Below are 135,099 nucleotides of genomic sequence, written 5' to 3' on the forward strand. Positions count from 1 at the left end.
TCTAGATTTTGTATTTGGGGTTCAAGTTCTCCCACTGGGGTTCTCAATTCCCTGGTAGTAGTTTGGGTTAGTCTGGGTACAGATTTCCCCTTTATCATTCCTGGAACAAAATCTTCCCCCACCTCCCTCCCCTGCCCACTGGGAACAAACTGCTAGAGTTTCCTCATCAATCTGTTAGTTTGTGCCAGCTCCAAAAACGCCTCCTGCCTGATTATTCCCTCTGAGCAGAGCTCGCAGCAGCAGCCAGGTGGCAAAATCTCCCCCAGCTGCAAAGGGGAACTCTCTCCAGCACCACCAGAGCTATTGCGGGCAGTGTGCCGTGTTAACTAGTCCAGACGGGTCAACTTGCAACTCCCGATGTGATGCTGGATCAAGTGATAACTACGTAATTTGCACAAATCTAGATGTTTGTGATTACAGCCTATTATTTTATCCAGATGTAGTTTATGATGGTGTCAGAACCACCAATCCAGATGTGGTTTACACCTGCACTCAATTAACCGACCCAAATGTGAGTCACAATTGTATCGTGTTCGCAAATCTAGTTGTGGTTCATGATTGTGCATCATAATCACCAACTCAAATGTGGTTTTTGAGTGTATCCCTATTCATACATCCAGATGTGATTCATGGTTGTATCATAAACCCTCATCCATATTTGGTTTGTGGCTGTCATCTCATAACCAATCCAGGCATTAATCACAACTGCCTCATATTTGTACACCCAGATGTGGCTCATTATTTAAGGCAACCGACCTAGTAGTGATGATACTCACAAATCCAGATGTTGTTGACAACTGGCATAAGAACGTAAGAACGGCCACACTGGGTCAGACCAAAGGCCCATCCAGCCCAGTGTCCTGTCTGCCGACAGTGGCCAACGCCAGGTGCCTCAGAGGGAATGAACAGAACAGGGAATCATCAAGTGATCCATTCCCAGCTGCCCATTCCCAGCTTCTGGCAAACAGAGGCTAGGGACACCATCCCTGCCCATCCTGGCTAATAGCCATTGTTGGGCCTATCCTCCATGAACTTATCTAGTTCTTTTTTTTAACCCTTGTATAGTCTTGGCCTTCACAACATCCTCTGGCAAGGAGTGCCACAGGCTGACTGTGTGTTATATGAAGAAATAACTTCACATCTCTTTATATGAAGGAATAGCTCGGTGGTTTGAGCATTGGCCCCCCCTAAACCCAGGGTTGTGAGTTCAATTCTTGAGGGGGCCATTTAGGGATCTGGGGCAAAAATTGGGGATGGTACTGCTTTGAGCAGGGAGTTAGACTGGATGAGGTCCTGTACTTTCTCCACACCAGTCATGATTTTATAGATCTCAATCATATCCCCCCTTAGTCATCTCTTTTCCAAGCTGAAAAATCCCAGTCTTATTAATCTCTCCTCATACGGAAGCAGTTCTATACCCCTAATAATTTTTGTTGCCCTTTTCTAAATCTTTTCTAATTCCAATAGATCTTTTTTGAGATGAGGCGACCACATCTGCATGCAGTATTCAAGATGTGAGAGTACCGTGGATTTATAGAGAGGCAATATGATATTTTCAGTCTTATTATCGATCCCTTTCTTAATGATTCCCAACATTCTGTTCGCTTTTTTCACTGCCGCTGCACATTGACATAATCCAGATGTGGGCTGGTGTTGTATCCTACTCACCTGTCTCGGTGGGATTTATGCCTGAGTTGCGCCTATTCTCCCATCCAGATGTGGGTCTGTGATTGCCCGATGATTACACACCCAGATGCAGCCCATCAGGCTGACCGCACCATGCTGTGCGCCCAGAAGCTCTTGGCTCAGAGCACAGAGCAATCCACCTGCCTAGCTAAGGTGCACTGGTTCCCTGCACCCCCGCAGGAGCAGCTGGCCTGCAAATGTAGCCAAAAGGCTTTGAATGTGCAGTTCTGGCCTTTTCACACCCGAGTGGGTCTCCTCCCCCCACTTCTCTAGCCCCACCAGGAAAAGCTCAAGGAAGGAGCCGGGACAGAGCACTGGACCTTAGTGTCGACTCTCAGGCAGTTTGGCCTCTTCCCCAGCCGGGGGAGCTGCTTCCTCATTGGGCTGCAACGAACTGAAAACACAAAGATAGGGCCAGATACCCCAGCTGGTGTCAGGCGACCGCAGCTCCATTGGAGCCAAGGCGGGCTAGATCCCTAGCTGGTGTAAATCAGCCATCTCAAGATCTGTCCCATATTCCCTCTCTCTGTCTCACTGCCCCCCCCCCCCCACAAACACACTCTCTCTCTCTCACACACACACACACAATCAGTTTTGGTATCTGAGTTCCTCTCTCTCTCCTGACCCTTCTCTTCAGGCCCCAGGGTTTCCTGGGGCCAGACAAATTGGCTGTGTATGCCCTCCACAGACCCCCCACTCCCCAGCACAGGGGCTGGGGTGCAGCCTGCCGTTTCCTCCTCCCCTCAGCCCACTGGCCTCATCACAAGCCCCCTTGTCTTTGTGCAGTCAAGGGAAGCTGCGTAGGGCTGGGTGTGAGGCGCTGGAGAGCACTAACTCTGCCCAGGGATGCAGGGAGGGGGCCAGGGACAGATCCAAGGGGATGTATGGGGGCAGAGAGCTAGAGCTGCCTCTGGGCCTCTCTGCTCAGCCCCATGGCAGGACTGGGGGTGTTCTGTGCTCGTAGCCATGAGGGCCTGTATTTTCAGACACTTCTAGACACTGGGGGCCTGCTGTCCAGTGGGGCCCCTCAGGAGTTGCTCAGCTCCTGAAAGAGACTTCTCAAGCCAGGCACCAAAAACTTGGGGCCACTTTTGAAAACCAGTGCCCCGCTTCTGCTCAGTGGTTTACAAAGGGATTAGGGGAGGAGCACGGTCCCTGTCTCTGCCCTGGTATCCACTCCCAGCAGCTCCCCTGCTGGAACTGACGCTCCTACACACACACAGGGGCCAGCCACACCTCGGGGGCAGAGAACTTCACCCTATGGGCTGCAGCAGCTTAGCTGCCATGCATGTGTCAGGGAGGCTGGACAGGAAGGGATGAAGATTAAAGTCCATGGGAGACCATCCCCCTCTCCCCTGCAGTACCCCCTTAACAGAGTGAGTGGGGCCCTATGGAAACACAGCCCCCCTGCACCCCCTTTATATGGAAAGCATGGCCGTATGGGTAAATGCAGCCCCCCCGCACACACACCCTGCACCCCCTTTACACGGAAAGCATGGCCCTATGAGAAACACAGCCTCTCCCCCCACTCCACCCCCTTTATACAGGGAGGGGCCCTGCACCCCCTAAAAATCCCCATCCCCCTTTCTCCAGCCCCAGTGCATGAGTCTCCTCTCAGCTGCATGAATGGAAGGGGCAGGCATGGCTCCCATAGGCAGCAAGTTGGGAGGTTCTCAGAGCCCCCCCCCCATCCCCATCCCCCCAACCCCTCCCCACTGAGCCACACACAGCAGCAGCCTGTCTCAAAGGGGCCCTTTCTGAGGGTTTTTTCGAAGTCTTTTCCCCCTTTGTGCTGCGGCTTCATTAACATTCCCGCAGCGCCAGCTCTGCTGAGGCCTGGGCTTTTGTGGTGCTCGGAGAGGTCAGGAGGCCGCGGGGAAGAGGTGAAAAGAAAAGGGGAAGAAAGAGGAAGGAAGGGTGTCATGGGGGGGAGACGGGGGGAGACGACAGGGCGGGAGGAGGGAGGGGGCATGTGCTGGGGGGGGCTCTGCTGCATGGCATGGGGTGAGGGGCTCAGTAGGGGGCGCCCTCCGGACCGTCAGTGCTGACCCCAATGCCCCAGTGCGGCAGGAGGGGCAGGTTTGGGGAAGTGATGCCCACTTGGTGAGCGGTAAGGGGATGCTGCGTTTGCCCGAATCGGGGTATTAAAGCCAGTGCCACGGTTCAATCCCAAGTCGCATCCTGCCAAGTTCTGCCTGCGGTTCCCTGCCTAGGGGAGGCACCTTCACGTCCCATCCTAACCCCCGTTTCGGCAAAATTAAACACCCTCCAGCCCTCCAGAGCCTGTAGCGCTGCGAAGCAGCTGTTAAACTTTCCTCTGCCCCACCCCAGAGGCAGCTGCATCTCAGCCTCAGGCCAGGGCTCTCTGCAGAACCAGCCCAAGTGTCGTAGCTCTGGACCAGGCCGGCCCTGGGTAACCAGCCACCCCACCCAGCGCCCGAGCTCTGCCCGGCAGGAAGGGGTTAAGGAGCCTTCGCAGCCCCAGGCACAAAAGAGACCCGAGTGACCGGCCAGATTAGGACTTCGCCTTGCCAATGAGGGCGCAAAGGAGGGGGCGTGTCCCTGCTCCGGGGAGGGGGCAGAGACCCCGCCTGGGAGACTCCCGGTGCCCACTGGCTCCCAAGCCGAGCGGCAGACCCAGGGGTGCCCGGCCCGGCGCCCCCGCGGGGATGTCTCGCCGCAAGCAGCGCAAACCCCAACAGCTCATCTCAGACTGCGACGGGTCCACGGCCTCCGAGAACGGTGGGTGCCGGGGGGGCCTGGCAGGTGTTGCTCGGAGGGGGGGGGCTGGGGCCGGCAGGGGGGCAGGGCAGACGGGGCAGGGGGAGTTCCCAAACTAAGTGAAACTCTCCAAAGTCTCCAACTCCCACGGGCTGTGCCCCTGCGCCCCTGCTCTGTCTAGGTCTGTATCCCCCTGCACCCCCTCATCTGTCCCCTGCACCCCGTCTAGCTCTGTATCCCCCTGCACCCCATCTATCCCCTGCACCCCCTCATCTGTCCCCTGCACCCCATCTAGCTCTGTATCCCCCTGCACCCTCATCTGTCCCCTGCACCCCTCTAGCTCTGTATCCCCCTGCACCCCTCATCTGTCCCCTGCACCCCATCTAGCTATGTATTCCCCTGCACCCTCATCTGTCCCCTGCACCCCGTCTAGCTCTGTATCCCCCTGCACCCTCATCTGTCCCCTGCACCCCTCTAGCTCTGTATCCCCCTGCACCCCCCATCTGTCCCCTGCACCCTGTCTAGCTCTGTATCCCCTGCACCCCATCTATCCCCTGCACCCCCTCATCTGTCCCCTGCACCCCATCTAGCTATGTATTCCCCTGCACCCTCATCTGTCCCCTGCACCCCATATAGCTCTGTATCCCCCTGCACGCCATCTGCCCCCTGCACCCCTCATCTGTCCCCTGCACCCCATCTAGCTCTGGATCCCACCGGACCCCGCATCTGTCCCCTGCACCCCATCTAGCTATGTATCCCCCTGCACCCCTCATCTGTGCCCTGTACCCCATTTAGCTATGTATCCCCCTGCACCCCCTCATCTGTCCCTTGCACCCCACCTAGCTTTCTGTCCCCTGCACCCCATCTAGTTATGTATCCCCCTGCACTCCCTCATCTGTCCCCTGCACCCCCTCATCTCTCCCCTGCATCCCATCTAGCTATGTATCCCCTGAACTCCCTCATCTGTCCCCTGCACCCCCTCATCTCTCCCCTGTACCCCATCTAGCTATGTTTCCCCTGCTCTCCTCATCTCTCCCCTGCACCCCACTTAGCTTTCTGTCCCCTGCACCCCCTCATCTATCCCCTGCGCCCCATCTAGCTATGTATCCCCCTGCACCCTTCATCTATCCCCTGCACCCCGTATAGCTCTGTATCCCCAGCACCCCTCATCTGTCCTCCAGCACCCCATTTAGCTATATATCCCTCTGGCACCCCCTCATCTGTCCTCCGGCACCCCATCTACCTATGTATCCCCTGCACCCCCTCATCTGTCCCCTGCACCCTTCATCTCCCTTCCGGCACCCCATCTAGCTATGTTTCAGAGTAGCAGCTGTGTTAGTCTGTATCCGCAAAAAGAAAAGGAGGACCTGTGGCACCATAGAGACTAACACATTTATTTGAGCATCTAGCTTTGTATCCCCCTGCACCCCCTCATCTGTTCTCTGGCACCCCATCTAGCTCTTTATCCCCCTGCACCCCCATCTGTCCCCTGCACCCCGTCTAGCTCTGTATCCCCCTGCACCCCATCTGTCCCCTGCACCCCATCTAGCTCTGTATTCCCCTGCACCCCCCATCTGTCCCCTGCACCCAGTCTAGCTCTGTATCCCCCTGCACCCCCATCTGTCCTCCACACACCGTCATCTCTCCCCTGCACCCCCTCATCTGTCCTCCAGCACCTCATCTAGCTGTGTATGCCCTGCACCCCTCATCTGTCCCCTGAACCCCTCATCTATGTATCCCCTGCACCCCCTCATCTGTCCCCTGGCACCCCATCTTTGTATTCCCCCCTGCACCCCCTTACCTGTCCCCTGCACTCCTCATCTGTTCCCTTCACTCTTCTGTCTATGTATCCTCCTTGCCCCACCTCATCTGTCCCTCCCCACCCTTCATCTATGTGTCCCTGTGCAGCCTTCCACCTTCTCCTGCCCCCCCATCTGTGTGTATCCCCTGCACCCCTCATCTGTCTCTGGCACCCCCTCATTGCTCCTCCAGTGCCACATCTAGCTATGTATGCCCTGCACCCCACATCTGTCCCCTCCTACACGCTTTTCTACCTGTCCATCCACCCACCCATCCCTGTCCGTCCGTCCGTCCGTCTGTCTCTTCCCCACTCTGTGCAGCACAGGTCCCCTCCCAGCCCCCTTGGGACCCTTTGTGCGGTTGCTAGGTAACCCTGTGAGCCCTGGAAATCTTCTCTTGTGTTGAGTTTGGGGTTTTTCTTCTTGGGTCTTTGGCTGCAGCAGAGGGAGCCGGAGAAATGGGCCGGGGCTCCCTGGGAGGGGCTGGTCAGAGCGAACATGCCCCCCAGTCCAGTGTCTGTCTGTCTGGTGTCAAACAGCAGGGCCCCACGGGCGTGAAGCCCCAGCTGGGTACACTGACCCCTGCTGCTCCAGAACAAGCGAGGCTGGATCCCGGGCTGGTGTAAACCTGCATGAGGGAAGCCAAGCCACCTTGGGGGAATCTGCCCCCCAGCTTCTGGGTCACCAGGTTCTCCCTGAACCTGCTGGCTTGGCTTGTGACAGTGCTTCGAGCCCTGGGGGTACACAGAGCTCTTCCAGGGGGTACCTTAACTCATCTAGAGATTGGCCTAGTTTTACAACAGGCTACAGAAAACGGGCTAGGGAAGTCCGGACAAAGGAGCATAGCGTCCAATAACTGGTTTATACCGCTCTCTACGCTAGACACGGAAATGTCGGAACAATAGTGATGTGCCGGTTGATTTACTGTATAATTACAGGGTAAAAGCACGGAAGTCGGCCATTGTTCAGTACTAGTGTGGCTGGGCCACTCTTCTATTTTCATGTCTGATGTTTAAGCAAGTAGTTTTTAAGTGTGGTGAAACTTGGGGTTACACAAGACAAAGGGGTACAGTCGTCTGGAAAGGTTGAGAGCCACTGGCCTAGGGGTCTCCTTCCACAACCCCACCTCCACCTGTCCCCCTGGGTGGCAGCTGCCCTGGGCATGCAGGAGGGCGGCTGTGGGGGAGTATCGGGGAGCAGGGACCCACAGCTGGGATCTACAGGGTGCAGGGACACCCCACACACACACACGTATAGGAGGGCGCAGGGACCCCTGTTGGATTTGAGGCACAGGGACCCCCAGCTGGTCTCGGGGACCCCCCAGGCATTGGGCTCAGGGATGCCCGGCTGGGCTCGGAGCTCGGGAACCCCCGGCTGGATTCGGGGACCCCTGGGCATTGGGCGCAGGGACCCCCGGCTGGGCTCAGGGACCCCACGGCTGGATTCAAGGCGCAGGGACCCCCAGGCGTCGGGGGACAGGGAACCTTGGCTGTGCTCGGGGCACAGGGACCCCCAGGCATAGAGGTGCAAAGACCCGCAGTTGGTCGCGGGGACCTCACAGCTGGATTCAGGGCACAGGGACCCCCGAGCATCGGGGCGCAAGGACCCCTGGCTGGGCTCGGGGACCCCACAGCTGGATTCAGGGCGCGAGGACCTCCCGGACATCTGGGCACAGGGAACCCTGGCTGGGCTCGGGGCACAGGGACCCCCGGGCATAGAGGCGCAAGGACCCCCAATTGGGCGCGGGGACCCCACAGCTCGAGTCAGGGCGCGGGGGACCCCAGGCATCGGGGCGCAAGGACCCCTGGCTGGGCTCCACACGGAGCGGGCCCCCGTGCGTCGGAGCGCCCGCAGCGCTGGCCCCGGGCTCGCCGCCCCGGACTCCGGACACCAGAGGTCCCTGCAGCCCCGGCGGGTCGGATCCGCTCCGGCTCCTCCCTGCATCCGCCCCTCCTCCTGCTTCCTCCCCCCGCATCCTCCTTCTCCTCCGCCCGGAGCGCGCAGGCCCCGCGCCCGGACCGCCCCGCGCCCGCAGCTCCAGCGCCCGGGGACACGGGCCATGGCGGAGCCCGCAGGTGCGGTACTGTCCCTCGGCCCGCCCGCCTGGGACCGGCCCCGGGCCGCCGCCGCCGGGAGGGGGGAGCGGCTCGTCCGGCCTCTGTCCGTCCATCCCCTGCACCTTTCTGTCTGTCCCCTGCACCTTCTGTGTGTCTGTCCTTCCATCCGTGCGTCCCCTGCACCGTCTGTCTGTCCCCTGCACCTTCTGTGTGTCTGTCTGTCCGTCCGTGCATCCCCTGCACCTTTCTGTCTGTCTGTCCGTGCGTCCCCTGCACCATTCTGTCGGTCTGTCTGTCCCCTGCACCTTCTGTCTGTCCGTTCATCCGTCCATCCCCTGCACCTTTCTGTCTGTCCCCTGCACCTTCTGTGTGTCTGTCCTTCCATCCGTGCGTCCCCTGCACCGTCTGTCTGTCCCCTGCACCTTCTGTGTGTCTGTCTGTCCGTCCGTGCATCCCCTGCACCTTTCTGTCTGTCTGTCCGTGCGTCCCCTGCACCTTTCTGTCGGTCTGTCTGTCCCCTGCACCTTCTGTCTGTCCGTTCATCCGTGCATCCCCTGCACCTTTCTGTCTGTCCCCTGCACCGTCTGTCTGTCTGTCTGTCTGTCCGTCCGTCCGTGCGTCCCCTGCACCTTTCTGTCTGTCCCCTGCACCTTCTGTGTGTCTGTCTGTCTGTCCGTGCGTCCCCTGCACCTTTCTGTCTGTCTGTCCGTGCGTCCCCTGCACCTTTCTGTCTGTCTGTCCCCTGCACCTTCGGTGTGTCTGTCTGTCCGTGCGTCCCCTGCACCTACCTGTCTGTCTGTCCGTCCATCCGTGCATCCCCTGCACCTTTCTGTCTGTCCCCTGCACCGTCTGTCTGTCTGTCTGTCTGTCCGTCTGTGCGTCCCCTGCACCTTTCTGTCTGTCCCCTGCACCTTCGGTGTGTCTGTCTGTCCGTCCGTGCATCCCCTGCACCTTTCTGTCTGTCCCCTGCACCTTCTGTGTGTCTGTCTGTCCGTGCGTCCCCTGCACCGTCTGTGTGTCTGTCCGTCCGTGCGTCCCCTGCACCTTTCTGTCTGTCTGTCCCCTGCACCTTCTGTGTGTCTGTCTGTCCGTGCGTCCCCTGCACCGTCTGTGTGTCTGTCCGTCCGTGCGTCCCCTGCACCTTTCTGTCTGTCTGTCCCCTGCACCTTCGGTGTGTCTGTCTGTCCGTGCGTCCCCTGCACCGTCTGTGTGTCTGTCCGTCCGTGCGTCCCCTGCACCTTTCTGTCTGTCCCCTGCACCTTCTGTGTGTCTGTCTGTCCGTCCGTGCATCCCCTGCACCTTTCTGTCTGTCTGTCCGTGCGTCCCCTGCACCTTTCTGTCTGTCTGTCCCCTGCACCTTCGGTGTGTCTGTCTGTCCGTGCATCCCCTGCACCTACCTGTCTGTCTGTCCGTCCATCCGTGCATCCCCTGCACCTTTCTGTCTGTCTGTCTGTCTATCTATCTGTCCCCTGCACCTTTCTGTCTGACCCCTGCACCTTCTGTGTGTCTGTCTGTCCATCCGTGCGTCCCCTGCGCCTTTCTGTCTGTCTGTCCATCCGTCCCATCCATGTGCCCCTGTCTGTCCATCCCTACCTCCCCTGCACCCTCTGTCTCTCTGTTCCCCAGCACCTTTCTGTCTGTCCGTGCATCCATCCTCTGCAGCCCTCTGTGTCTGTCTGTGCATACATCCCCTGCACCCTCTGTCTGTCCGTCCCTCCCCTCTGCCCCTCTGTCTGTCTGTCCATATGTCTCATGCATCCCAATGGGATTATTCCTGATTTACACCCTGGGAAAATGAGAACCGGGCCCTGTCTCCCTCTCAGCCTGGGACCTGACCCCCCTCTGGACTCCCTTGTGCCGGTGAGGGGTGGGCATGCGTGGCACCAGGGGGTGCCGTGCGGGGAAAGCCAGCTAGGCACTGTGTTCTGAGCGGGGAAGGGGGAGGACTGCATGGAGGGGACTTGGGGGAGGCAGCTCCCCAGCCCTTATGCAGCCTTGAGGGGAGCAGACTCCTCTGCCCCCTATAGCTTTGGGGGGATGTAGGGACACCCGCTATAGTTACGGGGGAGATCTTAGGTTCCTGTATAGATATGGGAACTGTCTCTGGTTCCCCTATGGTTTGGGGGAGTTGCGGAAGCTCTGGGTTGCAGGGGACTCCCCTGGCATTGCCACTCCAAGGTCTGACCCTCTGTCTCTCTCTCTCTCCCTCTCTCCACAGGGGACACAGGTGACGAGGCAGCCCCGTCCTGCCCCACGGAGCTTGCTGCCCACCGGGACACCTGTCACCCCGAGCAGCCCCCTCCCTCTTCCTCCTCCTCGGCCAACGGGCAAGACAGCGCTGGCTCTTCCTCCTCCTCCTCCTCCTCCTCCTCCTCCTCTTCCTCCTCCTCGGAGCCCCGGCCCGACAGCCCCCCGGGCATGGAGACAGAGACGGCTCCTCTGGCCAGCAATCCCTTGGCCCCGGACCCACCCCCTCCTCGGCCGCCACCGCCCCTGGCTCCACCAGCTGCCCCCCCACACTCTGGGCACCTCAACATCCCCCTGATCCTGGAGGAGCTGCGGGTGCTCCAGCAGCGCCAGCTGCACCAGATGCAGATGACGGAGGAGATCTGCCGGCAGGTGCTGCTGCTGGGCTCCTTGGGGCAGTCAGCCCCCTCGGCCCCTGCCTCAGAGCCAGCCCCGGGAGCCTCCCACCAACCCAAGGCCCCCTTGCCTGTCTTCTCCATCAAGTCTGAGCCGGTGAGGACCCAGGTGTCGGGCTCCCCAGAGGTGCCCAAGCCCACCTTTTTCCACCTCTACCACCCCTTCCCTGGCAGCGCCAGGGGCCCCAAAGCAGAGCCCATCCTGGCCCCAGCGTTCCCTACCACAGGGCTCCTGGCCGCCCAGTGTCTGGGGGCAGCACGGGGCCTGGAGCAGGCCACCTCCCCAGGGCTGCTGCGGCAGAAGAACGGGGCCGGGGGAGCCGAGCTGGGGCTGGAGGAGAAGCCGGGGGGTCGGCACAAGTGCCGCTTCTGCGCCAAGGTCTTCGGGAGCGACAGCGCCCTGCAGATCCACCTGCGCTCCCACACGGGCGAGCGCCCCTACAAGTGCAACGTCTGTGGCAACCGCTTCACCACCCGAGGCAACCTCAAAGTGCACTTCCACCGGCACCGGGAGAAGTACCCCCATGTCCAGATGAACCCCCACCCGGTCCCGGAGCACCTCGACTACGTGCTGACCGGCGCCGGGCTGCCCTATGGCATGTCCGTGCCGCCGGAGAAGGCCGAGCCGGGTGAGGAAGCAGCGCCCCCCGAGCGCAAGGGGCTGAGCGCCACCGAGAGCCTGACACTGCTCTCGGGCACCGCGGCCGGGGGCACAGCCGCCACTCAGACCCTGCCCGTCTTCAACAAGCTGGTGCTGATGAAAGCGGCCGAGGGGCGGGGCAAGGGGGACGAGAACACGCCGCCGGGGCGGGAAGCAGAAGGAGCCCGGGTGCCCCTGGGCAAGCTGCCCAGCTGGGCCCTGCTGGCCAACCACTTCAAGGCGGGCAGCACCGGCTTCCCCTTCCCCTATGTGCTGGAGCCGCTGGGAGCCTCCCCCTCGGAGACCTCCAAGCTGCAGCAGCTGGTGGAAAAGATCGACCGACAGGGGGCCTCGCCCGGAGCCAGCCCGGCGGCCCCCTCGGCCTCCTCGCCGCCCTCCTCTTCCTCCTCGGGGCCCAACCAGTGCGTGATCTGCCTGCGGGTGCTGAGCTGCCCCCGGGCACTGCGCCTTCACTATGGGCAGCACGGAGGGGAGCGGCCCTTCAAGTGCAAGGTGTGCGGCCGGGCCTTCTCCACCCGGGGCAATCTGCGAGCGCACTTCGTGGGCCACAAGGCCAGCCCGGCTGCCCGAGCCCAGAACTCCTGCCCCATCTGCCAGAAGAAGTTCACTAACGCCGTCAGCCTCCAGCAACACGTCCGCATGCACCTCGGGGGCCAGATCCCCAATGGAGCCCTGCTGCCTGAGCCCCCCGCTGCCCCAGGGGAGGGCCCCCGCCAGCCCGAGGGTCCCGCCCCGCAGAGGGACGAGGAGGAGCTGTCGGAGGAGGAGGAGGAGGAGGAGGAAGGCAGCGATGAGGACTCACTGGACAGCAGCACGGAGAAGGCCATGGGGGGCGAGGAGAGGGCGTCCAGCCCGGAGGAGGAAGCAGCCCCAGCTCATGCCAAGGAAGAGGAGGATGCTGGGAAGCCAGAGGTGGGGGGAGCAGCTGATCGCAGCCGCTCGCCTCCTGCGGGAAGGAGCCCCCCACCGGCCACGGAGGGAGAAGGGGACCCTAGCGCCCAGAAGGCAGAGGAAGGAGGAGACAGAGCACAGGAGGGAGAGGAGGAGGGGGCAGCAGGGGCTGGAGCCGAAGAGCCACGGGCCAGCCAGGCCAAAGAGGGGGTGGCACTGGCCTGTGGGGTATGCAAGGAGGGATTCCCTGACGGGGCAGCACTGCGTAAGCACGCCCTGGCAGCCCACCACCAGGTAAGGGAGCCCCTGCTCCTCACCCCCTATTCGCGAGACTGTCCCCTGCCTCTCTCCCTGCTCGAACCTCCCCCATCTGCCCTTGCCTTTACCCAGGGCCCTCGGTCTCCCTTGAGATTGAATGGGCTCCCCTGTCTGTCTCTGTCCCGGTGGCAGGTTCCCCTGGGCAGCACAGCGTGGAGCTGCGGCACAGCACGGCGTGGCCGGCGTCTGGTCCCAGAGGCCCTAGCAACACCGGGAGGCACAGCAAAGCTGCAGGAGTTCCTGGCGCGGGATGTGCCGGCCCAGCTGGTGGGGCCCCTGTCCTTCTGGAACCAGTACACGGCCTTCATCGCAGGGGGGTGCCTGGCTGCCAAGACCTGCCGGGGCCCCCCCATCACCGCTACCCCCTCCTCCTCCACTGCACCCCCTGTGCTTTTTGGCCCGGCCGCTGTGCCCAGCAAGGCAGCACCCCCCGAAGCCAAGGAGAAGCCGGCGGGAGGACCCCCAGCTGCAGGGGAGGCTGCCCCAGAGAGCCAAGGCAAAGCGGAAAAGTAGCCTACAGGCCCTCAGCAGGTAACATCCTTCCTTCCCCAGGGAACAAAGAGAGGAGGAGCTTGACCCCAAAGTCCAGCCCAGCTGTGATGGGGGGCTGCCCCAGAGACACAGGGAATCCCCCCAGCCTTCCCAGCCATGGCACAGCTCTTTCCCCAATTTAGCCACTTCTTGGGGGGTGGGGAGCTGGGAGGGTGGAAAGGATGGGGGCCAGGGCAGACTAGGGGTCACTTGGGAGAGGGCTGGGGTAGGAGGTTGCTCGGTGGGATGGATTTGGGGTCAGAGGTCAGTCAGTAGGAGGGGTAGATGTCAGAGGTCATGCCATCAGTTTGGGGGTTGTGCGACCCCACTCTGCCCAGCAGTGCTGCCCCCTAACCCCATCTCTCTCTCTCTCCTCCAGGGGGCGCCAGCCCTGGCGTGCTGCAAGAGGCACCAGCCCCCGCGAGGGGATCAGGCATCGGGGATGCGGCCCCCACACAACTTTAGTGGCATTTTAGTCTTTTACTTTTACTGTAGCTCAGAGGGGACTGGGCGGGGGGCAGGACCCTGGCGCAGGGACCGGGGCTCGTCCCAGCCACCCTGGACCCATAGTGAAGTGCCCTCTAGTGTAGAACAAAGGCCCAGCCTCTCTGGCCAGGGTCAGCGGGACTTTGTCTGCGTCCATCATTAAAGCAGTTTGACAAATCCCCAGAGACTCAGGTCTTATTCTTCCCAGGGACGGGATGCGGGGGGTGAGTAGGGAGATTCAGACTTTTCTCTGCATCACACACACAGAGCAGAGCTTGTCCCTTCCAGCAGGGGGCAATAGGGGTACACAGACACATGGCAGGACTCGTCCCTCCACCAGGGGGCAACAGGGAAACACACACTCACACAGAGCAGAGCTTGTCCCTTCCAGCAGGGGGCAGCAGGGACAGACAAACAAATGGCAGGACTCGCACACAGGGCAGGGCTTGTCCCCTCCAGCACAGGGAAGCAGGGACACACACACACACACACGGCAGGGCTTGTCCCTTCCAGCAGGGGTCAGCAGCGACATATACACACTTTGGTCGCCTCATTACCTCCAGTGTGACTAAGGAGCCAGGCCCATGTGGCTGGGGGCTGTAACACGCTCATGTTCCCTGTGGATCGACACTGGGGGGCAAGAGGGGGATTGCACACACTCCCCAGCGGATTACCAGTACTGCCTATCTCCAGCCCTGCTCCCTGCATCCAGGCCGGGCTCTTTTCCCCTCCCCTGCCAGTTTCACATAATGCTCCTCAGCTGCTTGAGCCTGATCCAGCCAGAGCTGCTTGGAGGCCTCTGATGAGGGGAACGTCCAGCCACCGCTAATCCCCAGAGTCATCCCCCCTTCCTTCTCCAACTCAGCTGTTCTTCCCTCCCCTCCTATCTTGCCATCCCTGTTTCATTTTCCCTCCCTCCTGCATCTGCCAGCTCTTCCTGTCTCTCTCCAGCCCCCTCACCACGGCAGATTAGCTGCCCCCTCAGCCCAGGTGCCATGCTAAAGTCAGGGGCAGGGAAGAGTTCTTTATCCCCAGGAGGGACCTAGGGCTAGATTCAAGGACAGTGAGTCTGTGGCGGAACTGGGACTGGAACTCAGGCATCCTGAATCCTAGGGTGTGAACTGCCTGGCAATCTGGCGCCCCCCTTTGCTCCACATGGGGCAAACACCCAGGGGTGTTTTCTGCTGCCCTCCAGAGGTGGCTGCATGTTGAGGGGGTGATGTGCCTGGGGACACAAAGGGGCTGGAGGAATGGCAAATGTTATCCTTCAACCAGCCTAAAGCACGCCAGGGAAAGGAGAAGCTGCAACAGAAGAGGGAGCAAGGTTAGGCCCTCATCCCTGCCCACAGCTGGTCACTATCACTGGGTTTGTCTGTCAGCCCCCAGGATCGGGTCAGTGCCAGGTGCTCACTACCATGTTCCTTTGTGCCAGAACGGCCTCCCTAGTGTCTGCGAAAAGCAGCTGCCCCCAGTCACCAGTGGGACAGGTTTTGCGCCCAGGGGCCAGTGACCAAGATGGCTGCCTCCACAGGTCCACTGCATTGACAGCAGGGCTTGTGGCTTGGGGAAGGAATGCTCTGGTGCCAGTAACCAACATGGTCGCCACAGCTTCGCAGTGAGATTGCCACGCCTTCTATTCACCGCCTTGATGTGAGAGACCAACAGGGGGTGCCACCTCAGATGGGGGCCAGACACCAACATGGCTACAACCACTGCCCTGTGAGGCTGGTGTGGAGTCCAAGTATAGCCAACAAGGGCCAAAGCCTTTGTGCCAGTAACAAAGATGGCTGCTATAGCGCGGCTAAGCGCCTCGGTGCCAGTAAACAAGATGGCAGCCAAGCCATCCCCAGTCAAAAATGGCCGCCGTGAGGCTTTAAAACCAAGATGGCCGTCGTTTGCCAGTAAATAAGATGGCTGCTTTTTAAACAAAGATAACCAAGATGGCGGCTTTAAAAAAATACCCCTAACCAAGATGGCCGCTCTGTACGCAACCCCCCCATAACATTGCTTGCCAGTATACATGATGGCCACGGCGGATTCGAGGTGTGGGCAGAAACCGGAAGTGCGCGCTCCTTATCTCAATCCCCCCGAGGTATTTCCGGTTACTGCTGTTTGCGCGGCTCGGGTGAGCAGCATCGGTCCGCCCGGTGCCTGGGGCTGCCTGAGCGGGGAAGGGCGGCGGGGCCGGAGACCCCGGGCCGGGCCGGGCCGGGCCGGACCATGTCGGACACGTGGAGCTCGATCCAGGCCCACAAGAAGCAGCTGGACTCGCTGCGGGAGCGGCTCCAGCGGCGGCGGAAACAGGATCCGCTGGGTGAGGAGTTGGGGGGCAGTGGGGGTCAAAGGGCAGCGCGGGGCCATGTAGTTCAGGGGTCAAAGGGCACGGGGTCGTGGCCACTCTTAGGGCATTGATGATGCAAGTAGGTCAGGGGCAACGGGAAGAGGGTCAGGAGGCAAAGGACACGTGGGGGCAGTGGTGACACCGGCAGGATCCCCTGGGGGGGTCGGGGGGGTCGCAGGGCCAAAGGGCAAGTGGCACGAGTGGGGAACTGGGGCCCAGAGGATACCAAGGGGTCAGGGGTAACTAGGGGAGGCAACGGGCACAAGGCTCGGTGGGGACTGGGGTTTGGCCGGGGAAGTGGGGGCTCAGGGAGGTAGATGGTCGTGTGGGGGGGTGCAGGCTAGATCCCTTGGCTGTGAGATCGAGGGGCACTGGGGGGGTCAAAGGTCAGCAAGGCCATGACTGGATCAGATGGGCAGATGCAGGGGTACTGGGCCAGGGGGATTAGGAACCATGAGGCAGGGCCAGAGGGTGGCTGCAGCAGTGGCAGAAGCAGGACCCTTGTGTTGGGGTCAGACGTTCAAGGGCATTCTGGGCTCAAGTGGTCCCCAAAGGGCACTGGGGCAACAAGGTGCTGGGGATACAGGGGGTCAGGAATGCAGGAGGCATTGGGGGCCAGGGTGGCAGGAGAAGCCATGGGGTTGGGGCACTAGGGGGGTCGACAGCAGCTGCAGCAGAGACCCCAGCTGGATCCACTGGCACAGGGGTGAGAGGCAGTGGGGAAGGTGGCAGGACTGATTGGCTGCGGTGGTTGGGATTGGGGTGAGGTGGGGGATTTGGTGTTGTGGGCAAGTGCCAGGGCAGTAGGTGGGGAAGGGGGTGTCACCTCTCGGTACTCAGACATCACCAGCCTCACCCCGTCTCTCTCCCCAGACCTCAGGAACCCAGAGCTTGCGTCACCCTTCCGCAGCGACAGCCCAGTGCCCGCAGCCCCCACACTCAGCACCGCAGCTAGAGAGCTGGCCACTGACCCTGAGCTGGAGAAGAAGCTGCTGCATCACCTCTCGGACCTGGGGCTGGCGCTGCCCACCGATGCCCTCTCCATCTGCCTGGCCATCTCCACAGTGAGAGCCCGGTCCCTCCCTCTTGCTGCTGGTCCCATGGGACCCAGCCCCATTCCCCTCCACCACCCATCCATGTGAAAACACACCCGCCTTCCCCCAGCAACGCCTGCTTTGTTTCCTGTTTGGTGTTCCTTTGTTCCCTGGGTTGGCTGATTCTCTGACACATGCCCCCCACCCTCCCTCCAGTTTGACCATCCTGCCTCCCCATGCTGCACTCCATCTCTCCCCACATGGGGGACCCTGTCTCTCCACCCTGCCAGGCACTAGGGTGACCCCATCTCTCTTCACACTTGCCCCACCCCGTGACCCTGTCTGTCCCACAGCCGGAGGCCCCCATCACCCAGCACAGCGTGGAGAGCCTACTGCAGAAGTTTGCGGCTCAGGAGCTGATCGAGGTGCGCCGGGGACTGCTGCAGGACGACGAGGAGCAGCCCACTCTGGTCACCTATGCTGACCACTCCAAGCTCTCCGCCATGATGGGCGCTGTGGCTGAGAGGAAAGGCCCCACTGAACCAGGCAGCACTGGGGGCCAGAAGCGCTGGGCGGAGCAGGATGCTGGGGGTGCCGTTCCTTCCCCAGCTGGTGCCACCCCCTCTGCCTTGACCACCTCGGAGCTGGCCAAGGAGCCGGCCAAGAAGTCTCGGAAGCAGGCATCGGACCTGGACCTGGAGATCGAGAGCCTGCTGAGCCAGCAGTCCACCAAGGAGCAGCAGAGCAAGAAGGTACCAGCTGGACACCTGGATCCTAGCCTCAACACAGGCTGGGGGGCCCAGTGCTGGGATCGCTCCGTGGCTCTGGGAGGGCAGTGGAGTCTAGTGGGTTGGAGCAAACATGATCTCAACCCTGGCTTGGGGTGGGATCCTGAGACCTTTTTTCTCTGGACCAATACAGTCTGTTTCCTTTCCGCACCTCGTTAACAACGTTCATTGGTACAGGCTATTGTGACCATTTATGAACCCTTACCCAGTTTCCAGCAGTTGGGGAAGGTCTGCTAGACTGCAGTTATTCCCACAGGGAGGAGCAGGGTGGTGGGGAGACTGGGAGTCAGGACTCCTGGGTTGTATCCCTGGCTCTGGGAGGGGACTGGGGTAGGAGTGGGGGGGAAGGGAACCCCGGATTCCTGGGTCCTTCTCACTGCTCTCCCCCACCCCAGGTGAGCCAGGAGATCCTGGAGCTGCTGAACACAACCACGGCCAAGGAGCAGTCAATCGTGGAGAAGTTCCGCTCGCGAGGCCGCGCCCAGGTACAGGAGTTCTGTGACTATGGCACCAAGGAGGAGTGTATGAAAGCCACAGATGCTGAGCGGCCCTGCCGCAAACTGCATTTCAGGTGAGAGCCAGGACACCTGGGTTCTGTCCCAGGCTTGAGGAGGGGAGTGGGGTTTGGTGGGTTAGAGCAGGGGGCGTTGGGAGCTGGGACTCCTGGGTTCTGTCCCTGCCTCTGGGAGGGGAGTGGTCTAGTGGGGGGAACGGCAAGTCGGACACCTGGACTCCTGGGTTCCATGTCTGTCGTTTCCCGCTCTCCCCACAGGCGCATCATTAACAAGCACACGGATGAGTCTCTGGGCGACTGCTCCTTCCTCAACACCTGCTTCCACATGGACACCTGCAAGTACGTCCACTATGAGATTGATGCCTGTGCCGACCTGGACGCCTCTGGGGGTCGCGACCACAACGCTGGCCAGGAGCTGGTGCTGCCCCAGGCAGTGGGTGGGGACCCCAGCATCGACCGTCTCTTCCCCCCGCAGGTATCGCTGGCAGGTGGGAGGAATGTCTGGGCAAATCAAAGGGTTAGGGAGGAAGTGGTATGGGGCAGCGCAGCTGTCAGATCTCTGGGGAAAGGTTTGGTGGGGGGCTCTGGGCAGCATTACGGGGGTGAGACTGTCCTGTCTCTGGGGAAGGGTTTGGGGTGATGAGGGGGCTCTGGGCAGCGTTATGGGGGTGGGGCTGTCAGGGCTCTGGAGAGGGGCACAGAGGCTGGCGAGCTGTGGGACGAGGCGGCTCTGGGGAGCCCAGTGTGAGGTGGAGGCTCCCTGCTGTGCCATCAGCGGCCGGAGGCCATTCTCCTTGGGGATAGGGAGTTTTGGTTTCTCTCTGACACTCCCCTTCCCCCCCCAGTGGATCTGCTGCGACATCCGCTATCTGGATGTCAGCATTCTGGGCAAGTTCGCGGTGGTCATGGCTGACCCGCCCTGGGACATCCACATGGAGCTGCCTTACGGCACCCTGACCGATGACGAGATGCGGCGCCTCAACATCCCCGTCCTGCAGGACGAAGGGTTTCTCTTCCTCTGGGTCACTGGCCGGTATGGGGGGGCGGGGGCAGGGCTTGAGCCTCTGGGTCACCAGCCAGTACGGGTGGGGCATGCAGCAGAGGCTCTGGGTCACCAGCTGGTACTAGGCAAGGGGGGAGGTGGGTGAGCCTGCTATGGCTCCTGGGGTGGGTCAGGCTGCGGGACAGGCAGTCTGTGCGTCACTGTGTGGTGTGGCAACGGAGGGGGGGTCTAGGCTAGGTTGAAAGGGTGCCTGGGTCAGTAGAGCATCTCACCCCTGCCCTGCTCTCCCCCCAGGGCCATGGAGCTGGGACGCGAGTGCCTCAATCTCTGGGGGTAAGTGTCTGTCTCCCTCACCCCCCCCCCATGCCACTGCCCCCTCTAGCCTAGCACCTAACCCCCTCTCCTTCTGCCCCAGGTACGAGCGGGTGGACGAGATCATCTGGGTGAAAACCAACCAGCTGCAGCGAATCATCCGCACGGGGCGGACGGGGCACTGGCTGAACCATGGGAAGGAGCACTGCCTGGTATGGGGGAGCACTGCCTTGGACCAGGTAATATGTGGGGGTCTCCCCAGCACCTGGCTCAGCCTCTCTCTCTCTCCTGTACAGGTGGGGGTCAAAGGGAACCCCCAAGGCTTCAACCGGGGCCTGGACTGCGATGTCATCGTAGCTGAGGTGAGTTCAGCCCCTCCCCACGCTCTGGCCCCCCTGCTGGGAGTGGCCAGGGCTCTTTCCCTGCTCCCCACAGCTCCCCCATGGCCACCACCTCTTGCAGGTCCGTTCCACCAGTCACAAGCCAGATGAGATCTACGGCATGATCGAGCGCCTCTCTCCTGGCACCCGCAAGATCGAGCTGTTTGGCCGCCCTCATAACGTGCAGCCCAACTGGTGAGTGTTTCCCCCCCACCCCGGACACTAGGACCCCCCACCCTCTAACCCTGCCCTCTCTCTTTGCCAGGATCACCCTGGGCAACCAGTTGGATGGCATCCACCTCCTGGACCCTGATGTGGTGGCCCAGTTCAAGCAGCGCTACCCAGACGGGATCATCTCCAAGCCCAAGAACATGTAGGGGATGGGGGGACAGGGGGCTATTTCGTAATAAAACAAGAAAACTGGTGCTGGGCCTCACTCCCTGGGACTGGTGGCAGCTGCTGGCGCTGGGCACAGGCAGCCCCCCCAGAGCCCATTCCGCTCCCAACTCCTGGCTGAAGGGGACCCAGGCCAGGCAACGGGGTGATGATGGGGATCACCAGCAGCTAGCCTGTCGTCCCCCCCCGACCCTCTCCCCAATAAGCAGTTCACAAAGCTCCAGCCCCTCCCACTTTAATCAGCTCCAGAGGCATGGCCTGTAGAAAGGGCAAAGTCTGTGCCATCCCTGTGCCTGCACCCCACCTCCCGCCCACCCCTAGGGGACATCGTCCCCCATGGTCCCCTGCAGTGTCTGTGCCGGGCTCGCCCGCTGTCCTGCAGTGTCTGGGCCAGGCACTGCCCCACACTCTGAAGGGGGGCACTCTGCACCCCTGCCGCGACGGTCACTTCACAAACACCACGCTGTTGTTGGAGTTACGGGAAGCCAGCCACGCTAGGAACACGTCCCTGCGAAGGGAGACAGAGCGAGTGTGAGCGTCAGCAGGCAGGAGGGGCATCCAGGTCCCTGCCACCTGCACGAGGACAGAGGGGAGGAGAAGGTTGGGGAGGCACAGCCCACCCCCCTCACCTGCAGTGCTTGACAACACACTCGCTGCTGCAGTACTCGTTGTCCCAGTCGCTGCTGCTGACAGGCGGGTTGTCACAGCCAGAGCGCACGCAGCGGGGCCGGGGCGACAGCCCCATGGGCGACTCTGACACCAGCTCCACATCCATCTGCGTCGGGGACTCCACCTGGGCATGGGGGGGAGAGACCGTCACTGGCTGCGGAGCAAGGCCCCAAGGCTTCTGCCCAAATCATGGCCCCGCCCCCTGCCAGGCCAGTCCTGCCTCAACCCTCCACAACCTCACACACCCGACCTCTCACCCCTCCACAACCCCACACATGCCCCCACAGCATCCCTCCAGACCCCCCGCACCCAGCCTATCCCTCCTATCAACCCTCCACAACCCCACACTTCCCTCCACCACCCCCTGCACCCAGCCTATCCCACCACACCACCCCTCCGCAACCCCACACATCCCCCCAGACCCCCTGCACGCAGCCTGTCCCCCCACGTCACCTCTCCACGACCCAGAGAACCCCTGGGTCATCTACACCCCTCCAGTCTACCCCACCCCATGGCCTCTCAGAGACCCCTCAGCACTGAATGGGCTGGGTCTTGGCCCTGCCAGCCCCCCCATCGACCACGAGGCGGGGCAGAAGTACAAGGACACAGGAGGCACCGTGTCTCCGCCCAGCCCTCCCCACTTCTAGGAGCAGGGCCCCCGTTCCCTCACCTCAGGCACCACATCAGCCGTGATCATCTCTACAGGCTCCGGGGAGCCCTGGGGCTCTGGGCTGGGCCGCTCAGGACTGGCCTCCTCAGGCTGCAGGGTGACAGGCTGGATCTGCAGGGCTGGTGGAGGCAGGATCTTGATCTGCAGGGGCGGGGGCTGCTGCTGCAGGTGGAGCCGCACCTTCTGCTGTAGGGCAGGCTGCTGCATGGCCTGCAGGGGCGGGGGGGGCTGCAGGACAGCGACCTGCTGGGCAGGGGGCTGGGGCGGGGGCATCTGCTGCAGGGGTGGGGGCTGGAGCCGGGGCAGCTGCATGGAGGAGGCAGCAGCTGCAGCCGCAGCTGCAGCCTGCAGCACAGAGCGGGTAACTATCTGGGTGGCGCCCGTGCCCAGCTGCAGCCCCCTGGAGGTGACGGAGGTGACGGGGATGACAGTGACCACACCGCCCTGCGAGGACACGGCCAGCGACGAGGGCAGCATCTGCTTGGGGATGATGATCTTGGTGAAGCTGGGCTGGGCTGGCGGTGGCGAGCAGAGGTTCCCAGCGCTGGGTGCTGGCTGGGGGGCAGCCGGTGGGGACTCCAGAACCGGCGAGGGGGCAGGGGGCGTGGGGGCTGGCGAGGGGGGCGTGGGGGCTGGAGCTGGCGCTGGCTGGGGAGCTGCTGCGGGCGGCACTGGGTTCAGGTCCAGCTCTGCCGTCTCAGCTGCTGTCTGCGGAGAAGGAGAGGGAAGATTAGCCCAAGAGTAGAGAAAGCAGGAAAGTGGGGGGACTCTGAACCCTCCTCCCTGCAGCAACCCAGGGGAGAACAGACAAGCCGGAGCCTCCTGGGGGGTGCGGGAGAAGCAGCTGAAGCAGGGACCTTCCGAGAACTTGTTACAGTTTTGCTGAATTCCCTCAGCCGTTTTCTCTGACCCACTCCCTCCTCCTCCATCTCCACCTCATTCCCCCCTGCTCCTCGTCCAGCCCCCTCTGTCAGCTGAGCCCAGCCCGCCTTCAGAACTGCAGGGCACAGAGCGGCCACTTGCTGCCAGCCCCTGCCCTCGGCCTGAGACTATACATACGGCGCCAAGTGCAGTGGGTCCCCATGCCCGGCTGGCCCTTTGCACTACCAGGGCACACCTGATAAGGGACAGACAGCGACATGGACAGATGGAGCCAGTGAGTGTCCTGCTGAGGGGCTGCAAAGGGACTTGGCAGGGGAGAAGGGAGCAGACCAGGCCAGCTGTGGCAGGGGGATGGAGGCCTGACCCCCTTATCTGACACACCTGGATAGCCCGATAAGCCGCCAGTGCCTTCAGATACTCCTTCTTCGCCGCCTCCGTCTTCCTCTTGTAAACCTGGCAAGGAAGGACAGGGACTGAGCAGCAAGGCCCACCCCACCACCCTGCTCCTAGCCTGGCCCACCCCCAGCCCCACCCCCACTCCTCCCATCCCCAGCCCTCACCTGCCTGTGCTCTTCCCCCCAGACCCCCATGGCCCTCCCCACCACAGTCCCCCCCCATGCCACCCCCACCTGTTTCTGCTCCTCGCCTAGGCTGTCCCACATGGAGGCCACAATCTTGGAGACCTCCCCAAAGGTGGCGTTGGGGTTCTGGCCCTTGATGGCAGCCTGTGTGTCACGGAAGAACAGGGCGTAGGCTGAGACCGGCTTCTGCGGCTCATTCGGGTCCTTCTTCTTCTTCTGCTTCTTGGCGGGCTTCTGCTTCCGCCCCGCGTCCAGCACCACCGGCGCTGCCTTCTGGGCCGGCACCTGCTGCTGGAGACAGGCACCACCTTCAGCAGCACGCAAGTGGGAGCCAAAAGGCCAGGAGCCATGGGCCCCAGCAAAACCCGTGGGGGAGGGAGTGAGGGGCCCCGGCAGAGCCTGTGGGGGAAGGAGCAAGGGGCGGAGAGAGAGAGAGAGAGAGAGGATGGAGGGTGCCATCGGAGCATGGCGGGGAGGGAAGAGGCGGGTGGCTGGGAGCACCGGCCCGCAGCAGAGCCCATGGGGGGCGGTGGGGAGACAGACACAAGGGGCGCCAGCACTGCCCGTGGAGGGGGGCACAGCCCGGGGCACCAGCAGCATCTCACCCGTCTGAACTCCTCGGGCTCGTCTTCCTGCAGGGAGCTGGTCGGCGAGGGTGTGGTGGAGAGCCGCTCCTCGGGCGACTGGGCAGCGGGCGGTAGGATGGAGCTGCCCCCCAGGCTCAGGCCCAGCTGGGAGCTCAGCTCAGACTGGTCAATGGTCGTCAGCTGGCCATGCCCCATCAGTGCCCCAGGGCTCATGGGCACATCTATCGTGACAGGTGGGTTGGTGCTATACTGGGTGCCCATGGAGTGATCCAGGTCCTGGAGGGGCAGACACAAAGCTGAGGGGCTGGCGCTGGGGGGAACTGCCCCTCCCCCAATGCAGGCCCAGCAGCACCAGCCCCCTGCAATACCCCAGCCTGCTGCTAGAGGGCACCAGCCCTGGCCCCCCTCCAGCACGTACATCCCAAGCCAGCCCCTGGGGGGCCCAGGCTCCTCCACACCCCACAGCCAGGCACTACAGGGCAGCGCCTTGCAAAGCAACCCGCCCTCCCCTGCCCAGCCCCAGCCCCTCACCATGGCCAGCCCCCCCGTCAGGAGCCCGCCGCCCTGCTCCATGAGGCTGTGGTTCATGCCCACGGGCATGTCGAGAGCCTGCACGCCATACTGGGTGGAGAAGCCGGTGTCCGGTGCGCTGCTGGGGTCCCCCAGGTCATCGAAGTGCCCCACCACGTCTGAGACAGCTAGCGAGGGGTCGGCGTCCAGGGAGATGGGCGGGATCTCAAACTCCTCATCCCCCAGGCTGGGGGTGTGGAACGTCTACAGAGAGGTCGGAGACTTGAACTCGGTGCCACCTGCCCCCTCCCCCGGCCAGGGCCCAGCCCCCATCTCCCTGGTGTCCCCTCCCCCGGCCAGGGCCCAGCCCCCATCTCCCTGGTGTCCCTCACTACCCCTCCCCCAGCCAGGGCCCAGCTCTATCATCCTGGTGCCCCATAGTGATCCAGAGGATCTGTGCTACGCCCCATTTTTTAAACCGTCCCTCGGACAAATCCCTTCAGTGAACCAGACCCCCTGGGGTCCCACCAGCGTCAGCCACATGGCTCCACGACCAAGCTCTGGGCTCCAGCCCCCCTGCTTCACCCCAGCAAATCCCACTGGGGCAGCAACATTTTCCCCGCTTCAGGGACCAATGCACCTCCGCGGGGGTCTGCAGTGCCAGCAGGCAGCCTCTTCCACCCTGAGCCGGGCCCAGCCTGGCCAGGTCCCTCTGGCCGAGCCACAGCTCCTTCTCCCAATGCTGCTGAAGGAACCGTCTTGGTTTCCTCTCTCTGCCTCTGCTAGTCGATCATTCCCAGGTGAGCCTGGGTCTCCCAGCTCCAGCCTCCGTCCATGTGCCTCCTCCCGCAGACCCTCCTCTGCTCAGCTCCCACCCCAAATCCATCACCTGTTTTCTCACCTCCGCCCCCGACAGGAAGGGATGGGCCGTCCCCGTGATGGCCAGATAATTGTCGTTTCCTCCAGGGAACTATGGGGGAGAGAAGAGATGTGGGCTGGTGAGGGAGGGGGAGCAGAGCAGCCTGTGTCTTCAGTCTCTATGCAAACCCCAGCCCACGAGCCCTCGCTATGGCATTCAGCCCTGTACATGGGGTGACTGGCACCCAGTCCAGGCAGCAGCGAGAGGCAAATACCTGCCCTTGCCATCTGCAGCTGGGCCTTTCAAAGGAGCCCCGGGGGTGTTAATGGGGCTTTCCAGTAAGACACAGGCAACCATGCCAGCCTCACCTGCCCTGGAAGCTGGGCTAGGCACATTCCAGGTTGGAAATCAGGCACCATTTTGGGGTTTTTTTGTTTGTTTTTTAACAATGAGGGTAATTAACCACTAGGACAAACTCCCAAGGGAGGTGGTGGAATCTCCATCTCATGAGGGCTTCAGAGACAGCCCAGAGACCTTCCAGAGGGAACTGGGAGGAATTCTCTGGTCTGTGACACACAGGGTCCCTGTTGGCCTTAAAATCAATTAAAAGTGCCAGGGATTTACTTGAACCATTTTCCAAACCAATTCAGTTACCCTGGTGCTGAGCCTTGTACAGATGCCCTCCTTACGGATTAAAGCAGGTACATTTCAGTTTGGGGCCACCCAAAATAACCAGTTAACCAACTCAAAATAAACTGGCTTTAATGGGAGATAAGGCCCCCCACATGCTTCTGTTCTGGTTTAACTAAATTTAAACCAACCTGTGGAAGTGGAAAAAGGGATAAAGGGAATTTGAATGCAGACATCTTAGTTTCTTAGGAATAGAGCAAGAGTCAGGCTAACTCTAAAAGTGAGACTTTAAGGCAGGGCCTGGGTGAGCGGGAAGCGAGTGGGAAAACTGTAAGAGATGCTGTTTTGACTTTGTGTTAGATAAGAATGGAATGCAGACTGTAGCAGGAACTGCTGAGAAAAGTGAGATATCAGGAAAGAATATGTATAAACAAGACGTGGCTGTTGATCATTATTGTATACAACAAAAGGTATAAATGCTTGCCCTAATTGTTTATCAGGCAGAGACTTGCCTAGGAAGGGGAAATCCCTGTCCCTGCGCACTCTCCCCCTTGCAACTGCTTGAGAATAAACGGTCTCTGACTTGTTGCAAACAACCTAAGAGTGAAGACTGTGTTTTCTTCCACAATTCTCTTAAACTAGCACAACAAGCCGCCAGGCTTCAAAGGTTTTAGCATTTGTCTAGGTTTGAAAATTAACCCAGATTGAGACAGGAAGAATTTAAACTACAAGTTACTCCACTCCCTGCTTTGTCACAGACTCCCTGTGGAACCTGAGGCAAGTCACTAAGGGTTTGTCTACATGGGACACTCAGAAAAGTTAATCCAATTTAACAACAAGTGTAAATTTCAAGTGGATTTGCTAAACTGCACACAACTCCTGTGTGGATAGTCTTATTCAAGTGGCCCTAATTCACTTTAATTAACTTCCAAGTGAGTTAGGTTAAATTGAATTGAGGCCACTTTAATTCTGAATAAGAGCAAGCATCTTCATATGTATTTAATGTGGTTAACTAATCCACTTTAAATGAACTCACATTAATTTTCCTGAGTGTCCCAGACAAGCCCACAGCCTGCAGTTTAACCCACATAAGCTGGGCTAAAGCAAAGCCCTGGTCTAGAAGGTTTAGTGCCAGAGCTGTCTGTTACGGGTGTGACACTTACGCCAGAAAAACCCCCACAAGAGCCACAGTGAAACTGGTATAAAAGATATGCTAGAAGAGCTTGTTTCACTTCCCCAGCACAAACATTTTATACCAGCAGAGCTATCTCTACACTGGGTGAGGGGTTTGCTGCCTTAACACTGCTGACATGGCCATGACACCACCATGTTTAAGTGTTGACAAGATCTGGCTCACAGCCTTTTTGTCCCTCTAAAGTGGCCTAGGGATCTGGGATTTCAGCCTGACCCACAGGCAGAGATCTCTTTGAGGATGGGATTTTACACAGGTTCAGTCAAAGTGACGTGAGTTCACAAGTGCTCAGGTGGGCCGGTAAGTTTACAGGTGCGAATCAAACTGCCTGAACCAGTTTCATGCCAGCGGGAGGCAGGTGTCAGTCACAATCCAGCCCCTTCATTACTTTGGTGTAAGGTCTCATCTATACTAGCACAGATTTGCTGACAGAGCTGGACATCGGCGCAGCTCTGCTGCCAACGCTGCCCTAATGGAGAGACGCCTGACGCCAGCCCAAGAGAAATCGCATTTGAATGGGACACAGCTCAGGCCAGATCGCAGAGCCAAACAAGCTGCACCAGCAAACGTGCTTGTGTGTCAGCATCACCCCACCCGGGGGTCCTGGCGCCATTATTTGGGGGAGGGGGATGCACACGTGTGTGTGTGTGTCACACATGGATACTGGCAAAACCTTTACGTGTGGAACAGGTGTAAGGCTGACTTCAGCCCCCCCCAGCCCCCCGCCACCTCCCCAGCCCCCCAAAGCCCCAGCCACCTCCCTGCCTCCCAAACACCCCCCTGCCACCTCAGGCCCCAGCCACCCCCCACCGCCCCACGCCCCAGCCACCCCCCCCCTCACCTCCATGGTCCCAGCAGCCGCCACCGCCTCCGAGTCTGTAAGCGACACCCCCACCCCCCACCCCGAGCCCTCTCCCGGAACCGGAAATCGACGCCCTCCCGTGCTCCCCCAGCCGCCGCTGTTTGGCGTCACTTCCGGTGCAAACCCCAAGCCCTCCCGTATTGCTGGGAGTGGGGGACAACGGGACGCGCGGCCGGCCAGAGCGGTTTCCGGCTGGAGAGCAACAGAGTTTAGCCCTCCCAAAGATAGAGCGGCGCCGGAAGTGGATAATAGAGTCGGCACCGGATACAGGATAGAGCGTACCAGAAGTGGAGCATAGAGTAGGCCCTGTGCTGGGGATAGAGCGGCGCCACGCGCTGGAATAGTGCAGTGGAGACTGGAGACGGCACTGGGTGGGGATAGAGCGGCTACCAGATGTAGAGCAGTAGAGTCGGAGACTGGGCGGGGATAGAGAGGCCTTTGGCGGACCTGGTTGGGGCGTCATGTCTTATGCCTATCTTTTCAAATACATCATCATCGGGGACACCGGTACCGGGGGCCCCGGTGGGGGAGGGGCGCTGGGCCCACCGGGGAGGGAGGGGGGCCCCGGTGGGGGAGGGGCGCTGGGCCCACCGGGGAGGGAGGAGCGCCCTGGTGGGGGAGGAGCGCCCTGGTGGAGGGGCTCACTGCCTACCCCTGGCCCCGCGCTCCCGAAGTGGGGGGCGGGCCGGGGGGAGTCGCAGCTTCAGCCCCCAGGCGGGGCCGGGCCTGAGAGTCTCATTTTGTGCCCCCAGGTGTCGGGAAATCCTGTCTCCTGCTGCAGTTCACGGACAAGCGCTTCCAGCCCGTCCATGACCTGACCATCGGTGACAGCGGGGCGGGGCACCGGCTGGCTGGGGGGCAGGGCTGGGCTGGGCTGGGCTAGCAGGGGCTGCGGGTTGGGAGTGAGGGGCACCGACTGGCTGGGGGGCTGGGCTGGGCTGGGCTAGCAGGGGCTGCGGGTTGGGAGTGAGGGGGTGAGCCCAGGACTGTGGGTCAGGAGTGAGGGCCACCGGCGGGGTCGGCAGGGTTCAGCTAGCAGGGGCTGCGGGTTGGGAGTGAGGGGGTGAGCCCAGGACTGTGGGTCGGGAGTGAGGGCCACCGGCGGGGTCGGCAGGGTTCGGCTAGCAGGGGCTGCGGGTTGGGAGTGAGGGGGTGAGCCCAGGACTGTGGGTCAGGAGTGAGGGCCACCGGCGGGGTCGGCAGGGTTCGGCTAGCAGGGGCTGCGGGTTGGGAGTGAGGGGGTGAGCCCAGGGCTGTAGGTCGGGAGTGAGGGCCACCGGCGGGGTCGGCAGGGTTCGGCTAGCAGGGGCTGCGGGTTGGGAGTGAGGGGCACCGACTGGCTGGGGGGCTGGGCTGGGCTGGGCTAGCAGGGGCTGTGGGTCGGGAGTGAGGGGGTGAGCCCAGGACTGTGGGTCAGGAGTGAGGGCCACCGGCGGGGTCGGCAGGGTTCAGCTAGCAGGGGCTGCGGGTTGGGAGTGAGGGGGTGAGCCCAGGACTGTGGGTCGGGAGTGAGGGCCACCGGCGGGGTCGGCAGGGTTCGGCTAGCAGGGGCTGCGGGTTGGGAGTGAGGGGGTGAGCCCAGGGCTGTGGGTCGGGAGTGAGGGCCACCGGCGGGGTCGGCAGGGTTCGGCTAGCAGGGGCTGCGGGTTGGGAGTGAGGAGGTGAGCCCAGGGCTGTGGGTCGGGAGTGAGGAGCACTGGCGGAGCTGTGTACTATACTGCGCCTGCCCCATTGGGTCCCCCTTTTGATGGTTTCCAATGTTGTGTCTTTCTGCCAGGTGTGGAGTTCGGGGCTCGGATGATCAACATTGATAGCAAACAGATCAAGCTGCAGATCTGGGACACGGTGAGATGGGCAGACACTGGCGGGGAGGCTGCATTCACAATTGTGGGGAGAAATGGGGCTGGGAGAAGTATCTGAGGAGGTGTGGGGTTAGGTAGCTAGGAGCAGTGGGAGTGATGGGGCTGGGAGCTGTGGGATGTGGTTGTGTGGAGGATGCTAGGGAGGATTGTACGGGAAGGAGGTGGGTGTGATGCAGGGGAATAGGGTGACTGGGAGAGCCGGGGGACCCAGCAGGGAAGTGGAGCCAGGTGAGCAGCTGCATTCACCCCCTTTTTCTCCCATCCAGGCTGGCCAGGAGTCTTTCCGTTCCATCACCCGCTCCTACTACCGCGGTGCAGCCGGAGCGCTGCTGGTCTATGACATCACCAGGTAGGGCCTGGCTCCCTCACCCCACACTCCCCTCCCTCACACGCTCAGAGCCTGTCTGTCCCCACAGCACCTCCCAACCCCTCTCTGCCCTGCAGGCGGGAGACCTTTAACCACCTGACCTCGTGGCTGGAGGACGCTCGGCAGCATTCCAGCTCCAACATGGTCATCATGCTTATCGGCAACAAGAGGTAACTGAGGGGGTTGGGGTCCAGGCCAGGTCCATGCAGAGATCTTCTGTCAAGGAGCTGGGGGAGCTGCCAGGGGGGTTCTCATCTCTGTGGGGTGCAAGAACCCCAGGGGGTAGGTGGGTGCAGGGCTGGCATCTGCTGGGTCAGATGGGAAGCTGGCTCTCAGTGAGGGAATTCTCTGCGTGGTGCAGGGATCCAGGGTGAAGCGTGTTTAGCCCTGCCAGTACAGGCTTCACAGCCGAGGGCAGGACTCCCTGGAGCAGGACCCCTGCCCAGACATGCTCACCCCCCACCCCTGGTGTCCCTGCAGTGACCTGGAGTCCCGGCGGGATGTGCAGAAAGCAGAGGGAGAGGCCTTCGCACGGGAACACGGGCTGGTCTTCATGGAGACCTCGGCCAAGACATCCACCAACGTCGAGGAGGTGACCAAGGGAAAAGGGGGCTGGGATCACGGCCCGGACTGCCCCTTCCCACCCACCACCAGCTCTCCCGCAGTCTCCCCATCCCCCAACCTGCTCTCCCACCACCTCCCCCCGCCTGCCCACCCGCTCTCCCGCCCCATTCCTCCCTGTTCTGCCCACCCCATTCCCACACCCTCCGCTTGGCCAAGACAGCCACCAGTGGCAGAGGGGACCTGGGGTAACTTCCCATAGTCCCCCCCTCCACACCCTGTTACACCCAGGAGTCCCCCCCCTTACAGCAGGGCTAGGGGGTGCATCTTGGGTGTGGGGGAGAGACGCCCCCAGGCCAGCCTGCTTTCAGCCCCACATATGTTGGGTTTTCAGGCCTTCATTGACACAGCCAAGGAAATCTACAGGAAGATTCAGCAGGGGCTCTTTGACGTCAACAACGAGGTGAGCCAGACCCACCCCCACTCCCTGCCCCACCTGGGCCCCATTGCTCATTCCCGAAGGCCTGCAGGGTCTCCTGGCTTGGGGGTGCCCTGGTAGTGCTGTCCTGGACACCTGGGTTCCCACTTCCTCTCCAAGGCATATGCTGTGGGAGTGAGTGCCCCATGCTGCTATCTCGGATACCTGGGTCCCTTCCCCTAGGGGCCAGGAGCTCTGTGAGATCTTCTAGGGGTGATGGGATCCCATTCCCAGACCCAGTGTCTTGTTGCAGGGCCCCTGGGGGCAGCACCCTCCCCTATGCACACCTGAGTAACCTCCCCTCTCTCTTCTAGGCGAATGGCATCAAGATCGGGCCCCAGCAGCCGTCAGGCACAGCTCCTGGCGCCGGCTCTCGCCACAGCCCCCAAGGCTCAGGAGACAGCTCGGGCTGCTGTTGAGCCCCTCGTTGTGCACTCTGGTGCATGCCAGTGCCCCTGGAGTGGGGTGGGGGGGGTCACCCTCTGCTCCCCTGGGACTGAGACCAGCCCACCCCGGTCCCTGGCGGGGAAGGTGGCTCCCTTGCTGAGCTGTGGAGGTGGGATGGGGCTCATGACTCCTGTCCCAACCCCATAGAGGGGAACAGGTGTCCCCTGACTCGTGCCTGGGGGGTGGTTAGAGACCCTGCCCGTGGTTCCACCCCCCCCAAACATTCCTTCTTGTAAGCTGGGGTGGGGGGCAGAGGCAGAGCCGGGTCTGGAGTCTCCCCTCGTCAGTGCCTTCTCGCTTCAGCTGCATTTCTTGCTGCCCGGGCCCCAGCAAGGCCCCACCCAACCCTTCCCTGAGGCTTGTGGGTCCTAACTGGGGACCCCCCCACATCCTGTTTGTGTGTTCCTGGCCAGGTGCCCAGCCCCCACCCCTCAGCCTGTATTGGCTTTTATTGTGTACTCGCTCTCTGTGTCTCCTCGTCTTATTAAACGTGTGCATGTCTGCAATCCGCACTCCCTGCATCTCTGCTTATGGGGCAGGGCACCATGGCTTGGTCCTTTCCCTCCCAGAGCCGGGGAGAGAACCCAGGCATCCTGGCTCCAAGCCCCCCTGTTCTAACCCACTAGACCCCACTCTCCTCCCAGAGCTGGAGATAGAACCCAAGAGTCCTGGCTCCCAGCACCCACTGCTGTAACCTCCTAGGCCGCACCACTGATGGGAGATTTATTCTTTTGTCAGTGTGGGCAGGACTCAGTTTTTCTAAGCTTTCTGGGGGCTTCAGGCACTGAGTTCCCCATTCACTGGGCACCCAGTTCCCTTAGGGAGCTCTGAACATCTGGGCCTCAATGTCTCCGGCCACAGGGGGAGCATACTGACAACACAGAGGTACAGACACTGGTGATTGGGCCATAGACTGCGTTCAGTAACTGGTGCATCTGGGGGAGCGTTTTACAGTCAGGACTGGGGTTTGCAAAGACCCCAACTCCCCTTGTCTCTCAGCTCAGGTCAGCATGGCTCCCAGAGGGAACAGACAACCATGTGTCCGGCCTCCATTCCTGCCCCTTAGCTCTGGGGAAAGCTCCCTAAAGATACCCCTTGGCCTCCTTTGAATCCCATGTGCGCTGCTGCAGGCAGCTGGAGGGCTGTGCTGGCCCGTGGCTACACACTGCATACATTCTACTAAGTCACCCCATCTCACTTCACCCACCTGCAGAGTCTGGAAGGTCTTTTAGTCTTTACCTGCATGGGAACGTTGCACCGGTTACACCAGGGATCTCAAACTCAAATCACCACGAGGGCCATATGAGGACTAGTACGTTGGCCCAAGGGCTGCATCACTGACACCCCCGCACCCCCACTGCCCCCAGACCTGCTCCACTCCACCTCTTCCCTGCCCTGCCTCTTCCCACCCCTTCCCTGCCCCCATTCCAACCCCTTCCCCAAAATCCCCACCCCAACTCCGCCCCTGCCCTGCCTCTTCTCTGCCTCCTCCCCTGAGCAGGAGGCTCCCTGCTCCTCCCCCCCTCCCTCCTGGCTGTTTGGCGGAGGGAAGCGCCTGGAGGTAGGCGGAGGCGTGGGAACGCGGCGCTCTCGGGGGGGAGCTTGCTGGCCGCAGCAAATAACTTGGGGGGGGGCGTGGGGAGCTTGGCAGGCCACAGCAACCCCTGGGTTACACGCTGATTGGTTTGAACCTGCTGCTGGACCCCGTTGGACACTACAATACCTGTTCCCAATTGTAAACTAAACTGAAATAGGTAGGGTGACCAGATGTCCTGTCTTTATACGGACAGCCCCTTTTTTGGGGACTTTTTCTTATATAAGCGCCTATTACCCCCCACCCCCTGTCCCGTTTTTTCACAGTTGCTATCTGGTCACCCTAGAAATAGGCCACTTCTAAACCCAAATGGGAGACAGTGCCATGGTTTGTTCTGGCTTGGATGTCTGAGTTGGATTTTGCAGGTTGGCTGCGTTAGACTGATGCAATTTCCCCATGTAGATGATACCTAAGGGGCTGTCTACTCAGGAAAGTTAATCTGAATTCACTTTTAAAGTAGATTCCTTAAAGTGCATTAAACCCCTGTGTGGATGCTTTTATTATTTAGAATTAAAGTGAGCTGAATACAGTTTCGCTTAATTCATTTTGGCTGTAAATTAAAATCAACTGAATTAGCGTCACCTTAATTCTGAATAAGAGCATCCATACAGGGATTTTATCTGGTTTAATGGCTCCATTTTAAATTCACCCCTTAGATCACAAGCTGCTTGAGGTGGGGAGGGTTGGGTATTCTGTGTCTCCTGGACCAAGTGGGCCCCAACCTGCTGTGCTCTTTGTGTGCTACTGCTGTATACGTGTTACTAGCATAAATAGCACAGGGGGGGGGGGTCATTGGATTTTGGACAAAAATGTTTTGCTGAAAAATAGGGTTCCATCTCTATATACACGTAGATTCCCCCTTCCCATAAATATTTAACAATTTAAAATATTTTGAAGGGGAAAATATTGCAAATTTTTGGTTTGAAATTGTGGGGAAATGTCAACTTTCTCGCATTTTTATTTTCTTGCATTTTCTATGGGGGAAAAAGGAGTTTGAAAGGTTTTTAAAGTTGGAGAATGTGGGAGGAAGAACCCCTCTGTTTCTCGTGTCTGCATTTTCCCAGTGAGAAAAAACGTTTTAACCAAAAAAAAGTGATCATTGTTCTACCCTTTTTTTTTTTTCCCCAGTGAGGTAAAAAAGGAGAGAAAGGGAATTTAAAAAAAAAAAAAGAAAAAAAAAGTGAGAGAAGGAAAAAGCAAGAAAATCCTTTTTTAATTACATAAATGTTTGTTTACAAACACTTTGAAAAAAAACTTGTTTCAAATTTTGAAACAAAAACAATTTAAAAAGTTTAAAATGTTGAAGAAACAAAAATTGTTCATTTTCTGTTGAAGCTTTTTGTAAAACAAACTTTCGACCCATCTCTCAAGTGCAGGAGACAGTTTCGAGGCACATGTTGGCTTTGTTAGGTACAGTCCCAGCTTGCAAGTCTAGGGACTTGCACGGTCTGTCTCTAGCGGTGTCTACACTACGCAGGCTATGCCAGCATGCGCTGCATCTCCAGAAGTTTTTCTGCCAGTGGAGGAACGTGACCTCGCCAAACAACGTGAGTTGTGCTGACAAGCCCTTTTCTGCCCGCACAGCTGGGGCTTTGTTGGCATAGCTGTGTTGCTAGGTTGTGTGTTTTGTTCACACCCCTGGCTGACATATCCATTAAGTGTAGACAAGGTCTTAGCATCTCCTGGGACAGGACTGACCTGAGGGAGTCCAGCCCCACAGGGAAGCTATCTGGGAGTTATGAATTCAGTCCAAAATTTGGGCATTTTAGGGTTTGTTTTGGGGGCAGTTTTTTATTTTATTTTAAAAAGAAAATGAGCAATTTTAATTTCATTCAGACATTTTGATTAGTTTTTGTTTGGTTGTTTTTCTTCCTGTGTCAGGGGGGACGGGACTTTGAGGGGGAACACTAGTTTTTCTGGTTCCCCTTTTTTCACGGGTTATGGGTTATTTAAACTTTTGAAACTGTCAAATGGTTTCATTTCAGAATAGCAGGAGTCGGGGGAATTCCTTCTGTCCCTCACTTTTACATCCCCTCCCTCTTTTCCTGGGGCAAGGAAAGGGGAGGGCTACTGGAGGAGGGAAGGAATTCCCCCACTGTTTGTAGAATAAAATTTTTTACTTTGTTTAAAAAACAATAAATCTTTTTCTGTGGGAAGTGGCTTTGCGGAAACATCCCTTTGGGATTAAAAAGCTTTTTGGAGGGAAATGTGTTGAGCTGCTCCAGGTCTCAGCATCAAGCTGGAAGGGCTGAGAATCCCAGCTGAGGGATGCTTTCGCCAGACACCAGTCACTGGGCTTAGTACAGAAGTTAGACTAGGTGAGCCACTGCTCTCTGCTGGAAGGACCGGAGCGGTTTTGTGGGCATTTCTCCCTGCACTTCTCAGACACTTTGGAGCTGCACTGGGTCATCTGGGTGTGAGACGTGGCCCCGCGTAGGCTGGCTGGGTCGAGCCCCCGGGAAGCGCAGCAGTGACTAATACATGGGTCACAGAGGCTAATGTTTCTGGGCATCTCTCTGGGGAGAATGAATTTGACTGGTCACCCACGCAGCTGTCTGTCCTTCCCCCTGCAGTGTCTGTCCTCATCTACCCACCTTGTCCTTTTACTGATAACATTACATATCTCTACCTGGTGTCTGTCTGTCCATTTCTCCACGCTTTCTAGCCATCCCCATACATACCTGCTTTTTTCTCTGCCTGTGTCCTCCCATCCCTCCTCAGTCTGCCTATCTGTCAGGACTCCTCTTGGTTTCTTTGTGAGCCTGGATGTCGAATAAACCCTGCCCCTGCCTCAATGTGCCTGTTTTATTTGAATCCCACTGGGGCTCAGCTTCCTTTGTGAAGACTGGGTCCTGGTTCATAGGCTGAGCCCTGAGACCAGGGGCATGGCGCTGACTTCAGGTAGTGACCTCTGAATGAAGAGCAGAAATGGAGCAAGGCAAGCAGGCTTTTAACGCTCCGGGGTCAGGGGCAAATAGCTTTGTTTCTACTCTGCGATGGTGCCTCTGAGCGTGCCAATGCAGGGGGCAATGGGGGGGCAGAGACCCCAAAGAGTCCCACAGGAGGCGGATGCTGCTGCAGGGTTTGTCCCTCTCACTGACGGAAGCTCTGTTGGCCACACCCTGATCCTAGCTGTAAAATCCTCAGGGACCTGGAGGGGAGCAAGCCCCACCATCTCTCTGTTCACTGCCCTGGAATTTCCTTCACATCTCCCAGAGCCCAGAATGCACCTAGACTTAAGGCCTGCTTACACACAGCGTTGTCCAGATTAACCCCACATGTGGACATTCTTATTCCAGAAGAAGAGTTCTTGGCTTCTGTGTATCACTGCACAGGCTTTGCCAGGGTAACTGTAGTAGCTAGACCAGCAAACCCTCTTAGTGTGGACACAGTTTATACCAGCAAGAAAAGATGGTGCTTTTGCTGGCATGTCTAGCAGGTGCCTTGTACACACTAGAAAAGCTTTTCTGCCGTAGCTGGACCAGTCTAGTTACACGGGCAAATCCTCCTGGAGGAGACAAAAGTACTCACGTGCCAGTATAAATCCATCTGCTCTCAAGCTTAGAACGGGTATGTGGGTAACAAAACTACACCTGGTGAAACAGCTCTGCTCATATCAATGGTAAATGTAGACCAGATCTCCATCAAGTGAAAGAGCTGTACCAGTAGAAGAGGAGTATTGCTAAGAGCTTTGCTGGCACACCTTTGTGAGTCGGGATACACTGCTTCACAACCCCGACCCATAAAACTGAGTCGACAGGAGTCTACAGTGTAGACAGCGCCTGAGGGTTTATGTACATGTGTAGTTTTCCTGACTATAACTCCAGAAGTGGGCATTTTTAGGGATTGTCTACATGGGGATATTAATCCAGTTTATGGCAGGGCATGAATTTAAAGCGGAATAGTTTAGAATAACTTCCTGTGTTGTATGCTTTTATTCTACAATAAAGTCTTGTTTACATGGGTGCACTCAGAAAAATTAGTCTGTATTAAAGATGTGAATTACAGAATAAGAGCATCCACATATGGAGTTTTTCAGAATAGCTGTTCTACTTTAAATTCACACCCTGCCTTAATCAAGAGCAACTCCATGTGTAGAACAGCCTTTAAGATTCTGAAAACCAGGATTGACACCATTTTATTCCTTTGAAAAATGGGAATTAGAGGGCTAAAGTAAATCTCTCCTGTGGTAATACCCAGAAATAGGGTTATGTGCAGGGGGGAGAACTGCACCTCCCACTCAGCTACCAGCTGTATCTCCCTCCTGACCCCTCCATCCCCCTACAGGGCTAGAGGGGAAAGGGGCTCTGCAGTAGGTGAGGGTCATAGAGGTATGAGCTGCCTCATTCATCTCAGTGTGGTGCTTTCAGCTGACAGATTTATCTGTGTGTGAGCTGCCACATTCATCTCAGTGGGGTGTTCACCTCCCCCATATCCTGGGGTGCACTACTTTTAAGGCAGATTACCAATATGCATGGATGGTAATCTGAAAGCTGTAAGCAGCTCACTTGTGTTGGGGGTAGGAGGGGGGTTTCTGACTCTAGAACTCCTTGACCAAATTACTCCAAATTCGCAGCACAACTCCTACTCCAGCTCCTGTCGGTGGTCTACCAGCAATCAAGATGATCTCACTGTGTATGTGGATTTCAGTGCATTTTGAAGATGTAAAAGAAGCTAATTTTGTGTGGGGCAGAATCTTGGGAACCATTGGATCAAATGACCCTAAACACTGGCCACTAATTCTTCCCCTAGGCTTAATGAAGCCAAGCAATTTTCAGGACAGTGTGAGTATGCCTGCAGATTTTAGAGCCTTTTGAATTCGCTACTCTTGAACAAAAAGTTCTGCCCTTGAGGTTGACTGTTCCACTCCACTCTAAACTCCAACCATAGAAGGATAACAAAAAAAATTTTTTTTTTGGTGCAGGTTGGTGGTTAATTAATGTTTTTTAGCATTTCAGTGTTGCCGGATTTAATCATTTTATTGCAAGTCTTGGACATTGGGTGTTTCTCTTAAAGCCCCAGCTCCTAGCGTTAGGTGATTATTCCTGGCTCTGCTTCTGGCTTGCTGAGTGACCTTGAACAGTCACTTCACCATGTTGTGCCTCAGTTTCCCCATCTCTAAAATGCGGGTAGTTATACTGACCTTGTTTTTAAAGCACATTGGGATCAACACAGATGAAAAACAATAGATAGAAGCTAGAGATTATTATAATTGTTTATGTGAGACAGCCAGCTTTCTTACTTTGTAAAGGGAGTTTCTGGCCCTGCTGTTGGATGAGAAAAGTTGGAAAACTGACCACCCCTAAAGTCTTAAAAAAAAATTAAAAAGAATCGTAAATGTTATACTTGTTTACAAAAAACTCCCATGATTTTTAAACACAATCCCATTAATTTAAAAGTCAGTCTCATTACTATTGAACCCAATCCCAGGATTTCTAACCCTGATTCCATAATTTTAGGCCCATCTCATGATTGGGGGGGAAGCTGACTTATGGTTTTTGGATCAGGGTCAGGCAGACTGTTCACCAGCCGGGCATTGGAGGGTGGTGGGGCACTGCGAGTGTGTGGTCACCCCTGGGTGAAATAGGGGTCCCCCTCAAAATACACTCAGCATCCATCCCACACCTCTTGTTTTTTCCCACACCTCTTGTTTTTTCCTACCCCCCCCCCCAGATGTTCTGGTTTAACTTGGATTTTAACTTGAAGAGTGGTCAGTTTGGATGAGCTATTACCAGCAGGAGAGTGAGTTTGTGTGTGTATGGGGGTGGGGGGGATGTGAGAACCTGGATTTATGCAGGAAATAGCCCAGCTTGATTGTCATGCACATTGTGTAAAGAGTTATCACTTTGGATGGGCTATCACCAGCAGGAGAGTGAATTTGTGTGGGGGGGTGGAGGGTGAGAAAACCTGGATTTGTGCTGGAAATCACTTTAGATAAGCTATTACCAGCAGGACAGTGGGGTGGGAATAGGTATTGTTTCATATTCTCTGTGTATATATAAAGCCTGCTGCAGTTTCCACGATATGCATCTGAAGAAGTGAGCTGTAGCTCACGAAAGCTTATGCTCTAATAAATTGGTTAGTCTCTAAGGTGCCACAAGTCCTCCTTTTCTTTTTACCAACATGGCTATACCACATAGCTGACCTACCCACTGCCTGACTGTGAAAGGGGTGTAAAAAAATTCCCCACAACAGGTTTCCAAACGAATGGTGGGGGGGTTAAATCCACAAACAACGGGTTTATTAAATTATTATTATTTTAATTCAGGCACCACCCAAGGCAGACCCGCCCGGGCGAGGCCCCTCACTCCCTCCCCCTCCTCTCTGCGGAGACTTCCTGGTCGGCTCTCAGCCTAACCTGCTGGCTGGCCCCGCCTCCTAGGCCGCCGGGCCCGTCGCCGCGGCCGGGCGAGGTGGGCGGGGCTTGGAGGGGCTGCGGGTTAGGTTGCGCCGCCCATGCTCAGCTGCCTTGTTCTCTCTCCCGGGGAGGGGGGGTAGCGCCGCGAAGGGTGAGGCCGAGGCAGCCGCAGGGGAGACCCCAGGTAAGGTCCCCGCCCCCCCGCCCGGCAGGGGTATTATGGGATGGCGACGTGCCCGTCTGCGGGATGCAGGCCAGGCAGGGAGATTTCCCCCCCCCCCCCGAGAGGGATGGTCCAGCCCGCCCCCCATAGGGGATAATGGGGGGGGCGCGTCCACACTGCACTGGAGGAGGGGGGGCTGGTCCACGCTGCACTGGAGGAGGAGGAGGAGGAGGAGGAGGGGGAGGGGGCTGGGTTCACATTAGGATTGGGGGGCTGAATCCACATTGTACTGGGGGTCCATGTCACCTTGTCCTTGGTGGGTGGGGGAGGGGTAAGGAGATTGGTGGGGGGAGGAAGCACCAGGTAGCCCTTTCCTGGGGGGGCAGGGAACACATGGGGGGGGATTGGTGCATCTGTGCTGTGCTGTTCTGGGGGGCACAGGGAGAGGATACATCGTGCTGCCCCTTGTGGGAAGGTTTCTGTGGGGAGGGTGCTGCCCAGTCTTCCCTCTGGAGTGAAATCCCTCCTTCTTTCCACACCCCCTCTAGGGCCTGGGAGCCCCCTGCCTGTGGGGGTGGAGCTGGTGCTGGTTAGCCGTAGAGGGGCATCCACTCAGGTTGGTCCCATGTTACTGTATTGAGTGGGGAGACAGTGTGGATGATGTGGGGTGTCTCCAATAGCACCTTAGCCCCTCTCCACGGGGTTCTGAACCCCTGTCTTACCATGGCTTGTCTCTGGTTTTCTTCTTCCCTTGTGTCTGGTAATAGCTCAATCCTCCCCTCCCCATGGTGCATAGGAGTAGGTAGGCCCCATGTGTACCCAGGGGGTGTCTGCCATACAGAGGAGAAAGGCTGGAAGGTGGGGGGCCTGTGGGAGGGTGAGGCACATGGTGTTGGAGCCCCGTTACAAGGACTATCAGGGATCTGAGAGATGTCAGCCCAAGATCCTATCACAGATATTTTCAGTGGGAGTTTTGGGGCTGGGGAGAGCTTGGTGCCTGTGTGTTGCAGGGGCAGCTCAGGTGAGGGGAAAAGTATTGAAGGACACTGGCAGAGCTGTGGGTGGGAGCCCAGGGCTGGGCTAGCAGGGGGCTGCAGGTCTGGAGTGAGAGGCACTGAGAAAATTGTGTGTGGGGAGCCCAGCCAGGGATTGCAGGGGTCTGTGGGTCAGGAGTGAGGAGCACTAGCAGTGCTATGGGTGGGGAGCCCCAGGTCAGGGATAGCCACTGTTCGTGGGTTGGGACTGAGGGGCATACTGAGACCCTTGCCTGGCATACATCACCCGCCACATGTGGGCCAGGACAGAGCCTTGTACAGCATTGCAGGGCTGTCGGCATGGGTGATGGGGAGTAGCGGGGTGCAGCAGGCTGTGCTGTGCAGCGTGGCAGGGGATGGCAGGCTCTGTACGGCAGCAGGGTGTGTGTGTGCACGGCTCAGACCAAGTGATGGCATCGCGGGAGGAAGGGGGATGATCTCTGGGCCAATTGGGGGCTGGCACCTAGGAGCCCTGGTAGCTGCAGCACATTGCATGGCTGTGAGGGGACAGAGGGTGCATGCTCTTCTCTGTGTGTGAACCGTAGAATGACGAAGGACCTCTTTGACATGAACCCGAGATTCTGCAGCTGCTGCCTTCCCCCTTAGTCACTGCCTGACCAAGCCAGATCACTGGCACTCTCCTGACTCTGCAATTTGCCCATTGAGGCCCTTAGCTGAGTGCATTTGAATCCCTGAGCCCTGGAGTGGGGGGTGCTCCCCGACCCCCATTGTTGCCGAGTCACATTGCTAGCTCCCGGCTGTTTTCCCATCAGTAATGTTGTGCAACCTGGATGTAAGGTCGTTGCCCGGCAACAACCCCAGCCTGTCCCCCAAGGCAGGGATGCTATGTTGAAGGGAGAATGGAAAGTTAGTTTTCTCCCCTCCTGTCCCATCACACACTTGCCCCCTGGGGCATCCCCTCACCCTAGTACAGTGGGATGGCCTTGGATCCCTCCCTGCGAGGACTCTTCCGACCCCCAGGACCTACCTCCAGGAACATGTCCTCAGGTGGGAGCTGGCAGTGGGGTCCTGATCCCTGTCACGTGGCCCAGGCCCAGCTGAGCTCCACAGGGCCACAGTATGGGGGATCCCCGTTTTATGCTGACACTCCCAGGGAGCGGGGCATGGGCTCCCAATGTCAATTTTGTGTTGTGCTTCAGGCGGGGGACAGGATGATGCATGCAGGGAGAGGGTATGTGGCGTGGGCCTTCAGCAGAGCTTGGTTACTAGTGGGTGGGTGCTGGGAAGTGGGGGTCACAGTGCAGCCCAGTGGGGGGTTGCGGTATGGGGAGCGTAATGGCTGAGGTGCCCTGGGGGTTCGACTGGCACAGAGTGAGCATGGGGGATGGCTGCCTGCAGACAGCACTGAGAGGGGCTGTTGGGAAAGGTACAGGACTAAGGGTTGCACCCCCACCCATTGGCTTGTTGGGTGTTACTTTCGGCTCTGGGGTGTATGGGAGGTATCTCTGGGCACAGTGGGGAGAGGGCAGCTGGAGCAGTTGTGGGGGGCCCTGGAAGCGGCTGTATCTTGCACAGCCCAGAGGGGAGGCCGGTAGGTATATGCTGGGTGGGTGGGTGGCTGGAGCTCCAGGCCTGTCGTGCAGTGGGGTGTTAGATGGGGGGGTCCTCTGGGCTCCTGCGGGGGGGGAGTTGGTGTGTGGCACAGTGGTGCGGCAGAGGTCGGCCCCAGCGTGTGTTTGGGGAGTCATGGCAGAGTTTAGCACTTAGCACCTGCATCCCTGGGCTGGTTCTGGGAGTGACTCGGGGGTGCAGCAGCTCAAGGGGGAAGGGTGGGGGCAGGATGGGGGGGCTGAGGTGGGTTTTTCTGGGGGGTCTGCTGGGTGGGGTGGGATGTTGGGGTTCTCAGGAGCTCTGGGGGGGTGGTCGGATCTTGGGGGTGTTGGGTGGGGGGCTGGGAGGGGGGTCTCTTGGGGGTGGAGTTTGTGGGGGGGGGGTCTCTTCTGTGGTGCTGGGGACGCTGGGTGTCCGTGGGGCCAGGCTGGGGGAATCCTGGGGAGCTGGGGGGGGGCGGGTCTCTGTGGGACCAGGTGGGGTAGGGGCAGGTGTCTGTGGGGCTGGGCTGGGGGGGGTTCCTGGGGAGCTGGGGGGGTGTCTGTGGGGCTGGGGGGGGGTCCCAGGAGTTGTGGGGCAGGCTGGGGGGGCGGGTGTCCGTGGGGCCGGGCTGCGGGTGTCCGTGGGGGGGTCTCGGGAGCTGGGGGCGGGTGTCCGCGGGGGCGGGCTGGGGGGGTCCCGGGAGCGGGGGGGCGGGTGTCCGTGGGGCCGGGCTGGGGGGTCCCGGGGGCGGGTGTCCGCGGGGCCGGGCCCTGTGTCCGCTGCGCTGCTGGAAGCGGCCGGCCCCGGCCCCGCCTCCCGCCCGGCCCGTGGGACGGACCCGCCGCCGAGACGCCGGGATTGGAGCCGCGTCCGGGAGAGCCTGGGCCCCGTTGCGGGTGGGGGCATGTGGGGGGTGCCCTGGGGGTGAGGAGGGAATGGGGGAGCATGGGGGGGTGCCCTGGGGGCATGGGGGGGGAGATGGGGTGGGGGAGCATGGGGGGTGCCCTGGGGGCATGGGGGGGGAGATGGGGTGGGGGAGCATGGGGGGGTGCCCTGGGGGCATGGGGTGGGGGAGCATGGGGGGGTGCCCTGGGGGCATGGGGTGGGGGAGATGGGGTGGGGGAGTATACGGGCCATGAGGGGCATGTGGGGAGCTGTGCGAGAGGCATTGGGGTACTGAGGCAGATTGGGGCAGGGGTGTACAAGGGGAGGGACCATGTGGGTGGGGTGGGGGTGAGGTGGAGCAGTATGGGTTGGGGGAGAAGGACCACTGAGGGGATGGGGGTGTGGGGAGCTGTGGGAGAGGGGTTGGGGGCAGGGAGTGGGATGGATGGGGAACACTGGGGTTATGGGGGAGCTGGGGCTGGAGGGAAATGGGGGTTGGGTTGGGGGCTGCAGGGGGATGGGAGTGGGTGTGGTGAGGGTGCATGGGGCAGGGGTTGTGGCGAGATGGGGAGCTGGAGAGTTGTGGGGGATTAAGGGAAAAGAGGACACAGGCTGTAGGAGGGTGGGGATAAGATGGAGGAATATCAGGGGGCACTGGGTCGGGAGAGGATTGGTGGGGCAGGAGAGGGATGGAGATGGGACAGCCTGGGGAACTAGGAGCAGTGAAGTAGGGGTTCTGGTATGGTGTGTGGGGGAACGGTTGGTGTAACGCTGTGGGGGGTGCGGTGTGGGAGGCAGGGTCTGTAACAGTGTGGGGTGCAAGGCCTGTAACGTTGTGTGGGGGTCTAACACTGTGTGGGGAAGGGTATGTGTAACGCTGTGTGTGGGGTGCGGGGAAGGGTCTAATGCTGTGGGGGCTGCAGTGTGTGGGGATGGAGGGAGCAATGTGAGAGGGGAGCAATGTGGTGGTTGCCCGAGTTCTGTCTGCTCAGTGCCATCTTATCCACCGGACGCTGTTGGGGAGCCCTTTTCTGGCCCCAGTCTCTGTGCAGCACCCCCCAAGGTGCATTGAGGTGAGGGGGGCCTGCACTGGAATCTTTCAGTTTCTCTGGGGTTGTCCCGAACTCGTCTTGTTGTTTCCCTGCTGTGTCTGGGGACGGGGGGCTCCTGGTTGTCATTGTTGGTTTATTGGCAAGGGGAGGACTATGGTGGGGGGGTCTCTTGTTTCTGTGCGGTGACAGCAGGGAAGTTGGGATCCCTGCTGCTGTTGTGCGCTGCAAAAGCGAGACAGGGTGTGGGTCTGAGCAGCGGTTTGGGACAGGATTTGGGGGGTCACGTCTCTTTGGGGACCCTGCTCCTGCTCTGTGGGACTGGTAGCTGTTCAGGCATGAAGAGGGGGACTCTTGGATACCAGAGATGTGCCCCCTTTTCTGTCTCAGTTGGAGAGTTGGGGTGTGTGTACGGGACATGGGAGAAGCATTGGAAAGCAGGGGACGGTGGGTCGAGATTGCTGGGGCCATGGGGCTGTGGGACGGGATTAAGGGGCAGAGCTGGGATGGCAGAGCACTGTGGGTCAGGATTAAGAGGCAGCAGAACTGAGGCAGCAAGGAACTGTGGGGCAGCAGCAGAGTGGGGATCGCAGGGGGCTGTGGGGCGGGATTAAGGGGCAGAGCTGGGACGGCAGGGGGCTGTGGGGCCACGGCAGATCTGGGACAGCAGGGGGATGTGGGGCGGGAGTGAGGAGGGCATGTACATGGGAGCATCTGGCCTCCCTAGCTGGGAGCCAGGGATTGAGATACTGGAGGTGCGTCCAGTAACCCTCCTCCCGTGTCTCCCATGCAGCCGGACCTGGACTCCTGCTCTTCCTTCTCCATGAGGCCTGGCGCCACCTGACGTGACCCGCGGAGGCCCCAGTTTTGACGCTCTTTGGGGAGGGGAGCCCCAAACCCCTCCCCACTGTGACAGCCCCCTCTTCCACCCCCCCCACCGCCATGGCTGACCCCATCATGGACCTGTTCGACGACCCCAACCTTTTCGGGTTGGACTCCCTGACGGACGAAGGCTTTGCCCAAGCACCGCCTGACCCCATCGAAGAGGCGCTGGGACTGCCGGGGGCACTGGACCCCTCCCAGCCAACGCCGCTCCCTGCCACAGAGCCTGCCCAGCCAGAGACGCTGCCGGGGCAGCCGAATCCCACACCTGTCTCCCCGCAGCCAGACCCTCCGCAGCCAGGACTCCCCCAGGAGCAGGAGGTGCTGAGCCAGGGGAACCCCTTTATGGGCGTGTCCAGTGCCAGCAGTGCCGTGGTGTCGTCCTCCTCCGTTGTGGGGCAGCAGCTGCCGCAGGCTGCAGCCCCGCTGCCAGCCCCCAAGATTGTCATCCTGAAGGCCCCAGCAGGCGGCTCCGTGACGGGGGCCCACGTGGCTCAGATCCAGGCCCAGCCCCAGCCACTGGGGGCAGCCAACGGGGGCAAGGTGACCTTTGCCAAGGTACTGACAGGCACCCCACTGCGCCCTGGCGTCTCCATCGTCTCCAGCAATGCTGTGCTGGCCACCAAGGTGTCCGCCTCGGGCGGCCCCACCACTGTGCACCGGCTGGTCCAGCCCGGCCGGCCCGTCAAGCAGCTGGTGTTGCAGCCAGTGAAAAGCCCGCCGGGGGGCATGGGGGCTCCAGGTGGAACACCCCTGAAACCTGCTGTCACCCTGACATCCGCCCCTGCTCAGGTAAGGAGGCTGCAGGACGGGCATGTCTGACCCCAGTGTGAAAGAGTCAAAGCACATCCTGCTGACGCTCCGGGGGGAGGGCACTGGAGTGGGAGGGCTGGTGTCTAACCCCCATTGCTCTCTCCCCTGCAGGGTGAGTCGAAGCGCATCACTCTGGTGCTCCAGCAGCCGCAGGGGGGCAGTGGCCCCCCAGGGCAGCGCCACGTGGTGCTGGGCAACCTGCCGGGGAAGATCGTGCTGCAGGGCAACCAGCTGGCGGCCCTGAGCCAGGCCAAGGGGGTGCCGGGCCAGCCGGCCAAGGTGGTGACCATCCAGCTGCAGGTGCAGCAGCCCCCAGGGGGTCAGCCTGGGGGGCCTCACAAGATCCAGCTGCTGCAGCAGCCCCCGGCGGCAGGTGCCTCAGGACAGCAGCCCCCCCTGGCGGTCTCCTCTGTTCAGCAGGCCCAGGTGGTGGGTGGCCCGGGGCAGAGGCTGACGGTGCCGCTCAAGGTTGTGCTGCAGCCACAGGTGAGCTGGGGATTGGGGCCTGCTTAGGGGGAGCTGCCCAAGGTGGGGGGTGGTGAAGGTGTCTGTGAAGGCTCCCCAGGCCCATTGGGAAATTGGGGCCAGGGGTGGCTTTCCCCTAGGCCACACATCCCTGGGTGGCTCCACGTGGGGAAGGCAGTGTCTGAGGGGAGTTTGGGTTGGGGGTGATGGTCCCAGGCTGGCTCGTCCCACGGCAACTTCCCGGGGGGAAAGTGGGGTCTAAGGGGAGTTTGGGTCAGGGGTGATGGTCTCGTTGTCCCCCCCCTTCCCCCTGGCTGGCCCATCCCTCAGCTGCTCCCCTGGTGGAAGGCGATGTCTGAGGGGAGTTTGTGTCAGAGGGTGATGGTCTGAGGCCTGCTCGTCCCACGGCAGCTCCCCGGGGGGAAGGCTGGGTCAGGGCATCTGAGGGTGGTCCGGGTGATGGTCTCGTCCCCCGCTCTCCCAGGCTGGCTCATCCCAGGGTGGCTCACCTGGGCTCTCCGTGGTGAAGGTGCTGAGCAGCAGCGAGGTGGCAGCACTGTCCGGCCATGGCGCACGCAGTGGCTCAGAGGAGACCCGCAAGCTGGAGCACCAGAAGAAGCAGGAGAAGGCGAACCGCATCGTGGCGGAAGCCATTGCCCGGGCGCGGGCCCGCGGCGAGCAGAACATCCCCCGCGTGCTGAATGAGGATGAGCTGCCTAGTGTGCGGCCCGAGGAGGAGGGCGAACGCAAGCGGCGCCGCAAGGGCGAGCGTGGGGGGCCCAAGGAGGAGAGGCCCCGCAAGGGCCGGGGCCAGGGGGGCTCTGGCAAAAGCAAGGGGCGCAGCAAGCCCAGGTGAGACCCCTCATACAACCCCCCCAGTCCGGAGACGCCCATCTCATCATGCAGCCCCGCCCAGGGGAGACTTGACCCCCAGCCCAGAGATGCATGAAACTCAGGGTTGAAGGCTGGAAAGTTTCTCCATCTTCCCCTGTTCCAGCCCCGCCCCACCTTTCCCCAGCCCCTCTGGTCCCATCTGCCCTGCCTTGCCCTTGGGGGGTGCAGGCAGGTGGCTGGTCCCTGGTGGGGGTTGTACTGGGAGCTGCAGCCAGTGCTGGAGGGGTTGGGGCTAGATCTGAGCTTGGGTGGGAGCTGTGCTGGATGCGCTGGCGAGAGGTGGGTAGCGGCTCTGTCTGCCCAGCAGAGTGGAGCCCTGGCCTCCCTTCCCCCTGCACTCCCCCCGATGGGGTGTGAGCCCAGCCCCCCCTCACTCTGCCTGTCTGTCCCCTGTCGTCATCCCCAGCACCATCACCCCCGTAGTGGGGAAGAAACGGAAGCGGAACGCCTCCTCCGATAACTCTGACACTGAGGCCATTCCAGCTCCATCCCCCCGCGAGGAGGAGGAGAGCAGCGTTCAGGTGAGGAGACGTGGGGGGGGGTTGATGCACGGCATACAGGCTTTCCGGACACTTGGGTTCCCTGCCTGGGAGGAGAGCAGCGTGATCTCTGCTAGGGGGGAGTGAGTGGGGCAGGGGGCTGTGCCATGCACCCTGTGTGTGTGTCTGTCCCCCTGCCCTCTAACGCCTTATGTGTGTATGTGGGGCCCTATCTGGGCTCAGTGTGCAGTGTCTGTCCTGGGGTGTCTCTAACACGTGCCCCACTCCTGCACCCCCAGAAGCGTCGCTCCAACCGGCAGGTGAAGCGGAAGAAATACACCGAGGATCTGGACATCAAGATCACGGACGATGAGGAGGATGAGGAGCTGGACGTGACAGGGCCAGTGCGGCCTGAGCAGCCTCCCGTGCCGCAGCCCCCTGCCCCTGAGCCGGAGGGAGAGACCCTGCCCTCCATGCAGTTCTTCGTGGTGAGTCCGCCCCCCAATCTGCCTGGGCCCCAGGGGGATGCAGGGAGCAGAACCACTGCACCCTACACCTTTCCTTGTGGTAAGCCTGGGGGGCTGGGTGGGAGGGGCCCCAAGAGCGTTTGGGCCGTGAAGTATGATGCAGCTGCGGCTAGGGTCCAGTCTGCAGGGCAGGGTGTGAAAGGCTTCTGCTGCTTGTAATTCCCTCTCCCCCAATCTCTCCCATCCTTGCCCTCAGGAGAACCCCAGTGAGGAGGATGCCGCCATTGTAGACAAGGTGCTGTCCATGCGGGTGGTGAAGAAGGAGGTGAGAGCGCACCCTGCAAGGATGGGTCTGATGCCTCCTGGGCACCAGACCCCACAGGAGGGGGCCAGAGACTGCGATATGAGGCTTTTCTCCTCTAGGGGGTGCTGGCTGCAAGGGAGGAGGGTGGAGCTGGGTGCTTCGGTGGGTTTGGGAGGGGGTGGTGTTCAGGGAATTGAGTATAGGGTGTTAGCAGCACTAACTCCTCTCTCTTTCTCTTTCTCCAGCTCCCCTCAGGGCAGTTCACTGAAGCAGAGGAATTCTTCGTCAAATACAAAAACTAGTAGGTATCATGCCCTTCCCCGAGGCATCTGGGCACCGCTCCCCCTCCCAGAATGCACTGAGCCCAGCTCCTCACCTGCCCCTGCGTGGTGTGAGGAGGGTGCAGCCGTATCTCCCCAGCTCTGGTTTTCCCCTGCAAGGGCCTGAGGGGAGGCAGATGGATCTGGAGCACCTAATGCCACAGACCCTGGGTGGCAGGGGCACTGGGCTTGCCGCTCACCGCTGCACTGCAAATGGGCACCAGTGCCCAGTTGGGGAAGGTCAAGGGTGTAGGAGGGGTGGAGCATGGGAGGCATTTAGAGCTGGTTGAAACATTTTCAGCAAAACAGTTTTCCCTTCCCAAAAAATGCCCCAAAATGTGTCAGCTCTGTGACAATTTCACAACCAAACTTTTGACAAGAAGATTCTCATTCCAGGGATGTCCAGGAAGTAAAAGTGTTTCATTTTGACTGGCTCTCTGTTGACTCCACTTTTCTATTAACAAATTGGGATGTTCCATCTATGTACGTTATCCTGGGGCCCGAAGGCCCAGGCAGGTTGTCGGAACCTGGGGCCTTGCCGGGTTGTTTCCATGAAGAGAAATCGGTGATAGTCAGGTCTGCTCTTTGCTGCAGTCCTAAAGAACCAACACACAGTCCCATGCCCTGGGACACGATAAGGCAGTTTCCTGGCCCATGCTCTCCAGGCCTGCCTCCACAGCCAGTCCTGTGTCCCAAGGAGCTCCATGTCTCAGCTCCCACCCCAGGCCATGCTCCTTGCTGCATCGCTCCTTCCTGCTGGCTTTCGCCCATGCCCACGTCAGCCCCCAGACCCTGCCTCTGCAGCCAGACCCTTTGCCTGGGGGGATGGTTACCTACTGCTCCCAGCAGTCACTACCTAACAGGGCATTGAACTGCTCCTTCTGTTTAGCTTGACTGAAGGATGGCCGGTGCGCCCACCAGCTCTGTGGGCCATGGCCGCTGTCGATGCCCGCTAGCACAACATATCGTGTTATATGTCTGTTTTCATATAAAATGAGACTACTTGAAACCATAAATTCATAAGGCTCCACCTTCACCCTATGGAAACGGCGGGTTTCCATGCCCTTGGGTCACACTTGTTTCGGGGTTTTGTTTCTCAGGAGATTCTAAAATTTCTGCTTCCGTTCAGATTCTGAATGGAGAAAACTCCCCACTGTCAGAATTTCCAGGCGCGGAATTCAAACTCCAGTTTCTGGCCAGATCTAATATCACTCGTGGGGTGTCCGTCCATTTGCCTAACCCCTCTGCCCTTCCTCCAGCTCGTATCTGCACTGCGAATGGGCCACCATTGCCCAGCTGGAGAAGGACAAGCGAATCCACCAGAAACTCAAGCGCTTCAAGACCAAGATGACCCAGATGAGGCACTTCTTCCATGAGGTACCATGGGGCGGGTGGGTGTGAACCATGGGGGGACCACAGGGTCTGGGCAGCAGTGACACTTCCTGGGAGTACCCAGAGCTGTGAGGCTCCTCGATACCCCCTACCCTGAGTGTGAGGGCAACCCAGCACCCCAACTCTATGGGTAACACAAGCACTGCCCCCTTGCCTCGCCTGCCCCACTGTTACTGAACAGGTTAGCGATTGACACACCCCAGCTCTGGGCCCTCCATGCCTCCCCTGGCCACTCACAGCATCCACAGACTTACTACTCCCAAAGAGGCAGGACGCCCTCAGATCACCGCTCCCTCAGCACAGCACTTGGATACATTTAGAGCTGCAGTTCTCCGCCTGTGGCCCATGTGACACCCTCAGGGCCATACAGGTAGTGTATCTATTGTAGTGGGGGCAGCCTACGTAACACAGAGCCACATATGCAGCCCTTAATGGTAAATAGGCTGAGAACCACTGGTTAATACTGAAAACGAGGATACGGTTTCATTGACAAAGTGTAGAGATTCCAGTTGCAGTAAGTAAAGTATTGGAAAGAGAGGGTGACTAGAAAATGAAACACCACCACCCATTCCAGAGCCTGGACTGACTGACAGCTACAGACTCTCTTGATGAGTATTGCTCACCCAGATTCTTTGCAGCCAGGTCGGCTGTGACCCTCCTTTCATGGGACAGGCATGCTGGCTGGCTGCCTCCCAGGTGAAGGCACTGGTGTTCATTGCTTTGCACTCCGAGGTACAGCAGAAATCCTCTGCTGTTCCTCCTATACAGGATGCCCCCACTGTCATTCCCGTAGATGCTGCAATCTCTTACGTAGCAGATGGCTCGCTATATAAATAGGTGCACGTTGTGAGGCCACAATAATCAAATTGCCAGACAGGGAGACCTTGGGGGGTTTCACCTTCCTCTGCAGCGTGGGTCACCTGCAGGTTTTAACTAGTGTCAGTGGTGGATTCTCTGTAACTTGAAGTTCCAAACCATAGTTTGAGGACGTCAGTAATTCAGCTAGAGGTTGGGGGTCTGTTACAGGAGTGGGTGAGGGTCTGAGGCCTGCGACTTGCAGGAGGTCAGATGAGAAGATCACAGTGGTCCTTCCTGGCATTAATGACTGAGTATCTGAGAAGTGTCTGGTCCTGTCGGCCTGAAAGCAGCGTTTCAGAGGATGTCGCCACTCTAACTCCAAGCCCTTAAGAACATAATTTCCAGCACAGACCCAGAACTCCGTAAATGTTCTCTGTATGTGCATTTCCTGAGGACTGGCAGCTGGTGGGCTGCTGGCTCATGGGACAGAACTAACTTGCCACCCTTTGGTGAGCTGTGACATACCTAACTGACCCAGCAGGCCCCTGTGAAGCCCTCTGCCCATGGGCACCCAGGGGTCCCTTTGGCACTGTGGCCATGGGACTGACTCCTTCCCCACAGCAGCAGAGGTCTGGGAGGGTGGGAGCTGGGGGTCTCTGGCCAGGATGGGGTGTGTGGGTGAGTGCCAGTCCTCGGGGAGACGGGGGACAGGGAGAGGGGAGTTATGTACATCTCCTCCCCAGGATGAGGAGCCTTTTAACCCTGACTATGTGGAGGTCGACCGGATCCTGGATGAGTCCCACAGTGTCGATAAGGACAACGGAGAGGTGACCAGGGTGGGGTTGGGGGTTTAGCTGTGGGGGGAACTGGGACAGTGAAGTGTGGGGGGGAAGTGGGGTCTGAGGCAGGGGCCAAAGCTCTGGGGCTGCAAACCCCCCTGATTTATGGGGGGCTATTGGGGCTTGGAGTGAAGCTCCAAGGAAACTCGCTTCAGGGGTGGGGTTGAGGATTGGGAACAGGCACCAGTTCTCCCCTCCCACCACGTGGCCCTGGCCTGGTTGGGGAGAGCTGACACTCTCCATGGGGCGGGGATGAGCTGTGGGGGCTGGGTGCCGTGGGAGCCCCTTGTGACCATGGGCCTGTCCCTGTCCCTGTCGCCGCAGCCGGTGATCTATTACCTGGTGAAGTGGTGCTCCCTGCCTTATGAGGACAGTACCTGGGAGCTCAAGGAGGATGTGGATGAGGGGAAAGTCCGTGAGTTCAAACGCATCCAGGCCCGGCACCCTGATCTCAAACGCGTGGTGAGTGACAGTCTCTGGCTCCACCCCCCAGTCCCAGCACTAGGGTTGCCAACTTTCTAATCACACAAAACAGAACACCCTTGCCCTGCCCCTTCTCCAAGGACCTGTCTACTCCATCCACCCTCCCTCCGTTGCTCGCTCTTCCCCCACCCTCACTCATTTTCACCATGCTGGGACAGGGGGTTGGTATGCAGGGGTAAGGGTTCCAGGGTGGGGTGAGATATGAGGGGTTCTGGGCTGGAGCAGGGGGTTGGGGTATGGGAAGGAGTTTGGGTGCTGAAGGCATTCCGACCTGGGGCAGAGGGTTCAGGGCGCAGGATCCGGGCAGCACTTACATCAGGTGGCTCCCAGAAGTGGCCGGCATGTCCAGCTCCTAGGCGTAGGGGCAGCCAGATGGCTCTGCATGCTGCTCGCAGGCGCCACCCCTGCAGCTCCCATTAGCTGCAGTTCATGGCCAATGGGAGCTGTGGAGCCGGGGTGGGGGCAGCGCATCGAGCCACCGTGGCTGTCCCTCCACCTAGGAGCCAGCCATCCGGACTTCTAGTGGCCTGGTCAACAGTGCTGACTGGAGTCGCGAGGGTCCCTTTTTGACCGGGTGTTCCGCTCGAAAACTAGATGCCCGGCACTCTGAGCTCAAATGCGTGGTGAGTGACAGCCCCCAGCTCCACTCCCTCAGCCACGAGCTCTGCCCCCTCAGCCTAAATGCATCCAGGCCCTGAGCTCAGAGGCAGGAGGAGTGACAGCTGTAGCTCCACCCCCTACCCTGGCTCCAGCCACCCCGCTTAAATGAATGGTGAGTGACAGCCCCCATCTTGCCTCCCACCCCAGCCCCCATCCCAAGTTGGCTCAGCCATCATTTCTCCCCCCTCCAGCTACCTCCCATCCCAAAAGCAGCAGGTCAGGCACCTGGAACGCCCATGCATGCTGAGTGACAGCACCTGTCTCCCCTCCGTGCAGCCCCCTCTCCACCGCCGCTGGCGCAGGGGGTGCTTCTTTCTGCCATGCTGACGGGGTCCCCCACTGTTCCCCCCAGGCCCGCCCCCAGGCCATCTCCTGGAAAAAACTGGAGCTCTCCCACGAGTACAAGAACCGCAACCAGCTGCGCGAGTATCAGCTGGAGGGGGTCAACTGGCTGCTCTTCAACTGGTACAACAGGTGAGCTGGGTCTGGGCGACACAGGAAGGGGACGGGCAGGTGAGGCTGGGGTTAGTGCTTGGTCTCCCACTCAGCTGGCAGAACTGCACCCTGGCAGAGGGCCTGGGGCGGGGGAGGAGGTAGTTGGGGTGGGGGGATGCTGACCCCCATTTCTCCCCCCACAGGCAGAACTGCACCCTGGCAGAGGGGCTGGGGCAGGGGAGGAGGTAGTTGGGGTGGGGGGATGCTGACCCCCATTTCTCCCCCCACAGGCAGAACTGCACCCTGGCAGAGGGAGGAGGTAGTTGGGGGGGATGCTGACCCCCATTTCTCCCCCCATAGGCAGAACTGTATCCTGGCAGAGGGCCTGGGGCGGGGGAGGAGGTAGTTGGGGTGGGGGGATGCTGACCCCCATTTCTCCCCCCACAGGCAGAACTGCACCCTGGCAGAGGGCCTGGGGCGGGGGAGGAGGTAGTTGGGGTGGGGGGATGCTGACCCCCATTTCTCCCCCCACAGGCAGAACTGCACCCTGGCAGAGGGGCTGGGGCAGGGGAGGAGGTAGTTGGGGTGGGGGGATGCTGACCCCCATTTCTCCCCCCACAGGCAGAACTGCACCCTGGCAGAGGGAGGAGGTAGTTGGGGGGGATGCTGACCCCCATTTCTCCCCCCATAGGCAGAACTGTATCCTGGCAGAGGGCCTGGGGCGGGGGAGGAGGTAGTTGGGGTGGGGGGATGCTGACCCCCATTTCTCCCCCCACAGGCAGAACTGCACCCTGGCAGAGGGGCTGGGGCAGGGGAGGAGGTAGTTGGGGTGGGGGGATGCTGACCCCCATTTCTCCCCCCACAGGCAGAACTGCACCCTGGCAGAGGGAGGAGGTAGTTGGGGGGGATGCTGACCCCCATTTCTCCCCCCATAGGCAGAACTGTATCCTGGCAGATGAGATGGGGCTGGGGAAGACCATCCAGTCGATCGCCTTCCTACAGGAAGTTTACAACGTGGGCATCCGCGGCCCGTTCCTGGTCATCGCTCCCCTCTCCACCATCACCAACTGGGAGCGCGAGTTCAACACGTGGACCGAGATGAACAGCATCGTCTACCACGGCAGCTTGGCCTCCCGCCAGATGATCCAACAGTACGAGATGTACTGCAAGGACTCCCGGGTACGGGGGAGAGGGGCAGATGCACGGAGCGTGGACACTGACACATGAGTGTACTGCAGGGACTCCAGGGTACCGGGAAGGGGGCAGACACAGGGGGACATGGACTCAGGGACTCTGGGGTACCGGGGGGGGGGGCAGACGCAGGAGGGTGTGGACATATGCGTCTATACTGCAGGGACTCTGGGGTATGGCGGGGGGGGGCGGACACAGGCGTGTGTATTGCAGGGACTCCGGGAGGAGGAGCAGACGCAGGAGGACGTGGACACAAGCGCGTGTACTGCAGGGACTCCAGGGTACCGGTGGGCGGGTGGGCAGATGCAGGGGGACGTGGACATAGGCGTGTGTACTGCAGGGACTCTGGGGTACCGGGGGGGGTGGGCAGATGCAGGGGGACGTGGACATAGGCGTGTGTACTGCAGGGACTCCGGGGTACCGGGGCGGGTGGGCAGATGCAGGGGGACGTGGACACAGGCGTGTGTACTGCAGGGACTCTGAGGTACCAGGGGGAGGGGCAGACGCAGGGGGACGTGGACACAGGCGCGTGTACTGCAAGCAAGGAGCAGGGGACCCAGCAGGGCAGGCTCTCTGCAGGCCCCAGGAGGTGGGTTTCCTGCCCTGGCATGTTGTGGGGAGGCTGTTCTCGGCTGTGCTGGTTCCCGGGGCAGCCCACCACCACCGCGTCGTCTGATTGCCCTTGCTCCCCTCCAGGGCCGGCTGATCCCTGGCGCCTACAAGTTCGACGCGCTCATCACCACTTTTGAGATGATCCTGTCAGACTGCCCTGAGCTGCGGGAGATCGAGTGGCGCTGCGTCATCATCGACGAGGCCCACCGGCTCAAGAACCGCAACTGCAAGCTGCTGGACAGCCTCAAGCACATGGACCTGGTGGGATGACTGGGGTCCCAGAGGTGTCCGGGGATGGGGCGGAAGGGAGCCCTGGGGGGAAAACTGGTGGCTGTGGTGGAGCTGGGCTGGGGCTGTGTCGGGGGGCTGCCCTGTGCTGGGCCCTGAGTCGGGCATTTGGCTCTGTGAGGTGTGGGCCCAGCCTCTGGGCGCTGTGGGGGGTTAGGAGGCTCCATGGAGCTCTTTGGAGGGAGGGGTAGCGTGGGGCCGCCCCCTGACACCCTGTCCCGTGCCAGGAGCACAAGGTGCTGCTGACGGGCACCCCGCTGCAGAACACAGTAGAGGAGCTGTTCAGCCTGCTGCACTTCCTGGAGCCCTCGCAGTTCCCCTCCGAGGCAGAGTTCCTCAAGGACTTCGGGGACCTCAAGACAGAGGAGCAGGTAAGGGCGAGCGGGCGTCCCCCGTCCGTGTGCCTCATCCTGCCCTTCCTTGCCATCCGCGCACCACTGCCCCGCCATCCCCAAGCCCCTCGTCCCACCATGCACCACCGCCCCACCCTCCCAAACCCCTCATCCCTCCCTGCTGACCGCGCACCACTGCCCAGCCCTCCCTGAGCCCCTCGTCCCCCCACTGCGCACCACCGCACCACCCTGTTGTCTGCTTACCCCCGCCCCGCCTTCCCGAGCCCCTCATCCCGCCGCGCACCACCGCCTCACCCCGCCCTGCTGTCCACGCACCCCTATCCTCCCTGAGCCTCTTGTCCCTCCGCCCATCACTGCCCCGCCCTCCCCGAGCCCCTTGTTACTCCACACACCACCGCTCCACCCTCCCCGAGCCCCTCATCCCTCGGGGCTCCGCCCTCCCTGAGCCCCTTGTCCCACCCCGCCCTCCCTGTGTCTCTTTTCCCCAACCCCCTCGTCCTGCACCCCTGTCCTCTGGTCCAAGTCCCTTGTCCCCCATCCACGTGCCTCGCCCTGCCCTCCTGCTCGCACGCGAAGAGCCCCTTGTCTACCACGCACACAGCCCTTCCTGCCCCCAGCCTGTCCTCTGTCTCCTGTTCACAACACCCACCCCTGACGGTACCCCTCAGTCCCAAACCTCAGCCCCCTGCTGTCCCAGCCCTGGGCTCCTCCCGCATGTGCTGACTCCCCCAGCCCTGCTCCCAGGTGCAGAAGCTCCAGGCCATCCTGAAGCCCATGATGCTGCGGCGGCTGAAAGAGGATGTCGAGAAGAACCTGGCGCCCAAGCAGGAGACCATCATCGAGGTGGAGCTGACCAACATCCAGAAGAAATACTACCGGGCCATCCTGGAGAAGAACTTCTCCTTCCTGTCCAAGGGGGCGGGGCACACCAACATGCCTAACCTGCTGAACACCATGATGGAGCTCCGCAAGTGCTGCAACCACCCCTACCTCATCAACGGTGAGGGGCCGGGTGGGGGTTCCCCCCTCGGTCAGCGCTGCCCCCTCGCCGCCGGCACCCGTTCCTGCAATGGGGGCATCTCAGTGGGGCCGGGTGGGGGTTCCCCCCTCGGTCAGCGCTGCCCCCTCGCCGCCGGCACCCGTTCCTGCAATGGGGGCATCTCAGTGGGGCCGGGTGGGGGCTCTCCCCTCGGTCAGCGCTGCCCCCTCGCTGCCGGCGCCCGTCCCTGCAATGGGAGCATCTCAGCGGGGCCGGGTGGGGGCTCTCCCCCCGGGGGCAGCACTGCCCGTCCCTGCATCTCCCCTTGGGCAGCACTGCTGGCGCCCGTCCCTACACCGGGGGCATCTCAGCGGGGCTGGGCGGGAGCTCTCCCCATAGTCAGCGCTGCTCCCTCGCCACCAGTGCCCGTCCCTGCAATGGGGGCATCTCAGCAGGGCCAGGCATGGGAGGACTGCTGGGCCCCGGGGTAACACCCCCACCTGTTCCTTCCCTGTCAGGCGCGGAAGAGAAGATCCTGGCTGAGTTTCGGGACTCTTGCCCGCACTACGTCCCCCATGATCTGCACCTCCAGGCCATGGTGCGCTCGGCCGGCAAGCTGGTGCTCATTGACAAGCTGCTGCCCAAGCTTAAGGCGGGCGGCCACAAGGTGCTGATCTTCTCGCAGATGGTGCGCTGCCTCGACATCTTGGAGGACTACCTCATCCAGAGGCGGTGAGGGGGTGCTTGCTATTCTAGGGCCTGTGTGTGAACAGACGCTCCTGCCCCCAGCTGTGTGTGTGGCGGGAGGTGGGATCCAGGGGGTGGGACCTTAGCTCTGCTGCAGGGCATACATCAACACAAGCTGGAGCAGGTTGGAAGGGGTGTCACAGGGCCAGTGGTAATGAAGCTGGGGGTGCAGTGGAGCATGGGGTTCCATCACTGTAGGCCCTACGTAAACACGGTGCTGGCCCCTCCCCCGCAGGTACCTGTATGAGCGGATTGACGGACGGGTGCGGGGGAACCTGCGGCAGGCTGCCATTGACCGCTTTAGCAAGCCTGACTCGGACCGCTTTGTCTTCCTACTCTGCACTCGGGCGGGCGGCCTGGGCATCAACCTCACGGCAGCCGACACCTGCATCATCTTCGACTCAGACTGGAACCCCCAGAACGACCTGCAGGTACCGGGACCCCCACACACACAGCACCCCAACCCCTCTACAGCTCCCCTCAGAGCCCCATCCCACCCACTGACACCCGCATCACCTGTGACTTGGATTGGAACCCCCAAAACGACCTGCAGGTACCGGGGACCCTCCCCTGCCCCACACCCTGTCCCCATTGTGTGCCCCCTCCGAGGGCAGGGTCATGCCCTTCTCTTCCTGTACTCCCTGCAGTGTCGTCCTCTTCTCTCCTGGGCTCCCCCTCCACCGAGCGCCCTCTGGGGTCCCTGAGTGTTCTTACCCCACAACCCTGCCCCATCCCTGAGCATCCTCTGGGCCTGTCCCAGCCCCTGTGCACTTCCCAGGCCCCATGACCACTGTCCCCCAGCTCCTCCCTTTCCCTGCTCTTCAGCGTGCTCAGGGTCCCGCACCCCAGACACCGGCTCCTCCCCCTACCAAGTGCACCGAGCACCCTGCCGCCCCTCTCTCCCCAGGCGCAGGCCCGCTGCCACCGGATCGGGCAGAGCAAGGCGGTGAAGGTCTATCGCCTCATCACCCGCAACTCCTATGAGCGTGAGATGTTCGACAAGGCCAGCCTCAAGCTGGGCCTGGACAAGGCCGTGCTGCAGTCCATGAGTGGGCGCGAGGGCAGCATCGCTGGGGTGAGAGTGCAGCGGGAGCCCTGGCTTGGCTCTGATCCGCCCCAGGGCAAGGGACTGGTGGGTTCAGGAGGGTGGCGGGGAGGAGGTTGCGTGGAGCTGCGATGTTGCAGGCATCCATGGGCTGGGGTGGGAGGGTGGTGGGGAGGAGGTTCGTGGGGGTACTGTGACATTGGGGGTACCTGTGGGCTGAGGTGGTGGCATGACGGGGAGGAGGTTCTGAGGGGTGGGGGTGCTGTGATGTTTCAGGTACCCGTGTGCTGGGGTGGGAGGGTGGTGCGAAGGAGGTTCCTGGGAGTGCTGTGATGTTGTGGGTACCCATGTGAACAGGTTCCTCCCCCCTCCTCCCCAGATCCAGCAGTTCTCCAAGAAGGAGATTGAGGACCTGCTGCGCAAGGGGGCCTATGCTGCCATCATGGAGGAGGACGATGAGGGCTCCAAGTTCTGCGAGGAGGATATTGACCAGATCCTGCTGCGCCGTACGACCACAATCACCATTGAGAGTGAGGGCAAGGGCTCCACTTTCGCTAAGGTACCCCGCCCCCGATTCCCCCACACAAATACCCTCGGCTACCCCCTGGCTACCTCCAACACCCTCCTCTGGAGAGTGAGTGCAGGGGCTCCCCCTTCACCGTGGTTCAGCTCTACCTCCCCACTGCCCTAGGGGGCCATCTCACACCTGCATCCCAGTGGGAGGGACAGAGGGACACACTAAGAGGTCAACCTGTGGGTGGGGAATCGAAGCAGGGAGGGACAAATGGGATAGCTAGACATGTGGGGCATTGTAGCTGGGAGATCCAGAGGGGGCCCCCCACCCACACACACACTACTAACCCCCCGGCTGCCTCCGCCAGGCGAGCTTCGTGGCCTCGGAGAACCGCACAGATATCGCCCTGGACGACCCCAACTTCTGGCAGAAATGGGCCAAGAAAGCAGACCTGGACCTGGACCAGCTCAACAGCAAGGTTGGGGGGAGGAGTGGGCATGAGGGGGCTGGGGAAGTGAAGGCATGAGGTGCTGGGGACGTGCCCTCTTCAGCTGTGGGGGGAGGGGATGGGGAGCATTGTGTGGGGAGGTGGAGTTGTGGGGGAGGGCATGTGGGGAAAGTGGGGTTATTAGGGACCCCATCCCCACAGCAGGCTGGGCAGACAGAGAACACAGTCGCCCCAGTAGTGTGGATGAGCATCGGGTCGGAGCCCTACCAGGAGGAGAGGCTGCTTCCCACTGTGCTGTGAGCCCACGCAGCTCCCCACCACTCAATCTCACTCCCATGGGGCACTGGAGCCTCGGGTCAGCAGGGGCCCCGGGCTTCCCTGTGCCCCCCTGAAACTGAACATGTCCAGAGCCACCTTGGAGAGGTGGGGATGTGTCTGGGCCTTCCTGCTCCCAGGCTGAGCCTAGGTGGCAGGAGGTTATTCCAGCCGGAAGGGTGGGGGGCGTATCCCAGAGCTGCCCTCCTACAACAGGAGCTGGTTCTGGGGGCTGGGCTGGCAGCTCTCCCTGTGTGCCCCCACCCCCCCAATCTAGGTGTAACCATCCCTCCCCTCCCCAGAATAACCTGGTGATCGACACGCCGCGGGTGCGGAAGCAGACCCGGCACTTCAGCACCCTGAAGGACGATGACCTGGTGGAGTTCTCGGACCTGGAGAGCGAGGATGAGGAGCGGCCGCGCTCCAGGCGTCATGACCGCCACCACCCCCTGCACCACTCTTACGGGCGCACCGACTGCTTCCGCGTGGAGAAGCACCTGCTGGTCTACGGGTGAGGAGGGCTAGGAGGGCTTGTCTGGGGGTTCCCAGGGCTGGCAGTGACCCAGCCAGTCCCCCAGGGCTGCAGGTGCTGGTGGGAGAGCTTGGTATGGCCGGGAACACTGAGGGGAGGAGTGTTGGGGCCAGCGCTGACCCATGCGGCTCCCCACAGCTGGGGCCGCTGGCGGGAGATCCTGTCCCATGGGCGGTTCAAGCGGCGCCTCTCGGAGCGGGACGTGGAGACAATCTGCCGTGCCATCCTGGTCTACTGCCTGTTGCACTACCGAGGCGACGAGAACATCAAGGGTTTCATCTGGGACCTGATCAGCCCCGTTGAGAACGGCAAGGCCAAGGAGCTGCAGAACCACTCGGGTGAGGGTTCCCAGCCCACCTCCCAGCTCCCTCCCTGCCCGCCCGCCTGAGAGAGGAGCCATGGGTGCGATGCCCCGCCAGCTGCCTCCCCAGTCTGACCTCTCTGTCCATCTGTCCGCCAGGCTTGTCGATCCCCGTGCCACGGGGGCGCAAGGGCAAGAAGGTGAAGTCCCAGAGCACGTTCGATGTCCACAAAGCCGAGTGGATCCGCAAGTACAACCCCGACACACTCTTTCAGGACGAGAGCTACAAGAAGCACCTCAAGCACCAGTGCAACAAGTAAGGGACCTAGGCGTCCGGGCTCCCCCAACACATGTGCACTCGCCGCTGGTACAGGGGACTCAGATGTCCGGATCCCCTTCCCAAGACTTTCTTACCACCAGTACAAGTAAGGACCCTGGTGTCCAGGCCCCTTCCCCCCAGCGCGTATGCTCAACGCTAGTACAAGTAGGGGTCCCAGGCGTCCAGCTCTCCTTCCCCCTCCCCCCCATACATGCCACTGGCTCAAGGGACCCAGGCTCCCTCCAACATGCACACGCTTGCCACTGGTACAAGTAGGGGACCCAGGTGTCTGGGCTCCCCCAAACACACACACTCACCCCTAGTACAAGTAGGGGAGCCAGGCATCCAGCTCTCACGCACACCCACCCCACTCGTACAAGGGAGCTAGGGGTCCGGGCTGCCCTCCCAGGGCTGGGGATGGGACTCGGGCATGCTGCTGCCCAGCGCGGGCTCGGTGCGCTCTCTGACCCCATGATGTGTCTCCGCCAGGGTGTTGCTGCGAGTGCGGATGTTGTACTACCTACGCCAGGAGGTGATCGGGGACCAGGCCAGCAAGGTGCTGGCTGGCGCTAGTGCGAGGTAATGGACCTTCTGCCCCCCCGCCGCGCTGCACTGCCCCCCCCCCCCGCCCCTCATTGCCGCTGTTCTGTTTCCCACCCTGTCCCTGGGACCATCCCTGCCCTGTGCCTCTATGTCTGGGCCCGCGTCTCACTTGTTTCTCTGCCCCACTCTCCTCGCAGCGAGATCAACATCTGGTTCCCACTGGTGGAGCAGCTGGAGGTGCCAACCGGCTGGTGGGACGCTGAGGCCGACAAGTCCCTGCTCATTGGGGTCTTCAAGCATGGTGGGTGTAGGGGACTCGGCTCCCCTAGGTTGGCAGCAAGGGGGGTGAGGGGAGTCTCACCTGGGGAGAGGTGACTTGTGCATGTGCTGGGAAGGGATTCCGATGTGGCTGGGCCAGGGACAGCTGTGTGCCTGCAGAGAGGTGCTGACCCCTGATCTGTGCCCCCTCCCCCCAGGCTATGAGAAATACAACACCATGCGAGCTGACCCCGCCCTCTGCTTCCTGGAGAAGGCTGGGCGCCCCGATGACAAGGCCATTGCTGCCGAGCACCGCCTGGATGTGGGGGAGGGGTGAGTGATTGTCAAGCGGGCGGGGCCTAGGTACGGGGTAGGGGTTGGGGTGAATGACTGTTTAGGGGCTAGGATGCAGCCTGGCCACAGGAGTGGGGGCAGGGCCTGGGGATGGGGAGGGTCCTGGCCACAGGGGCAGGGCCTGGCCACAGGGGTGGGGTGAGTGACTGTCTGGTGGGGGGCGGGCATAGGGGTGGGGGCGTGAGTGGTGGCCATCAGGGCGGGGCCTGGGTAACCTGTCCCGAGGGGCATGCCTGTGATGACTCGCCATGCTAATACCGACCCCCCAGCAGCACTTGGCTCTGCCCTGGGGGGGAATGAGTTAAACTTGCTCCTCATGGAGTTCTGAGGCACCAGTCCCCCAGGGGCTGTGGAGGGGGCCCAGCTGGGGGCAGTTCCTGATGGTCACTAACCCCTCCCTTCCCATGGGCCTCAGGGCGGAGTTTGACAAAGACTGCGAGGACCCTGAATACAAACCGCTGTCTGGGCCAGCCAAGGAGCAGGATGACGAGGTGAGAGCTTCTCCTGGCCCCCCCCTCACCCTAGGGTCCCCCCTGCCTCCTACTCTCCATGGCACTCCACCTTGTCCCGCTCTGCCCCCAGGTCCGTCTCCACACTGGGTTCCCCAGATCCCGTGCTCCCCAGCCCCCCATTGGCTCCTGGAAGCATCTGTCCCTGTCTGAGGCAGGCAGCAAGCTGTGTATCGGGCAGGGGGTGCGTGAAATGGCTGGGGGGCACAATACTCTCAGTCCTTACTGTGTCTCCCCTTCCCCACCCTCAGGGCGATCCCCTGATGCTGCTGGATGAGGAGATCTCGGTGGTGGATGGGGATGAAGGTAAGGGGGTGGGGGAGAGGGTGGCAGGAGCACAGAAGGGGTTAAGGCAGGCACTGTCCCTTAGCATGCAGGCTGGGGGTGGGTGGGAGGGTTTGGGGTGCAGGATCTGCGTGCACTGGGGGGCTCTGACCCTGCTGTCCCCCTGCAGATCAGCTGAGGGTTTGGGGTGCAGGGTCTGTGTGCACTGGGGGGGGCTCTGACCCCTGTTGTCCCCCTTACAGGCCAGCCGGGGGGTTGGGTTGCAGGGTCTGCGCACTCGGGGGCTCTGACCCCTGGTTTCCCCATGCAGGGCAGCCGGAGGTTTGGGGTGCAGGATCTGCGTGCACTGGGGGGCTCTGATCCCTGTTGTCCCCCTGCAGGCTGGGGTGCAGGGTCTGCATGCACGGGGGAGCTCTGACCCCTGTTGTCCCCCTGCAGGCCAGCCGGCCCAGCCTGGGCACCTGTTCTGGCCACCAGGCTCGGTGCTCACAGCCCGCCTGCGGCGCCTCATCACCGCCTGCCAGCGCAGCTACAAGCAGGAGCAGCTGAAGATGGAGGCTGCAGAGCGTGGGGACCGGCGGCGCCGTCGCTGCGAGGCAGCCTGCAAGCTCAAGGAGATGGTGCGCCGGGAGAAGCAGCAGCGGTGAGGCTGGGCAAGGTGCAGCCAACGGGGGGAGGGGGAGCCCCACCCTGTTCCAGGGGGTGCTCTGGAGGTGTGGGGACGGGACACGCACCCTGCAGCCACCACAGGTCTCTGGGATGTGAGGGCCTGGTTCTGGGATCTGGAGCAAGCAGGGTAGGCCTGGGGCAGAGGTGCATCTTCCCAGGGACTGGCTCAGGTCCACGGGCCCGCTGAGGCTCTCCTGTTCCCCACCCCCAGGTGGACGCGTCGGGAGCAGTCTGATTTCTACCGCGTGGTGTCCAGTTTCGGGGTGGAGTACGACCCTGACACGCTGCACTTCCACTGGGGCCGCTTTCGGGCGCTGGCCCGGCTCGACCGCAAGACAGACGAAAGCCTCACCAAGTATTTCCATGGGTTTGTGGCCATGTGCCGGCAGGTGTGCCGGCTGCCCCCAGCCGCCAGCGATGGTGAGTGCCTGTCTGTTTCTGTGCCGGCTGCCCCGGCCACCAGCGATGGTGAGTGCCTGTCTGTTTCTGTGCCGGCTGCCCCTGGCTGCCGGCGATGGTGCATGTCTGTCTGTCTGTGCCGGCTGCCCCTGGCTGCCAGCAGCCCTGAGTGGGCATGTACATACCCGAGAGAGTGAGGATAGGGGAATGTTGGGGGCGCTGTGCTCCCAAAGTCTCTGACACCTCCCCCCCTTCCCCCCATCTCCCTTGTAGAGTCCCCGGACCCCACGCTGTTCATTGAGCCCATCTCAGAGGAGCGGGCCTCCAGGACGTTGTATCGTGTGGACCTGCTGCGCCGGCTGCGGGAGCAGGTCCTGTGCCACCCACTGCTGCAGGAGCGCCTGGCCCTGTGCCAGCCACCGGGCCCTGAGCTGCCCACCTGGTGGGAGTGCGGGCGGCACGACGGGGAGCTGCTACAGGGGGCAGCACGCCATGGGCTGAGCCAGACTGACGACACCATTATGCAGGACCCCGACTTCTCCTTCCTGGCTGCCCGCCTCAGCTACCTGCATGGCCGGGCCGGGACACCTCAACCCCCTGCAGGGGGTGCTGGAGCCGCCACCACCTCCCCCCTGTCTCCCACGCCCGAGATGCCGGCCCCGCTGCTGCCTGTGCTTCTCTCCAAGCCGGACTCGGCTGACGACTCGGACTCGGAGCTCGACCTGGGGAAGCTCTCGCCCTCCACGTCCGGGTCGTCATCGTCCTGCTCTGAGGACAGCGACGATGAGAGGGGTGAGTGTGGGACCCCCTGTACCCCTCCCCTTGGGGTCCCACCCCATCCCCTCTGGGTCACCCATACCCTCCCTGAGCCAGGGATCCACCCCTGCCCTCCACATCCGGGTCGTCGTCCTGGTCTGAGGACAGCATGGAGTGTGGGACCCCCATACCTCCTCCCTGTACGCAGACTGAGCTAAGGGTCTCCCTGAGCCAGCTCTGACTGCAGATGAGGGTGATTGACCTAACCCCATAAGCCAGGTTCCCCCCTCCACAGCCTGTTCCAGTGACCATGATGAGAAGTGGGGGTACCCTCCTGGGCCGCCTCCAGAAGCCCTTAAAGACCTATGGAGCCAGGAATTCTCTTCCCCCACCCCTACCCCCTTTGATATCAAAGTGTCCCCCTCTGGAGCGCAGGGATGTCCCCTGGCCTGAGGGACAAGCCCCTGGGGGGGTGGGGCAGGTCCATCTGTGGCGGCAGGTCAGTCTGTCTCTGCGTCATCCTTGCCCTTGTCTCTCTCTCTCCACAGGCAGGGCAGCTTGCAGGATGGGTGCTGGCCTTGGGAAGCAGGAGGCCTCCGTCTCTCTGCGGCGGGGGCGGGAGGTGTCTCTCGCCATCCTCTGTGTCCCCCCCACCCTCACCCCCTAGGCACGATGCCCTGTATCAGGAGTTGCCCATGGGGTGGGATGTCTGTCTCTCACCATCCCCCTGGCATGGTGCCCTGTCTGGGGAGATGTCCGTAGGGGGCTGGGTGTCTGTCTCATCATCCCCAGGCACAATGCCCTCGGGGGGAGGGGGGGTGTCTGTCTCACCACTCCCCAGGCATGGTGCCCTGCAGGGGCAGCTGTCTTTGGGGGGGTGGGGTGTCTGTCTCACCACCACCCCCCTTCACCACCCTCAGGCACCATGCCATGCAGGGGGAAGCTGTCCGAGGAGGAGGAGGAGTCCCTGCTCTCCCTGCCCACCTCCCAAGAGGGTGACTCTCCACAGCCCACTGCCCCGGAGCTGCTGCTACAGGAGCGGCAGCGTGCCCACGAGTGGCCCAAGGTACTGCTCCCTTGCAGTGGGGGGGGGGGACACAAACCCAGCCCCGATCATCTGGGGAGCAGGGCGGGACCATGGGGGGTAGGGGGTAGGTTCTGTTGGGGAGTGTGAAGTGGTCATGGTTACATGGCAGGTTTCGATGGGGTGGTTGCTGTGGTTATATGGCGGGTTTGGATGGGGTGGCTGGCATGGTTCTGCGGGGGAATGAGGTGGTTGCCATGGCTATGTAGCTGGTTGTAATGGGGTGGTTGCCATGGTGACATTGACACCCCTGTTTCCCCCAGGACCGGGTGCTTATTAACCGCATCGACCTGGTGTGCCAGGCTGTGCTGTCGGGGAAGTGGCCCTCAAGTCAGCGCACCCAGGAGCCCTGTGGGGGCCCGGGGGGAGACATTGCCCTGCGGCTGCCAGGTGACTATGCCAGCTCGCCTGCTCCCCATGCCTGCCCCCAGGAGGAAGCACCAGCCCTGTACACTCGGCTCCGGCACAGCCCTGAGGAGAAGGAGTTCACTGTGCAGATCAAAGACGTAAGTGGGGGGTGAGGACTATGGGAGGGTGTGGGGGCCCCTGTCCCATGGGATGGGGGCAGAGTCCCATAACTCACCATGCTAATACCAGGCAGGGCATGGGGGATGTCTATCCAGAGGTGGTGCCTGTGATGACTTGCCATGCTAATACCGACACCTCCCTGGCAGTGCATGTGGCTCTGCCCTGGGGAGGAATGAGTTAAACTCACTTCTTATGGAGACCTGAGGTGCCTGCTCCCCTGTGGGTCTGGGGCAGTCGGGGGGGGGGGGGGTCACCCTGGGGTAGCATTGGGCCCCATTTCCCAGTGCTCATGCTGACCCTGTGTCTTCCCCAGGAGGAGGGGATCAAGTTGACGTTCCAGAAGCATAAGCTGATCCCCAATGGCGCTCTACATGAGCGGCACCCACACCCGCTGGGCCACAAGAAGAGCAGCAAGAAGCTGGTGGAGGTGAGGGGATGGGAGAGTGTATTGGAGGAGGTGGGGCTGCGGGGGGTTTCTGAGTCCAGCCAGAGCTGCAGAGCCTAGGAGGGCTGTGGGGGGTTGTATGCGCAGGGGTTTCTGCCTTCGTGGAAGCTGCAGTGCCTGAGGGAGGGTCTCTCTCCTGATTGGGGGGTCTCTCTGCCCCAGCTGGAGCTGCAGTACCTGGGGAGGTGGGATGGCTGGGGGGGCTCTGTGAGGTCTCGCTCTCCTGACTGGGAGTCTCTCTGCCCCAGCTGGAGCTGCAGTACCTGGGGAGGTGGGATGGCTGGGGGGGCTCTGTGAGGTCTCGCTCTCCTGACTGGGAGTCTCTCTGCCCCAGCTGGAGCTGCAGTACCTGGGGAGGTGGGATGGCTGGGGGGGCTCTGTGAGGTCTCGCTCTCCTGACTGGGAGTCTCTCTGCCCCAGCTGGAGCTGCAGTACCTGGGGAGGTGGGATGGCTGGGGGGGCTCTGTGAGGTCTCGCTCTCCTGACTGGGGGTCTCTCTGCCCCAGCTGGAGCTGCAGTACCTGGGGAGGTGGGATGGCTGGGGGGGCTCTGTGAGGTCTCGCTCTCCTGACTGGGAGTCTCTCTGCCCCAGCTGGAGCTGCAGTGCTTGGAAGGGCTGCGGGGCCCTGACATTGATCTGGAGGCACGGATCCCAGTGGTGCACAAGGCGAATGGGACATTGCTGGTGGGGGAGGCGGCCCCACGCCGAGCTGATCTGGAGGCCTGGCTGCATGCACACCCTGACTTTGCCATTGACCCCCGCTTCCTGGCTGTGAGTGTCACCCCATCCCTCCCTTCAGTCAGGGCCATGCCGGAGAGCCTGGAGCCCTCAGGCCCCAGCTTCCTGCCCTCCTGCCTCTTCACCCTGGGCTCCTGCTCCCCAATGTCAGACTGGAGACAGGAGAGAAATAGGCTTTGGACACGGGGACACATACACACCCGCCTGTCTCTCCCTCCCTGGTGCTGCTTCCCCCATGTGATCCTCTAGAACTGCCCCCTCCCACCCTGTGGCTCTGCCTCACTCCCAGAGACACAACTGCTCCCTGAATACACTGCGGCCAGGAGTGTTCAGTGGGCCCAGGCCCCAGTGAAATGGGTGGGGGGATGGGCTTTGTTGGGCCCCAAATGGAGGGAGGCTCTGATAGCTGCTGCGCCCTGGTGGCATGGGGCAGATGCTCCGCCTGGGGAAGCGGAGACAGGGCTGAATAACCAGGTGTCCCTTTCTCTTGCCCCGATCCCTGTGTCATTCCCCGTTCCTACCCCCCAGTACATGGAGGATCGGCGCAAGTGGCACCGGTGTAAAAAGACCGGCACAGTGGAGCTGAGCTGCCTGCCGGGGTTGGAGCGGGGCCCGGGGGCCAGTGGCTCCCACAATGGCAAGAAGGTGAGAGGCATGTGCTAACCCCTCCCTGTCCACCCCCTTCCATCTCACCCAGGGCTCACCTCCCCCCTCCCATTGTTCTACCCCCCGCCTTTACCCTTCACCTTCATGCAGCTTGTTCTAAGCCCCTACAAGGGCAGGGCCCAGAGGCTGGGTCCCCGTCTGCCTAGACTCTCCTTGGGTTTCATCCCCCAGATCCCCCTAGTCATAGTGAGGGGGATCTCTAACTGCTGGGCTAGCAGGGGAGGAAGGGAGCCCCACTATCCCTGCTGGGGGCAGGCTAGACCCATAGCAGTACTGGGTACTGAGGGGGGAAGCCTTGCAGCACTAATTCCTCCCCATCTCTCTCCCTGCCCAGGGCTTCGTGACTGACCCTGTGATGAGCCGGCTGTTGCCAGGTCCGTTGGAATCTGAGGGGGGCCTGAAACAGCCACGGGGTCGCCGGGCTGGTGTGGAGCTGTCCAAGATGGTATCCCTGATGGGCGGGGCCGGGCGGAGCCAGCTAGGGGCTATAGGGCCCCTGTCTTTACACGGCCCCTTCCAACCTGGACCAACCCCTGGCTCTTCCCTTCCCTACATGCCCTTCCCTACAGCCTCCTCCTCTGGCTCCCTGCTGCACCCGGGGTTGGGCCATGGCAGCTATCCCCCAGGCCCGCACATGCACCTGGGCTCCCTGGGGCACCCGCAGCCTGATGAGGAAGAAGAGGATGAGGAGGATGAGCTGGATGACTTGTCTCAGGGCTACGCCAGTTCAGAACAGGACTTCTCTCTGCTCGATGACCCTATGATGCCGGCCAACTCGGACTCCAGTGATGGTGCTAATGATGGAGGCGACTGAGCTGAACAGACAGAAGGGGGTACTGGAACTCACTGACTGGGTGGGGGATGGCTGGAGCGACCCTATTGTGGGCCCTCAGCATCCATCAATCCTCTTCCCCTGCTGGGGGTCAGGGTAGAGAGTGGGGGGACTCTGCCCTGACCTAGGGTGATGGGAATGGGCACAGATCCTGTTCTGGGGCAGGGGAGCTTCCCTGGGACAGAAGTATGTGGGCTTGGCCAGTAAAACTGCACCCCAGCATGAGGCACCAGCTGGGGTCACCTCCCAACCTGCAGCATTATCTGCCAGCGTGCATCCCTGCTCCTTACTTGGCCTTCAGGGGGTGGCAGCCCCTATCCTCAGCCCCAGTGGTGAAGGGCCCAATGCTGTATTGTATGGGGGGGAGGGGGGCCTATATTTATATAAATATGTAATATGTCTTGTGTAATATGACAGGGGTGGGGAGGGACTGCTGTGGTGGGGCCGGGACCCTGTGGGGGCTGCCATGTGGCTGGAGCAGGTGAGGGGGAAGGGTGGGGGTGGGGCAGGTTGGGTTAGCGCTTCCTGTAGTTGGATTTTTTTTTCTAATAAAAGAAACAAAATGTGCAAAAAACCCCCAGCGTGGCCGGAGCCCCTGCTGTACACGGTAGGCACGGAGGAACTGGAGGCGCCCTGGTGAGGCCGGGGCAGCGGGAGCTGCTGGGCAGCGGGACCCCTGGCCTGGATGCTCCTGGCTCTGAAATGGGACTTTGTGTCCAGTGCCCTCCCGCCAGCCGCACCTTTCACTAAGGGGCCCAACCGGCCAGGGGAGGGGTAGGGGGCGCAGGCAGGCCTCAGGCCTGCCCCCCGTCCGGGCTGTAGTCTGCCCCTCCCTGGAGCCACAGCCTGGCCAGCTTTCCGCTCCTGGCCTCCTCCAGGGCAACCTGCTCTGAGCTGGGAGACCCCTGCCCTGGCCCAAGGGGCCCCCTGCCCTTCTCCCTCCCCCCACCTGCCCCGGCCCAAGGGGCCCCCTGCCCTTCTCCCTCCCCCCACCTGCCCCCGGGCCCAAGGGGCCCCCTGCCCCTCTCCCTCCCCCCACCTGCCCCGGCCCAAGGGGCCCCCTGCCCCTCTCCCTCCCCCCACCTGCCCCGGCCCAAGGGGCCCCCTGCCCTTCTCCCTCCCCCCACCTGCCGCCGGGCCCATGGGGCCCCCTGCCCCTCTCCCTCCCCCCACCTGCCCCCGGGCCCAAGGGGCCCCCTGCCCCTCTCCCTCCCCCCACCTGCCCCCGGGCCCAAGGGGCCCCCTGCCCCTCTCCCTCCCCCCACCTGCCCCCGCCCAAGGGGCCCCCTGCCCCTCTCCCTCCCCCCACCTGCCCCCGGGCCCAAGGGGCCCCCTGCCCCTCTCCCTCCCCCCACCTGCCCCGGCCCAAGGGGCCCCCTGCCCTTCTCCCTCCCCCCACCTGCCCCGGCCCAAGGGGCCCCCTGCCCCTCTCCCTCCCCCCACCTGCCCCGGCCCAAGGGGCCCCCTGCCCTTCTCCCTGCCCCCGGGCCCAAGGGGCCCCCTGCCCCTCTCCCTCCCCCCACCTGCCCCGGCCCAAGGGGCCCCCTGCCCCTCTCCCTCCCCCCACCTGCCCCGGCCCAAGGGGCCCCCTGCCCTTCTCCCTCCCCCCACCTGCCCTGGCCCAAGGGGCCCCCTGCCCTTCTCCCTCCCCCCACCTGCCCCGGCCCAAGGGGCCCCCTGCCCTTCTCCCTCCCCCCACCTGCCCCCGGGCCCAAGGGGCCCCCTGCCCCTCTCCCTCCCCCCACCTGCCCCGGCCCAAGGGGCCCCCTGCCCTTCTCCCTCCCCCCACCTGACCCCGGGCCCAAGGGGCCCCCTGCCCCTCTCCCTCCCCCCACCTGCCCCGGCCCAAGGGGCCCCCTGCCCTTCTCCCTCCCCACACCTGCCCCGGCCCAAGGGGCCCCCTGCCCCTCCCTCTCCCCCTCCCCCCATAGCCCGGGGGGGCTGGGCCACTCCCCCCGTGAGCGCGCATTACGTTTCCTGCGGGGGGGGGGCTCCGCGTGGGAGCCAGGGGGTCACGTGGTCGAGGGCGCGCGGCGGCGTGACCACGTGCTGGGCACGTGGGAAGGGGCGTGTCCAGGATCCCCGCGCGTGGCAGGGTCACGTGCCCGGTGAGCGCCCCGCTATTGGAGGCCGTTCGCGCGCGGGCGGGGCGGGGCGTCTCGGGGCCGCGCGGTGGCAGGAGCGGAAAAAAAGCCGCGAAAAAGGCGGGGACCCGCGGGCGCGAGGCGGCGGCCCGGAAGCGGAAGCGGGTCGCGGGAGGCGGGGCGGGGCGGTGGAAGGCGCTTCCGGCGGGCGAGGGGCCGCGGCGGGGCCTGGCGCGCGGGGACGAGCCGAGTCGGAGTCTCCATGGCGCTGAGCCTGGACCGCGAGGCCTATTACCGCCGCGTCAAGCGCCTCTATGGCAACTGGCAGGTGCGGCCCGGGCCCCCTCCCGCGGGACCCCGCCGTGGGGAGACCCCCGGGGCTGCCCAGCCTGAGCGCCCCGGCCAGGGCTCTCCTCCGGCCTGCGCCCCCGGCGGCCGCCGCTGGGGCCCCCTTTCCCGGTGCCCGGGCGCGGCCCCGGAGCCCCTCCCGCCGGCGGGTGCGGGGACTGGCCCCCCGTTCGCCCCAGCTTCTCCCTCAGCCCCGGGTTGTCCCTAGCCCTGCCCTGCCCTCTCCAGCCGGGGAGCAGGGCAGTGGCCCGGGGCGGGGTCGCTGCTCGGGGTCGCCCCAGGGCGCCGTCGTGGGGTGCCGGGTTCTCTTCCCCCACCCAGCGTGGGGCTCTCAGGCGCCCTGGAAAGGTGCCATGTTGCCGTGAGCCCCCCACCCGTGAGGGGATCTGGTGGTGAGGGGTCCCGCTGGCTGCTCGCGGTGCTGGGCCCCCGCCCGCCTAGCAGCCTCCAAGGCGGAACGGGAGCGCCGTCCTGCTCGGGGCTGCCTCCCTAAGTCATTTGTGATCTAAGTACAGAGCTGAAGGTGGATGCAGCCACCAGGGCTGTGTTAAGATCAAAGGGTGCACAGGACAAGGGGCTTGGGACTCTGAGGACCTGGGATCAACTTCCTGCTTTGCCACAGACTCTCTGTGAGAGTTTGGGCCTGTCCCTTAGCCTCCCCGTGCTTCAGTTTCCCATCAGTACAATGCCAGCCCCAAATGCTCCAAAATCATGAGATGGGCCTAAAATGGTGATTTTTTTTCTTAAATGAACTTTGATGTCTTGTGTTTGGTTTTTTTTGCTGTTTGGTTTCTAAGTCTTTGGGTAGCATGTGAGTCGCGTTCCCAGGTTTTTCTCTGCTCTCCGGAGCCGAGAAATGTGCCATGTGTTTCAGCTTTTCTAACCTGCCTAGGGGATTTGGGTGCCCACTTCTGTTCACTTTGATGGGACTAGGGTGTCCAAATTCCTCAGGTAGCTTAGGCCATCTCTGCCCAAGTGAGAGGCTAGGATTTTCAAAGGGAGTTAGGTGCCCAGCAGTCATTGAATTGCAGGTTGGGTACCTAACTCCCTTAGGCTAAAGAGTCTTCGCTGTCCAATTTTGTAGTCAGCTGTTGTCTCCTTTCTCATTCATCTCTGCTAAACACACTTCCTTCCTCATTGCCGGTCTCTGAGCTTCCACTTCGGTTTCAGCTCTGTCCTGTCTGAGAACCCTCCGGGTTCATATCGCAACATTAGGATTGCTCCCTACCCTTCGAAGCCCTGGGCAGCTCCTCTGAGGCTACAGGTCATTGAGAGCCCAGAGAGGTCAAATGAGCCTTTCTGATTAGCATGACATGGTTTGGGGCAGCTAGTGGAGGAGAGACCCAAGCCCTCGCTTCCCTCTGCTTCCCTTGCAGAAGGGAGAGGATGACTATGCCAACGTCGACGCCATCGTGGTCTCGGTGGGGGTGGATGAGGAGATTGTCTATGCCAAGTCCACTGCCCTGCAGGTCAGTAGGAGGGAAATCCGTGGAGGATGCTGCTGAAGCTGGGAATGAGGAAAGCATTGAGCAGAGGGGAGGTTGGGGTAGCACTTGTGGGGGGTGAGGGGAGTCTCTGATGGGGAGCCATGGGGAGGAGTGACTCCTTTCCCTCATGGTTCCCCTTCCTGCAGACGTGGCTCTTTGGCTACGAGCTCACCGACACCATCATGGTTTTCTGCGTGGACAAGATCCTGTTCATGGCCAGCAAGAAGAAGGTGGAGTTCCTGAAGCAGATCGCCAACAGCAAGGGCAGCGAGAACGCCAATGGCGTGCCGGCCATCACGCTGCTCGTGCGGGAGAAGGTGAGTGTGTTGGGTGCCGCCTGGCAGTTGTGGGGCACTGCACAGCGGGGTGTCCATACCAGGATGGGGTGGTGCATGCTGAGGGATGGAGAGTTGTGGAATGAAGATTGACACTCCAGGCTGGGGGAATGTTGAGGGTGTTGTGCTGCACCCATTGAGAGTTGCAGGAAGGTTCAGCCCATGGGAGTCGGGGGTGGTGGAAGGTTGTGCACACTGGGCTGGGAGGAGGTTAAGGTTGCTGCTTATGGGGCAGTTGAGGAATGTTGGCAGGGTGAAGGGCTGGGGGTAACCGACAGGGACTCTGGTGGTGCAACCTGCCTCCTCTCTAATGCCACTCCCCCGTTTCGGGGGACTAACCCTACCCCTGCCCTCTGCAGAACGAGAGCAACAAGGGGAACTTTGAGAAGATGATTGAGGCACTGAAGGGCAGCAAGAACGGGAAGCGCATTGGGGTCTTCAGCAAGGACAAGTTCCCCGGGGAGTTCATGAAGAACTGGAATGATTGCCTCAGCAAGGAGGGCTTTGAGAAGGTGAGCTGGGTGGCAGGATGGGTGGAGGGGAGCTCCCTTCCCCCCATCTCTGGCTTTGCAGGCGGATATCAGTGGGGTTGTGGCCTTATGCCAAGGCAGGGGTGTGAGGAGCTCTACCTGCTCCCCTCACCCTCTCCCTGTCCCTGGAGCAGGTAGATATCAGCGCAGTCGTGGCCTACACTATCGCAGTGAAGGAGGATGGGGAACTGAACCTGATGCGCAAAGCGGCTGCCATCACCTCTGAGGTCTTTAACAAATTCTTCAAGGAGCGGGTCATGGAGATTGTCGACGCTGACGAGGTGAGAGGGTAGGGAGGCCTTGGGGTGTGGTGGGGTGAGCTGTGGATGGGATGTGGGGGCTGGTAGGGGGTGAACCGCGGCTTGGAGGTGGCGGCAGGGAGGCTGGTAGGGGTTGAGCTGCGGCTGGGAGGTGACTTGGGCCTGGGACGCTGGCAAATCCTGTGGTCCATCTGGCTGTTCCTACTCAAAGTCTCCATGTGCCCCACAGAAAGTGCGGCACAGCAAGCTGGCAGAATCGGTGGAGAAGGCCATCGAGGAGAAAAAGTACCTGTCAGGGGCTGACCCCTCCACAGTGGAGATGTGCTATCCCCCCATCATCCAGAGCGGCGGCAACTACAACCTCAAGTTCAGTGTCGTCAGGTCAGTGCCCGCAGGGCTCCTAGCCCTCCCACCCAGCCGCCCCACCCCTACCTCTGCTGACCAGGCAGATGAGGGCCAGGGTCAGGCCTCGCTTCCCGCAGAACCGCCCAATGCTGGAGACTTGTCAGGGAGCTGGTGCTGCTGGTTGGGTCGGTCTGTCTGGTCCTGCCTTTTCCAAGATCCAGGGACTCCTGGCTCAGCCCCCAGACACCCCACGCCCAGCCCATAACTAGCGCCTCCCTGAAATCCACCTCTCTTTGTCCATCCACTAGCGACAAGAACCACATGCACTTTGGGGCCATCACCTGCGCCATGGGCATCCGCTACAAATCCTATTGCTCCAACCTGGTGCGCACGCTCATGGTGGACCCGCCCCAGGAGGTGCAGGACAACTACACTTTTCTGCTGCAGTTGCAGGAGGAGCTGCTCAAGGAGCTGCGGCATGGTGAGTAGGGGTGATGCGGGGGTGTGTGCTGGGGAAGTGGGGAGGGGTTCTGCTGCCCTGATGGGAGGAGGGGCAGAGGAGGATGTCGCACTGCCCGGCCCCCGGGGTGTGGGACTGGGATGTGATGCTGCCCTGGCCCCGGTGGGAGGGAAGGGGAGGACATCACGCCACCTAGTGCTCACGCTGAGACTCCCCCAGGCGTGAAGCTGTGCGAGGTCTACGCTGCCGTCATGGATGTGGTGAAGAAGCAGAAACCGGAGCTGCTGAACAAGATCACCAAGAACCTGGGGTAAGAAACCGCCCCCCCAACACCCACTACACAAACCCACACGCACCGCACACCCTGCATCAGCCGCCCTGAGTCTGCTGAGCATGAGCATCCAGAACCTAGGGGAAGAGAACCCTGCTCCGGGTTCCAGCCGCAGCCCAGCCCCCATGTGCCCAGGGCCTGCACAGCTCAGCCTGGCTCAGGGGCGAGGCTCTAGGCTCCTGCTGGAGTGGTGCCTGCAATATCTGCCCAGCCTGGTGTAGGGCAGGGACTGGCGCCGGGTCTATGGGGCAGGGAGCATTGCCAGGGCCAGAGGGTGGCTATGGGTAATGTGACTGCCACCTGGACTCTTCACAGATTTGCCATGGGCATCGAGTTCAGAGAGGGCTCCCTCGTCATCAACAGCAAGAACCAGCACCGGCTCAAGAAAGGTGAGAGACACCCCCCCACACACACAGATCCCTTCTTGCTGATGCCATCGCATCCCCATGCCCTCAGAGCCAGCTTAGTTATGGGGAGAGACCCCCATTGTCCTCACAGTCAGGTACCCAGTCCCTACACCACCCCCTATGCAGCCCTTGAGGCTCGAAATCTCTTTTCCTGCAGGCGGGAGCCTCCCCTAAAGCATATGCAGGGAGGGGTATCCTGCTCGTGTGTAGCTCCGTGTGCAGCTGCTGCCTGTGCATGTGGACTGGTTGGCGACTGCTGACCTCCCTGCATGTCCCCCGGGCCCTGCCACCCCAGCCTGGGCCTCCCTGAGCGTGTCACCTCCTTTCTCATCTGGCTGGCAGGGATGGTATTCAGCATCAACGTGGGCTTCTCTGACCTGACTAACAAGGAAGGGAAGAAACCAGAGGAGCGAACTTACGCACTGTTCGTTGGAGACACCGTGCTGGTGGATGAGGTGAGTGTTGGGGGTTGGGTCGCAAGGTTATTTGCGGAGCACCATGCTGGTGGATGAGGTGTGAGGCGGGGCCAGAGGGTTATTTGGGGGGCACTGTGCTGTTGGGGTGAGGCGGAGGGTTATTTGGGGGGCACCGTGGGGGTGGGGAGGCACGCAGGGTTATTTGGGGGGCACCATGCTGGTGGATGGGGGGCGTACAGGGTGAGTATTTTATGCTTCTCTGCCCCATGTGCGTTATGGGCTGCCATCTGCTCCCCCCTCTGACTCTTTCTTTGCTCTCCAAGGACGGCCCGGCCACCATTCTCACTTCTGTTAAGAAAAAGGTCAAAAACGTTGGCATCTTCCTCAAGGTGAGGTTTGGGGTGCGGGAGAGGTGGGGGGAAGGCAGACTCGATATCAGAGCAGGGCATGCTGGGGCTCCCATGCTTCGGGGGCAGGGAGTTCTGCGTGGAGGAGGGGATGACAGAAGGTCCTCAAGGTGCTGGATGGGGGTGGGCCTGGGAGATGTTGTGGGGCAAAGTGGCAACATTTCATAGATTTGTAGGTTCCCAAGGCAGAAGGGACCATTACGACCCTCTGGTCTGACGTTCTGCAGAATGCAAGCCAGCGAACGACCCCAGCGTAAATCCTAGCACATCCCTTCCAGTGTGGTGGAGGATGAAGGGTGCAAGGAAACGTGGGGGCAGAGGTGTAAAGGGTGGGGGGACCAGCTCTGACCATTCTGTCCATCTCCCACAGAATGAAGATGAGGAGGAGGAAGAGGAGGAGAAAGACGAGGCTGAAGACCTGCTGGGGCGCAGCTCCCGAGCAGCAGCTCTGCTGACGGAGCGGACGCGGGTGCGGTTCCTCCTGTCATGGGGAGCTGGCCAGGGCTGGTTGGGCTCCAGAGCCTGCGTGGGACACCAGCAGGGGTCCCTGCAGCTCAGAAGGGGCTGGGGGAGCTAATTTCCCCACAAGGGAGGGGCTGGGGGCCATGCTCCTATGGGACTGGGGCTGAGTGGTCCCTGTGGCTGCGGGGCTGGCTCAGGGGCAGGGTGGTGGCTGGGCTGCTGAGCTGGGGTCTGGGTCTGGGCCTCACTCGCATTCCTGCTACCCCCAGAATGAGCTGACGGCGGAGGAGAAGCGTCGAGCCCACCAGAAGGAGCTGGCCATGCAGCTCAACGAGGAGGCCAAGCGGCGGCTGACGGAGCAGAAGGGCGAGCAGCAGATCCAGAAGTGAGTGGAAGGGGAACTTGGGGGTGAGAGCAGATCTAGGAGTGAGTGGGGAGATGGGGGGGGGTAGGGAGGGGAGTGACTCTAGAAGTGAGTGGGAGGAGAGCCTGGGGGTGGGGTGAGCAGATCCAGAAGTGAGTTGTGGGGGAGTGGATCCAGAAGTGGAGCAGGCCTCAGGGTTGCTACCTGTCACTCTGTGTGTATGTATGTACGGAGGGCCTGGGTTGGAGCTGTATCTGTGGGTGATCTGGGGTTCCTTGGAAGTGTGGTGCCGGAGAAGGAGCGCTGTGCCGTTTTTCGGGGGGAAGCTGTGCATGCTTGCTGGATATCTGGGGGCCCTAGAGGCTGTGCCGTGTTTCGGAGGGAGGCTGTGTGTGCCTGCTGGATATCTGGGGGCCTGGGGACTGTGCTGTGTTTTGGAGGGCGGCTGTGCCTGCCTGCTGGATATTTGGAGGCTCCGGGGGGCTATGCTGTTTCATCTTCCCCCACCCCACCCAGGGCCCGCAAATCGAACATCTCCTACAAGAACCCATCGTTGATGCCCAAGGAGCCACACATCCGGGAGATGAAGATCTACATTGACAAGAAATACGAGACTGTCATCATGCCAGTCTTTGGCATCGCCACACCCTTCCACATCGCCACCATCAAGGTATGGGGGGCTGCGTAATGGGGAGCCTGCATGCTTCTGCGTGGCCACTGTCAGCCCGGGAAGGTGACTCCTCAGCCAATAAGACAGGGAGGGGGTTAGGGAACCTGTTGGGTTGAGGGTTGTGTTGGTTCTTCAGCTCGAAGGAAAGTGGGGGCCGTTTCCCCCAGAGGCCCTGCCTCTAGGGGCCATGCAGGCAGGAGCCCTGGGGAATGGGGGGGTTACAGGCAGGAGCTCTGGGGAGTGGAGCTGGGGGGGCGGTTGCCTGCGGGAACCCTGGGGAATGGAGCTGGGAGGTGAGGGGAAGGGTGCTTACAGGTGGGAGCCGGGGTACAGAGAAGTCATCAGCCGCATTCAGGGCGCACAGTCTGACTGACCCCCCGACCTCCCTGTGGTGCAGAACATCAGCATGTCAGTGGAGGGTGACTACACCTACTTGCGCATCAATTTCTACTGCCCAGGCAGTGCCCTGGGGCGCAACGAGGGCAACATCTTCCCCAACCCCGAGGCCACCTTCGTCAAGGAAATGTGAGTGCCCCCTTCCGCCGCCCCCCACCCTCTGCCCACTGCTTGGACGACCTTCCCCTACAGCCCCCTCGCGCCCCAGGCTGGGCTGGGACTCGGGACTCCTGGCTCTGGCATAGTCTGGCTGTGTGACCTGGGCTCTTGGCCTCTGTACATGGCGGAGCTTGACAGCCTGCTGTATGGGGCAGCGGGGAGACTAGGCACCAACTTCCTGTGGGGGCTGGGCACCCAAGTGCCCCATGGGCTGTGTGGGGCAGGGGCTGCATACATGCAGTGCTGTTATGGCCAGTAACCGCTTACCGCACCTCCCCCAGCACGTATCGTGCCTCCAACATGAAAACGCCGGGTGAGCAGACCGTGCCAGCCCTCAACCTGCAGAACGCCTTCCGCATCATCAAGGAGGTGCAGAAACGCTACAAGACCAGGGAGGCAGAGGAGAAGGAGAAGGAGGTGAGCCAGGAGCGGAGAGCCCCTGGGAGCCTGGGAAAAGTTGACCCCGTATCCTGGTCTCAGGCAGAGACGCTAACACACGGCGGGCTCTGTGCTCCGCGGGATCTCACTTCCTGGCTCTCATCATCTCTCTCTAGGGCATTGTCAAGCAAGACTCGCTCATCATTAACCTGAACCGGAGCAACCCCAAGCTAAAGGACCTGTACATCCGGCCCAACATCGCCCAGAAGAGGATGCAAGGCTCACTAGAGGCCCACGTCAATGGTAAGGGCCCCTTCCCCCAGCCCGCTCGGCTCCCAGCCCCAGTCCAGGGACAGCCTCCTCCTAGTTGCGCTCCAGCCCAAGGGTCCCCTCTCACTGTCTGTCTCTTGGGCAGGTTTCCGCTTCACCTCCGTGCGGGGAGACAAGGTCGACATTCTGTACAACAACATCAAACACGCGCTGTTCCAGCCCTGTGACGGGGAGATGATCATTGTGCTGCACTTCCACCTCAAGGTAGGGCCCCTGTGCCCCCAGGAACCATCTCCGGGCCTGATCTTGCCCTGTTCTGTGCGGGGCTGGGGAGGACTCTTGCAGGGTTTGACCCGGGGACTGGTGTGGGGTGTGAGAGACACAATGGAGCCTTCATGCCCCCCCTCCACTCCCCCAGAATGCTATCATGTTTGGGAAGAAGCGGCACACGGATGTGCAGTTCTACACCGAGGTGGGCGAGATCACCACAGACCTGGGCAAGCACCAGCACATGCATGACCGCGACGACCTCTACGCTGAGCAGGTGAGATGTGGGGCAGGGGTCGGCTGCAGTGGAGGGGCAGCCTCCAGGCTGACCTTGCTGCCCCTGCAGATTGAGTGCGAGATGAGAGGGGACTGGGCTGAGGGGGTCTCTGTCCTTAGGAGGCTGTGCTGACCCTGCAGATGGAGAGTGAGGGGTTACGTTAGGGGGCTCCTATCCCCAGGAGACAGGCTGTTGTCCCTGTGCCCCATGCAGATGGAGCGTGAGGGTAGGTGGGGGGCTCAGAAGGGAGGGAATCTCCCTGAGAGTCTGGCTGATGTCCCTGTGCCCCATGCAGATGGAGCGCGAAATGAGGCACAAGCTGAAAACGGCCTTTAAGAATTTCATCGAGAAGGTGGAGGCTCTGACCAAGGAGGAGCTGGAGTTCGAGGTGCCCTTTCGGGACCTAGGGTAAGGTGGTGAACTAGGGCATCAAGGTGCCCTTCTGGCACTCCTAGGGATGGGGGGAGCAGGGGCGTGGAGGTCCCCTTCTGGGACCTTTGGGGGGGAGCAGGAGTGTGGAGGGTGCCCTTCCGGGATCTTTGGGGGCTTGGAGGGTGCCTTCTGGGACCTGGGGATTTGTGGCCCTGGACCCCGTGGGCACAGTCTGACACAAGATGCCCACCAGGGGTTCAGTCTGGCCCCTCCCCCCCCCCACTCTGGGTCTGTGGCTCTCACTGACCTCGCTCGCTTTGCTCTCTCTGGCAGGTTCAATGGCGCCCCCTACAGAAGCACCTGCCTGCTCCAGCCGACCAGCAGTGCCCTGGTGAATTGCACTGAGTGGGTGAGTGTCTGTGGGGGACCTGTTCATGCCCCCACCCCAGTCCCTGCCCGGCTCAGGACCTGGCACAAACCTGTGTCCCAAGGGACCTGCCTGGGTGCTTATGGGGGTGGGCGGAGCTCAGGGCGAGCACCGGCACTGTAGGGTGGGAAGGGACTTGGGGGTACAGCTCTGTCCCCTGTGACTACTGGCCTCATTGGCAGGGGGTCTCTGTCCCAGGATTGGTGAGGGGGTGTCTCCATCCTGGGCCTGACCCCACCCCTCCCCTGCAGCCTCCGTTCGTGGTGACATTGGATGAGGTGGAGCTCATTCACTTTGAGCGAGTCCAGTTCCACCTGAAGAACTTTGACATGGTCATTGTCTACAAGGACTACAGCAAGAAAGTGACCATGATCAATGCCATCCCCGTGGCCTCCCTCGACCCCATCAAGGAGTGGCTCAAGTGAGTGACACCCCCCCATCCTCCTCCCTGATACCTGCCTCATCAGGATCCTGATCCACACCATACCCACCAATTCCATCAACTGGGGGGTCTCCACTGAGGAATGATGCCCCCTGACCCCTCCACTGAGACCTACTTCACCAAGATCCCAATCTCCCAGCCTCCTCACTGTACCCACCAGCGCCATCAACTGGGGGGTCCCCACCAAGGATTGTCCCCCTTCCCCCCCCCCCCCACAGGACGCCTCTCCTGGTGCCTACCCCACACACACCAGGACTCTGATCTCCCCTCCCCCCCCCCCGAGTGGAATGATTTAAATCAAGGGACTTTAAATCACCAGTTTTTAATCATGATTTAAATCAATTTTAATAGTGTTTTGCATTCGTACTTTTTCGGGAGGGTTTTCCCCTAAAGAAAGGTTGATTCTCACTGGCTGGTAACAATTAAAACAAGTTGATCTGCAACTGAATACAGCCTTTATGCTACATTTAGTTCTTTTTGCTACCCAGGAGGACATGCTATCTATATCTATACACAGTTATTTCAGCAATGATAGCAGTTTACAGTTCATTCAGATTCTTAATTTTACATTTTTTATTCTGTTAGAAAATGGTGAATGATCCATATCTTGATGATGATTTTTTACTTCTGGTTTGTGCCAAGCTCTGTTTGGATTGAAATTCAAATCCAATTCAGAAATGCACCAAACCATTGTAAAATGCTTTTTTATTCGTTAAATAAACTGTCTTAATGTGCTGGATACATGCCAAAAAAGTATATCAAAGTTTATCTAAACATGTTTTGCATTTTACAACCAATTAAGCAAAGGAAGCTTTTCCAGTTCCCAATAGGTTTTTCAATTTTGAAAACTAGTCATTGAACTGAACTTGGAATGCACGGAAATGAAGACAATATTCTCTCTGCACTTGCAGAGGAGGCTATTGCTATTAAAAGCTTGTTAGGCCTTCAACAAACTCTGGTTCCAAATGCTTGGCCAGCTACTTCCACCAATTCAGTGGTTTAACTTTCCTTAAAAGTTGGTAGCAAACATTTACTGATAAAAATATTTAAATTTAATGTAAATAGATTATAGTAAGTTTAGGTCTTAACATAGGTTGTCATAATTTTAAATAGCTTTATTTTTTTTAAAAAAAGTAAACCTGTTTAGTTTTATATAAAGTAAATCCTATTTAGATAAAAAATCTGATTTTATTTATTTTAAATCATCAATTTTTATCCACTCTGGAGCCTCCTGATACAATTCCCCCCCAGTACCCTCATCCACTGGGACCCAATACTGATCTCTCCTTTCTCCCTAGCTCTTGTGACCTGAAGTACACGGAGGGGGTGCAGTCCCTCAACTGGACCAAAATCATGAAGACGATTGTGGATGACCCTGAGGGCTTCTTCGAGCAGGGGGGTTGGTCATTCCTGGAACCCGAGGGAGAGGTATGGGGGGGACTGGACTCTGACTCCCCTGGAGGAGGGGGGAGCTCTGTCTCCCAAGGGGGAAGGGCCCCTGCAAAGGGATGGTGGTTGGGGGGATTACTTAGATTTCCTCTGGACACCCTGGTATCTGAGCCCAATGAACATTAATTAATCTGATCTCACTCCCACTTCTTTCTGCCCCCCATGACCTATGGGAATCACTGAAGATCACCCAGTGAATCAGTGACAACTGGGGATAGAACCCAGGAGTCCTGATTCCTGGCTGCGATCTCTCCCCAGGGCAGTGATGCCGAGGTTGGGGAGTCAGAGTCGGAGATTGAGGATGAGACATTTAACCCCTCGGAGGATGAGTATGAGGAGGAGGAAGAGGACAGTGATGAAGATTACTCCTCTGAGGCTGAGGAATCAGGTGAGGAGGCCCCTGCAGCTTAGGCTGGGGGTGGAAGGGTTCTTGGCACCAAGCCTCTGTGCTGGGGGTCTAACCCTGAGGGGTCACCTGGCAGAGTACACCCTGCTGGGCAGCAGGAGTCACCCCTACCCCCTTCTCCTGGGAGCCCTCCCTTATTCTCCACACACTGCCTGCTCTGTCCTGCCTCATTTCCCCCTCCCACCTGTGCTCCCATTCTGAGGGGTGGGGTGAGGTGAGGTGGGATTAGGCCCCTTGTTCCAGTACAGGGGGATGGTTCCCTTCATTGGACAGAGGGTTGAGCTGTGGGGTGGCGCTGTGCACAGGGCCATCCTCTGAGCTCCTGTCTCCATTTGCAGATTACTCCAAGGAATCCATGGGCAGCGAGGAGGAGAGTGGGAAGGACTGGGACGAGCTGGAGGAGGAGGCCAGGAAAGGTGAGTGCCAGCCCTTGGGACATTTCCCAAATGCACACAGGGGCCATGGGATCTGGGTTTCCTTGTGACACCCTGTTCACTCTGACCCCTAATGGTTATGGGGGAGGGGCCAGAGCCCTGCACCTCCTGTTGCCTTGCAGTAGGACAGGGGAGCTGGTAATGGAGGGTGTTGGTGGGGATAGGTACCAGCCTCTCACCCGCTCCAGCAGTTTGGTGGGTTACACAGCCATGCCCTGACCCCCATCCTACTCCCCTAGCGGACCGGGAGAGCCGGTACGAGGAAGAGGAGGAGCAAAGCCGCAGCCTCAGCAGGAAGAGGAAGGGCCCAGCCCACAGTTCCAGCCGCCGCAGTTCCCACAGCCGCAGCCCAGGCCGCAGCTCGGGGCCCCCCAAGAAGAAGAGGAAGTAGGCAGTGAACTCTGACCCTCCCCAGCAGCGAAGCCTGGGGCACCAGACCCTGCTCAACAGCCAATCCCAGGGTGGGGGGGGCACCATGCCCCACCCACAAACTTTTGTCTTTTCCTGTTTTCAATTTTCCCTGTTTTTGTTTCTTGAGTTTTTCTGGCCATTTGTACGGACCAATCAGCTGTGAAAATTCCAGGCCCCGCCTGCCTGTAACCATGGACATGAGCACTGCCAATGAAGAGGAGGAAGAGGCCTCTCGGAGTAAGGACGCTGGTGTCAGTGATTGCTCGCCCCACCCCCTTCACTCCCTCCTGGGGTCCCTCCCTAGTCACCCCCACATTCCCTTGTGAGGTGTAGGTATGGCTATGGCGCAGGCTGCTGCTTTCTCCCCCCAGGGAGTCTCTGGCAATGGAATCATCCCGTTTCCCAACAGCTCTGGGGAGACGCAGCCAGCGCAGAGGACCTCTGAGTGTCTCGGACTTCATCCTCAGGGTGCTGGTAACCAAGGCGGGGGGTAGACTGTGCAGGGCTGGCACCTACAGGTCCATCCCATCCCTGCTACTGCCTTCCTCAGCACTGGAGGGGTTGGGAGTGGCCCAGCCCTGCCAGGAGTGGGGTGCATGGGGGGAGTGGTCTAGCCCTGAGAGGATCCAGCTTCTTGTTTTTTACTCGCCTGGCTCTGTTCCGTATTTATCTCGTTTCCTCAGTTGCCAAGTCAAGCCTCTGGTAGGAGAGATGCTTTTGTTTTGGGGGGTTTTATCGTGTCATCTCCCATGGGCCCCCATCACCTGCCCCTGCTGCTTGCTGGTGAGGGAGGCCCCTGGGGGGTGATGGGGCAGGGGAGGGCTCTAATTTTTTTTCATAGCCGGTAGCTCTTGGATTTTCGACTTTGGAGAATTGAAACAATAAAATGTGTTTTTGTAAGTTCACCTTTTCCAGGTGCTGAGTCTGTTCAGTCAGTGGGGAGGGGAAGCTGGTCACCTATTGTTGTTGTTTGTATTACGGCAGCACCTGGGAGCCCAGGACCCCCTTATGCTAGGCTCTGTATAGACAGAGCAGGGACAGGCACTGCCCCGAAGAGCTCACAATCTGAGTCGTGTTGATTGCTCAGGCGGGGTGGCATCCTTCACTAGTGAGCTTTGAGCTGGGGGAGGGGTCCCCATTTGAACCTTACAGTCCCAAGTCCTTGCACGCCTTGTGGGAGCTGATGGAGCCCTCATTCCTCCTCTTCAGCCTTTCGTCTCCCCTCCCAGTAGATGGCGCAGAGGGCAGCAGCTGCTTCCACAGAGACCTTCAGCCTCCCGATGGCAGAGCGGTCCTGAGGGCTGACAACTGCCGGGAGTGGGTAAGAGAGCGGAAGTGAGGGGAGGGGTCAGTGTTTCTCTAGGGCCATTCTCTGGCTGGGCCTGGTGTAGGACTTGCCTCCCCCAGCCCTGGGAAGGGACCAGGACTTGCACTGCTGCAGCTCCCAGGACATGGAGGGAGGTTGGCTCCCAGGTATAGATCCCAGTTCAGTGGCCAGGTCCCTGGCCTCTTATTTGCTCCACTGGCCCCCTTTCATGCAGGTGGCGTGCAGGGGAACAGAGGCAGCAGCTCAGCAGTGGAGACCGCTCGTTTGGGTGCTGCTGGCTTCGTCACTCACCATCGAGGTCACGCTCCAGCACATCATTGCCTGTCAGCAGGATCTCATGCAGGTCTACATAGGCAAAGCCCACGTCCTCACACTCGCCTCCAGTCCCAGGCGGGGGCTCGCTCACCACCACGAACTGCAGCCTGCAATAAGGGGGCAGTGTGTCTGGATCCTGCACCTGCATCCAGCCCATCCTACCCCGGCTCCCCACAGAAAAGCCAAGCTGAAGGGCGCTGTCCTCACCTCTAGTGCACTCAGTGGCCTGGGCCCAGGGGGTCTAAAAGAGCCAAAAGCTCAGGGAGGAGGGCTCTGCCTGACAGCTTTACTCTTCTGGCCAAGGGGGCCTTCTGCAGGAAGTGTAAAGCTGCGGAGGGGCACGTTGGGCCTGTGTGAAACAAATGCCTCCAAGAGCTAAGGACCATTACAGACCTCCCGGCACATTCCTTTGATCTGCCTTCTCTAACCTACAGCAGCATGGGTGCACATGCTCCACCCACAGGAGAGAACAAGCATGGGGCGGATATTGGTCACAGTGTTCAGGCACTTACAGGAACATGCTCAGAAGAGGTGATGAGCAGGCTGTAAGAGCCTGTACTGGGAGGGGATGGGGGTAAGTGCAGCAGGGGTATGTGCTGGGGACCTTTATCCCAAGGGACTGGAATTCCTGTCCCTAGCCAGGATGCTCACCAGCTCTGCCCTGCCTCCTCTGCCTGCAGCATGGAGAAGAGGCGTTCCCGCTGCATGCTCACCCCCTCGGTGTCCAGCTGAATCACTGTGGTGGGGGCAAAAGGCTGTTAGCCATGGCAATGCTCAGTGGGGGGGGCACCAAGGGGAGGAGTCAGGGCGATGCTCGCTGGGGACTGGGGGGGGACCAAGAGGAGGAGTCGGGGTGATGCTTGCTGGGGATGGGGGGGGGGCAAGGGGAGGAGTCAGGGCAACAATCTGATGCTCCCCTGGGGCCAGATGGTGACAGTCGACCCATCTCCAAGCTCCCCAGTGTTGCTCCTCTTCCCAGGCTGCTAGTGGTCCAGCGCCGCCACCTCCCTGGGGGGAGGGAGCCCCCTGTGGGGGGCCTGGGCCAGGCTGCTCAGCGCAACAAGAGTCAGGGACGTGGGGCCTTTGTCAGTTTGCCCTGGCAGTGGGGGAGCTGAGTCCCAGGGAGGGGGCTGAGGAAAGTGGGGCTATTAAACTAGTTATGGCCTCCTTTTCCCAACAACAGCACCGCTGTTCTGGGCCTGGAGTGATGCCCTGCAGACCTGGGCCCAAAGGCCTAGGTATGAGCTCTGTCCCGGGGCGGGGGAGAGATGCTTTTCCTGTCTCCACCCATGTGTCATCCCCATCCCCCCATGAGGCATGAGACGCCCACCCTGCCTCTGGGGGGGTAGGGCTGTGGGAAGGGCGAGAGCCAGACCCTCCCCACAGCAGCTCACCCTTGCTGAAGTGGAAGTAGATCTCCTCACTGCCCTGGGGCTTGCGCAGGGACAGGGGGGTCTCAGTCTCAGCCAGGGGCACCCCTGGGAAGTGGTACTCCACGTACAGCTGCTGGATGTGTTCACAGGCCACGGCCTCAGGGTGCAGACTCAGAGAGACGATCTCAATGCGGATCCACTCCATGTCCTGACAAGATGAGGTGAGAGCAGGTCACGCAAGGCCTGAGAGGGTGGGAACCAGGGCCCCAAACTCTTCTGCAGGGGGTGGGGGGAGGCTGGCTGAGCCAAGCTCCCCTCTCCCCCACTTCGGAACCCAGTAGGGGTCAGCACTGTCACGACAAGCTGTAGCTGCCCCATGCTCCTCCCCGACTCCTGTACCTGGCATGGCTCCCTCCCCATGGGTCTGTGCACCCTCTCCTCCAGCACTGCCTCAGGGGTGGGGGCATTACCGCCTTTGGAGGGCTCCCCAGGCTGGTCCCCACCACGATCTCGTCACTGTCTGTGGTCTGTGTGTCGCTGCTGCTCTCCGGCGCTGGCTCACAGGCCTCCTCAGGGGCTGGCAGGGACAGAGTATTTGTTACCGGGAGGGGAATTAGAATGGAACCTGCCCGCCCCCTGCTCCCACCTGTACCATGGGCCTTGAAGAGGATGGCTGCAGCGGCAGCTTGCTTTGGGGCTGCACCTATGCCCACCACTGAGTTTGTTCAAGCAGGGACCCTGCTCTGCAGCTGGATAGCCACGTCGCCCTCCCCCACCACAGTGAGCCCCAATCCACAGCTGGATGGCCGCATCGCCCTCCCTCATCACAGTGAACCCCAATCCACAGCTGGATGGCCTTGTTGCCCTCCCCCACCACAGTGAGCCCCAATCCACAGCTGGATGGCTGCGTCGCCCTCCCTCATCACAGTGAACCCCAATCCACAGCTGGATAGCCGCATCGCCCTCCCCCACCACAGTGAGCCCCAAGCCACAGCTGGATGGCCGCATCGCCCTCCCTCATCACAGTGAACCCCAATCCACAGCTGGATGGCCGCGTCACCCTCCCTCATCACAGTGAACCCCAATCCACAGCTGGATGGCCGCGTCGCCCTCCCCCACCACAGTGAGCCCCAATCCACAGCTGGATGGCCGCGTCGCCCTCCCTCATCACAGTGAACCCCAATCCACAGCTGGATAGCCGCATCGCCCTCCCCCACCACAGTGAGCCCCAAGCCACAGCTGGATGGCCGCGTCGCCCTCCCTCATCACAGTGAACCCCAATCCACAGCTGGATAGCCGAATCGCCCTCCCCCACCACAGTGAACCCCAATCCACAGCTGGATGGCCGCGTCGCCCTCCCCCACCACAGTGAGCCCCAAGCCACAGCTGGATGGCCGCATCGCCCTCCCCCACCACAGTGAACCCCAATCCACAGCTGGATAGCCGCATCGCCCTCCCCCACCACAGTGAGCCCCAAGCCACAGCTGGATGGCCGCGTCACACTCCCTCACCACAGTGAACCCCAAGCCACAGCTGGATGGCCGCGTCGCCCTCCCTCATCACAGTGAACCCCAAGCCACAGCTGGATGGCCGCGTCGCTCTCCCCCACCACAGTGAGCCCCAATCCACAGCTGGATGCCCTGTCTGTGGTTCTACATTGTGCCACCTGGGGCTGGGTGCGTGTGACCTGTACCATCAGCTCTGGCACAGCATGAGGGACTGAGCAGGACCCAAGGGTAGCCTGGCCAGTTGGCTTTGACAGCTGGGTACCCCATGGGAGGCAGGAGCTGGTACCCATGTCCTCGGGAGCAGAGCCTACATCCAGTGCAAGGGATTTTGGCTCCAAGCGCTGGGTCCTGGCAGAGGTTTCAGCATCCTTAGCTGAGTATCCTGTTTCCTCCTGCTCCTCCTGGCCAGCCTGGACCTCCTTCCCCTCCAGCGTCCCCTGCACAGACAAACCACATCAGGCTCAGGGAACAGCTGGTTCAGTGTGGGGCACTAGGCAGCCTGTGGGCCAAATCTGGACTGCCAGATGCTTGTGAACAGACCATTTCATCTTTTTATGTACTTATTACTATCATTGTTATTGCGGTGTGAAAACTGTTTCTCTGAAGTCTGGACCTTGACTGTACCTTGCCCAAGAAATTTGGACCCTGAGAAAAAATAATTGACAACCCCTAGTGTGGGGTGAGCATTGGGAAGGGGCCTTGGGTTGCTGCACCCTCACTGCCTGCTTCCTGGTCCCCTCTAACTAGTCTCACCTCAGCAATGTCTCCCATGGGAACCACCTCTTCTCCCTCCTCCGGTGTGTAGCCACTGGCTGCTGGCACTGGATTGGGCTGGGTCTGACTGCTGGCTCCCCGATCCCGCTTCCCCCTGCATCCATCCGCCTTGACCACCGAGACCTGGAGCTGCTTCCCTTGGCCCTCAGGCTGCGATGGCAAGGTGCTGGGACCAAGCCGGGCCTGAGCAGGGGTCAGAACAGCACAGTCACGCCACAGCCTGGCAGCTTCCCCCATTCCCACTAACCTACTCCTTTTTGTATTGGGGTGCAGGAATGGCAGCATCGCCCAGCAAGACAATGAAAGAGCAGTGGATAGAAGCCAGGAGCCCTGACTCCCAGCCCTCACTGGGAGGGTGATATTGTAGGGGGCAGGTGTTAAGACTGGGCTGCTGGGTCATTCTGTACCTGGCTGTGTAGTGCAGCCCTTTCCTCCTCAATCAGCTGCTCCAAGGGTCTCTCACTCTGGTGTACCCTGGCCCAGGCCACTTGGTGCAGGGCAGCCCCCGGGGGCAGATACCGACACTTCCACTCCAGGCTGAGGCTGATGGAGCCATTGGGGTACCCAGATGGGTTGGTGAGGACGAAATCTCCTATGGAGTACAGAATTGGAGGCATAAGAGGGCACAGGGGGTGGGGGCCTGGGCACTGAGGCCAGGGGCAGGGGAACTGTGCCCAGCTCTGTTCCTTGAGCAATAGAGGATCTGGGTCCAGCGGCTTTCACCTGTGATATTGTGCCCGCATGCCAGAGGCAGCAGCGGGATCTGTGCTTTGCCCAAGTAACTGCCTGGCTCTGCATCCTCGTCATCGAAGATGTACACCCAGAGGCTCTCTAGACGCAGATAGCGGTCGAGTTCAGCTGTGGGGCGCATGGGGAAGGTCCGCAGGTCTCCAAAGTGCGGGTTGTTGCTGGAGGGGATGATGGGTGTGTCGTGGTCAGGGAAGGTGAAGAAGCGGTACATGGCGTAGGGGCTGGGCTGGGTGCTGAGCCAACGACCCCGCAGGCTGGTGCAGCCCACAATCTGCACCTGCAGCTCATTCCACAGCCACTCAGTTTCCAGGACCTAGAGGGGGAGACTGAGAAAGGCTGGTAACTGGATGAGCAGAGGGCCCAGGCTGCATCCCATAGGAATCATGGCTTTGCCACATTGAAGGCACTTTAATGTCCAGAGTGCCTGAGGCCTCCCTTACAGGGATCCTGCTCTGACATGTGCCAGAGAGCTCCTAGTGCGGAACACATATCCCTATGAGGCCCTGTGGTTGTGTCCCACCATGGGGAGCCCCTTTTGTGGGGGCATATGTCCCTACAGGGATCCTGTACCAGTGGGCATGGCCCTGTAAGGCTCCCCCTTTCTGGGGTGCATTTCCTGCAGTATGAGTGTGTGTGTTTACCCTCACATACTCCTCCCCCATACACACCCCTGCTTCCTCACCCCCTCCTTGTCCTGCTGCCTGCTCTGCTGGGCAGCTCTGGCCTGGGGCATGCAGGCTGACAAGTAGCCCAAGGCCTTGGTGCGCTCGCAGTGCAGCCGCATGGTCTGCTCCATGGGCAGGCAAAGCCTCATCCAATACTCCAGCATCCCATAGTTCTCGCCGTTCGGACCTACAGGGTGTGAAGCGGGCAGGGGGTTGAGGGGACATGCAGAAGGCAGTGTGGACAGAAAGTCCAGGGGATAGGAATTGGGGGAGCAAGAAGGAATTAGGGCAGCAAGTAACAGGACATGAAGGCCACAAAGACGTACGAATGGTTAGAAACCTGGAATGTTCCCCAGGCTGCAAGCCTTGGCCCCAGGGAGTCTTTACTGTGAGGGAAAGATGAGCTAATGGCTCTCCAGGCCATGGGAGTGTTTTACTGTCTGTGGCACTGACAGGCCGGGCGCCCTCACTGAGCAGCTGCCATGGCAGAGGGCAAGGGGAGCGCTTCATCGTAGAGCATCGCCGTGGCGAGGGAAAGCTCTTACCGTACAGCATCGCTGTGGCGTGCAAGCGCTCCCCACGCCCCAGAACCGCCCGGAAGTGCAGCCAAGAGGAAGCCAGAGTGCTGTGTTCAGTAGCCGTGGCCAGGTGCAGGTCTAGGCGAGCGGCAGCCCCCTGCAGGTACTGCAGGAAGAGGGGCTCAGCCTGTATCACGTACTGAGAAGTGAAGCTGTAGCGTGGCCGGGCCCCACGCACCATTGGTGTGCAGTGCGTCTCGCAGTCGTAGAAGGCATAGGTGCAGAAGGTGACGGGCTGGACATCCCCCAGCACCTGCAGCGCCTCCCTTGACAGCACTGCCCCTGCAATGTGCAGCTCAAACAGGTTCTCACCACGCCGCAACACAGGTGCCTTGCCCTTCTCCACGTCCACATCACCCTCGGTCCGCAGAAGTGGGAGCTGCTGCGTCCCATAGGCCACATCCTTCAGCTGCTCTGGGGGAGGAGATGCGGACCTGTGAGGCGTGGACATGTCCCCATCTTCTCCCCCCTCTATCCCCAAGGCATAGCTTGTACCCGGCCCCCTCCCCTATCGGTTCCTGACAGGAGTGACCCACTGCCCTGCTGCTGTCTTCCCCCCTCTTGCTGCAGGGTCAGTCCCCACAAGCCCAGCGTAGCTGTCTGCCAGCCCAAGTGCTGTGCAGCAAGCCAACTACTATCGAGGGGCCAGGTCCCCCTCGGAACAGTACACTGGGCACGCAGGGACCCGGCACAGCCTCTTGGGGCAGGGAACGAGAACACAGGTCCAGCCAAAGGTCCATCCTGCCCCGTTCTGTCTCCAGCAGTGGTCGTGAGGGAGGCACGACGAAAACTGCTCCAGGGGGCAGGTGGGACTGGCTCTGCCCTTACCCTCCAGCTGGCAGATGTGGGCGCTGCGCAGATCCAGGAGCTGCACCATTTTCTGCTGCTTTTCCTCATGTCCCCTCTTCTCCTGCTCAGCCTGCACCCTCACACCTTCCAGCTCGGCCTGACACAGCACCCGGGTCAGTCACACAGTAGCTCACCCCCCCAGTCCCACAGTTCATCCCCCCACCCCCTGCCCCCCCGCCCCACCACTCATCCCCTCCCCCAGCCCCACAGCTCGGCCTGACACAGCACCTGGGTCAGTCACCCAGCAGCTCATCCCCTCCACCCACCCCACAGCTCATCCCCTCTGCCCCCTAGCCCACAGCTCGGCCTAACACAGCACCCGGGTCAGTCACCCCCTGTGCCACCACCTCCCCAACCTGATAGTCCCGGTTGATGCGGTGCTGCAGGAGCAGCATGTCCCGGGTTTTCTCCAGCTCCAGGATGGTGTCAGCATGGGCAGCTTCTGTCTCCCGGAGCCTCCGGCTCAGGCTCCGCTGGGTGAACAGCTCCTCCTGCTCAGTCTGGGTGGGGAGCTGATCCAAACAGGGGTGCTGTAGGGAAACGGGTGAGTGAGCAGAAGAGAGCCTTGCCTCCCCTGCTGAATGAGGGAGGAACACCACAGTCCCCAAGGCTGCAACTCCCCCGTGCCTAGCACCAGCACTCGCCAGGACGTGCGGGCCCAGCCTAGCCCCCCTTTGTCTTCCCCGCACAGGCTGCAGCACTTGTCATGATGGGGGGGCCGGCCCAGACTCCCTAAACTCTTAACTCCCCCTACATAGCATTCGCCATGAGAGGAAGGACCACCCCAGACCTGCTGACTCCCCCACATATGGCCTTGCACTTGCCATGACAGGTGGGACCAGCCCAGCCCAGCCACCCTCTGATTTCCCTGTGCTTGCCATGATGGGTGGGACCAGCCCAGTCCCCCTGACTCCTCCATACAGGGACCAGACCAGCCCCACCCCACTCCCAACTCCCCCCACACCGGCGCCAGCTCTATGCCCTTTACCTGCCAAATGCTGTGAGAGGATGGGGCACCTACCACACCCCACGAAGGGGCCTGGGGAGATCAGCCAACCCTGGCTCCTCCCTGGCTCGTACCCACCTGGGACAGGGTCGGCTCAGGCTTCTGCTCTGGAGTTTGGTTCCCCCTCTCCACTTCCTGCTTCAGCTCCTCACTCCGAGCTGGGGACAAGACGGGGGTCAGGCCTGGATACCAAACTGGTTGTGGTACAGAGCTGGTCCTGGCCCTGTGTGACTGGGACACATTCTGCCCCCCAACACACGTGTTGCACACCAAGGATCCACCCCCTCCCTCAGGCCAGACTTCATGCACCCCTCCCCTTTCCCCCCACGGCTGTCGTGTGGCTGGGAGGCACCCCTCTCCCCCCTCAGACTGTAATGCACCTGCAACGACCCCACCCCAGGGAGAGCGGCCTAGTCAATGGGGACGCAAGAACTCCCCACTGGGATGAAGCTGCCATTTCAGTCCCTTGTCCCTGTGCTGGTACTGAGATTCTCCCCCCGTCCTGCCAGCCCCCTCACCTCTCTCCTGCACCAGCTCCTCCACCAGCCGCCTCTTCTCTGCCAGCTCCAAGCTCAGCTGCTCCTCCAGCCGTGAGACGTTCCCCTGCCGCTGCTCACAGGCCAGACTGCTGCAGCAAGAGGGGCAATGCTACAGGGTCACCGCAAGGGCCACAAACCCCAATCCCGCCAAGAGAAGCTCCAACACACGGTGCCCTGAGCCTTCAGGGCCCTGGGAGCTGCTGCTGCATAGCTGCTGCAATTCATTGCCAGGCCCCACCCAGGCATAGCAGACTGAGGGTGCGGGGATGTCCCTATGGCTCTGCCAGGCCCTCCCCACACTGTACCACAGACTTGGAGAGGGCTCCCTAAGGCTCTCCGCCAAAACCCCCATCCTCCAGGGTCAGCCCTTTGGGATCAGTCTCCTGTCTCTGGCAGACTCTGGGGCTGCTCCAGACCTTTGCCTATCTCCTGCAGGCCAGAGCTTCCAGCCCCAGCAGCCCGACCCTGAATGGAGCCCAGGGTGGGGGCTGAACAGGCACCAAACAGATCTGGTGTGACTGGACCCCAGGCTGTGGCATCTCTGGGGATAAATGGGGGCTGAGACTTCTCACTTGACCTTGGGCACCATCTCCGTGGGACAGCCCCACTGCATGGTGCGGGGCTCGGCCAAACTCATAGTCTCACCTCTCCAGCAATTTATCATAATCCTCCTTCAGCAGGTCTCGCTCCTTCTCCAGGGACCTGATTCTCTCCTGAAACTGAGAGAGACAGAGATCAGTCCCCAGACCTGGGTCCCCCAGCCAATGAGGGTTGGGCCTGTCAGGCTCTTTCTCTAGGGTTAGAAAGGGACCCCCCCAGCCCCTGCTCACCAGGGACCCCCCTACTGACTCCAGGGAAGCTGGCCTCAGAGTAGGGAAAAGGAGGGTCCCCAGGGCTTGGATTAGCTGGATAGGGCTCCCTACCTCCTCCAGCGCCCCCTGCAGGAATGAGACGCTCTCCACTTTGCTCTCCAACGCCATCACCTTCTGCGTCTCTGCCTTCAGCTGCACGGTGAGCTCCTCCACCTGGGCCAGGAGGGCCTCACTGCTGGTTCTCAGCATCTCCTGGTTCTGGTGCGGGAGGGAAGGAAGAAAGACCAGCACAGGCAGGAGAGAGGGATGCCGGCCCCTCCCTGCTGCAGGGCTGCCAGGATGGAGGGACCTGGAACTGAGCATGATAACCCAAGGACAAGGGAGTGAGGGCTGTCTCTTTAGGGCTGGATACAGAGAGACTTTCTTTGCCCCAGCCTCCCCCCCAAGTCTCGAGTGCATTGCACTCGGGATGGGTCCCAGCCGGGGGAGGGGAGCTCTTGTCCCATCAGTACAGAGGGGCACTCCCTTCCTGGGGGGTGAAGGGCAGATCCCATGAGGGTTGCTGGGGAGCGGAGTTCCCGTACCTCAGTATTTACCTGCTGGAGTTGGCTCTCATAGGCCTGGGAAGAGAAATCGCAGAGCTGCCATCAGTGCTGCTATGTGGAGCCTATAATTTGCTGAGCGCTGACTTGGGAGGGCTTTGGGCCTGGCCTCTCCCTGTCGCCCTCCTGCACTCCCAACCCGGGAAGCAGTTACACTGATCCCACTGGAGGAACAGATGCGGACATGAGGGGGTGAAGGCGGGAGCTCCCCATGGAGTTGGCTGAAGGGAGAGCTTCCCCTCCAAATCCCTACTCATCCCCACAGGTGGGTGGGTTGGTGGGGTCACATTGGATACTCGGGTATCTCTCCCCAGGTGGTACAGGCAGGTGCCTAGTTGCTGGGAGTGTCTCTTCTCCTCTCCCCCTGGGTGGCATAGGCAGGGGAACTGACAGCTGGGGGCCTTTCTCATCTCTCCCCCTGGAGGGCAGGGGAACTGAGAGCTGGGGGTCTTTCTCTCCCCTCCCTCGGGGGGTACAAGCAGGGGAACTGACAGCTGGGGGCCTTTCTCGACTCTTCCCCTGGGTGGCACAGGACTGGGGAACTGACAGCTGGGGGCCTTTCTCATCTCTCCCCCTGGAGGGCAGGGGAACTGACAGCTGGGGGTCTTTCTTGTCTCTCCCCCTGTGGGGCACGGGACTGGGAAACTGACAGCTGGGGGTCTTTCTCGTCTCTCCCCCTGGGTGGCACAGGACTGGGGAACTGACAGCTGGGGGCCTTTCTCTCCTCTCCCCCTGGGGAGCAGGGGAACTGACAGCTGCAGGTCTTTCTCTCCCCTCCCCCGGGTGGCACAAGTAGGGGAACTGACAGCTGGGGGCCTTTCTTGTCTCTCCCCCTGGGGGCCAGGAGAACTGACAGCTGGGGGCCTTTCTCGTCTCTTCCCCTGGGGGGGCACGGGCAGGGGAACTGACAGCTGGGGGCCTTTCTCATCTCTCCCCCGGGTGGCACAAGTAGGGGAACTGACAGCTGGGGGCCTTTCTCGTCTCTCCCCCTGGAGGGCAGGGGAACTGAGAGCTGCAGGTCTTTCTCTCCCCTCCCCCGGGGGGTACAAGCAGGGGAACTGACAGCTGGGGGCCTTTCTCATCTCTCCCCCTGGAGGGCAGGGGAACTGAGAGCTGGGGGTCTTTCTCTCCCCTCCCTCGGGGGGTACAAGCAGGGGAACTGACAGCTGGGGGCCTTTCTCGTCTCTCCCTCTGGAGGGCAGGGGAACTGACAGCTGGGGGGGCACGGTCAGGGGAACTGACAGCTGGGGGCCTTTCTCGACTCTTCCCCTGGGTGGCACAGGACTGGGGAACTGACAGCTGGGGGCCTTTCTCATCTCTCCCCCTGGAGGGCAGGGGAACTGACAGCTGGGGGTCTTTCTTGTCTCTCCCCCTGTGGGGCACGGGACTGGGAAACTGACAGCTGGGGGTCTTTCTCGTCTCTCCCCCTGGGTGGCACAGGACTGGGGAACTGACAGCTGGGGGCCTTTCTCTCCTCTCCCCCTGGGGAGCAGGGGAACTGACAGCTGCAGGTCTTTCTCTCCCCTCCCCCGGGTGGCACAAGTAGGGGAACTGACAGCTGGGGGCCTTTCTTGTCTCTCCCCCTGGGGGCCAGGAGAACTGACAGCTGGGGGCCTTTCTCGTCTCTCCCCCTGGAGGGCAGGGGAACTGACAGCTGGGGGTCTTTCTCTCCCCTCCCCCGGTGGGGCAGGGGAACTGACAGCTGGGGGTCTTTCTCGTCTCTCCCCCTGGAGGGCAGGGGAACTGACAGCTGGGGGTCTTTCTCATCTCTCCCCCTGTGGGGTAGGGTAACTGACAGCTGGGGGCCTTTCTCATCTCTCCCCCAGGGTGGCACAGGCAGGGGAACTGACAGCTAGGGGCCTTTTTCTCCTCTCCCCCTGTGGGGCAGGGGAACTGACAGCTGGGGGTCTTTCTCTCCCCTCCCCCGGGGGGGCACAGGACTGGGGCTAATTCACCTCCTGCAGGTCAGTGAATCTGACTCTGGTCACAGCCAGCTCGCAGCTCCGCTCCCTCAGGAGCCGCTGCAGCCGGATCAGCTCCACGTTCCCCCGGATGGCGGCTCTGCAAGGGGAGCAGTGGGTGGCTTGAGCTAGAGCAGCAATCCCTGCAGGGGACCCACATTCCATCTGTCCTACGCCCCCAACCTGGGCCTGGCACAACCTCTCCCTGGGCCTGGCACAGCCCCCCGTCCTTACCCTCCCCTGTCCCACCCCAAAGCCAATCGGAGTCACTGCCTCTTCCCACCAGGGCTATATAGGCATAGACCCGCCCTCTCCCCCAGGCCCAACAGAGCCACCCCCTCACTCAGGGGGTAATGGTGGGCTGAGGAGTGCCATACCGATGCTCCAGGGCCTGCTGGTAGTACTGCTGGGATGGGGCCCCTTCGAGGTTCATCTCTGTCCCCCATGCCCGGCATTGTAACTCAGGCTCCATCTCTGCCAACACCAGGCTGTGGGATCTGTGGGGAGCAGGGACCTGGGTTGACGCGCTGACCCCTAAGAAAGTGTGGGGCAGGATCAGAGGACACAGGTGCTAGGGTGATGCCACATTGACTCCAAAGGGAGCAGGGGGCTGGAAGGCAAGTTTGGAGAGCAGATGGCAGGATTAGGGAGTTTGACAGAGCACTGAGAGGGTGCTTGCATCACCCTTCTGGTCACGATTAGCATCAATTAGGCCCCCCCCTCAAGGCCTAACTGGTCAGGGCTGTGCCTGATTACTGGGCCAGCGGGGTTGGGAAGGTAATGAGCTAACTAGCCAATGGGCAAGTGGTTTAAAAAGAGCACAGGAAGTGCCTACTGGATTCTAGAGCAGAAGTTGCTAAGCTGGGAGAGCCTGGCAAGAGGGAGCTCCCTGAGCACCCCACAATTCACCCCCTGCGAAGAGGGGCCAGAAAGCTGGAGAACCGTGCAGAGGTCTGGATCTGATAGTGGAGGGATTGAGAAACTGTAATGCAAGTACATGCTGGTGTGCTCAAGTAAGATGGTCTCAGAGCAGTCTGTGATGGTGAGGGTGTGGTGCCCATGTCCTGTTGCAGGGAGGGAAGGGGTATCTGAGGGAGAGGATGTGGAAGGACTCACAGTGGGGATTCAGGGGCTGTTACCCCTTCCGTGGTGCTGGGTGGGAGAGGGATGCATTGTCTCTCCATATTGGCTTGTACTCCCTCTGTGATGTGGTCTCTGTATCTGGGGGGAGCTGTGTGGGTAGGTCGGGCCTCTGGACTGCGCATCCGCATCCCTGCACAGGAGAAAAAGGTAGATGAGGTCTTATCTTCCTGATGCTAAACCTGTAGGGGCAAAGGATTCCTAGGGGACTGGACTGAGGCCAGCAGACTCACCTCACTTGTGAGCTGACTCCAATACAAAGAAGCAGAGCTGGGAAAGGGCCTGACTGGAGGCCAGGATGGGTCATCCCCTGGGCTCTTTACTTGAGCTTCTGCTGCCCCAGACCTTCTCTCAGGGTGGGGATTCCCCACCTCTCTCAGCCCCTGAGCTCCCAACCCCCTTCCTGGGGGAGGCACTTCCACCCCTAGGAATGGTGATTTCCCACTCCCTGTCTTGATCCATCCCCTTCACCTCTGTGATGTCTCTCGGTCACCCTCCCACCTGCCGTGTGGACCCGCCGAAGTCCAGTGTCCACCCGGGGTTGGATGTAGCCATAGGACCAGTGGTGCCTGCAACTGTGGAGCTGCAGCTGCTGCTTGTAGGAAAGCAGACGACTCCGCAGCCCCTCATTGCGCCGCTCCAGATCCCACACCCGCTCCTGCAGGTCCTCCAAGGACTCCTCCAGGTTCCGGCATGACCACCTGGCCCTGGAGCCCAGCTGGCCCTCAACCTGTGCCCGCTCATGGGTACGTCTCAGCAGCTTAGTGCCCAGCCTGGGGAGGAAGCATAGGTAATGAACTTGCGGCTGATCCATCCCTGGGCACATGCTGCCACAGCCCCTATCTTACCCACCCCAGTGTGTCCCTCAGCCTGTGCCTGCTTGTGGGGAGCACAGCCCCGTTCACTCCCTGTGAATCTTCTAACCCCAGGCCCCCTTCCTGCATTACCACAGACCCCTACACCTGCTCCTCTGCAATCCCTGCGTACCCTCCTCTGCCCCATCATGTCTCGGGGAGCCTAGGATCCTAGTGGTGAGGGTGATGGGTTTTATGGGGCCCTGCTGGTACCTCTTGATCCTGTCCTCCTGCTTGCACGCAAACTCTTTGAGCACCAGGTTCTCGTCATGTAGATGCAGGAACCCATTCTCCAGCTCTGCCCGGTTCATCTGGCTCACATGCTGCCGTGTCCATGCCACCGACTCTGAAAGCCCAACATCAGGGAATGAGGGGCCAGGGGCTGGCACAGATTCTACCCTACAGACTAGGGCTAGGGGCTGGGACCAAGGACTGCTGACCCCTCTCCAGAGCTCTGGGAGGGGAGTGGGGTCTAGGGGGTCAGAGCATAGCTGTGAGCTCAGATATAGCAGTTGTGAGGCTGGGATCAATGCAGAGGAGTATGGGACCAGCTGGGCCCCTGTGAGGAAAAGAAGGCAACCCAGCAGCCCCTGCCAGTTTAGGAGTGGAAGGATCTTAAGGACGTTCCCATGGCTGACAGGACAGAGCAGAAGCCCATGTAGAACTTAACTATCTACAAAGTCTGACAGTGGCATGCTTGCAGGAGCGTCTCAAGGGACAGGGCTTGGACCCAAGTCAGCGAGAGCAAGTAGGACCTGGCCTACCATGGGGTAAAGGAAGAGAAGGGGAAGAAGCAGTGGCTGCTGGAGGAAGAACTATCGCTAAATCTTCCTGCAGAGCCAGCCCATCCGAGAGAAGGATGAGAAGCTGGAGGGTATGGACTATGGAGGCTGAGGTCACAGTTTTAAAGAAAGAACTAAGCACTGGGCTCCTTGAGGAGAAAGAGGCCCTGTGCTGAGAGTCTGGCCATTACACACCAGAAGTGTGGGGCCCACGTGGCTGCAGTCACAGGAGGAAGATTTGGGAAGCTAGCAGACAGCGCAATTTTAGGCCTAACAGGTCCCGGTCAAAGCAGCTGAAGGAAGGGCAGTTTTGAAAGGTTGTCATTCAGGGAGAAGTGGGGGCAGGAGAGGAACTGAAGTGGGGTCTGTTAGGGGCTGTGACAGGGGCGGCGAGTTATATGGGCCCGTAGTACCCATGCTCCAGGAATATTCGGGGCCCAGCTCCACCAAAGTTCAGGGCAAGGTCTCTTCCCCTGGCCCTGCCTGCTGTTCCCGGTTGATTTAAAAGGGCCCAGCTGCCACCGCCAGCAGGGCCAAGGGTGGCTTCCTGCCCGGCCTTGCTCCACGCCACTCCTAGAAGTGGCTGGAATGGCCCTATGGTTCAGGCGGGAGTCACCACGCGTTGCCCCCGCCCCAAAAGCTGACTCTGCAGTGCCCACTGGCTGGAAACTGCGGCCAATGGGAACTGTGGGGGTGGTGCCTGTAGGCAGTAGCATGCAGAGACCCTTTGGCCCCCCTGCCTGGGAGCCACTGCCAGAGTGGTGTGCAGGTCACTTTTGGGAGCCACCCAAGGTAAGCGCTGTACCCCTCACCCTCTCCCACACCCCAACTCCCTGCCCCAGCCCAGAGCCCAAACTCCCTCTCAGAGCCTGCACCCCAAACCCCCTCCTGAACCCAAACTCCCTCCCAGAGCATTAGGCAGGTGTGGCAGGGGGCAGGACTTGGACCCGTTGTGGGCACCACCAAAAATTATAGCAACCTGCTGCCCCTGGGCTGTGATGGAGGTTGTAGGAAAGGGGATATGAAACGGAGTGTTTGGGTCCATTCTGTGGTGTGGATTCTCCAAGCCGGTATTTGTCTGTCTGAGCGGGCTGTGTCCTCGGGAAGAGGAGGCAGCACTAGTCCTCACCCCCAACAGCTGAGGTTCTGGCTGGTATTTTGCCTGCTGCAGAAGCAGGCAAGAGCTAGGATGGGAGTGGGTCCATATGTTTTTGTTGTAGGAAGGTGGGCACATTAAAAAGGCACTTCCCCAGTAAGAACTCAGACTTCAGGAAAATGGACTGTATCCCTGGGGAAGACTGCCTCTCTGGACTGAGGGATACCTGTCTCCTGCAGAGAGCTGTGCTTGGGGGAAGTACCCTGTCTGTGCCCCACTGTCCCCTCTGAATGGGGTGGTGACATAGGGTGCTGGTGAGGGTAGAGGCTCATCCTCTCTAGTGTGCTATGTTACCTACCTTAGCCTGTGTCAACCCTGAATCCCCTCACTGTTTGTGTGGGGTGGGCCCCTTTGCTCACCTTGCATCCGGGTCTTCAGCCCCTGGGCCTTCGTGGGATGAGCAATGGCTGACACATCTAGAAAGTCACCAGGAAAGCAGTTAGACCATCACTCTGTCATGGGCATCAGGGGTGCTGGGATGAGCCCAGGGACAGCAGTGAAAGTGAGGAGGATGGGGATAGATGGGGGGGACAGGAGAAGAGGAAGGGGTATCAGGGAGGGTTGAATGGGTGAGGGGGCGCAGAGTGGATGGGTGTGGGAGGCTTGGAAGTCAAAGAAGGAGTCTGGGGGTCTGTATGCCCCCCCCTTCCTTGGAATCCCTGCGTTGTGATGTGGCCCTGACCTTGAATAGCTCTGATCACTGAGGGCCTCTGGCTGTTGTCTCTGACAGGCAGGTCTCCGGCTGTCTCATCCAGCAGGAGTAGTGACATAGCAGCAGGCTAAGCCCAGTCTGGAAGGCAGAGAGAGAGAGAGAGGTAGTTACAGATGGCTTTCAGGGGTCTGGCCCCCAATCATGCCCCACAGCGGGTGAGCCCAGCCTCGAGAGGGCAGAGCGGCAGCTTGGACACTTGTGGGGAAAGACCACCAGGGCTTGGCTCTGTAGCTGCCTCATTAGCCTGGGGAAAATAAATCACGTATCCGTGGATACATGGGATACCAAGGTGGCTTCCTCCCTCTGCTGAGCTCCTAGGGGGTGGGATGGCGGAGCAGCTCAGCTCTGGGGTCGGACCTCCACTTCAGACCCCCCCCGTCTGTGCTGTCTGCCCCATCCCCATGTGGGAGACCTCAGCCCTGTGAGGCCCCTGCCCCAGACAGGAGGAGCAGCACTAACCCAGCATAAGGCTCTCCTTCTGGCCCCCCACCCCACCTGGTGGGTGTTTCTTCCCCCTCACTCACAACCCCCTCCCAGCCTGCTGACTGCTCTGTCCCTGAAAAGAGCTGTCTTGGCAGCTGTGGAGGAGGATTTCCTTCCAGCTAATCTGCTACCATCTGTCAGAAAGTAGTGCAAGCCCCCTGAAGATCCATGACCCAGTCACGCCCATGCTAGGGCATGGGGGTTATAATGGCAGAGACCTGAATCAGACTGAACAGCCAGCTTCTGTGCAAGCTTCCTCCAGACATCCCTGGGCTCCCTCCACCACAGTTCCACTGAAACCTCTCAGTCCAGACACAGAAGGCCACTGCTATCCCAGGCCTGGACTCTCCATTCCCCACAGCTCTACCATTCCCACTCACTCCCAACCCACAGACCCTGTGCTATTCCAGCCCAGCTCTCCCCTGACTCTGCTAAGGTCCCTCACTCCACACCTACAAATTCGCTGCTCTCTCAGCCCTGGGCTCTGTACCCTGAGCACAGCTCAGTCAATACCCTGCTCCTGATCTGCAGTCCCCTGCTAACACAGCCCAGGGTTCCCTCAAGTTCTGCCAATGCCCCTTGCTCATGACTTGTAGTCCCCACACCCCTGGGCTGCACAGTCTGACCCCAGCTCTACCAGAGTCCTCACTACCAACCCATAGCTCTCCTCCTATCCCAGCCCTGGACTCTGCCCTCAGTCCCAACCTACAGATTCCCTGCTATTTCAGCCCCGCATTTTTACTCTGCTCCATCTCACCTTGCCTGTCACTGTCTCCTGTCCTGGTGCTCTGCCCAATACCAGTGAGAGTCTGGAAGGAGAGCATAAATCCCTTGTAATCCTCTGCTGTGTAAACTCATTAGGACAGGAGGCGGGAAGGGTGGGGGGGGTTAACACCTTGTGCAGTGTGAGGTTAAGCAGAGGGGAAAATCCCCCTCACCCCTAGAGCATTCCTTTCATACAGTTGGGATCACAGGAGAACACTAGCTGCGGGTGGGGGCAGAGAACAGCCCCAGGGATGGGCATTCCAGCTTAGTACCCATCTGTGTCTGGGACACTGCCAGAGGGAGCCTGTGAGTCCAGAGAGCAGAAGAGAGTGATAAGGGTTGAGTCAGTAGGGGACACCAGGAACTGGGGTTGGGAGATGACCCTGGGCAGGGAAGAGGGCGGGACTGTGTGTGGGCTGGAGGTCTGTTGCAGGGAGCCCAGTGTGTCTATGTTGGGGCCTTGGTGCTTGAAGAAGGGCTTTGCTGATGATGATCCCTGATGCACCAGAGAGCAGTGCCCAGCAGAGTCCTTACTGTGCTAATGCCTCATAGTGCAGACACACTTCCAGCCTCAGCTCCTAGTACTGCCAAGGATCCTCACACAACCTCAGCCCCAGGCACTGACAGGGTCCCTCCACTGCCACCCTTCTCCCAGGACACCTCTTTCTACAGCCTCTTTTCCCCCAGGGACTCCCCAGTGGCTGCATGTACCTTCCCATCCCACATTCAGTCTTGCTCAACCCCTCGCTCCCCATGCACACAGCCTCCTTCCTTTCCCTCTATGACCCCTGGAACTGGTGAGTCAGAGGCAGACAACTGAAGTGCCCAAAGGAACTGTACCTCTGATAGGTTTCACAGTAGCAGCCCTGTTAGTCTGTATCCACAAAAAGAACAGGAGGACTTGTGGCACCTTAGAGACTAACAAATTTATTTGAGCATAAGCTTTCGTGAGCTACAGCTCACTTCATCGGCTGTCTCCCTGGCACCAACCGCCCATGTTATGCAAGCTCCGGAAGGGAAGAACCTCTCTGTGGTTTTCAGGAGGTTACTGAGCAGTTGCTGAGGCATGTTGTGCTGGTGAGTGATGTGCGTATATCTGCATATGTTTGTAAGGGATATGTGTGTTGTACTTAAAGTACTGCACAGGATCTCTTCAGGGAGGATAAGGCAAAGCACCACATTTATTGGTAATCCATGTATCAATCAACACCGTATCATATGTATATGATATATACTACACTCATACACACACAAATACACTGTCTTCTTGTTACCAACTAGTTGCTCTCCTTAAAGGTCACTGGCCAAGTGAGTTAGATGGGGGAGGGGTGGAGCAGGGCTTCTGTCGATCTGGATCGATGCTCCGATGTTGACAAGACAAGACCCCGGGGTCCTCTGCAAGACACCTCACATTTATAGCAGCTTCCCTCGTGCAAATCTATACCAGATGCAAAATCTGTGTGTCTGTCAGTTGGTCACCTGTGGCGCTTCCTTCTGCGTGTGGTCTTAATGGTGCCACACTTATTTTCAAAGAGGGTGTTTTCAAAAGAAGGTTTCAGAGTAACAGCCCTGTTAGTCTGTATTCGCAAAAAGAAAAGGAGGACTTGTGGCACCTTAGAGACTAACCAATTTATTTGAGCATAAGCTTTCGTGAGCTACAGCTCACTTCATCGGATGCATACTGTGGAAACTGCAGAAGACATTATATACACACAGAGACCATGAAACAATACCTCCTCCCACCCCACTCTCCTGCTGGTAATAGCTTATCTAAAGTGATCACTCTCCTTACAATGTGTATGAAAATCAAGGTGGGCCATTTCCAGCATAAATCCAAGTTTAACCAGAACGTCTGGGGGGCGAGGGGGGAGGAAAAAACAAGGGGAAATAGGCTACCTTGCATAATGACTTAGCCACTCCCAGTCTCTATTCAAACCTAAGTTAATTGTATCCAATTTCCAGATGAATTCCAATTCAGCAGTTTCTCGCTGGAGTCTGGATTTGAAGTTTTTTTTTGTTGTAAAATAGTGACCTTCAAGTCTGTAATCGCGTGACCGGGGAGATTGAAGTGTTCTCCGACTGATTTATGAATGTTATAATTCTTGACATCTGATTTGTGTCCATTTACTCTTTTATGTAGAGACTGTCCAGTTTGACCAATGTACATGGCAGAGGGGCATTGCTGGCACGTGATGGCATATATAATAAGATCTTCTAAACTTTCCACAGTATGCATCCGATGAAGTGAGCTGTAGCTCACGAAAGCTTATGCTCAAATAAATTGGTTAGTCTCTAAGGTGCCACCATACTCCTTTTCTTTTTCAAAAGAAGGTGCGGCTTTGCCGTCAATATGTCTGCTCTTCTTTAGTGAGCCCACTTGACAAGTTTTACTGTTCTTGGGGCTGGCTACCATCCCCTCTCCAACAGTTGCAGCTGGCTGGAGATGCTGCCTTCCATGCCTTGCTCATTCACACCTCATTCATTCAACAGGGCAATTGATTAAAAGGGGGGAGATCTCATTCTACTCCTAGCAAAAAGACATTTTTCTTCTGCCTTAACTATCCTTTGGGGCTATAACATTATACCAAGGCTGAATACAAAGTTTCTATATAAGGATTTGATATAAAGTTCCTATATCAAAGCACTTGACACAAAGTTGCATGAAAACAAAGGTCACACATGGATAGACCCAATACAAGGTTATATGAAGAGGCATAATACAAAGTCATATGAAAGTTATGTGAAGATGCTTAATGCAGAGATTTATCTACATGTGCACCCATCTTTGGGCGAGAGAGCTTGAGGAGCATGTCTGTGCACATGTGGGAGATGTGTTAAGGGTGTGTATGAGGAGAAATATGAGGATGGTTTGTGCCTCTTTGGGGATGTGTGTTGGGGAAATGTGTGAAGGATGTGCACAACCCAGAGGGACATGTGAGAGGGGTGTGTGTGTGAGTCTGTGGAAGGGGGGCTGCAAGGGGTCTGCATGTACCTGCATGAGAGGAATGAATGACAGGTGTCTGGGTGGGGGGGAGTATGTGGGGGTTGTGCATGCAGCTGCACATGGCTGGGGAACTGAAGGGTGTGCATGGGTGGGGGGTTGTCTGTGTGGAGTGGGGGGGGGTATTTGTGTGTGTCTGTAAATGAGGACATTGTGAAGGGGGTGTGGGAGGCATGTGGGGGGTGTCTGTCTATGGTGAGTTGTGGGTGTGTATATGGGGGATTGTGAGGGGTTAGCATGTCTGTATGTGGGGGGATTGTGAGGAGGTGTTTGGGGGGGTGTTTAGAGGCTTGAGGGGGTTGGGTCAGTGGGGGAGAGGTTGTGAGGGGTGTGTGTCCATGTATGTGTGAGAGAGGTGTGGGTATGGGGCTTGTGTCCATGTGGGGGGGTGGCTTGTGGGGGGAGTTGTAAGGGGGCATGGGGGCTGTAAAATTCTGTACTTTGGGGGAGCACCCTGTAACCCCCATGTTCCTCATCTGGGTATAATTGTGATATTACATATAAAGCATGTCTTGTAAGGTGTCAGGGGAAAGGTTATGATCTGCTGAAGATCATTTCTCTATCCATAGATGTGTATCATTAATACACGTGAAGTTATAAAACTGTGTTGTATGGTTGTCACTAAAACATGCTGTAGGTTGGGGAATCAGCCAGATATTAGCTCCCTAGGTGCAACAGCAAGGAGAGTAACCAATGCCCTAGCCCAGGGTGTGAAACAACCCATCAACAGCCATTGTCCAGCAAGGGAGCAGCAATTCAATGACTCACCTGCATGAGGCCACACCAGGGGGATTGCTTCTCAGCCTTGCCTGGAGACTTCGCAATGCCCCCCAGACATGCCTGGACTTGTGTTTTCCAAGCATATGGACTGAGGGTATAAAACAGAACACCAAGGGGCCATGCAAGGTCTTTCTCCTGCCCCCCCCCCACCTATGCTGCAAGCAACAAAGACACTGAGGGAACATCTACACTGGCAAAGTTACAGCGCCACTCAGAGTGCTGAAGGGAAACCACTGTGGTGTGTTCACACTGTCAGCTGCCTGAGCAACAGTGTGTTCACACTTGTGGCACTTGCAGCGGTATTCGGAGCAGTGCACTCTGGGCAGCTATCCCACAAAGACAGAGACAAAGCACCTCTTTCTCTTCTGCCGCTAAGACTTGTGGGAAGGTGGATGGGGTTGCGTGGCATCCTGGGTGCCCTGTGATGCATTGCTTCACATCCCAGAAACCCCTGTGCTTCTATCTGCATTTGGCGCCATCTTTCAATGGTTTGTGTACTTTGCTCCCTGCCTCTTCGGGCTGCAGGAATGGATCCTGAACTGCTGACTAGTATGCTGCTTGCTGTGACCAACACATCACGAGTGGCCGTGGAGTTATTCCTTAAACTAAAAGGGCAAGAGGAGTGTGACATTGATCTCACCACGCGTACTAGCTACGTCATGAGATTGCTTGTGGCATTCATGGAGGTGCTGACCACTGTGGAACGCTGCTTTTGAGCTCGGGAAACAAGCACTGAGTGGTGGGATCACATTGTCATGCACATCTGGGATGACAGCAGTGGCTGCAGAACTTTCGGATGAGGAAAGCCACATTCATGGGACTGTGTGGTGAGCTCGCCCCAGCCCTGCGGCACAAGGACATGAGAATGAGAGCTGTCCTGTCATTAGAGAGGTGCGTGGTGATTGCATTGTGGAAGCTGGTTACTCCAGACAGCTACTGATCAGTTGCTAACCAGTTTGGAGTGGGAAAGTCGACCATTGGACTCGTGTTGATAGAACTGTGCGGGGCCACTAATGACATCCTGCTCTGAAAGACCGTGACTTTGGGTAATGTATGTGAGATTGTGGCTGGCTTTGCACAAATGGGCCTCCCTAACTGCGGAGGGGCACATTCCAATTCGGGCACCAGACCACCTAGCCATCGAGTACATTAATCACAAGGGGTATTTCTCAATGGTTCTCCAGGTGCTTGTGGATCACCAGGGGCATTTCACAGACATTAATGCAGGCTGGTCCGGAAAGGTGCATGACGCATGCATCTTTTGGAACATTGGCCTGTTCAAGAAGCTGCAAGCAGGTACTTTCTTCCAGGACCAGAAGATCACCATGCCCATTGTGATCCTGGGAGGCCCTGCCTACTCCTTAATGCTGTGGCTTATGAAGCCATACACCAGGCAACTTGACAGCAGCAAGGAGTGGTTAAACAACAGGCTGAACAAGTGCAGAATGACTGTTGAGTGTGCTTTTGGCCATTTAAAGGCCCGCTAGCAATGCCTCTATGGGAAGCTGGACTTGGCCAATGACAATATTCCTATGCTTATAGCTGTGTGCTGTAAGCTCCCTAATATTTGTGAAGGAAAGGGTGAAATTGTATGTTGCTTTGCAGTGCTCTTTTTGCTTTCAATTAATAGAATAAAGATTGCTTTCAAACGAACACAATTCTCTTAATAAAAGACAACAGCCGGAGGACAGAGTCAAATGAAAAAATACATCAGCAGGGAGGGGAATGGGGGAAGGGAAGGTCCCAGGAGGAGGAGGGGACCCAGGATGGCTAAAGATTTGTGTATGTCCAGGGATCATATCCAACCTTCTCCTTTGGAGTACAATGCAGTGGGTACTGTACTTTAGCAGGGCCAAACTGCAGAGGGATGTGTGCTGAGTGCAGTGGGTAGTGGGAGTCTGCAGTACTGGACTGTGGGGGGGGAGTGGAATGCTGTGGGTAGAGAGTGAAGCCAGGAGGTTGATGATAACAGCATGTTGGCAGTGTCTGGGGGGTGCATGGGAAAGAGTTTTGCGACAGCGGCTGCAGGGGAGGGTGGGCGCGGAGCTGCTCGGTTTGAAGAGCTGGTATCGCCTGGAGCGTGTCCATTTGGTGCTTCATAACGTTTAAGAGCTACTGTGGCTTCTTTCTGGCATGCCATCTTCTCCTTTCGGTCCCTCTTCTCGCTGTCCCACCACTCCTTCAGTTCCTGTTTCTCGGCAGCTGAGTGCATCATAACCTCACTCAGAAAGTCCTACTTAGTTCTTCTTGGCCACTGTCAGGGTTCCTTCCCCACTCTGAACTCTAGGGTACAGATTTGGGTACCTGCATGAAAGACCCCCCTAAGCTTATTCATATCAGCTTAGGTTAAAAACTTCCCCAAGGTACAAACTTTGCCTTGGCCTTGAACAGTATGCTGCCACCAACAAGCAGGTAAAGAGACCACTTGGAGACGTCTTTCCCTGAAATATCCCCCCAAGCCCTATGCCCCCTTTCCTGGGGAAGGCATGATAATAATCCTCACCAATTTGTACAGGTGAACACAGACCCAAACCCTTGGATCTTAAGAACAATGAAAAATCAATCCGATTCTTAAAAGAAGAATTTGAATTAAAGAAAAGGTAAAAGAATCACCTCTGTAAAATCAGAATGGAAAATACAGGGTATTCAGATTCAAAACACAGAGGATCCCTCTCTGGGCAAAACCTTAAAGTTACAGAAAACAGGAATAAATCTCTCTTAACACAGGGAAAATTCATATTAAACAAAAGATAAACTAATCCGCCTTGCCTGGCTTACCTACACTGGTTGAAATATTGGAGACTTGGATTAGGATAGGTTGGAGAAGATGGATTTCTGTCTGGCCTCTCTGTCCCAAGAGAGAACAACCATGTAAACAAACAGCACAGACAAAAGCAGCCCCCCCACCAAGACTTGAAAGTATCTTGTTCCCGCATTGGTCCTTTGGGTCAGGTGCCAGCCAGGTTAGCTGAGCTTCTTAACCCTTTACAGGTAACAGGATGTTGCCTCTGGCCAGGAGGGGTTTTATAGAACTGTATACAGTAAGGTTGTTACCCTTCCCTTTATATTTATGACAGCCACTTTCTAATTCTGCACAGCCGTTCTGCTGCCGATAACAAAGAGAGAGGCTGGGCTCCCAAGGTCATCTCTGGGAAGTTTAAATGCAACATTTTACAGAAGCAGTATTGTTTGCAAGACACACAACAGTGATTCAGTGCTTTAAAACACAGCCAGTACTCTCACCTGTCACTAACTGGCTGACCCCAGGCAAGCACACATGAGCCACAAGACCCCCCAAATGGTGAGTAGCTGCAGGGGCAGGATAAATCAGTCTTCCCAGACCCTGCTGTACACTTGGCACATGGCTCTTGGGGAGAGCCAGCACTGTAGGGGGGGCCTGATAATCATTCCTGTCCCCACACTTTCCGCAGGATGTGATCATTATGGAAGATATCTCACTGCTGAGGGTGAGCAGGAAATCAAGGGAGGGTCTTCTCCAAGCCTGCGGCTTCTGCCCTGGCCTGTGGAAGTATAACATTGTATATGTATAGCGTTGTATAAGGGGACATGCTGGATACCTTGTATATGAGAGGGCATGCCAAAACATGTTACAAAGTATCTGAGGGAGCACATGTAGGGACAGTTAGCTTTTGAATGGAGAAGCAATTAAGATAGAGCCAGCACGTCTAAGAAGCAGGCATCAGAATGGAAGGTGTGAAGGGCAATTAGTTAACTGGAAGCTGATAAAGGAGATTGTTAAGGGTGGCAGGTAATTGAAGATATGTAACTGGTCTCAGGGATCTCGAAGGGTGGTGACTAAAAACTTTTTTCTTCTTTTGTCTGTAACTTCTCTGTAACTTGTCCTCCAAAAACTGTATAAATTAAGAGACACAAGACCCACTTGGGGGGGCTTACTTCTAAATGTACTAGCAGAGCAGCTTTGCTAATAAAACAGAGTGGTCTGATAAATTGTGAGTCTGAGTCAAACTTTGACAATTTGGAGGTTCCACCGAGATTGCAAGCGGCTTCACTGAGGCTGTGTGATCCCTGACTGCCTTGCAGGACGATCGTGGCAGCCGGCATCTGGACGCTTAGTCCAAGTGATCCTCCACAAGACAGAAAGGTACACAGCAGCAGCGCAGTCCACGCCATTGAACTTGTTGGTTCCCACCCTGTTCGGGTAGGGGTCTTTGGATCCAGCTTCTGGAATCAGACGTCTCAGGTAATTATTATTTTTGTGCTTTAACCGGTTTGAGGACTGTCTTGTCTTTGTGTCTATCCGTCTTCCCCGTGGTGTGTGAATCTGGGAGCCATCTCTGTCCGGAGACTGGCTGACCAAGGGGTCCCCGTCCCCACGGTCTGAATAAGTGGAATCTGCACAGCTGCAGCCGCACCACGGCTTGGGTATAACCCCTGGTGTTAAAGCAAGGGCAGTTGAGGCAGTAGCCTGTGGGCTCCTTTCTGTGTGTTGCACCGGGTACCGCTCTGCTGAGCCCGAATTTCCTTCTTGTGTGAGTGCTGTGTGAAGCCCTCCTGGATGGGTAATCAGAAGTCTAAGGTAGAACAGTTCCCTAAGGGAACTCCAGCTTATTTTATGTATTTTAGGAGGGGTCCGGACTCCTGTAGGTTTCTTGAAAAATGGTCCAAATTAGCTCTAGAGAACCCCAAATTACAGTGGCCACTGTTAGGTTCTTGGGACAAGGATCGAATGGACGCTTTAAAAAGCAAACTCGTCCTCCCAAAAACCAAATTGGAGAGAGGAGAAGTAGACTGCTTCATGCAGTGGTGGGAAGAGGCAAATCGTAGATGGACTGAGTCAAAACTCACCTCTCTTAAAAATTCTATCAAAAAACTAACAGTTCAATTGGATGCAGTCTCTCCCACCACTAGTCCGAGCGCTCCCCTTTGCCCAGTCCTGTGCAATGATCTGGATCAAACCCGACCCCCACCATACTCCTGCGCAAATAAGAAATCAGAAAAGGAAAAATCTTCAGTGACTACAGATAATGAAAGTGAAGAAGATACCCTCATTGGCCTCACAGCTCTGCAAAATATTATGAAGAAGAAATCCAAAGCAGACTGCAAAGATTCTCTTGACATCTCTTCTTGGAAAAGAGAACCTGAGGGGAGGTTAATGAGAGACTCTGATCAAACTGTTGTGGCACCCTTAGGAGTCCTTAAGATGGGAGAAAGTGAGTCCATATGGGATTATAAACCCTGGACTCGTACGGAACTTTTATCTATAGTTAAAAGTTTTCCCAAACCACAGAAAAACTCTGTCAAATTTGCTGAGGAGTTTCTGTTAATCTGTGAAACCTATGAACCCTCTGAGACAGATCTCCTCCAACTGTGTAAATTGTTAGCTCCTGCCAGTTATTATGAAAAATGGTTGGCTGCCACAGACTGGCCAGCTGAGGCACGCCACTCAACCATAAAAAGTATTGGCCCAGATTCGGCATACAGAGACCGGTGTATGGCTCTTTGGAAGTGCCTGCATCAAGCCATTCCCAAAGTGTGGTCTCCTAAAACAAACTGGACAGCAATACGTTGCTGTAAGCAAGGGCAAGGAGAAAGCCCAGGCGACTATAGGTCCCGGCTAACTGATATTTTCCTACAACATTCAGGAATACAAGAGCCTGATGTAAATGGGCAGGGGGCCTTGGCACATGCATTTGTTGATGGTCTTCTCCCTGCCACAGTCAGCATGTTAAAACGAATAAGTGTGGGATGGGAGACTGAAACCATGGACAAATTGCTGGCAGTAGCAGAGCATTGCCACCGCACTTTAAAAGGAAAGGAGGAACAGTCCTCCCAAAAGTTAATGGCTCTGCAGATACAGCATTATTCAGGACTAAGCAGACCACACCGGGGACAGGGACGGGGTTGTGGAAGGGGGCGGGGGGCTAGATTAACTGGGGTTTGTAACTACTGTAAACAGCCTGGACACTGGAAAAAAGAGTGTCCAAGACGACCTAATAATTGTATGGGAAATCAAGTGAACCCCCCGCTGGTTCCTCCAGCTGATCCCCAACCCTATTTTTCACCCCAACAATGACGGGATGCTGGGGAACCTCACAAAGTTTTAGCTCCCTTATTACCTCTGTCCCCTACTGGAGAATGTGTCCTGACTGTAAATGATCTCTCTCTCCCTTTCCTTGTTGATACTGGAGCTTCTCTTTCTACAATCCGCACCACTGACTTGCCTGAGGTTTCCCGATCTGGAAAAATCTGTGTCTGCTGTTGGCATTACAGGGATCCCTACCTCTTTTCCCCTCTCAAAACCTTTGTCTGTTCAGGTCGGTCCCCTCTCTGAGGAGCATGCATTCCTCCTCTCTGATTCCACCCCTGCAAACCTTCTGGGACGGAACTTGCTATGCAAACTTGGCTGTTCTATTTACTGCTCCCCAGATGGTGTCTATCTGCAAATCCCTCAGTCTTTCTTATGTGATTCTGTAGCCTCCCTGCTGTCTGAAACTTCCCTCTCCACTCCGGTCCCTTGCTGTCCCTAGAGCACCTAATCTCTCAGGTTCCTTCCTCCCTATGGCCATCTCACCCATCTGAAGTGGGCCGATTAAATACGGACCCAGTTCGGATGACTGTAGACAATTCCAAACCTCTGCCTCGCCTGTCTCAGTATCCTTTGAATCCTGAGGCAGAGGCTGGGATTGCTCCAGTTATATCTGCGTTAAAAGAACAAGGAATTATTGTCCCTTGTTCCAGCCCCTGTAACATCCCTATCCTCCCAGTTCAAAAGGCTGATGGCAAATCATGGCAATTTGTTCAAGACCTTCGAGCTAGTAACCGTATTGTCATACCTTCTTTTCCAGTGGTTCCTAACCCTGCTACAATACTAGCGTCTCTTCCTCCAAATGCAACCCACTTTACTGTTGTAGATTTGTGCTCCGCTTTCTTCTCTGTCCCAGTTCACTCTGAATCCCAGTATCTCTTTGCCTTCTCCTACAAGGGTCAGCAATATACATGGACTACCCTTCCCCAGGGGTATACAGAGAGTCCATCCTATTTTTCTCAAGCCCTAGCCAGGGATCTCGCTGATCTGGTTTTCCCATCAGGATCCACACTGATCCAATATGTGGACGACTTACTCCTGTGCTCCCCCTCTCTGTCTGCCTCAGAAACTGATTCACTAACACTTCTCACAGCTTTAGCAAACAAGGGTCATAAGGCTTCTCGCACAAAATTGCAGCTCTGCCAAACCTCTGTCACATACCTAGGCTTCCTTCTCTCCCAGGGCTCCCGTACACTCTCTCCAGCCCGGGTACAAGCCATCCTTAGCTTTCCCCAGCCTTGCTCTCCACGCCAGGTCAGAAAATTCTTAGGCACGACAGGGTTCTGTAGGCAATGGATTCCCCAATATGCTTCTCTGGCTAAACCGCTCCAAGAACTCACTCAATCCTCTGTACCTAACCCCATGCCATGGCCACTTGAAGCAAATGCTGCTTTCATCTCCCTTAAGCAGAATTTAGCCTCTGCCCCTGCCTTAGGGTTACCTAACTATGACAAGCCTTTTACCCTTTTCTGTCACGAACAATCTGCTTGTGCCCTCGGGGTTCTTACTCAGGAGCACGGTGACAGAAATCGCCCGGTGGCTTATTTTTCTGCAACCTTGGACCCTGTAGCCCAGGGTTTACCCCCTTGCCTACGCGCTGTAGCTGCTGCAGCACGCCTGGTCGAGATGTCTGAGTCCCTTGTCCTCCGCTCTCCTCTCACTCTCCTGGTTCCCCATTCTGTGGAAACTCTCCTTCTGCAACGCAACACTGCTCACCTCTCCTCTGCTCACCTCACTAGGTATGAACTTTTGCTGCTTTCAGCCTCACATATCACTATTAAGTGCTGCTCCCGGTTAAACCTTGCTACCCTCCTTCCTTTACCTAGTGATGGTGAACCCCATGACTGCCTTGCAACTGTCTCCGCTATCACTGTCCTGCGCCCCGACCTTTTCAGATGTACCTCTCCCTAACTCTGACCTGGTATTATTCACTGATGGGTCCTGTTATAGAAATGACCAAGGCCACCTCCTTGCAGGGTATGCTGTGGTCTCTCTCTCTGAGACCATAGAAGCTGCGCCCTTACCCTCTGTGACCTCTACCCAGGTGGCTGAACTGATTGCTCTAACCCGTGCCTGCTTTCTAGCCGAGGGGCTCTCTGCCACTATTTTTACTGATTCTCAGTATGCCTTTGGGGTTGTGCATGACTTTGGCACCCTCTGGCAGGCTTGGGGTTTTCTTACCTCTACTGGTACCCCTATCAAGAATGGCCCCTACATTGCCACCCTCCTGTATGCAGTTTTACTACCGTCTACCTTGGCAATTGTTAAGTGTACTGGCCACTCAGCGGCAGACACCGAGGTGGCAAAAGGTAATGTACTTGCTGATGCTGCTGCAAAACATGCCACCACTATAAAACCTTCACCAGAAGCGTTTCTTGGTCCCCTCTCTGTCTCTGTAATGCCACCATCCCTGTCTCATCTCGCTCAGCTCCAGGATTCTGCCCCAGAAACAGAGAGAGACTCCTGGAGTGCTTTGGGTCGCTCTTTGCATTCTGATTCCCTTTGGCAATCGCCCACCGGTACCTTTGAAGCCCCCCTCTCACTCTACCCATCTCTAGCCGCCCTGCTACATGGTGTTTCACATGTCGGCAAGGAGGGGATGGTCTCTGCTATGAGTAAGGTGGGGTGGCGGGCTCCCCATTTCAGCTCCTTTGCAACCCGCCACTGTGCCGCTTGTGTTATTTGTCAAAGCCACAATGTAGGCAAATCTGTAAAAGTAACACAAGGGTTCCGGGGTTTGCCTCAAGCACCTTTCCTACACTGGCAACTCGATTTTGTACAAATGCCAAAGTGTCAGAAATATGAATTCATTTTAGTTAAAATATGTCTGTTTTTGGGTTGGATTGAAGCCTTTTCCTGTCGCAAAGCTGATTCATTGTCCGTTGCAAAATGTCTGTTAAACCACATTATCCCTACCAAGGGAATTCCTGCCACTTTGTCTAGTGACTGGGGAACACATTTTACTGGAAAAATTGTTCAACATCTAAACCAGATATTACATGTCACCCACCTGTTGCACTGCCCTTACCATCCACAGAGTGCAGGGGCAGTTGAAAGGCGAAATGGTGTGCTTAAAAATAAGCTGGCAAAAATCTGTAGTTCCACAGGGTTAAACTGGCCAGCTGCTTTACCACTGGCCCTTATGGAAATTCAGTCATCCCCATCCCAGAGACACAAATTGAGTCCATTTGAAATCATCATGGGACGCCCTATGCGAACAATGGCTACTATTACCCCAGCCCCAGACCTAAACCTAACTCACAGCACACTCCTCCAGTACTGCAAAGGGTTAATGCAAGCTGTGAGCTCCTTCCATTCGCAGGTGCGAGCAGCTTGGCCGAGGGAACCCGCCTCTGCTGCCTGTCACACTCCTGAGCCTGGTGATTGGGTCTACCTGCGGCACCACCTTCAGAAGCACGCCTTGGAACCCTGGTAGAAGGATCCATACCAGGTACTGCTCACCACCCAGACAGCAGTGAAATTATCTGGCATCGCTGCATGGATCCACGCCTCACAGTGTAAGCCAGCACCACCTCAAGGGGACCAAGCACCTCTGCTTGACCACGCAGAACCAGCTTCAACCCCAGAAGACAAAGAGGAACAGCCTGCAGTACCTTACAATCTGCGCTCTCGTAAGGGTTGCCAGAAGCAGAGGGTAAGCAGACAGCAGGACCCAACAAACAAGAAGCAGTAATGAGCCTAGCGCCTGCTGCCTGCATGCCACAGTGGCATGGGAAAGATATTGTTAATGGGGCAAGACACAAAGCAGCTCTGCCGAAGAACCTGCAGCAGCGGATTGCCCAGTATCTCCATGAGACTTTCCTGGATATCTGAGGGAGATTCCCGTGAAGTGAGGGAGTCCATCAACAGCCTGTTCCACTGCTCAGACTAGGCATGCAGTGGGAGACAAGCCTGCTTTCTGCAATCCTCCTGTCCCCAACAACTTGCTTCAGCAATTCCCCAAATCAGATCCACTTACTAGGGGCCTCCTCTCCTGTTTGCACTTCACCAAGATCTGACTGCTGTGACTGGCTAGGCTCCTCTGGGGTAGAAAAGAGCTCCTGACTGCATGCATCTCTGGCCTCCAAGTCATCCTCTGCCTCTGGGTCTCCCTCCCACTCTTCGTCCAAGATTGCCTCCTCCTGGCTCAGTCCACTCTCGACTGGCATGTGAGCCAACAAAGTATCCACCTCCACTGCAAAGGCCCCTGTGGAGTCACCACCAAGTATTGTGTCCAGCTCTTTGTAGAACTGGCAGCTCGTGGGTGCAGCACCAGAATGGCGGTTTGCCTCCTGTATCTTTCGGTAGGCGTTCTGCAGCTACTTCTCTTTGACCCTGCACTGCAGTGTGTCCTGGCCATGGCCCCTTTCTGTCATGCATTGTGAAATCTGTCCGTAGGTATCATAATTCCTATGGCTGGAGTGCAGCTGGGTCTGGACAGCCTCCTCTCCCCAAATGCCGATGAGGTCCAGCAGCTCGGCATTGCACCAAGCAGGGGAATCGCCTGGTGCATGGAGCCGGCATGGCCACCTGGAAAGACACGCTGAGACCACTACACGCATCACCGAGCAAACAGGAAGGGGACTTTCAAATTTTCAAAGGAATTTACAGGGTGGAGATGACGGTTGGTCACCTGAGGGCAGGGCAGTAGAGTTCAAACCAATGACCAGAGAGGTGAGAACAGGCATTGTGGGACGCCTCCCGGAGGCTCATTGCAGCGCTGTCATCACCACGGTGTCTACACTGGCACCGCAGCGATGTACGCCTGGCGCAGAAAGCTTGACGCCTCTCGTCGAGGTGTTTTTGTTTGTTTGTTTGTTTGAAGTGCCGCAACTGTGCAGTTTCTATGCACTCAGTGGCCTGGCAGCGTGTACACTTTGGGAGTTACAGCTTAGAAAGCTGCTTTACTGCACAAAAACTTGCGAAGACTGAAGACTCCAACTGAGGGGACTGGCCCAGATTTCAAGGGTGAAATCTGTGTACTATGAACTGCAATATCCAGCAGGGTAAGAAAATGCTTAGTTTAGTTGGTGCCCAGTCTAATATGGTTGAGAGTTTAGACTGCGAGCTTATATTTTATTTCTTTTGGTAACTAACTCTGACTTTTTTTGCCTATAACTTAATATCACTTAAAATCTTTTATAGTCAATAAATTTGTTTAACTGTTTATCTTTACCAGTGAGTTTGCCTGAAGTGTGTGGCAAATGTGCTTAAGTTTGCAAAGGCTGGTGTATATCCACTTTCCATTGATGAAGTGGTGAACCAATTAATAAATCTGCATTGCTCATCTTGAGCAGTGCAAGACTGTATATTCCTGAGGTGCAGTGCTGGGAGCTGGGGGGATTGAGCTGGTACCTTTCTCTGTATGATTCATGAGTGGCTCTGGGAGCATTCATGCAATGTAGCTGGCTGGGGGGCTCCACATGCTGTTGTGCTGAGTGATCACAGCGCCTGGCGGGGTTTGCTGCTGGTCACTAGCCAGGCATTGTGAGAGACAGCCCAGACCGGAGAGAGTTTGGGGGCACAGCGGTCCCACAGTCCCAGGCTGCACCCCATGGATCCCGTCACAGTGGCACAGCAAACAGGATGAAATACACAGCTTGTTGTACTGAGTAAGATTTGCGCTTAAAATCTTTATACCAGTGTATGAAGTGAGACTTTAAGTGTGGTGGCTAAGGACAGTCAGGAGGAGGCTACTGGTTTGTTGTTTTCTGTTTGCTTATTTTGGGAAAGGGAAGTAGGGACAGAAAAGCAGGAAAATGAGTGAAAGCAGTGAAGTGATTGCAAAGTTGGAGCTTTTTAGGCTGCAGGTTGCAGAAAAGGAGAGGGAGCACCAGAGACTATTGCAACTGAAAGAACTAGAGATAAAGGAGAAGTGGGAAGTAAGAGAGAGCAGGAAAAAAGAGCAAAAACACCAACTGGACCTGCTAGAGAAGCAGAACCAGAACCTACCAACCCCAGCGATTCCCATCATGCCAAAAATCCACAATTGGGACCATTTATGTCCTGCATCTGAGGCAGACTGTATTGCTGAATATCTAACATCTTTGAAAGGCTGTGTGCAGCACATGAGATCCCTGATGCCAAGAGAGTTCCTACCCTGATTGCAAAATTAACTGGAAAAGCTCTGTATGTATTCAATGAAATGCCTACTGAGGATGCTTTAGACTATTGTAAATTTAAAAACACTGTTTTTTGCAAAGGTTTCAGATTATACGTTTCAGGGATAGTCAAATTTAGGAGTCTTAAGAGGGATATTGGTATGAGTAATGAGGAATATGTGAACAAATGAAAGATTTGATGGGAAAGTGGATGAGGGGCAAAGGTGTTACCAGCTTTGAGGGATCGTTGGATCTTGTTGCTCAAGAGCATTTCCTAGGCATGTGTAAACTGAGGTGAAGCAGTATCTGTGGGACAAAGATGTAACGTCTGTGGATGAGCTTGGTCTCTTGCTGATGCCTTTGAACAGACCCAGGCATCTACTGAAAACAAACCCCTGACAGGAGTTTAAAGCTTAGGGAAGGGAAGATCCCACTTTATCCCTAGAAAGACAGAGGGTGGCTGGGAGGCTGGGTACTCACCTCCCCAAAACCATTCCTCTAACCCTCATCCCAAATCTCCTGTAAAAGCAGAAGAACCCAAAAAGTGCTATCGGTGTAATTCCACTGATCACCTGAGGAATAAATGCCCTGTGCTAGGAGGAAGCAGGCAACCAATGGCCCATGTTAGCTCTGCTGTCCTCAACACAGAACCCCTCCCCTCCCCCCCCCCCCGGCGATTGGAACCTATCATATTGGTTTTGTGAGATTAGCCTCAGCAGAACCAGATATGGAGCACATTAAGGTTGTTTAAATTAATGGTAGGGAGTACTTGGGGCAGAAGGGGCCCAGATCTCCCTGGTTAAGCAGAGTGTGGTCCCAAAGGCCAGTATGTTGCCTGCCCAAATGGCAGAGATTGTGGGGGTGGGTGAAAGCAGATTCTTTTTACCACTAGCTAAGATCCATGTGATGTGGGAAGGTTTGGAGAGTGTTTTGACTTTAGGGGTAATAGAACACCTGCCTCCTAGTTGACCTGCTTCTTGGTAATGATTTTTTCCATGTAGCTCAGGTTAAACTATTTGCCTGCAGCAAGAAGGAGTCTTATGCTGAGACCCACGATGGAAAGTGTGAAAGTAGAATGAATTATATTGAAATTATAATTCATTAAAGAAATGCTACTTGAAGGGTTTGTTGAAATATAGTTGTGAGGAAGAGAAACATTAAGGAGTGTGAGACAATGGGTCCTCAAACTAACTTAGAGCTCCTACTGAGCTAGGAGATTGGTAAACGTTAGTATGCAAATAAGATATGTATGTATATTTGTCAGTTTCTGCTTCCTTTTGTCTCTTATGTTAAATTGCCTTTGGCTTATTTGTATAAATAAGTTAGCTGGAGCCTCAGAGAGGGGCTCACATATCTGGGCGCATTGGCAAAGCGCTTTGCTAATAAACAGAGTGGTCAGACAGTGATGCATCCGATGAAGTGAGCTGTAGCTCACAAAAGCTTATGCTCAAATAAATTGGTTAGTCTCTAAGGTGCCACAAGTACTCCTTTTCTTTTTGCGAATACAGACTAACATGGCTGCTACTCTGAAACCTGACAAATTATGTGGCTACGTGGCTCTGGGAAGAAGGATAAAGGAGTTTGAGGTGCAAGTGGTGTTCTCGTCCATCCTCCCCGTGGAAGGAAAAGGCCTGGGTAGGGACCGTCGAATCGTGGAAGTCAATGAATGGCTACGCAGGTGGTGTCGGAGAGAAGGCTTTGGATTCTTTGACCATGGGATGGTATTCCATGAAGGAGGCGTGCTGGGCAGAGATGGGCTCCATCTTACGAAGAAAGGGAAGAGCATCTTCGCGAGCAGGCTGGCTAACCTAGTGAGGAGGGCTTTAAACTAGGTTCACCGGGGGAAGGAGACCAAAGCCCTGAGGTAAGTGGGAAAGCGGGATACCAGGAGGAAGCACAGGCAGGAACGTCTGTGAGGGGAGGGCTCCTGCCTCATACTGAGAATGAGGGGCGATCAGCAGGTTATCTCAAGTGCTTATATACGAATGCACAAAGCCTTGGAAACAAACAGGGAGAACTGGAGGTCCTGGTGATGTCAAGGAATTATGACGTGATTAGAATAACAGAGACTTGGTGGGATAACTCACATGACTAGAGTACTGTCACGGATGGTTATAAACTGCTCAGGAAGGACAGGCAGGGCAGAAAAGGTGGGGGAGTAGCACTGTATGTAAGGGAGCAGTAAGACTGCTCAGAGCTCTGGTACGAAACTGCAGAAAAACCTGAGTGTCTCTGGATTAAGTTTAGAAGTGTGAGCGACAAGAGTGATGTAGTGGTGGGAGTCTGCTATGGACCACCGGACCAGGGGATGAGGTGGATGAGGCTTTCTTCTGGCAACTCTCAGAAGCTACTAGATCGCACGCCCTGGTTCTCATGGGTGACTTTAATTTTCCTGATATCTGCTGGGAGAGCAGTACAGCGGTGCATAGACAATCCAGGAAGTTTTTGGAAAGCGTAGGGGACAATTTCCTGGTGCAAGTGCTAGAGGAGCCAACTAAGGGGGCAGCTTTTCTTGACCTGCTGCTCACAAACCAGGAAGAATTAGTGGGGGAAGCAAAAGTGGACAGGAACCTGGGAGGCAGTGATCATGAGTTGGTTGAGTTCAGGATCCTGCCACAGGGAAGAAAGGTAAGCAGCAGGATACGGACCCTGGACTTCAGGAAAGCAGACTTCGACTCCCTCAGGGAATGGATGGGTAGGATCCCCTGAGGGACTAACATGAAGGGGAAAGGAGTCCAGGAGAGCTGGCTGTATTTCAAGGAATCCCTGTTGAGGTTACAGGGACAAACCATCCCGATGAGTCGAAAGAATAGTAAATATGGCAGGTGACCAGCTTGGCTTAACGGTGAAATCCTAGTGGATCTTAAACATAAAAAAGAAGCTTACAAGAAGTGGAAGGTTGGACATATGACGAGGGAAGAGTATAAAAATATTGCTCGGGCATGTAGGATTGAAATCAGGAGGGCCAAATCGCACCTGGAGCTGCAGCTAGCAAGAGATGTCAAGAGTAACAAGAAGGGTTTCTTCAGGTATGTTGGCAACAAGAAGAAAGCCAAGGAAAGTGTGAGCCCCTTACTGAATGAGGGAGGCTACCTAGTGACAGAGGATGTGGAAAAAGCTAATGTACTCAATGCTTTTTTTTGCCTCTGTCTTCACTAACAAGGTCAGCTCCCAGATTGCTGCGCTGGGCATCACAACATGGGGAGTAGATGGCCAGCCCTCTGTGGAGAAAGAGGTGGTTAGGGACTATTTAGAAAAGCTGGACATGCACAAGTCCATGGGTCTGGACGAGTTGCATCTGAGAGTGCTAAAGGAATTGGCGGCTGTGATTGCAGAGCCATTTACCATTATCTTTGAAAACTCGTGGCGAACGGGAGAAGTCCCAGATGACTGGAAAAAGGTTAATGTAGTGCCAATCTTTAAAAAAGGGAAGGAGGAGGATCCTGGGAACTACAGGCCAGTCAGCCTCACCTCAGTCCCCGGAAAAATCATGGAGCAGGTCCTCAAAGAATCAATCCTGAAGCACTTAGAGGAGAGGAAAGTGATCAGGAACAGTCAGCATGGATTCACCAAGGGAAGGTCATGCCTGACTAATCTAATCGCCTTCTATGATGAGATTACTGGTTCTGTGGATGAAGGGAAAGCAGTGGATGTATTGTTTCTTGACTTTAGCAAAGCTTTTGACACGGTCTCCCACAGTATTCTTGTCAGCAAGTTAAAGAAGTATGGGCTGGATGAATGCACTATAAGGTGGGTAGAAAGTTGGCTAGATTGTCGGGCTCAGCGGGTAGTGATCAATGGCTCCATGTCTAGTTGGCAGCCGGTGTCAAGTGGAGTGCCCCAGGGGTCGGTCCTGGGGCCGGTTTTGTTCAATATCTTCATAAATGATCTGGAGGATGGTGTGGATTGCACTCTCAGCAAATTTGCGGATGATACTAAACTGGGAGGAGTGGTAGATACGCTGGAGGGCAGGGATAGGATACAGAGGGACCTAGACAAATTGGAGGATTGGGCCAAAAGAAATCTGATGAGGTTCAATAAGGATAAGTGCAGGGTCCTGCACTTAGGACAGAACAACCCAATGCACAGCTACAGACTAGGGACCGAATGGCTAGGCAGCAGTTCTGCGGAAAAGGACCTAGGGGTGACAGTGGACGAGAAGCTGGATATGAGTCAGCAGTGTGCCCTTGTTGCCAAGAAGGCCAATGGCATTTTGGGATGTATAAGTAGGGGCATAGCGAGCAGATCGAGGGACGTGATCGTTCCCCTCTATTCGACATTGGTGAGGCCTCATCTGGAGTACTGTGTCCAGTTTTAGGCCCCACACTACAAGAAGGATGTGGATAAATTGGAGAGAGTCCAGTGAAGGGCAACAAAAATGATTAGGGGTCTGGAACACATGACTTATGAGGAGAGGCTGAGGGAACTGGGATTATTTAGTCTGCGGAAGAGAAGAATGAGGGGGGATTTGATAGCTGCTTTCAACTACCTGAGAGGTGGTTCCAGAGAGGATGGTTCTAGACTATTCTCAGTGGTAAAAGAGGACAGGACAAGGAGTAATGGTCCCAAGTTGCAGGGGGGGAGGTTTAGGTTGGATATTAGGAAAAACTTTTTCACTAGGAGGGTGGTGAAACACTGGAATGCGTTACCTAGGGAGATGGTAGAATCTCCTTCCTTAGAAGTTTTTAAGGTCAGGCTTGACAAAGCCCTGGCTGGGATGATTTAATTGGGGATTGGTCCTGCTTTGAGCAGGGGGTTGGACTAGATGACCTTCTGAGGTCCCTTCCAACCCTGATATTCTAGGATTCTATGTGAGTCCTGAATCTGACTTTGACAATTTGGAGGTTCCACCGAGATGGCAACCGTCTTCACTGGGGCCGTGTGACTCCTGACTGTTCTTAGGACGGCCGTGGCAAGCCGGCACCTGGGCATTTGGCCTGAGCAGTCCTCCGCCAGAACGGAAGGGTGCATGACCACAGTGAAGTTTACGCCATCGAACCTGTTGGTTCCCACTCTGTTCTGGTAGGGATCCCGGTATCTGACATCAGGAATCTGGTCAGGTAATTATTTCTGTGTTTTGTCCGGACTGAGGACTGTCTCTGTGTCTATCCGTCCTTCCTGTGGTGTGTTTGACTCTGTGCTCCGTCTCCGTCCAGGGATCAGCTGACCAAAGGGTTCCTGTCCCCACGGTCCGAGTGAGTGAAATCTGCACAATCGCAGCCGCACCGCACCGCGCCTTGGGTAAAACCCTTGGTGTGAAAGCAAGGGCGATTGAGGCAGTAGCCTGTGGGTTCCTTTTGTGTGTTGCACCGGGCATCGCTCTGACGAACCCGACTTTCCTTCTTGTGTGATTGGTGTGTAAAGTCCTCCTGTATGGGTAACCAGACGTCTAAGTCGGGACAGTTCCCTAAAGGAACGCCGGCTCATTTTATGTATTTTAAGGAAGGGTCCGGACTCCTGTAAATTTCTGGAAAAATGGTCTAGGCTAACTCAGAAGAATCCCAAAATTCAGTGGCCACTGTTTGGATCTTGGGACAAAGACCAAGTAGATGTCTTAAAAGACAAACTCGGCCAACCTAAAACTAAATTGGCAAAAGGAGAGGTTGATTGTTTCATGCAGTGGTGGGAAGAGGCAAATCATAGGTGGACAGAATCAAAACTTGCCTCTCTCAAAGATTCTGGCTTCTATCCCACCAGATGCAACTCATTTTACTGTTGTTGATTTGTGCTCTGCTTTCTTTTCTGTCCTGGTTCATCCTGACTTCCAGTTCCTGTTTGCCTTTTCTTACAAGGGGCAACAGTACACATGGACCACACTGCCCCAGGGGTATACTGAAAGCCCGTCATATTTTTCCCAAGCATTAGCCCGAGACCTTGCTGACTTTGTTTTCCCGTCCAGGTCCACACTAGTTCAATATGTAGATGATCTACTCCTCTGTTCCCCTGCATTGTCTGCCTCTGAAACTGACTCTTCAGTGCTCCTTACTGCCCTAGCAAAGAAGGGTCACAAAGCTTCTCACTCTAAACTACAACTCTGTGAAGCTTCTGTCACATACCTTGGCTTTCTCCTCTCCCAGGGTTCCCGTGCACTTTCTCCCACCCGCATCCAAGCTATCCTTAGCTTTCCCCGACCCCGCTTCCCACGCCAGGTCCGGAAATTTTTAGGCATGGCTGGATTTTGCAGACAATGAATTCCCCAATATGCCTCCCTTGCAAAACCTCTCCAGGAACTCACTCGATTCTCTGTGCCTGACCCCATGCTGTGGCCCCCTGAAGCCAATTCTGCCTTTGTTTCCCTCAAACAAGGTTTGGCTTCTGCCCCTGCCTTAGGGCTGCCTGACTATTCTAAGCCTTTTACCCTTTTCTGCCACAAACAATCTAGGGGTGCACTTGGAGTTCTCACTCAGATGCACGGAGAAAAGAACCGCCCAGTGGCTTATTTCTCTGCCACTTTTGACCCTGTTGCCCAAGGCTTACCCCCCTGCCTGCGTGCTGTGGCTGCTGCAGCGTGCCTAGTCGAAATGTCTGATTCCCTTGTTCTCTGCTCTTCTCTTACCCTCCTGGTCCCTCACTGACCTCACCCTGCTCCAAGGCTCTGCCCCAGAAACCGAGAAAGAATCCTGGGTTGCCCAAGGTTGCTCTCCACATCCCGATTCTCTTTGGCGCTCGCCTACTGGTGCCTTTGTAGCCCCCTTTTCACTCTACCCGTTTCTGGCCACCCTGCTACACAGTGTTTTGCATGTCAGAAAGGAGGGGATGGTCTCTGCTGTACCTAAGACAGGATGGTGGGCCCCTCCATTTTGTACCATTTGCCAAAGCCATAATATTGGTAAACCTGTAAAAGTGGCCCAGGGGTTCCGGGGTCTGCCTCAAGCACTGTTCTTGCATTGGCAACTTGATTTTGTACAAATGCCTAAGTGTCAACAATATTAATTTATATTGGTTATGGTATGTTTATTCTCCAGTTGGATTGAAGCCTTTCCTTGTCGCAAGGCTGACTCACTGTCTTTAGCCAAATGTTTGTTAAATCATATTATGCCTGCCAAGGGAATTCCTGCTACTCTGTCCAGTGATCGGGGTACACATTTTACTGGACAACTTGTTCAACACCTGGACCATATATTGCATATCAAACACCTGTTGCACTGTCCCTACCACCCACAGAATGCAGGTGCAGTTGACAGACGAAATGGTGTACTTAAGAATAAGCTTGCTAAAATTTGTGACTCTACAGGATTAAGCTGGCCAGTAGCCTTACCATTAGCTCTTATGACATGAGATCCACTCCATCCCAAAGGCATAAATTAAGTCCCTTTGAAATTATGGGACGCCCTATGCAAGCTATGACTACCATTACTCCTGTTCCAGATTTGAACTTGACTCACAGTGCGCTCCTTCAGTATTGCAAGGGACTAATGCAAGCTGTAAGTCACTTCCATTCACAGGTTCGAGCAGCCTGGCCCTCGGAACCCACCTCCGATGCTTGCCACAACCTCAAGCCAGGTGATTTGGTCTACGTACGGCGCCATCATCGAAAGCATGCCTTGGAGCCCCAGTGGAAGGGTCCTCATCAGGTACTGCTTACTACACAGACGGCTGTTAAACTATCCGGCATCACAGCGTGGATACATGCTTCACAGTGTAAAAAGGCACCATCCCCAGAGAACCAATCATCACCTCAGGACAACGCAGAGTCGATTTTGACTCCAGAAGAAGACGTAGAGGAACAGTCTGCAATACCTTACAATCTACGCTCTCGTAAGGGTTGCCAGAAGCAGACGCTGTTCCTTGGCTGCTGGTATCTTACAGTCTGGGGAGACCACGATGACCATTCTTTTATCCAGCAGCAGGTATGGATAGCTCAGACCCTTAATATTTCTAATTGCTGGGTCTGCAGCCACATCCCAGCCCACTCTCAAACTGGTGTTCCTGTCCTGGCTATCCCACTCAAGTCCCCGGACCTCACTGGAGGGCCTCGTCCGTTTAACAAAATATGGAACAGCAATGACACTTGGGAAGTGGTGGGAATAAATGCATCTAAATGGATAAGTGTGGTGGAGGGAAAAGGTATTGGTGTTGGGTGTGTAATGAGACAGGGCTGGATCTGGGGAAAAGCCGTTGCCTTCAGCATATTGTGGCCAATGGTGTATGGGATTATTCAAACAAAACTAAAAAGTGGCGGGCCGGGTATGGAGATATGAATTTTTTCTCAACCTGGGATCAAACAGAGAAATCAATCTCCTGTTCCCCCTACAGTCATGCAAATAACACCACTCCTCATAAGGAGAATTACCCTGTACCCTTTGGGAGATACTCCTCCTCCTTTGCAAACACCTATATGACAAATGAGTGCAAGCGACCCTTCCCAGCCTTAATAGGCCATCACTGGGTGTGCGGGACCAGAGCTTATACCGCACTACCAGCTAATTGGTCAGGAATCTGTTATCCCGCCTGACTCTTCCCACAATTCCGAGTGCTAGGAACCTTCCCTCGAGAATGCCTCCGCAATTTCAGGCGAAAAAGAAGGGACTTAACAGATGCCCAATGGTATGTAAATAACATAAGCCCCTTAACCTGGGAAGAGGCCATTGGCGGTTCCTTCATACCATTAGGGGGAGTAATACACCATGCAAAAAGGCTCCTAAGGTTACAAGCAGTAGTTGAAATAATGGCAAATGAAACCGGAGAAAGTTTAAGAGCCCTGGCCAAAGAATCTGACAGAGGGCCCTCCAAAACCGTCAGGCATTGGACATAGTGCTGGTGGCAAAAGGAGGGACTTGTGCTCTCATTGGAAAAGACTGCTGTGTGTATATACCAGACAACACCAATGAGGTAATAGATCGTGCTAGCCACTTAGAACAAATCACATATCTTCCCCACAAAGAGCCAAGTTCTTTATGGAAGTGGCTAAGTAACCTTTTCAATTTCTCTGGCATAGGAAACTGGTTGTTTCGGGGAGCCCTAACTCTCCTGTTTGGAATCCTAATAATTTTTGTATGTTTTCAGTTACTTTCCTGTTGTAACCAAAATTGTGTCAGGCATGCTACACAGATAGCTGCCCCAAACCAGAGTGCTAATTTGATGATTTTAAATATCACTGATGAACAAAGAGATAAAGAACGATTGATATGTGGAACCCAGTCATTGTTGGTCATTGCGTAGCTTGACCAAAAGGAGGGATTGTGAAAGTAGAATGAATTATATTGAAATTATAATTCATTAAAGAAATGCTACTTGAAGGGTTTGTTGAAATATAGTTGTCAGGAAGAGAAACATTAAAGAGTGTGAGACAATGGGTCCTCAAACTAACTTAGAGCTCCTACTGAGCTAAGAGATTGGTAAACCTTAGTATGCAAATAAGATATGTATGTATATTTGTCAGTTTCTGCTTCCTTTTGTCTCTTTTATGTTAAATTGCCTTTGGCTTATTTGTATAAATAAGTTAGCTGGAGCCTCAGAGAGGGGCTCATATATCTGGGTGCATTGGCAAAGTGCTTTGCTAATAAACAGAGTGGTCTGACAAATTATGTGAGTCCTGAATCTGACTTTGACAAAAGGGTAAGGTCTCAGGAATTGCTAAGGGAATGGGAGAAAGCCTCCTTGATTCCTCTGCAGCAGGGGGAAGCCACATGCTTCCAGGTGGGAGGTTAGTTGAGACCAGCTCCTACACTGCAGCTGGAGGCAACACCACATCAGGAAGAGATGAGGGTTTAATGCCTGCCAGGGAGAGGATTGTCTATGTTGTTAGCTGCCAGCAAATTGCAGCTGAACCAGAGGCAGACCCCTTCTCAGGGAGCACAGAGAAATGTGTCCCAGAGGAGAGCCCAGAGAAGGGGCAGGGAATCTCAGAAACCACTGAGGTGGGTGAGGATTCCTGTGACTCTGTAACAGAGGGAAGCAGGGTGCTTCCAAGTATGGGAGAGGCTGAGACTAGCTCCTTTCCAGCAGAAGGCAACATGCCCGCAGGGGCAGGAGAGGTGCTCCCCGGGGGCAACAGCAAGGAGAGTAACCAATGCCCTGGCGGGGTTGTGAAACAACCCATCAACAGCCTTTGTCCAGCAAGGGAGCAGCAATTCAGTGACTCACCTGCATGAGGCCACACCACGGGGATTGCTGCTCAACCTTGCCTGGAGACTCTGCAATGCCTCCCAGACATGCCTGGACTTGTGTTTTCCAAGCACATGGACTGAGGGTATAAAACCAAACACCTGGGAGCCATGCAAGGCCTTTCTCCTGCCCGGCACCTAAGCAACAAAGACTCTGAGAAGAAGACTGAAGACTCCAACTGAGGGGACTGGTCCAGATTTCAAGGGTGAAATCTGTGTACTATGAACTGCAGTATTCAGCAGGGTGAGGAAACTGCTTAGTCTAGTTGGTGACCAGTCTAATAGGGTTGAGAGTTTAGACTGCATGCTTATGTTTTATTTCTTTTGCTAACTAACTTAGGCAAAAAGTCAATCACTTAAAATCTATGTTTTTAATAGTCAATAAATTTAACTTTAAATTTAAATTTACCGGTGAGTTTGCCTGAAGTGTGTGGCAAATGTGCTCAGGTTTGCAAAGGCTGGTGTATCACCACTTTACATTAATGAAGTGGTGAACCCCAATTAATAAATCTGCATTGCTCGTCTTAAGCAGTGCAAGACTGTACGTTCCGGAGGTGGAAGGCTAGGAGCTGGGGGGATTTGGCTCTGGTGCCTTTCTCGGTGTGATTCAGGAGTAGGGTGACCAGATGTCCCGATTTTATAGAGACAGATTTTATAGAGACAGTCCCGACTTTTGGGGGGCTTTGTCTTATATAGGTGCCTATTACCCCCCACCCCCGTCCTGATTTTTTCACACTTGCTGTCAGATCACCCTATTCAGGAGTGGCTTTGGGAGCACTCCAGCAATATAGCTGTTGTGCTGAGTAATCACAGTGCCTGGAGGGGTTTGCTGCTGGTCACTAGCCAGGCATTGTGAGAGACAGCCCAGGCTGGAGAGAGTTCAGGGATCACAGAGGTCTCACAGTCCCAGGCTGCACCCTAAGGAACCCATCACAGGGGCATTTGTATGTGTGGGAGGGGATTGTGAGGGGGGACTGAAGAGTTTCTCCTGGGGAGGGGGGTTGAGGGGGGGGGTGGGTGTCTATGTTGTTGAGCTGTGGGGGTGTATGTTTTTGGAGGAGTCTGTCAAGCGGGTGGTTGTGAGGGGTGTATGTTTGTCCATGTGCAGGTGGGGTGGGGGAGGGGTGTTGTGAGGGCAAGAGTTTGTGGGGGTGGATCTGTATCTGTGGGGTTATGAGGGATGCATGTCTTCATCTGTGGGGGGTGTGGCAGGATTGTGAGTGTGGTGGGGGGTTATGAGGAGGTATGAGGGGTGTGCCTGCATTTGTGGTGGGGTTATGAGGGGTGTGTGTGCAGTGGGGTTGTGAAGCGTCTGTGTTATATATGTGGGAGTGGTGGGTGTGCACAAGTGTCAAAGGGAAGCTGCAATTTTGGGCTGGAATTGAGGAAACCACAGAACGTGAGAACCAGCAATGTTTCCAACACAGGATTTCTGAATATGTGCTGCTGAGGTCAGTGAGCATCTCACTTCTGCAGAAACATGGAGCATGCAGGGTCGCTGCTTCTGAGTTCTATTCAGAGACTGAAGCTAGTCACTTGTGTCTGTCACAAGCAGAGGGATCAAAGCCTCCCTGCAGGCACCAACTTCGTTTCAGTGGTCAAGGTTATCGATCCCCAGGCTGTGGAGCACCTGTCTGCTCCCCAGCTGGGTGGAGAAGGAATTCAGCTAGCCTAGTCCCTTCTCTAAGCATGGGGTGGGGGAGCAGTTCTGCTCTGGATGTAACTCTCCTTCCTCCTCTTCAGCAGAAGCATGGTCACTGCTGAAACCACACTCTATGCTCAGTGGAGAAGTAGCCTGGGACAGTGGAGTGCCCAGGAAAGGAAAGGACTATGGTGGATGGTGAAATTCCAGCTCTGCTTTCACTGTGCCTCATAGCTCCCTCTCTCTCAGAGCCCAAACTTGGGTTCCCTCCCAACCCATAGAACAGGTACTGCCCTTGGAGAAGCAGGTGGGTGTGCAGAGGGAGGCAGAGCAGTCCCCATGGCCTAGTTAGTCCTTAGCCTCTCTCCTAAGGTGGCCAATGATGGTTGCTTGTTGTGTAGGTACCTGTCCCTGGGAAACTGGAGAAATTGGGCAGAGACCTACCAACCGACAGGTAACTAAAGAGCTTCCACTGGGAAGGACTTGGCTGACCTGGGGCTTCATTGGTACTGGCACACACTATAGGGAAAAGCCTTGTATCCCATTTCCCATCCCCCTAAGCCAACCTGTCCCCCTGACTTGGGGTGGATCAGAGATGACACCCTTAGAGGGGAAATCCCCAAAATCCATTAACCACCTCCCTGGGATGGGACTGGAACCAGTGCCCTCTATCTCATTCCCTGACCTCCTGAGACGCTGCTCATCTCAGAGGAGACAGCCTCAGAGGTTGAGGGGTCATGGTTCTACTTGGCCTTTATGCAAATGATTTTTGCTGAAGCGCAACCCCTCAAGATCCCCCTTTCTCCCTCTATCAGTCACTCACGGGGTTGAATTTGGTTCCTCCATCAGTTTAAGCTATGGCAGTTTTCAGTGTGGGCTGAAGTTCCCAGCCTATGCTTAGCATGTGCCATTCACTGTCACGTATTCAAGCAGACTTTGTGGTTAGCGCCTGCCTCACTCAGACATTTCTATCTGCAGAGAGTAAATGTCACACAACTAAACCACAGCTGCTGAGTGTCTGACTCTTCCAAGACACGTTGACTCAGAGACAGGAACTAGGGTGTCAGTGAGCCCTAACATGGCAGCATGACCCTATGGTGAGTGCTTTATTGATTGATTTTACTTACCTAAGATGCCTTTACCTGACCAACTCTATTTTCCTTATTCACTCCCTGGGGTTTAGTCACCTGCCCTCCTGCTATCTAATTACTGCATTTATAACTTATCTATCCACCTCCAAGGAGGGGGGGGGGGGGCTGTAGCAGCAAGCACTATCTGCTCCAAAGAGCTGCCAGCCCAAACCCAAGGCAAGGACCAACAGGTGAGAGCAGCAAACAAAGGGGGTGGAATTGGAGAGGAGGGTTACAAGTACTGGTATCATGGGCATAGCTCCTACCCAGGTGTCAGGCTACACAGCTCTGACAGAGTGGCAGTAGGAGGGTCTTTCATTCATTTATAAAGTGCTATTTTTGGGATGTGAAGCTCTTTAAGTGAAGCCTCCATTCCATTTCAGACAGCTGTGCTAAGGGTCCAGTGCAGGCTGCTCACTGATACAGAGCAATCTGTATCTGTGTTACGCTATACAAAGCACACGGGATCTTTTATAGCAGTGAAGGCAAATACACCATATTTATTGAAAATTCAATAGTTAGTATATGCTTTTCAGTCACACACACATACTACACATGCACACAGTCCTGCCAGTTGTTGTTTTTCTAGTTAACGGTCTGTCGTAGCTCAAGTCAATCTAATGGCCAGTTAGATTGAACACGAGTGAGGAACTGGGTTCTGTCGGTCACGATCTGATGCTCCGAGGTTTTGCAGGACTGAATCCAGAGTGAACCCCATCTTTATAGTTGTAAATTCCCATTTGAGTCCATGCATTTTGCAATGTCATCCTGTAATCATTAGTCCTTAAGAGGTGTTAATATTGGGGTTTTCTGCTGTTATTTGATGGTTATTGTCGGGCTTCCCATCGTTATCTCCTATTTGTTGTCTCGCCTTCGGGGGTGCCTGCCTCACCTCTGAGGTCGTCAATGCTGCTAACATGTTTAGCATCGGATACAATGGATGTTTTCTGATTGTCTCCTGGTGTTCCCAAGTCTCTCACTTTTACTTGACCATCTGGACATTTGTGATGGCTTTCACACCTTATCTTTTCCTGATGCATGCATTCCTCATTCACACAATCAATCTCTCACAGAGAAGACAGCAGTATTTTATATTCAGCAGAATACATTGTAAATTAAACTTCACTAAATCTTGTGGTCAAAGCAGTTTACATTGTGGCTCAGGCCTTTAACATTCCTTTAATCTAATTAACATAGACACAATACAAGATCCTGTCTTTTACTCACTAAACCTTAAAACAAATAAATGTATATTTAACTAGAGTGCCTAATTTGTAATACATATAGGAAACCATAGTAGACATTATAACTTATCCTAAAACAAAAGGGTGACCATAATCAGTCATAAGGATTGTTCTGGTCTGTCCCTGCCTTAACATCAGTACAGACACTGGCAGTCTGTCAGATGCGTTCCTACCAATGTCCCAGAGGGTCATTCCTTTCTGCTATTCAAAAAGGGTGGCTGGTAAAATGAAATCAAGACATACATTAGTACCTCTATTCTTATAGTACAATTATAAAATCCTGTCCCTTCATCTGGAACTTGGCACAAGCAAACACTATATATTTTAATATGATTAAATGTATACATCTAGGAACAAAGAATGGAGGCAATACTTACAGGACGGGAGAGTCTTTCCTGGGAAGCAGTGAGATTGAAAAAGATTTAGGGGTCATGGTTGACCAGCTGAATATAAGTGATGCTATGGCCAAAAGGGCTAATGCAATTCTTGGGTGCGAAAACAAGTGAATCTCAAGTAGGGGTAGAGAGGTTATTTTAACTCTGTATTCGGCACTGGTGTGACCCCAGCTGGAATACTTTATCCAGTTCAGATGTCCAGAATTCAAGAAGAATGTTGATAAGATCAGAGGCTAAAATAGGGAAAGAACAAGTTAAAAATTACTTAGACAAGTTCTTCAAGTCACCAGGTCCTGATGAAATGCATCCTAGAATACGCAAGGAGCTGACTGAGGAGATAGCTGAGCTATTAGCGATTATCTCTGAAAAGTCATGGAAGACGGGAGACATTCCAGAAGACTGGAAAAGGGCAAATATAGTGCCCATCTATAAAAAGAGACATAAGGACAATCCGGGGAATTACAGACCAGTCAGCTTAACTTCTGTATCCAGAAAGATAATGGAGCAAAAAATTAAGCAATCAATATGCAAATATTTAGAAAGGGACAGGCAAACTTTTTGGCCCAAGGGCCACATCTGGGTATGGAATTGTATGGTGGGCCATGAATGCTCATGAAATTGGGGGTTGGGGTACAGGAGGGGCTGAGGGCTCCGTCTGGAGGGGTCAGGGTCTGCGGTGGGTCCAGAAATGAGGAGTTCAGTGTGCGGGAGGGGGCTCCAGGCTGGGGCGGGGTGAGGGCTCTGGCGGGGGGTGCAGGCTTTGGGATGGAGCTGAGGATGAGGGTTTGGGGTGCAGAAGGGTGCTCCGGGCTGGGATCAAGGGGTTCGGAGGGCACGAGGGAGAGATGGGCTGGGGCAGGGGGTTGGGACATGGGAGGGGGTCAGGGGTGCAAGCTCTGGGCAGCGCTTACCTCGGACAGCTCCCAGAAGCAGCATGTCCCCTCTCTGGCTCCTACGCAGAGGCCAGCCAGGCAGCTCTGCACACTGCCCTGTCTGCAGGCGCTGCCCCTGCAGCTCCCATTGGCTGTGGTTCCCGGACAATGGGACCTATGGGGGTGGCACTTGGGGTGGGGGCAACATGCTGAGCCCCTTGGCTGCCCCTATGTGTAGGAGCTGGAGGGGGGTCGTGCCACTGTTTCCAGGAGCCACATGGAGCCATGGTGTGTGTGCAGCAGGGCAAGCCCCAGACCCTGCTCTCTGGTGGGTGCTCAAGGGCCAGATTAAAATGTCTGAAGGGCCAGACGCAGCCTCCGGCCCCTAGTTTGCCCACCCTGATCTGGAAGATAATAAGGTGATAAGTAACCATTAGCATGGATTTGTCAAGAAATCCTATCAAACCAACCTGATAGCTTTCTTTGACAGGGTAGCAAGCCTTGTAGTTAGGGGGAAGTGGTAGATGTGGTATATCTTGACTTTAGTAAAGCTTTTGATACTGTCTCACATGACCTTCTCATATACAAAGTAGGGAAATACAACCCAGATGGAGCTACTGTAAGGTGGGTGCATAACTGGTTGGAAAACCATTCGCAGAGAGTAGTTATCAATGGTTCACAGTCATGCTGGAAGGGCCTAACAAGTGGGGTCCCGCAGGGATCAGTTCTGGGTCCGGTTCTATTCAATATCCTAATCAGTGATTTAGATAATGGCATAGAGAGTACTCTTATAAAGTTTACAGGGTTGCAAGTGCATTGGAAGACAGGATTAAAATTCAAAATGATCTGGACAAACTGGAGAAATGGTCTGAAGTAAATAGGATGTAATGGACAAATGCAAAATATGCTACTTAGGAAGG

At 57.7% G+C, this 135,099-nt stretch overlaps 7 protein-coding genes and 2 non-coding genes across 16 annotated transcripts; 7 read left to right on the forward strand and 2 right to left on the reverse strand.

Annotated features, from left to right (window-relative positions):
- The first annotated feature begins 4,355 nt into the window (after nucleotides 1-4,355).
- On the forward strand, nucleotides 4,356-13,972 carry SALL2 (spalt like transcription factor 2). The gene is made up of 5 exons (XM_073308833.1): nucleotides 4,356-4,428; nucleotides 7,778-8,281; nucleotides 10,482-12,751; nucleotides 12,908-13,306; nucleotides 13,686-13,972. Exons 1-4 carry the CDS (start codon nucleotides 4,356-4,358, stop codon nucleotides 13,286-13,288), a joined length of 3,228 nt encoding a protein of 1,075 aa, XP_073164934.1. The 3' UTR covers nucleotides 13,289-13,306; nucleotides 13,686-13,972.
- A 1,911-nt stretch (nucleotides 13,973-15,883) lies between these two features.
- On the forward strand, nucleotides 15,884-20,589 carry METTL3 (methyltransferase 3, N6-adenosine-methyltransferase complex catalytic subunit). Its single transcript, XM_073308655.1, has 11 exons — nucleotides 15,884-16,106; nucleotides 17,007-17,197; nucleotides 17,521-17,919; nucleotides 18,351-18,526; nucleotides 18,728-18,944; nucleotides 19,315-19,502; nucleotides 19,767-19,805; nucleotides 19,888-19,996; nucleotides 20,081-20,146; nucleotides 20,247-20,359; nucleotides 20,430-20,589. Exons 1-11 carry the CDS (start codon nucleotides 16,013-16,015, stop codon nucleotides 20,539-20,541), a joined length of 1,704 nt encoding a protein of 567 aa, XP_073164756.1. The 5' UTR covers nucleotides 15,884-16,012; the 3' UTR covers nucleotides 20,542-20,589.
- A 196-nt stretch (nucleotides 20,590-20,785) lies between these two features.
- TOX4 (TOX high mobility group box family member 4) lies at nucleotides 20,786-28,081 on the reverse strand. 2 transcript variants are annotated; one of them, XM_073308654.1, is made up of 9 exons: nucleotides 27,982-28,081; nucleotides 25,361-25,429; nucleotides 24,481-24,723; nucleotides 23,968-24,225; nucleotides 23,411-23,650; nucleotides 23,163-23,234; nucleotides 21,900-22,607; nucleotides 21,190-21,353; nucleotides 20,786-21,068 (listed from the first exon to the last, which is right to left on the reverse strand). In XM_073308654.1, the coding sequence occupies exons 1-9, from the start codon at nucleotides 27,985-27,987 to the stop codon at nucleotides 21,005-21,007; spliced, it is 1,824 nt and encodes a 607-aa protein (XP_073164755.1). In that variant the 5' UTR covers nucleotides 27,988-28,081; the 3' UTR covers nucleotides 20,786-21,004. The 2 variants fall into 2 exon arrangements, with proteins under 2 accessions (XP_073164755.1, XP_073164754.1); XM_073308653.1 differs by having other exon boundaries at nucleotides 23,411-23,653.
- Nucleotides 28,082-28,308: 227 nt separating this feature from the next.
- On the forward strand, nucleotides 28,309-36,106 carry RAB2B (RAB2B, member RAS oncogene family). 2 transcript variants are annotated; one of them, XM_073308658.1, is made up of 8 exons: nucleotides 28,309-28,373; nucleotides 28,755-28,826; nucleotides 29,780-29,847; nucleotides 30,131-30,213; nucleotides 30,309-30,401; nucleotides 30,712-30,823; nucleotides 31,187-31,255; nucleotides 31,585-36,106. In XM_073308658.1, exons 3-8 carry the CDS (start codon nucleotides 29,800-29,802, stop codon nucleotides 31,687-31,689), a joined length of 510 nt encoding a protein of 169 aa, XP_073164759.1. In that variant the 5' UTR covers nucleotides 28,309-28,373; nucleotides 28,755-28,826; nucleotides 29,780-29,799; the 3' UTR covers nucleotides 31,690-36,106. The 2 variants fall into 2 exon arrangements, with proteins under 2 accessions (XP_073164759.1, XP_073164758.1); XM_073308657.1 differs by lacking the exon at nucleotides 28,309-28,373 and adding an exon at nucleotides 28,380-28,509.
- A 3,626-nt stretch (nucleotides 36,107-39,732) lies between these two features.
- CHD8 (chromodomain helicase DNA binding protein 8) lies at nucleotides 39,733-69,708 on the forward strand. Of its 6 annotated transcripts, none has more exons than XM_073308659.1 (39): nucleotides 39,733-39,853; nucleotides 40,381-40,448; nucleotides 45,148-46,028; nucleotides 46,161-46,535; nucleotides 46,999-47,366; nucleotides 47,815-47,929; nucleotides 48,187-48,375; nucleotides 48,611-48,679; nucleotides 48,904-48,959; nucleotides 50,238-50,355; nucleotides 51,912-51,995; nucleotides 52,332-52,469; nucleotides 53,503-53,624; nucleotides 54,521-54,764; nucleotides 55,473-55,649; nucleotides 55,904-56,047; nucleotides 56,774-57,029; nucleotides 57,527-57,740; nucleotides 57,991-58,186; nucleotides 58,663-58,830; nucleotides 59,180-59,359; nucleotides 59,682-59,792; nucleotides 60,380-60,588; nucleotides 60,748-60,947; nucleotides 61,070-61,226; nucleotides 61,719-61,808; nucleotides 61,970-62,073; nucleotides 62,249-62,363; nucleotides 62,800-62,875; nucleotides 63,145-63,199; nucleotides 63,617-63,821; nucleotides 64,059-64,315; nucleotides 64,520-65,038; nucleotides 65,923-66,068; nucleotides 66,350-66,592; nucleotides 66,928-67,041; nucleotides 67,652-67,831; nucleotides 68,327-68,443; nucleotides 68,799-69,708. In XM_073308659.1, exons 3-39 carry the CDS (start codon nucleotides 45,297-45,299, stop codon nucleotides 69,276-69,278), a joined length of 7,323 nt encoding a protein of 2,440 aa, XP_073164760.1. In that variant the 5' UTR covers nucleotides 39,733-39,853; nucleotides 40,381-40,448; nucleotides 45,148-45,296; the 3' UTR covers nucleotides 69,279-69,708. The 6 variants fall into 6 exon arrangements, with proteins under 6 accessions (XP_073164760.1, XP_073164764.1, XP_073164763.1 ...); XM_073308663.1 differs by having other exon boundaries at nucleotides 64,059-64,267; XM_073308662.1 differs by having other exon boundaries at nucleotides 47,044-47,366.
- Nucleotides 62,615-62,717, forward strand: LOC140897436 (small nucleolar RNA U6-53/MBII-28). Its single transcript, XR_012154733.1, has one exon. It is a non-coding gene; the product is annotated as a small nucleolar RNA U6-53/MBII-28 (small nucleolar RNA).
- On the forward strand, nucleotides 66,716-66,823 carry LOC140897435 (small nucleolar RNA U6-53/MBII-28). The gene has a single exon (XR_012154732.1). It is a non-coding gene; the product is annotated as a small nucleolar RNA U6-53/MBII-28 (small nucleolar RNA).
- Nucleotides 69,709-71,535: 1,827 nt separating the features above from the next.
- On the forward strand, nucleotides 71,536-84,795 carry SUPT16H (SPT16 homolog, facilitates chromatin remodeling subunit). Its single transcript, XM_073308665.1, has 26 exons — nucleotides 71,536-71,708; nucleotides 73,105-73,197; nucleotides 73,362-73,532; nucleotides 73,910-74,062; nucleotides 74,215-74,361; nucleotides 74,570-74,721; nucleotides 74,994-75,166; nucleotides 75,365-75,455; nucleotides 75,792-75,865; nucleotides 76,226-76,338; nucleotides 76,623-76,688; nucleotides 77,077-77,175; nucleotides 77,438-77,553; nucleotides 78,049-78,202; nucleotides 78,600-78,727; nucleotides 79,039-79,174; nucleotides 79,312-79,438; nucleotides 79,551-79,669; nucleotides 79,824-79,949; nucleotides 80,245-80,357; nucleotides 80,655-80,730; nucleotides 81,000-81,169; nucleotides 82,489-82,618; nucleotides 82,898-83,027; nucleotides 83,384-83,461; nucleotides 83,719-84,795. The coding sequence occupies exons 1-26, from the start codon at nucleotides 71,643-71,645 to the stop codon at nucleotides 83,868-83,870; spliced, it is 3,153 nt and encodes a 1,050-aa protein (XP_073164766.1). The 5' UTR covers nucleotides 71,536-71,642; the 3' UTR covers nucleotides 83,871-84,795.
- Nucleotides 84,796-84,965: 170 nt separating this feature from the next.
- RPGRIP1 (RPGR interacting protein 1) lies at nucleotides 84,966-101,651 on the reverse strand. The gene is made up of 24 exons (XM_073308835.1): nucleotides 101,564-101,651; nucleotides 101,241-101,297; nucleotides 99,157-99,289; nucleotides 98,591-98,862; nucleotides 98,066-98,222; nucleotides 96,944-97,049; nucleotides 94,983-95,006; nucleotides 94,498-94,644; nucleotides 94,220-94,293; nucleotides 93,554-93,663; nucleotides 93,114-93,193; nucleotides 92,386-92,559; nucleotides 92,009-92,126; nucleotides 91,148-91,594; nucleotides 90,620-90,789; nucleotides 89,911-90,235; nucleotides 89,595-89,779; nucleotides 89,167-89,370; nucleotides 88,700-88,850; nucleotides 87,376-87,482; nucleotides 86,927-87,113; nucleotides 86,184-86,268; nucleotides 85,509-85,639; nucleotides 84,966-85,198 (listed from the first exon to the last, which is right to left on the reverse strand). Exons 1-24 carry the CDS (start codon nucleotides 101,649-101,651, stop codon nucleotides 85,083-85,085), a joined length of 3,648 nt encoding a protein of 1,215 aa, XP_073164936.1. The 3' UTR covers nucleotides 84,966-85,082.
- Between the last annotated feature and the right edge of the window lie 33,448 nt (nucleotides 101,652-135,099).

The sequence above is a fragment of the Lepidochelys kempii genome, chromosome 13 (assembly GCF_965140265.1).
Source record: "Lepidochelys kempii isolate rLepKem1 chromosome 13, rLepKem1.hap2, whole genome shotgun sequence".
Lineage (NCBI taxonomy): Eukaryota > Metazoa > Chordata > Testudines > Cheloniidae > Lepidochelys > Lepidochelys kempii.

Excerpts from the sequence above, each read along its gene's own strand:
- SALL2 (XM_073308833.1), top strand. The coding sequence starts at position 4,356 with ATGTCTCGCCGCAAGCAGCGCAAACCCCAACAGCTCATCTCAGACTGC. Across the intron at positions 4,429-7,777 it reads GTCCACGGCCTCCGAGAACG|GGCACAGGGACCCCCGAGCA; the intron begins GTGGGTGCCGGG and ends AGCTGGATTCAG. Across the intron at positions 8,282-10,481 it reads GGCCATGGCGGAGCCCGCAG|GGGACACAGGTGACGAGGCA; the intron begins GTGCGGTACTGT and ends CTCTCTCCACAG.
- METTL3 (XM_073308655.1), top strand. The coding sequence starts at position 16,013 with ATGTCGGACACGTGGAGCTCGATCCAGGCCCACAAGAAGCAGCTGGAC. Across the intron at positions 18,945-19,314 it reads ACCGTCTCTTCCCCCCGCAG|TGGATCTGCTGCGACATCCG; the intron begins GTATCGCTGGCA and ends TTCCCCCCCCAG. Across the intron at positions 19,806-19,887 it reads GAGTGCCTCAATCTCTGGGG|GTACGAGCGGGTGGACGAGA; the intron begins GTAAGTGTCTGT and ends CTTCTGCCCCAG.
- TOX4 (XM_073308653.1), bottom strand. Across the intron at positions 23,654-23,967 it reads AGCCCGAGGAGTTCAGACGG|CAGCAGGTGCCGGCCCAGAA; the intron begins GTGAGATGCTGC and ends GCCTGTCTCCAG. Across the intron at positions 22,608-23,162 it reads CGGCTTATCGGGCTATCCAG|ACAGCAGCTGAGACGGCAGA; the intron begins GTGTGTCAGATA and ends CCTTCTCCGCAG.
- RAB2B (XM_073308657.1), top strand. The coding sequence starts at position 28,464 with ATGTCTTATGCCTATCTTTTCAAATACATCATCATCGGGGACACCG. Across the intron at positions 29,848-30,130 it reads AGCTGCAGATCTGGGACACG|GCTGGCCAGGAGTCTTTCCG; the intron begins GTGAGATGGGCA and ends TCTCCCATCCAG. Across the intron at positions 30,214-30,308 it reads CTGGTCTATGACATCACCAG|GCGGGAGACCTTTAACCACC; the intron begins GTAGGGCCTGGC and ends TCTGCCCTGCAG.
- CHD8 (XM_073308659.1), top strand. The coding sequence starts at position 45,297 with ATGGCTGACCCCATCATGGACCTGTTCGACGACCCCAACCTTTTCGGG. Across the intron at positions 48,960-50,237 it reads TTCGTCAAATACAAAAACTA|CTCGTATCTGCACTGCGAAT; the intron begins GTAGGTATCATG and ends CCCTTCCTCCAG. Across the intron at positions 54,765-55,472 it reads TGTACTGCAAGGACTCCCGG|GGCCGGCTGATCCCTGGCGC; the intron begins GTACGGGGGAGA and ends GCTCCCCTCCAG.
- SUPT16H (XM_073308665.1), top strand. The coding sequence starts at position 71,643 with ATGGCGCTGAGCCTGGACCGCGAGGCCTATTACCGCCGCGTCAAGCGC. Across the intron at positions 73,533-73,909 it reads CGCTGCTCGTGCGGGAGAAG|AACGAGAGCAACAAGGGGAA; the intron begins GTGAGTGTGTTG and ends TGCCCTCTGCAG. Across the intron at positions 79,670-79,823 it reads TGCTGCACTTCCACCTCAAG|AATGCTATCATGTTTGGGAA; the intron begins GTAGGGCCCCTG and ends CCACTCCCCCAG.
- RPGRIP1 (XM_073308835.1), bottom strand. The coding sequence starts at position 101,651 with ATGTCACTACTCCTGCTGGATGAGACAGCCGGAGACCTGCCTGTCAGA. Across the intron at positions 99,290-101,240 it reads GCTGAAGACCCGGATGCAAG|AGTCGGTGGCATGGACACGG; the intron begins GTGAGCAAAGGG and ends TTGGGCTTTCAG. Across the intron at positions 92,560-93,113 it reads CTGAGCCGACCCTGTCCCAG|CACCCCTGTTTGGATCAGCT; the intron begins GTGGGTACGAGC and ends GTTTCCCTACAG.